The 129,261-nt window shown below is 35.3% G+C and overlaps 5 protein-coding genes, 1 long non-coding RNA gene and 4 pseudogenes across 7 annotated transcripts; 5 read left to right on the top strand and 5 right to left on the bottom strand.

Moving 5' to 3' along the window:
* The first annotated feature begins 31,014 nt into the window (after positions 1–31,014).
* Positions 31,015–33,137, top strand: LOC142605555 (L-type lectin-domain containing receptor kinase SIT2-like; annotated as a pseudogene).
* A 3,665-nt stretch (positions 33,138–36,802) lies between these two features.
* On the top strand, positions 36,803–40,159 carry LOC142606132 (L-type lectin-domain containing receptor kinase IV.1-like; annotated as a pseudogene).
* A 7,641-nt stretch (positions 40,160–47,800) lies between these two features.
* Positions 47,801–57,750, bottom strand: LOC142607425 (transcription initiation factor TFIID subunit 10-like). 2 transcript variants are annotated; one of them, XR_012839322.1, is made up of 7 exons: positions 57,281–57,557; positions 57,113–57,177; positions 56,638–56,700; positions 55,910–55,967; positions 55,778–55,828; positions 52,426–52,583; positions 47,801–47,993 (listed from the first exon to the last, which is right to left on the bottom strand). XR_012839322.1 is itself a non-coding variant. In XM_075778919.1 (6 exons), exons 1-6 carry the CDS (start codon positions 57,377–57,379, stop codon positions 52,503–52,505), a joined length of 417 nt encoding a protein of 138 aa, XP_075635034.1. In that variant the 5' UTR covers positions 57,380–57,750; the 3' UTR covers positions 52,354–52,502. The 2 variants fall into 2 exon arrangements, 1 of the variants encoding a protein (XP_075635034.1); XM_075778919.1 differs by lacking the exon at positions 47,801–47,993 and having other exon boundaries at positions 52,354–52,583; positions 57,281–57,750.
* Positions 49,477–51,505, top strand: LOC142607424 (L-type lectin-domain containing receptor kinase SIT2-like; annotated as a pseudogene).
* Positions 57,751–79,827: 22,077 nt separating the features above from the next.
* On the bottom strand, positions 79,828–82,656 carry LOC142607005 (putative L-type lectin-domain containing receptor kinase I.6). The gene has a single exon (XM_075778410.1). The coding sequence runs from the start codon at positions 82,423–82,425 to the stop codon at positions 80,377–80,379; it is 2,049 nt and encodes a 682-aa protein (XP_075634525.1). The 5' UTR covers positions 82,426–82,656; the 3' UTR covers positions 79,828–80,376.
* A 5,934-nt stretch (positions 82,657–88,590) lies between these two features.
* Positions 88,591–91,277, bottom strand: LOC142607327 (L-type lectin-domain containing receptor kinase SIT2-like). Its single transcript, XM_075778774.1, has one exon. It carries the CDS (start codon positions 90,937–90,939, stop codon positions 88,879–88,881), a length of 2,061 nt encoding a protein of 686 aa, XP_075634889.1. The 5' UTR covers positions 90,940–91,277; the 3' UTR covers positions 88,591–88,878.
* Positions 91,278–98,245: 6,968 nt separating this feature from the next.
* On the top strand, positions 98,246–99,067 carry LOC142606131 (uncharacterized). Its single transcript, XM_075777530.1, has 2 exons — positions 98,246–98,466; positions 98,584–99,067. The coding sequence occupies exons 1-2, from the start codon at positions 98,246–98,248 to the stop codon at positions 99,065–99,067; spliced, it is 705 nt and encodes a 234-aa protein (XP_075633645.1).
* Positions 99,068–102,726: 3,659 nt separating this feature from the next.
* Positions 102,727–105,637, top strand: LOC142607186 (uncharacterized). The gene is made up of 3 exons (XR_012839257.1): positions 102,727–103,024; positions 103,342–103,596; positions 104,268–105,637. It is a non-coding gene; the product is annotated as an uncharacterized LOC142607186 (long non-coding RNA).
* Positions 105,638–106,013: 376 nt separating this feature from the next.
* LOC142607193 (L-type lectin-domain containing receptor kinase SIT2-like) lies at positions 106,014–108,153 on the bottom strand (annotated as a pseudogene).
* Positions 108,154–121,760: 13,607 nt separating this feature from the next.
* On the bottom strand, positions 121,761–124,002 carry LOC142608092 (L-type lectin-domain containing receptor kinase SIT2-like). Its single transcript, XM_075779797.1, has one exon. It carries the CDS (start codon positions 124,000–124,002, stop codon positions 121,960–121,962), a length of 2,043 nt encoding a protein of 680 aa, XP_075635912.1. The 3' UTR covers positions 121,761–121,959.
* Between the last annotated feature and the right edge of the window lie 5,259 nt (positions 124,003–129,261).

The raw sequence follows: 129,261 nt of genomic DNA, 5'->3' as shown, positions 1-129,261 counted from the left end.
TCTGTCCTTCCGTCGCTGCCACCACTAGTGTTTGCAACGCCACCCGGCTTGTTGTCTGCTGCTAGTAGTCACCTGTATCAGCGTTGAAACTGAAACCTGTGTCAGTGTTTTGAGTCGGAGAGGATCTGGGTCGACTCCCTATTGCTCTTAGAAAGTCCCCATACTGTTATTCCACCTCACCGCCATTTTTCAACAATGCAAAGTGGGCAGCAAAATGCTTCAAATCATGTCCCAATATGCCACAGCAGTGGCAAAATAGTGGTAGACTCTCGTATTTGAATTTCACCCATGTACGCATTCCATTTGAACTAGCAATAAAACCACCCCGTTGGAGTGACTTAGTTATTGGCAGTGCAACTTGGACTCTCATAAAGATGTTAGGTTGATATTAAATTATTAAGTTTTTGTGTTTATCAAACTTTATCTAAAGAAGCACTACAAAAAACGCGCGCTACAGCCGCGTTTCTAGGAAATGCGGCTTTAGACCTAACCTATAGCTGCGTTTTTTAAACGCGGCCATAGGCCAGGTCTAAAGCCGCGTTTGTAAATGACTAAAGCTGCGTTTTATGTCAGGCCTATAGCCACGTTTTCAAAAAACGCGGCTATAGGTCCAACCAAATAATATTTTTTAACAGGCTAGCACGTACAGTCGAACAAAATATTTTTTTATAAAGGCAGGGCTATAGCCGCGTTTTAAAAAACGCGGCCATAGGTTAAGTCTAAGCCGCGTTTTTTAAAACGCGACCCTAGTTTATATCTAAAGCCGCGTTTTTAGGTGCCTTGAGCTGCGTTTTTGAGTCTGGCCTGTAGCCGCGTTTTTGAAAACACGGCTATAGGTCCAGCCAAAAAATATATTTAAAAAAAAAAGATGGCCTGTGCATATTTTTAAAAAAAAAAAATTCCCCTATAGAGGGCCTATAGCCGCGTTTTTGAAAACGCGGCTATAGGTCTAGCAAAATAATATATATATTTTAAAAATATGGCCTATGCATCTGAATAATTTATTCTTTATATAAGGGAGGGCCTATAGCCGTGTTTTCAGAAACGCGGCTATAGGTAACACCAATAAAAAAAAGAAAAGAACCCCACTTTCCCACCTACCCCCACTCTTATCTTTTCTTTCTTTGGTCCTTCTTCAGTACGCTCTCTTTCATGGGTTTCTTTGCTCAAGAGTTCATGGGTTTCTCTCTTAATTTCTTCTCTGCAAATCATGCCAAGGTCTTCTTTCTTTCTTTCTTTTTTTTCCTTTTTCTTTCTTCCTTCTTCACTCCAGCACAACACTTTTTTTTTTCTTTGTTTCTTTGCAGCTACTTCTTCTTTTTTTCTTTATCTCAGGCACTGATTTTTCTATAGATCTAGTTTTTTTTTTTTTTTGTTATTTTATGTTTAGTTAGTAAGAAAATGGAGAAAATGCTGAAAAATTTGAATTTGTGCTATTGTGTCCCTAATATTGTGCTTATGTTTAAATGGGTTTGTGTTCTTGAGCTTGTTCTTTTGTGGTTCTGAGTTTGTACTTGTGTTCCTTGAATGGATTTAGTGTTAGATTTGGGTTGGCTTTGTTGAAGGAGAGGAGATTCATGGGTTTGTGTTCTTATATATTGGAGCAAGTTGTGGTTGTATTGTTAGTATGTTGTGTTTGATTTTGAATTTTTTGGGTGTGTTTGTATTGTGAGTATGTTGTGTTTGATTTTGAAATTTTTGGGTTTGTATTTGATTTTGAATTTTTTGGGTTTGCGTTTAATTTTGAATTTTTTTTTTGTTTGAATTTTGAATTTCTTGGGGAAAAAAAACACCTAGAAAATTAAAAAAAAAAAAAAAAAAAAAACCTATAGCCGCGTTTTTCAAAAACGCGGCTATAGGTCTCAGACTATAGCCGTGGTTGAACAACGCAACTTTAGATCCAATCTTTAGCTGCGGTTGTAAAACGCGGCTACAGACCCACAGGGGCTGTTGCTGCGCCGCTTAGGCCGGGTTTGTAAACGCGGCTCTAGAAAACGCGGCTATAGGCTATAGCTGCGTTTTCAAGGTCTATAGCCGCGTTTCAAAAATGCGGCTTTAGACCCCGTTTTTTGTAGTGAAGGAATTTCAAATAAAATTTTTTTATCCACTTGGAAATTATAGGAGAATTAAGCTCAACTTTTATTATATAATATATGATATGATATATAGATGAATTTAATTAGTAGGTAATTATGTGCTGAATTAAAACGATAGCATTTTTATGAAGTTTTAGACGCAATACTTACACTATATGTACTATTATTCCAATCACATTAAAAAAGGACGAGACAGACACATCTCATATCTGCGGGGTGCTAAAGTATTTCTAACTGTTAATTGTACCGAAATGTAAATTAACTTGGAAGATACATATCAGTAAAACTCTAATCCATTTATAAATTTTGTATACATTTTTTTTTTTGTCATTTCATACTCTATTTAAGTCATTTAAACAAAACATTGAAATCCAAATCCTTCTCATTTTAAAATTTTAATACCTCTATCTAAACAAGTCAATAAAAAAGTGCAATAATTCTTAATAGGAATACTAATCCCATATTAATAAGAAAAGAGTGTGTTTTGAAAGCCTTGGTCCTATTCCATTCTAATCCCATACTAATCCCATTCTTAATAGGAATACAAAAGCAGCTTATAGCGAAAGTCGGGATGGCTTCAACAACGGCTTTAAGCAAAACCTCTTTTCTAGCTTGGGATAGTAGTTTTTCCTTCCAACCATGTAGTTTTCCCCAAACACGATCTTTGATATAATTGAAACTTGCTTTTTTATGCCTACCCACAACCGCCGACAACCCGAAATATTTCTCGTACTCCTTAATTTCTGGAACACCCAAGAAACTTTGCACTTGCATCTTTGCCGAATCTATCACGTTTCCACCAAAAAAGATAGTGGTTTTATTTGCATTTAATTTCTGCCTTGAAGCTCTCTCATACTTCCCAAGAATCTCAAGAATTTTTTATATATCTTCCACCCTAGCACGGAAAAAGAGGAGACTATCGTCGGCAAACAAAAGGTGGGATATTTTTGGCCCATTTTTGCAGAGAGAGAAACCCTCAAGAGACTTTTTTGGCATTGCCTGCTCAAGGAGGTCATTTAAACCTTTTGAGCATAAAAGGAAAAGGTAGGGGGAGTAAGTCACTGATTGAACACACTCCATTATCCAGCCGACCCACCTACTATGAAAACCCATTCTCTCCATCACTGTTTTAAGAAACACCCATTCCAATCTATCGTATGCTTTACTTATGTCTAGTTTCAAAGCTAAATGCCCCACTTTACCCCCTTTCTTTCGCTTCATATGGTGAAGAGTTTCAAAGGCCACCAAAATATTGTCGAAAGTTGCCTTATCGGATTGAAAAGTACTCTAGGATTCTAAGATGATATGGGGTAAAACTTTTTTCAACCTGTTTGCCAACACTTTTGATACCAACTTATATAAGATATTACAGAGCACAATGGGACGAAATTCAGTAACATACTCAGGATTTTTAACTTTCAGAATAAGGGAAATAAAAGTATGATTCAAACCTGAAATGAGGCTGCCTGAAATAAGACAAAACAGCATTGCCTGGACCACATCATCGCCAATATCAAGAATGACCACGCGACCGTGGAGTTACTTAATGACTCACATAAAATTCAATCAATGGTGTACACTAGACTAAGTTTAATGTTAACCTCCCTTTAGAGCTATGTCATTATTACTTAGAGGCTAAAGGAAAAATTGCATATTATTAGTGTTTGATAAGAGTTAACATGATAGCACGAATAATGAGAATAGTTCTCAATCAATCATAGTGTTTATAATTTACTTGCTTCCAAGGAATTTTAAACATGGGATTGAGTTGTCGTTGCATATATTATTTTATGGTTTTATTAAGGTTCCATATTATATGCTTATATGCTAAATTGATAATGTCCAGTTTACTTATTGTATTCATGTTTATTGTTTTTAGATTTGAACATGGCATCATTTAGCCCACTTGTTTCTATTCTTAATCAAAACAAACTGACTAGATTCAACTATGTTGACTGGAAAAGAAATTTGGACATTATTTTAACTACTGAAGAGCACAAATATGTGCTTACTCAACCATGTCCTAGCTTTCCTTCATTAGATGCTCCTTTTAAGGAAAAACAACAATATGATCGTTGGCAAAAATCTAATGACATGGCCAAGTGCTATATCCTAGCATCCATCTCAAATGTTCTACAGTATCAAATGCAGAATGTAGTACTAGCTTCGAACATTATGCATAGTCTGAATGAGATGTTTGGTGAGCAAGGCCGTTCAGTAAGGCAAGAAACCATGAGGCAAATTTATAATACCAAAATGGCTGAAGGTACTTTAGTGAGAGAACATTGTCTTACAATGATCTCTAATCTAAATACATTAGAGGTTTTAGGTGCTGACATTGATGGAGAATCCCAAGTGGATATAATACTCTAGTCACTATCGGAATCATTCAAGAAATTCAGACTGAATTATAATATGAACAATAAGGTTTATTCTTTGTCTGAATTAATGAATGAATTGGTGGCAGCGGAAGACATCTTTGGTACTTCTAGTGTTGAAGCCATGTTGGTGAAGTTTCTACTTCTCAACCTAAGTCGAAAGGCAAGGGTAAGAAAAAGAAGAACAAGGACTTCACTAAGCAGGATGGTAAGAAAATTGCCTGAGGACTCTTTTGGAACTCCTCAACAAAATGGTATAGCGGAGAGAAGGAATAAGACTCTTTTGGAAATGGTTAGGTCCATGATGAGTTATTCAACTTTACCAATTTCTTTTTGAGGGTATGCCTTAGATATAGCAATAAGTCTTTTGAATTTAGTTCCATCAAAATCTGTTCCCAAAATACCCATAGAATTGTGGAGTGGACGTAAGCCTAGTATGAGGTATCTCCACATTTGGGGTTGTCCAGCACATGTGCTAAAGGGGAAGTATGATAAGTTGAAACCAAAATCAGAAATATGTTTGCTTGTGGATTATCCAAAAGAAACTAGGGGCTATTTATTTTATAGTCGAAATGATAACAAAATTTTTGTTAGTACAAATGTCAAATTCTTGGAAAATGACTATATGAATAATTTTACTCTTGGAAGTAGAGTTGTTTTGGCAAAAATGAAAGAAATCTGTAGTTGAACAATCAATGGATGAAACTAGGGATGATGTGGTTGTATTATATACATTACAAGATACTATTCATGAGATGTCTACTACACAGGTGCCTCGTCGTAGTGGGAGAATTATTCGGCTTCCTGTGAGATTTATAGGTTTAGGAGAAACTTATGAAACTATCTCAGAAGATGATAAATCGAATCCCTACACCTATGAGAAGGCAATAAATGATATAGATGCACATCATTGAGTCCAAGCTATGAAATTTGAATTAGATTTGATGTATTTCAATCAAGTTTGGGATCTTGTAGAGGCGCCTAACGGCATTAAACATGTTGGTTGCAAATGGGTTTACAAGAGGAAGAGAGGGATAGATGGAAAGGTTGAAACCTTCAAAGCAAGAATAGTGGCAAAAGGGTATACATAAAAAGAAGGCATTGACTATGGTGAAACTTTTTCGCTATTAGCCATACTTAAATCTATCAGAATTCTCTTATCCATTTCTGCTCATTATGATTATGAGATTTGACAAATGGATGTCAAGACTGCATTTTTGAATGGCAATCTTGAAAAAGAAATCTACATGTTGCAACTGGAAGGTTTCATAGCAAAGAAACAAGAGCATATGGTATGCAAGTTGAAAAGGTCCATTTATGGACTTAAACAAGCATCTGGGTCATGGAACATCAGATTTGATCAAGCAATCAAATCATTTGATTTTGAACAAAATCTTGATGAATTATGTGTGTACAAAAGACATCAAAATAAAGTAGTAATGTTCCTAGTGCTTTATGTAGATGACATTCTACTCATTGGAAATGATGTAGGAGTAATGTCATCGGTTAAAGTATTGTTGTCAAGCCAATTTGATATAAAGGACTTAGGCGAAGCTAACTATATTTTAAGGATCAAGCTTTGACGAGATCGAAAGAATACGATGTTGGGTTTGTCACAAGCTGGATATATAGATAAGGTTCTAGAACGGTTTAGCATACAAAACTCCAAAAAAGGATTACTTCCTTTTAGACATGGAGTTCCTCTGTATGATGACCAAATGCCTAAGACTCAAGAGGAAGAAAATATGATGAGACAAGTTCCCTATGCTTCTGCTGTGGGAAGTCTCATGTATATCATGTTTTGTACTAGACCAGATATTTGTTATTTAGTTGGCATGGTCAGTCGATATCAATCAAATCCAAGACTTAAACATCGGCAAATTGTAAAGCATATTCTCAAGTATCTACGGAGAACGAGAGATTATATGCTTGCTTACCGGTGTGAGGATTTGATTCTCATTGGCTATACAGATTCAGATTTTCAGTCGGATCTAGATTTTATAAAATCCACACCGGGATGTGTTTTCACCTTGGGAGGTGGAGCCATAAGTTGGAGGAGTGTTAAGCAATTTTGTATTGCCGACTCCACCTTGGAAGCCGAATATGTTGCTGCTTGTGAGGTAGCAAAGGAGGTTGTTTGGCTCAAGAAATTCCTTTTTGATCTTGGTGTTGTGAGAATTGAGCAAGTTCCTATTACATTGTTCTGCGACAATAGTGAAGCGGTTGCACAATCCAAGGATCCAAGGAATAACAAGAAAGGAAAGCACATAGAGAGAAAGTATCACATCATTTGAGACATTGTTACTCGTGGAGATGTGATAGTTGCAAAGACTAATGGTGCAAAGAATCTAGTGGATCCCTTTACGAAAGCCTTGCCCCAAAGGACTTTCGAGTCACATTTGGAGGAGATGAGAGTTAGATTAGTGCATAATAGTCTTTAGGGCAAGTGGGAGATTGTTAAGATGTGTGCCCTTAAATTCTATTGTATGATGCTATGTATGCTATTATGTATGACATTATGTATGACTTAATATTATGTTTGATAAATTTGTTTTATTATTATCTAAAAATAATGGTAATAAGAATATTAGGACATTATCATATAGTTCATGAGATGCATTTTATGTGATTTATGTAATTTGGTCACAAAAGATATAAATCACAAGTTTCTTATAAACTCAAAATGTAGTTCGTAGTCGATAATGAAATTGAGCATTTCATCTGCGAAGACTATAACATATCAACTAAGATGATTTGTCTTGATCATGGAAATAAAGATTTCCAGTTGATATGTTGATATGTTTTAAGAGTTCAAACATATTGAACTGGACCGGTGTGAAATTTATTATTCTCCTAATGATTGTTAAATGAATAATAAACTCACGACTTATATTTGCACGAACTCTTAATCTTGAGAGAATAATGGACTTGATCATGAGGTTTAGGTTGCTTTGATATATCAGGAGTGAGATCTAAAGTAACGATCAAAACTTCAGTATGTTGGGCAACCACATTTAGTATTGATGGAACATATATTCTCAAAATAGAATTCATAGTCTCTTAACGAAGATACAAAATATTCCCTTGACATAAGTTCTATGGGTTTGTTATTCAAAGAGTTAGGCCTAACCACTTTAGTAAGGGGTTACTAAAGTATATGTTTATGGAATTAGATTTCATAAATATATGATGACTAACTTAAAGGATTAAACCAGGTACTCAAGGATAAGATATAGTAATTTACAAAGTGGCAGTCTACATTCATGACTTTGTGTTACTACGAATATTTTATGAAGGGGTTGCATGTACAATAAAGTCTTGGGATATAATTTATAAATAAGGCCTAGAGTGTAACTATATTTATATAGTGGTATTAAATATAGTCAATGGTAACTATGGACTTGTCAAGAGTTGATAGAAAAGCTCAAGGTCCATTGGAACTAGTGTCTTATTGGTCCCTTTTGGTCCCACTCCAAGCCACACACTTAAGCCTAATTGAAAAGGCCCAAAAGGCCAGCCCAATTAGATAATCAGTTAGATACAAAAGAAGAAACATACAGAATTTTCTGTCAAGCATAGTAAGAAGATCATTGTAAAGTGGGGCAAGAAAGTGTTAGACACTTTGACATTCTCCCTTTGGAACTGATTGAGAGACCACACATCTTGGGCGTTAGTAGAATTGGAGTGAAGATTTTAAGTGTTTCCAAGTGCTTCCAAGTGCTTCTGATCTTCGGTTTTGAAATTCACCGCTCTAACGTACACTCTCTTGTTCTCAAATTCTGAAACTTACATAGTGCATGTTAAAATTTATGAATGAAATAGATCCGTTATTTTTTCGCTGCGTATATGCATATTTCCATCAATACAAAACATGTATATTTCCATTAGATTCCACTTCTAAAACAAAACCATTCTTCCAAAAGATAGCTAAGCCACCCCCACGAGTGATCCTTGACACACCATGGTAATGACCGAATTGAAGAGAATCACGAATATTACTTAGCCTAGCTTTTTCCAACCATGTTTCGGCTAAAAACACGATCAAGGGATCTTGTGCTTGGACAATATCTCCAAGCTCCTGAACTGTCTACTGGTTCTCAAGCCCCCGACAGTTCCAACAAATAAGATTCATAATTCTTGGCAGGGTTAGGAACCAGCCTCCACCAATATGACTGCATTTTCTTTTTCAATCTGAGCAACTACTTTTATTTTATTTTTTTTGAAACACCTTGCTGTTTTTTCTTAGGCGGTGAGACCCTTTTTTTACCTATGGATACCTCTAAATTTTCCTCAAGTTCATGGAAACTACGATTTATACGGGTCCAGGAGGGTTTTGGTGGTGGAAAGGTGCACATGTGAGTGTCTAACGTATTTAAGAGATCAACCAATGGGAGACTAGCTGACTTGACACTAGGTGATGTAGACTTACACGTGACTAAAGGGTGGATTGGGCTTTTTACTTTACTACCCTCGTCCTTAGGCTTTTCTAAGATATCATACTCCTTTCTAGGTAACACCTCCAAATTTCCATCACCAGCTTCCATCACATCACCTTTTCCCAATTCTACATCAGATTCGTACAAAGTATGCAAAAAGATCCTTTTTGTATTGGACTGGCCCCCAAAACCCGGTGGGATATCTTCCAAATCCCTGACACTAGGATATGCAACAGAAATAGATATGTTTGGGAGTGCAGGAATCGAAATTACCTTTTCAGATGGTTTCATCAGAAGACCATTCTCCAGTGGAGAGACCTGGTGAGGTGTTGAAGAAGTTTCACTCCCCTCATCCTTCGAAGCCTTAGAGTCCTTCTTTTGTTGATAGAAACCCTGTATAGAAATGGTGGATTTTATGACTTGATTTGATAAAGGAGCTCATAACCATGCCCCATAATTTTGATCTTTCAAAGTGAGAGTGTCTTCACTGGTAATCCACTGTTCACAGTCCTTCTCCCCATAAGTCAAACAGTCGCACCAATAACAAATGCTTGGTAACCTTTCGTACTTAAAGGAAATCCAACCCATATTTCCACCTTCGAGAGTGATCTTTCGCCCGCGGCATAAAGGCTTTGAGATATCTAGGATTACCTGAACGCGCACATGGTCACCTCCTTCCATGACTGAGAAATCAGAAGGGCATATTTCCCCAATACTAGAGCATATTCCTTCAACGACTGATTTATTCATAAAACTAATCGGAATGTCATATACTTGCACCCAAAACGAAACTCTCTCATAGTCCAAGTTTTGAACGTGGATGCTATTTTCATATCTCTGAAAAACCACTAGGAATTTATCAAAACTCCACCGCTGAGAAGAAAAGATTCTGTCACAATCAAACCTGTTTTCAAAAATAAAGACGACAATATGGTTACCCTGGTCCTTAATCTTAAAACCATTCCTAGTACACCATAGTAGAGAAAAATTACGAGCTACGGCTTCAACATTGAGGACCCATTTTGTGTGAAATTTTGTTGCCAAAATGAAGTCCTTCGACCCCATATTAGATCGGAGATCAAACTTCTCCTCCTCCGGTCCCTGAAGAGACATCTAGTTCCACCCCGCGGTAATCTCTTCCATAGGACCAACAAAAAGAAGTGTTTCCCAAAACCCCCACAAGAAGCAAAACCCACTAGCTTGTAGCAACCAAATGGTGGCTAACAGGGACTGACTAGCCTTCAAAAGGAAGGGACCGGCTCTTTCTCTGCCTAGGAGAAGTTAGGAAACCCAAACTTTCACTAACAAATAAAGAAAACTACGAGAAGCTCTGATATTCACTTGCTGTCTCATATTCATGTTAGTACATATGTGGTTCACTTGTTAAGAACATATGTCATTCTTTTATGTAATTGGCTAATCCTTTGACAAAACACACTTTGCTTGTATTTGGATAGATCTAGGATGTTTTTAATATTTCAAGAAATAAGGTTTCAAGATCAAGTGTTAAAGTCATGCAAGTTTGTCCAAGAAACAAGCTGAAGAAGTGCCTGTCATTAAAGCTCGATAGCTGGCTCGACAGCTAGCATCTATCGAGCTTAAGAAGCTATTTTAACCCCGTGGCTTGACAGCATCTCGATACCTCTATCTGTTGAGGTTTAAAGAAAACAAAATTTTAGATTTGCTTTGATTCCAATCCATGGATATGTCTTTGGGCCTTCTTTTCTCATAACCCTAGACATATAAAAGGATTATTTTAAGGGCCGTCAAAGGAAGCACAAGTTGCACAAGCATTGAGCAAAGTCTGTTCAAGCAATTTGTGACCAAAGACAAAGTTTTTCTCTAGTTCATCTCTATTAAGAAGAAGCTGATGTGTTTGTGCACTGTAGGGTTTTGTAACCAAACATCTTCTTATTCTTCATTGTGAGGATGAACTGAAGAACTTTGCAGCCAACATCTTTCTCAAGTTAGTGATTGAAGTCACGTACTGGGATCCGCGTAATTGGTTAGTCACGTACTAGGAGCCGTGCATCAAAAGGAAAGATTGTCTCTATAGAACAAGTCCAATTGGGTATTGGGGGTAAGAGTTCAAAGTACTGATTTACTTGTAACCGCTTGTTGTGATAATAGTGAATTCTAGGGAGTAGTAACTTTAAAATCACCCGGTGGGATTTTTGCCTTGAAAGCTTTCCCCTTTCGTAAATAAATCACCATGTCACTTTATTTTCCGCTGCATTTTAGTTTATTGGTGATTTGTTTGTGCTACCACACGTTTGCATATTAATTTGGTTAATTAATTAAACTTAGCTAATTAATCAATTAATCCATCACAAGGCGTCAATACGGTTTTGGCCTATCAATTCAGATGCATTGTCCTTAGTGCTACTTAATTTTGAATCCACTGCCACACCATCAGTTCTAGCAGATAAGAATCCAGCTTTCATGATAGCATTATCTCCATTCAAATCATTATTCTCCTGAGAATCCGGACCCTTTTCCAATGAACTAGCATTCACTTCCTTCACGTTCATGCATGGTACAATAATTCTCTACATTATCAACTTGAAGAACATTCGACATCATCCCTGAACTCACGTGATTGCCTTCCACAGACATACTAGGATCACCTGACGCATTATGTCCTTCCGTCGCTACCACCACCGCGTTTGCAGCTCCACCTAGCCTTTTGTCTGCTACTGGTAGTCACCTGTATCAGTGTTGAAGCTGAAACCTGTGTCAATGTTTTAAGTCGGAGAGGATCTTGGTCGACTCCCTATTGCTCTTAGAAAGCCCCATACTGGTATTCCACCTCACCACCATTTTTCAACAATGCAAATTGGGTAGCACAATGCTTCAAATCATGTCCCAAAGGCCACAGTAGTGGCAAAATAGTGGTAGTCTGTCGTATTTGAATTTCACCCATTTGAACCAGCAATAAAACCACCCCATTGATATTAAATTATTAAGTTTTTGTGTTTATCAAACTTTATCCAAAGAAGGAATTTCAAATCACAATTTTTTATCCACTTGGAAATTATAGGAGAACTAAGCCCAACTTTTATTATAAAACTAGTTAAAGGCCCGTGCGTTGCATAGTTTATGATAAAATTTATAGAATATATATAAAAATAATTATTAGATTTTAATAATTATTATAGCAAAATAAATAACTCTTATGAATAAATAAATAATTCTTATTAGTTGTGTTATAATATTATTTTTAGTTACATGTATCAAACTATTTGCATATGAATTTTGCATTTAATGAATCTACATATGATTACAAACCTTTCTTAGGATATGCTTGAAGTCTTGTATGACAAACCTGAAAAAAAAAATCAAGAAGAAAATGAAATCGAATTAAATAAAAAAAATAGAACCATATAGATTGTAAAATTGCATATGAGTCTATGACGGCTTTAAAATAAAATTTTAAAAAATAGCTCATTTCAACTTTGATTTTTCTATTTTAGTCAAATAAGTTTGATAATTGAGGAAAAAAAAACCCTATTTTATAGTGAAGGCTCAAGAGTGAAAATAATCAATGCACAAAAAATGTGCATGTTTTTATCGCATACAAAATATACGAAGCGGAAAAATAAAGGATCTACTTCATTCATAAATGTTAACATGTACTATGTAAGTTTTAGAATTTGAATTCAAGAAAGTGTACCTTGGAGCGGTGAATTTCAAAACTGAAGATCAGAAACACTTGGGAATACTTTCAATCTTCACTCCAATTCCACTAACACCCAAGATATGTGGTCACTCAATCAGTTCCAAAGGGAGAATGTCAAAGTATCTAACACTTACATACACCACTTCACAATAGTGTTCATACATAAATTCTCTACATAAAATTTTGTATGTTTCTTCCTTTATATTAACTAATTATCTAATTGGGCTGGCTTTTTGGGCCTTTCCAATTGGGCTTAAGTGTGTGGCTTGGAGTGGGACCAAAAGGGACCAATAAGACACCAGCTCCAATAGGCCTTGGGCTTTTCTGTTAACTCTTGATAAGTCCAAAGTTACCATTAACTATATTTAATACCACTATATAAATATAGTTGCACTCTAAGCCTTATTTATAAATTATATCCCAAGACTTTATTGTATATGCAACTCTTTCATAAAATATTCGTAGTAACACAAAGTCATGGATGTAGACTACCACTTTGTAAATTACTACATCTTATCCTTGAGTACTCGGTTTAATCCTTTAAGTTATTCATCATATATTTATGAAATCCAATTTCATAAATATATACTCTAGCAACAATTTACTAGAGTAGTTAGGCCTAACATTCTGAATAACAAACCCATTAAAGTTATCTCAAGGGAATATTTTGTATCTTCGTTAAGAGACTATGGATTCCATCTTGAGAATATACGTTCCATCAACACTAAATGTGGTTGCCCAACATACTGAGATTTTGATCGTATCTTTAGACCTCACTATTGATATATTAAAGCAACCTACACCTCAGGATCAGGTCCATTATTCTCTCAGGATTAAGAGTTCATGTAAATATAAGTCGTGAGTTTATTATTCATTTGACAGTCGTTAGGAGAATAATAAATCTCACACCGGTCCAGTTCAATATGTTTTAACTCTTAAAACATATCAACATATCAGCTAGAAATCTCCATTTCCAGGATCAAGACAAATCATCTTAGTTGATATGTTATAGTCTTCGCAGATGAAATGCCCAATTTCATCACCGACTATGAACTACAATTATGTGTTTACAAAGAACTTGTGATTTATATATTCTGTGACTTTTTACATAAATCACATACTATGCATCTCATAAACTATATGATAATGTCCCAATATTCATGTTACCATTATTTTAGATAATAATAAAACAACTTTATTAATCATAACATTGAGTCATACATAATAACATACATAGCATGATACAACAGGATTTAAGGGCACTAATCCTAACATTAGGAGTTAAAGTTCCAGAATTTTACAATTAAAAAAAAATTATTAATGAAAATTTGTTGGGAATAAAAAATTATACTAATAATTAGCAAAAAAATATTAATTAATGTTGCAAACCAATACATAATACTATGCATACTTTACATAAATAAGTATTAAGTGATAATATTCAAAATATAAATATAAAAAAAAGGGAACAACATGAATAAATCCAATTTGAAAAAATAAATTTCATTTTGTTTTAAAAAATTATATAAAAAATCCTATTAACTTAATACTGGTGTATTTAAATGATCCAAAAAAATAATAAAGCATATACTTTTGTGCCTAATCACATCTAGCAAATAATAAAGCATTCAAAATATTGAAAGGCAATTTAAATTCATGTATGCTTGCATGAGATATGTACTTGTCCACCATTGCTGGAAAAAAACACAAAAACAAAGAAGAGAAATGCATACCTGTAATACTTTGGATGGTAGGTTTGATAAAAACTTCTACTATGGATTTCACAAACATCAAATTACCTAAGTAATAAGAAAAAAAAAAACAAAGGAGAGTTAGATTTCTAAACAACATAGAAGTTATTAAAGAATGAGAATTATTAATAATAATGGGGGAGAGAAAAGAAGAAGAAGTTGTTATGCCTAAGAATATATAAGAATACACGGAAAAACATAATATATATAGAAAATTTTCAGTCGTAAGAAAGTTAGATTTCTAATCACTCAAGGAATTATAAGAGAAGAAGAGTTAATTTAGGATATATGTTTTATCCACAAAATAAAAATGTCATATAGATTGAATGAAAAAAAAAAATGTTGACAACAATGACATGAACGTAAGTAATAATAAATTTTATAAAAAAGAAGAAGAAGTAAGTAAACGTGAATGATGCTAATAGGGAAATAGGATAGATTTTTTTTAAAGTTATAATCATTTTATAATTTTAAAGTTATCTAAAGAAGAAGAAGTAAAACTCAATGTAACTTATTTATTAAAGTTATCTAAAGATGATTTATTTACAATTTTTTTTTTAAATCTGAAATTTTTTAGATAAAAATGTGTCATTTATATCAATTAATATAGGCCTAGGCCTCATGTACGTGTCAATTAGTTAGAGCTCTACATGAACGTTAATCATAATTCTATATTAAATTTTAGTGTTTATCCAAAGAATAAAAAAGTGAAGGAAGGTATTGGATGAAGAGTTTGGATTGTAATCAAATTAACGTTTTTAATCAATATAGAAATTATAAGAGAAGAAGATAACAACAAAAAGAATTTATATATATTAGCTAGATTGATATTAGATTTTTTTTTTTTACATTAAAATAGATACCAAAAAAAAATTCCTACGCGAAGCAGTATTTTTTTTAGAGATAAAAATGAATTAGAGTTCTGATTAATCTAATATTATTCTGCAGTTTTTTTTAGACATGAATTAGAATCCTGGTAGTATACTATTCCTTTTTAGTTCTTTAAAAATCTAAAAATTTAATAAAATTTCTGTAAATTGGTGAAGTCACTTGGCGCAATTATGACTTCTAAACCCAACTTTTATTATATAGTATATGATATATGATATAATATATAGATAAATTTAATTAGTAAGTAATTATGTGCTGAATTAAAACAATAGCATTTTTTATGAAGTTTTAGAGGCAATACTTATACTATATGTACTATTATTCCAATCACACTAAAAAAGGACGAGACAGACACATCTCATTTCTGCGGGGTGCTAAAGTATTTCTAACCGTTAATTGTACTGAAATGTAAATTAACTTGGAATATACATATTAGTAAAACTCTAATCCATTGATAAATTTTGTAAACATGATTTTTTTTTTGTCATTTCATACTCTATTTAAGACATTTAAACAAAACATTGAAATCCAAATCCTTCTCATTTTAAATTTTTAATACATCTATCTAAACAAGTCAATAAAAAAGTGCAATAATTCTTAATAAGAATACTAATCCCATATTAATAAGAAAAGAGTGCGTGGCATTGCTATGCACTTAAAAGAAGGAAGCGATACTCTTTTGCTTCGATGATTCTATTTGATTTTTATCCAAATGAGTTTAGGGATATTTTTTCTTCTAAAAACATATTTTTTAAGGGCTGAAAAATGGGCATTACTCAACTTTTGTTATTATTTGGGCGTTTGTTATTTTTTTATTTAAGGGAGCCATGATTATGTTTGGGGAGGCGGGAATTCTAAAATCTCATAAACATTTAACATTTTTACAATTTGGTCGTAAATTCTAGCTGTTACTATTAACAATTTAATCCTAAATAATATAAACAGTTTGGTCCTAAATTTTAGACTACTCTATTTAATGCATAGTGTTTACTAATTTTCATTGGTATCTTCTCTCTCTACACCATATTAGCATTAAAGAAAACCAACCACCTTTACTAACCTATACTAACTTAGTTTGGGCCACAATATGGTTGCAAAGGAACAACAGATGTTATGGAGGAGTTGTTTAGACAGAGGAACAAATTATACAAAGAATTAATTGAGATATTAGAGCTAAAATGGGGCATATTGTTATGACTGGAAATACCATGCTTCACAAGGTTCTAAGCTCTAGATGGGGCTGCTTGCACCTTGTTCCCTGAGGGCCTGAGCATACTTCTTTGATTTGCTATTGGCTCCTATGACCAATTATAAAATAAAATACTCTCATATTTTCATTTTTAGCCATACTTTTAAGCTATCTTGCTACTAATGATATATTATCTTTGTTTAATAGGTGAGAAAAAAAAAAAAAAAAAAAACAAACAAACGCATGCATCAAAATGTCAGTAAAAACCATTGTTATTAATACCGTTTCGGACCCCGTTTCGGTTTGTCTAGTGGAATGGAATATTTCGGTACCGGCCGATTTCGGCATACCGTTTTAAGGTGTTTCGGGTTCCTAAAAATTAAATTATATATATTCTTGTAAAACATAAAATTGTCAATTCTAATAAATAAATAACTAAATTTCAAATAATACAAATCATTTAGTCTTAACTCTTAAGTCTTAAACATCAATATAACATCTATTTAACATCACACAATAAAAAGATTTAGAAGACAATAACTAAATATCAAATAATACAAAACATTTAGTCTTAACTCTTATGTCTTAAACTTCAATACAACATCAAATAATAAGAAGATTTATAACAAGTCATTACTCATTACATAAGCCCATAATAATTAATAACTAATAAGCCAACAAAATTTATAACATAATATTAGCCATCAAATAATAAATTTTTTTTTTTTTTTCCATAGGCCAAATCAAGTACCGGCCGGAATTCACATCTCGGCCGGAATTGACCGAAATTGGCCGGAATGGACCGAAATTTGGCCCGAGGTGGAACGTTAAGTATCTCGGTACCGGTTTGCATACCGGAACGGAACGGAATCAATAACAATGGTAAAAACACATGCTAATCGAGTATGTAGACTTACTGTCTTTTTGTTATATAAAATTACGGAATTCTCAAAAAAAACAAAAATCTGTGATTGGTTGCTCAAAATCTCATTAGAAAACACATGCATCAAAATACATAGCTCATATTAAACCTTTCTCTTGAGAAAGAAACTGTAGGGAAAACTCTATCTATTACAGAGACAGCCAAAAAAAATAAAAAGAAAATCTCCGGATCCGCACTGATCGGTAAAACCTTTCTCATGAGAAAGAAACCACAGGGAAAGCTCTATCTATCAAATGAATTATTCAAGTTGCTCACAGTCTACAGTGACGCCAGAAAAAGAAAACGAAAAAATCAAAAAGAAAATGAAAAAAAGAAAAAAAAACCAGAGATTTAAGATATAAGATAAAAAAATTTCTTCGGATCTGCACAGATCTATTAAACCTTTCTCATAAGAAAGAAACCACAGAAAAAGCCCTATCTATTAAACAGACTATTCACTCTACAATGACCCCAGAAAAAGAAAAAGAAAAAATCAGTAGTAATTAATTTGAATGAACCTCAAAGAGAGCGTAAGTAGTGATTGAGACTCTAAGGGTACGTTTGATATGCTATAATAATTTCTGTAATGGAATAGTTATCTATGTGTAATATCAATTTGGTTATTTGGTTGCATCTTTATTACATGAATTAGTTATTACATTAAAATAACTATTCTTTAAATTGAAGAATTACTATTCCTCCTTAAAATTGATGTAATAGCTATTCCTTAGTGCATATAATAGGTATTAAAATTAATATATTTCCAAAAACATAAAGTTTCCTTATACATCATCTTTTACAAGCTTTCCATATGTAACAACCAAATTCATTAATAGTAATAGTTATTTCATTACAATGTCTTATTTCCTCAATAATAAAGATTATTATTCCTAATGTAATCTACATTCAGTATACCAAACGTACCCTAAGAGATAATGGAGAGAGCGAGAAGAATGTAATCAGTAGTGTAAAAAATGAATGTAGAAATGTAGATCAGATATTTATGTTATTTTGGGTAAAAAAATAATTTCATGTTATTGTGGGTAAAAAAAATACACAGCTCATAAAGGCATTCCATTGAAAACTTAATTGCATTTCAGTTAAGATCAACCTTTAGCTCTAAAAAATAAAATCTATAGCAATTTTTTAACGAAACTAAACCAATTCAAGCACCAAACCTCAATAACATTGTCACTCCCAGCCTTACTAGTAGATATAGACCAATATAGACACATCCAAAGAAAACAAAAAACTCATGAAAATTTTACCATAATCTTTCAAACCCATATCCAGGAATGAACGAAAATCAAAAATTAAAACTAAAATAGGCCAAAGACGTTACCTTTTTGTAATACCAAAAACAACAAAGACATTGTCTTTCAAACCTATATCCAAGAATGATTTAGGGTTTTGTTGTTTTGTTCCTTACCTTCCTCCATATCAAAGAGATGCCGATCTATTTTAGAAGTCATGGGATGCCAAAAGAGATTCACCCATAACAAAACTAGCTAGATTTATCAAGATATAAGTAAAGGAAGAGAACAAGAGAGAGACACACAAAAAGAGAAAAGTAGAGAGAAGACGAGAGAAGAGAGACTAAGGGTCCGTTTGGATACAGACTGAAAATACTGTAGTAAAATAATTGTTAAATGTATAAATAGTACTGTGGGACCCATTTTTAATGAAAATGTTACTGAAAAGTGAAATTTTTGAGTCCCGTGAATGGTGCACGGGACCCACTAGAAACACCACAGCCACACAGAAACGCGCTTGAAAAAAAAAAAAAACAAACGCATTGGCTTGAAATGTGTGGAGTGTGGACGTTCAAAGTGGCAGTGGGTCCCGTGCACTGTGCATGGGACCCACTGACAGATATGATGGAGCACTGCTCAAAAAAAAAAAAAAGGCTTGAAACGTGTTGAAAGCAAAACGTGGACGTAATAAGCCGAATCCAAAAAACCACTAAGGCTTGGTTTGGATTCGGATGATTGCGTTTTGCGTTTACATATTAGCTTTTTTTTTTTCTAAGTCTTGAATGTTGACTTTCTGCGTGAACAGTGCACTGTTCACGGGACCCACAAACATCACCAGCAACTTTTTCATTAAAAATGGGTAACCCGATACTATTCACACATTTTTAAAAAAAAAATTGCTACAGTGTTTTTCAATTTTCAGCTATATCCAAACGGACCTTAAGTTGTCATTTTTTTTCCCTTTACTTTTATATGTGACCTGCTTCACTAGTTACTGGTATTAGATCAATGCTTGCAATCTGAACATTACTTACAAAAACATAATAAAATAAAGCATGGTTTGAATATAGAGCTGAAATTGAAGATGGTATTGCCAAAACTACTCATTATTAGTATACTGTAGTATGTGCTAAATGCCAAATTCTAGCCGTTACTACTTACTATTAACAACTAAGTCCGAAATACAATTAACAATTTTTGAGCAAATACTACTAATAATTTAGTCCTAAATTTTGGACGACTTTATTTAATTCATAGCTAATACTAATTTTGATTGTTATCTTCTTTGTGTATAACTCTATCTAGTCACTTCTCGATTCCTCTCTTTTCTCTCTCTCTCTTGTTCCTCTCTTCTTTCTTATTCCAATCAATGGAAGTCCAATCTATTTTACTAATTTTCATTGTCATGCTAAACTTTAAGCTATATATATATATATAGAAATATATATATATATATATAGATATATATATAGATATATATATATAACTTTAAAAAAATAAAAAATAAATAAAAAAAACCCATAAATTAGAAATTGTTATTTTTATAGAATTCTTCAACAAATTGTTCAAGTAATATTTTCTGAGTTCTCTTGTAATTGTGCCACACTGTGCAATTGGTTAGAGGTTCCTTCAATATCTGTTTGAAATTGAATGCTCCCAAAATACCCCTTTTAAGTGCTTGTTTCATCATGAAAATGAAATTTCTATTAAAATATAATGTTACATTATGATCTTTCTCTCTTACAGTTTATCTGGCACTAATTTTTTTAGGGTCATGCTAACGAGTACACTTAGGGCAATGATTAACAATTCATTTTAGGAAAGTTTTGACACCACTTTTACGGAAAATGAAAAAAGCCGTCAAAACATTAATTTTTTTTCCTCATAAAAACTTTCTCTAAATGAATTGTTAATCATTGCCTTAAGGAAATCCATTAACATCTCTTATTTTTTTATACTTGAAAAACTTATTATTTTATTCTCTCTATATCCTAGATTGGTTTTTATTAGTACAACAACAACTAAGCCTTAATTTCAAAACTTTAGAGGCAACTGTGAATCTTCAAGAAACAAGACTAAGCCTTGATTGTTTCCATTGCTCTTGTTTTCTATCCTCAATGGATTGCTCAATTTGGTCTAGTTTTTAGCATGGCTTCCATTAAAAAGTGTACGTTTTTAGATCTCTTAAACACAACCAAATTAACCTAGTTATTTAGCCAAGTGATTAACTTAGGTAAATTATGCAAATCTAGGTTAACACATATAAATCATATCATTGTAAAGTGCGAAAAATAAAGACACAACAATATGATAACCTAGAAAAACCAAACCGGTAAAAAACCTGGAGAAGATTTAACCTAGCTATCCTTAAGGTAAAACGACCACTATGAATGAATTGAAATTTACACAATAGAGACTTAGACCACTAACATTCTATTACTACCTCGAGTAGGAAACTTACTACCATGACCACGTGACAGCTCCGAGTCCACGGACTACTTTTTTCTTGGATTTCTAGCAAGCACAAGCACTCCCGCTTGTATATCTTTAAGCTCTTGAATCTGCAACTAAATTGATCACCAAGCTCTTGACATCAATCTAGATCTTGATAACCTTAAGTGTATGTGAAGGCAAACACCTCTAGATCTTATAAAAGATTCACACACACAGTATAAAGAGCAACCTTAAAACGTGGCTAGGGTTTTCCCTTTTATACTTAAGACAAAACATAAAACCCTACACGTCAAACGGGCTTGGGCTGAGTTGGAAAATTCTACAGAGAAACAATATGCACGAGCTTCAATCAATCGAGTCTAATTTTCAATTGATCGAGCCAGACAGATTTAAACAGTAAATCCTGTAGTACACTCGATTCCAACTTTACACTTAAACATATTTTGAGCAAGTCTAAAAAAAGACTAAACGTTTAGATCATGGTTTGCCAACATTACAAATTGAAGTTCTAATACATTTAAACCTAAAGACTTAGAACCCAAAAAACTCCCCATTTGGCAATCTGTGACAAAACATAGACTTAAACAAAGTGTTCAAAGTTAACAAAAAAAAAAAAAAAAACAGCCCATTACAAAATCATTGCCCAACACAAAAAATTCAACCCAACTACTATCCATCAGTTGCAAGTGTAAACAGCAACTCGACTCAATCAACCTGTATATTCCTGTAACACTTAACAAACACATAAACGCATGTGTGGAAAGAAAAACAGTAAAACAAAAACTATGCAAACTAACTCTCCCCCTAAGTTAGATACATCAAAAAAATTTATTTTCTCCCCCTTTAAAAAACAATTTCTACTCCCCCTAAACAAAACATACTTGTATTTTCCACACATATTCCCACATTTCAACTAAAACTCCCCCTTTTTGTCACATATTGACAAAGACAACTCAAATAAAGACTAAACAAAACACATATGCAACAAAAGTCAAGAGAAAATAGAGAATCAAGGAAACAAATGAATCCAACTCTATAGAGAATAAAGGCAACTCCCCCTATGAAGAGCAACAACTAAGGTAAAAAAAACTTTTCTCCCCCTATAAAAATAGGAAAAACAAAACAAGTTTGGGGAAAAACAGTTTTGGGGAAAATTTAGGAGGTGGGGATAAATAAAAACACACAAACCAAAAAAAAATTAAGGATTCACTTAAAGAAAAATATTCTCTCTTTCAATAAAAGTGAACTTGACACTATGTGACCCATAAACAGTTGCACGAGTAGAGAAAATATTTGCACAATGATTATCCATCATATCTCTTAAGAAAAATATTTTCTATAGTTCACACATAAAAAATAGCATATACTAAAATGTACAAAGGACTCAAAAATTAATCAATCAATTTTTAAATCAAGTTGAGTACCCTATTTAGTAAAGTGTATGCTTGGTATGTGTGAAAACAATAAGAGATATGACCGCAAAACTGTAAGATGGATACAAAAAATAATGCAATGCATGTGAATCCTAAACACAAATGATGCATGAAAAAAAAATAGTTTGGTCAAAAATTAAAAAACTGAAATTTTTTCAATTTCAATCGATCGAGCATGGATCGAATACCAATCGAGTCAGGCAGAAAACAATGATTAAAAATCAAGGGATTTTTGATTGGTCGAAAAACACATTCGATCGATCGAAATTATGGAAAACAGAATTTTTTAAAAAAATAACAAAAGATTTTGCAGAAATCACTCAAACAAAGTTATTTCATGGATGAAATGCATGAGAATGAGTTTAAAAGTTTTTCAAAAACATGAGTTTTCAACCCAGAACTTCAAAACAAAATTTTTAATCATCAAAAACATAATTTTTGCCAACGCTTAAACATATTTTGCATCAAACACCAAAGAAAACATAATCTTGGATGGCCAAACCAAATTCACAAGCAATTTCATGTACTAAGTTTAGCAAATAATAACTTGTGTAGTGTGTGCAACTAGCAAAAGCTTGAGATACATGTGAGGTGATAAGTAGATAATAATCAATCACAATTTCTACAAAATCCATCACATAGATTTAAAGGAGACTATCTCTTATAGAGCTACATCATATAACTCCCACATGTCCTAAAAAACAAGCTTGCAATCATGTAAGTTTCTTATTTTGCCTTATAATGTACACACCAATTTCATTAGATTTAGAAATTATTAGAATAGTCAAGATAATGTACACACCAATTTTAACATTCAAACCGAGGCTACACCTTATGTTCTTTTTGTGCATGTGCTACACTTTCTCAAACACAAAATCTTACGATATACACTAAGGTGTTCATGATTGGCTAGTAAATAGTGGTGAGATTTATTTATGCCTTTCTCATTAAGATCAAGTCCGACAATCAAAGACACGTGACTTCAAAATCAAGACAAAGTGATCAATAACTATAAACATCTTCCCACACAACATGCACTACAAACCTCAAACTAGTAAGGTGCAATAAAATAAGCTCATCCAAGCTAAACAAAGTACATAAACAAGTTATGTAAAGATAATATGGCCAGCCTTGATTTCAAATCCATGATATGTAATACAAAACCCTCAAAAAAATTTGGTTTAAAAAAAATTTATAACCAAAAACAAAAAGCACACATTATGCTAAATGAACAATGCAAAGCTATGCATGATAGTGCTTAACTAAGCTATAGAGGGTACATAAACAAGAAATATCAATATCTTTATTAACCCATGAGTACATGTACAAACTAGTACATACTCACACAAAATCAGAAATAGCTTAGCACTTATATAACACATACTATTCAAGTTTCTCCACAATGTCAAGTATGTTCTAAATCAAGAGAGAGAGAGAAATATATCATAATTTATGTAATCCTTAAGAAAAATAAAACAAGACTCAAAATAAAATATTTTTTTCTTTTTGAAATTTTTCCGTGTTTTTGGATTTTTTTTTTTAAAACAAAACAACCTAAGAAAATAAAACAACCAAAAACTAAAAGAAAACATGTCCACAATTAATTGAAAAAAAAAATTAAATCAAGGACAAGCAAACAACACTCATTTTAGAGAATCTTTTCTCACCCATATAGCACGAGTCTTTGGCTTTGTCGGTGAAAATCCATAAGAAGCAGAGTGCATTTGAGGGATTAAACCAATCTTCTGAGAAAGACTAAAATCCTACAATTTCCTTTCACAAGCCAACAAGCTTAAATTTTTCAAAAGCATATGAAACTATTTATTTGGACTTATAGCAAGAGAAATATCATCACATATCCTAGATTGAAACACAAAATTTTTAAATTTCAATTTATGACAATTAGGACAAATGTGACCGGAGACACCACAAAAGTGACAAACATAAACAAATTTAGGAACATCAGCATTCCTAATAGCAAATCTAGTCTCAGATTTTGGTTTCTGTCTTAACAAAAAACAATTTGGTCTAATATGACCAACAACACCACAAAAGTGACAGATAGGCACAAAAACAAATTTATTATGCTCTCTAAACATAGGTTTAGAAGCTTCAGTGTCTACATCAGAACTTTTACCTTTGTCTTACCTAGCAAAATAAGCCTTTTTTTTTTTTTTTTTATTCCTCTTGAAATGAGGGATATAAACTTTTTCAACTTTAGGCTTAAGAGAAATAGAAACACTTCTGTTATTAACAGCAAGCTTGGTACTAGTCAAATTTTTAATTTTAGCCTTAGATTCAACTAACTCTTGTTCCAAGCTTTTCATCTTCTCATCTTGAGAAGAAATTTGATTTCTCAAAAATTCAATATTTTTATTAGATTTATCTAATCTAACAACCTATTCCTCTTTTTCAAGATTAGCCAATTTTAACTCTTCCTTGAATTTCTTAACAATTTTCAAAGATTTAGATAATTCCTTACGAAGAGTTTCACAGGCATCAATAAGATCAACAGAAACAAAGTTTCCTTTTTATTTAAATCATCACAAACATGAGTAGAAAAACACTTCAAATTATCCATTATAACAGGGATCAAGGATCAACCCTTAGATCAAAAGATCTAAACACTAGAGCTAACCCACTCTGATACCACTTATACGTTTTTAGACCCTTTAACACAACTAGATTAACCTAGTTATTTAGCCAAGTGATTAACTTAGGTAAATTATGTAGATTTAGGTTAACACATATAAATCATATTATTGTAAAGTGCGAAAAATAAAGAACACAATAATATGATAACCCAAGAAAACCAAACCGATAAAAAACCTAGGGAGGATTTAATCTAGCTATTCTCAAAGTAAAACGAATCCACTATGAAAGAATTGAAGTTTACATAATAGCGACTTAGACCACTAACATCCTATTGCTACCTCAAGTAGAAAACTTACTACCACAACCACGTAATAGCTCCGAGTCCACAGACTACTTCTTTCTTAGATTTTGTTAGGAATGCTATAAGCATAGGGATAATACTTGTTGTAATGAGATTTAGTTAGTTAGTTAGTTAGTTAGTTACAATTCCAAGCATGTTAATCACATTTAGCACATATTGAAATTATTAATTCACATGAGGAATAATAGAACCAATGTTAATCACATTTAGCACATGTTAATGCACATGGGGAATAATAGTTACAATAGGATAAGGTCATGTGGGCCAATGAGATTAGAGCTAGTCTCCTATAAATACATGATTGTAATCCAATATGAGATATGAATTAAAGAATAAACCAACTTCTTAGTGTATTAGTGCATCTCTCTCTCTCTCTCGTAATCTCTTTCTTTTTCTATGGAGGGTGACTACCTCGAATTAAGTCAATTTCCCTACAATTCATATCAATCCCCCTACAATTCATACTCATCCCCATTAGGAACCTCTAGGTTCCTAACATTTGGTATCAGAGCCGTCAATCTTGAGACGGATGAATATGACCGGCAAGAAATCTTGAAAGATTTACGACAAATGGTGAATGAAGTTTCAGAGAAGGTAAAGGCCTTGACAGAATCTAATGAGGCTATTTCAAAGAAATTCAAGACGTTAGCTGAATCTAACAAGGCCTTGGCTGAATCTAACAAGGCCATGAATGAAGAGCTCTCAAGGTTGCAAGAGGTTTTTGAGAATTTGACGGAAGAGGAACTACAATCTCTTGATTTGACCGACCAAGAATCCACAATACATGACCCGTTACTGTTGGTGTGGAGCAATAACACACTGTTAGTGTGAATATAAGTGATCCAATGGGGTTTGATGTTGGCCAAACTCATGCTTCAACAAATGGGGCTGCTCATATAATCATGAATGAAGGCATGGACTTAACAGTCATGCATCTTGGTGGCAATTCCATTGAATTTGGACTTTGCTATGGGGGCCACATATTGCTCATTAGTGGCTATCACAAAGCCAAGGAATTAGATGCTTCTTTTCTTGGTGGTAGTTGTGGGATAAATGATGGATTCCATAGTCGAGATGATCACAATTTTTATAAGAAATTGAATTCTATATTGCTGAAGGTTAAGTTCAATACAACTGCTTTGCGTTATGCTCCTATGTCATGGGTTGTGATTAATTGCTTTGGGGCTATTCGTGTAATCAACGGTCAAGATGCTTTGGCGTATTGGGTTAGTGACTGGTTTCCCCTAATGAAGGTGTCATTTTACAACAACACCTTGTGGGCAAGGTGTTTTCAAGGGGAGGGAAATGTTAGGAATGCTATAAGCATAGGGATAATACTTGTTGTAATGAGATTTAGTTAGTTAGTTAGTTAGTTAGTTACAATTTCAAGCATGTTAATCACATTTAGCACATGTTAGAATTATTAATTCACATGAGGAATAATAGAACCAATGTTAATCACATTTAGCACATGTTAATGCACATGGGGAATAATAGTTACAATAGGATAAGGTCATGTGGGCCAATGAGATTAGAGCTAGTCTCCTATAAATACATGATTGTAATCCAATATGAGATATGAATTGAAGAATAAACCAACTTCTTAGTGCATTAGTGCATATCTCTCTCTCGTAATCTCTTTCTTTCTCTATGGAGGGTGACTACCTCGAATTAAATCAATTTCCCTACAATTCCTATCAATCCCCCTACAATTCATACCCATCCCCATTAGGAACCTCTAGGTTCCTAACAGATTTCCAGCAAGCATAAGCACTCCCGCTTGTATATCTTTAAACTCTTAAATCTGCAACTGAATTGATCGCCAAGCTCTTGACATCAATCAAGATCTTGATAACCCTAAGTGTATGTGAAGGCAAACACCTCTAGATCTCACAAAAGATTCACACACACAGCATAAAAAGCAGCCTTAAAATGTGACTAAGGTTTTCCCTTTTATACTTAGGACAAAACATAAAACCCTACACGTCAAACGGAATTGGGCTGAATTAGAAAATTTTGCAGAAAAATAATTTGCACGAGCTTCGATTGATCAAGTCTAATTTTTTATCGATCGAGCCAAATAGATTTACACAGTAAATCCTACAGTACACTCGAATCCAACTTTACACTTAAACATACTTTGAGCAAGTCTAAAACAAAACTAAATATTTTGATCATGGTTTGCCAATATTACAATTTGAAGTTTTAATACATTTAAACCTAAAGACTTAGAACCCAACAAATTTTTTTTCAGAATAACGCTTCAATCTCTCTATAATCTCTTCTTCCTTTTCTAACACTGCTTAATTTTAATCTTTAATGTTGACACAATTAATAAAGTATTGTTTTCATTGTACTTGTCTTAGAAAGTTTATAAATATCCAACTATAGCTACATAATTCGTCATAGGCTTTAAACCTAGCCTCTCGGACTATCTTTTTTCCTTCCGTGTTTATCTCTATAATTTTATAAGCGGCATTGTCTCTACACCTAGGTAGGCTTCTATAGCGTTCTCTCTTCTTAAGTCTAATGGCTGCTTGGACCTTCTCATTCTGCCACCAAGTCTCCTTGGTAGCTCTCTCTATATCTCTCCATGTAATCTACAACTCAACTTGGTATCAGAGGGTATTGATCCAATCGCAGAATGTAGTAGAATAATTAGGTGGTTGTTGTCAGATGATTGGGCTGTGACGTCAGCATCCGTGCAATGACGTCATTGCTGATGTCAGTACAGACATAGTCACTAGATTCTGTTAACTACATGATTTGAGTGGCTGGCCGCCACGGTAATTTTGATAACTTTTTCATTATATTTCGAAGCCATTTGATGTGATTTTTTTTTTTTTTTAATTTTCCTCATTTAGAATAAAAAAAAATTGCCACTATTTTTTGATTTGCGATTGTTAGTGGAAAACTCCCAAACTAATCCTTGCTCACTTTTAACTTCTATTAGTAATTCTTATATTAGGTGTGCGTTTAGGTAGAAATTAAAAATTAAAATTATTTCACTATTTAATTTATTTTTGCTACTATTTATAGGCTTTAATGCTCTTTTTGACATTATTTATAGACCCTATTGTACTATTTTAACTAACTTTTACTTTTATCTATAGTACTTTCTGCAATAATTTTTCAATTTTAACAAAATAAGCGGTATCTCCCTTTATATAAGCCGCAAACATACGAATTTCTAGATGGGTAACTCTTTCTCTTGATGTAGTGTCAATCTTTGGTAGGAGAATTATCAGCTTCCCACTTACAGATACGAATTGAAAGCAGTAGTTCACTTGGATGCTCGTGCTGTAAGACTAGACGCAAGAAAAGTTGTGATGGTTGAATTTTGGACACAATGAAGACACAAATAGTTGAATTTTTTGCATCAAATCCTTTTTACACCCGAGATCTTCACTTTCATATGTAGGAACATACAGTAGAAAGGCAAGACCACTGCCAGGCTGCCAGCAAAATCTAAATTAAACATGGCCTCTAAATTTTTAAGCAAATTGCCAGTCTTGAAAAGTTGTTGCTACTGAGGATTCACTTTAAATGCAATTTAATGTTGTGAGGTATATGTTTTGACCGCTTTGAACAGGTCAAACTGATATAAGAAGTTGATCTGAACCGTTGAAGGATAAAAATTTGCTCACAGGAAGCTATAGTGTTGAATAAGCAATCTTGAAGTATATGTTTTGACTGCTTATAACAGGTGAAATTAATGGAAAAATAGACAAATTATGCAGCAAAATACCTACATTTTAAAATTATTTAGGAAAATGACCATTTTTTGAAACTCGATTTTAACAAAATCGAATTATGTGTAAAACTCGATATCTTTAAAATCAAGTTATATGTATATTTTTAAATGAAACTCGACGTTTGTAATGTTGAGTTTCACTTAAATTTTTTTTTTTTTTAAATTAAGTGAAAAAATATGCATAAAACTCAATATTGCTAATGTCAAGTTCCACCTATAACTTGATTTTGTTGAAATTGAGTTTTAAAAAAATAGAGACATTTTACTAAATAGTTTCAAAATATAAGCATTTTACTGCATAATTTGTAAATTAGGGACAAATACTCATTTCCCCTACGAAATTGATATAAGAAGTTGATCTGAACCATTGAAGGAAAAAAGAATTCCTCACACAAGGCTATAGAGTTGAAAAGGCAACCTTCCCAAAATCTTGTATACACAAGTGTCTTTGACATTGGAAGTCTTGCTATCTAGGGATAGCTTTACGCTCAGGTTGTTCACACGAGTTATACCTGATTTAAAAAATTATATATATAATTATTTTTAAACCAAACTCTTTTGTTTTGTCTAATCTAAAATTTTTGAATTGTTTGAATTGAGAATCACAAGAATTTGAGTTAAAAAAACATATATAATTTTGATCTCCCAAACATAATCCTTACTTCATTAAAGAAAAAATAAAATAAAATCTCAAATAGTAACAATAAAAATTAGTCCAAATAACAACAAAAATAGCCTAAACAACAACATTAAACCAAACAACAACAAATGAACAAAAATTTAACAAAGAGGTGATTAAAAAAATCCTTAATTAATTAACTTGTTCAACTTATTCTATAAAAATCATCTCTAATTTCTTTTTTTCCTAAAAAATGGTATCAAGAGAGATACCATTTCTCTCTTGGCTTACAATCGCAGCATATATCCTTTGTTGATCTCTTTCTCTCTCTCGCGTCTTCATTTTTATTTTCTCTAACATCATTTCAGACTCTCTCACACATTATTACTCTTATCTTAGCATTTTTAGTTCTCATTTTACCTCTCATCAATTTCTTTTTGCTTTTTTATTTTGTTAGTAAAAGAAAATTATAAAATTTTATCTATTTTTTTGTAATATTAATATATTCAAGTTTTTTTATTATTAGAATTTGTATAATTCAAGCATTTACATGGGTATTCTAATAATAATTTTAAAGCAGCCACATCTAGATACTCATATTGTTCATTTTAAGGGATGCTAAGAGCATTCACAATGGAAAATGTCATTCTATCCTATTTTACCATCCCAAAAAGCTACTTTATCAATTACACCATGTTATTTTACAATACACTCAACATCCTAACTTTTATTTTCCTATTCTACTCATTAAAATAATATATATTACCCACTAAAATATTATATAATATATTCAATACGACTCTCTCTCTTTCTTCTCCCATCTCTCTTTCATTTTATCAATTAAAATATATTATAATTTTTACTAAAGTGCTACAGTGTCATCCTAAATGTAGGATGGCACTATAGCAGAATTGCAAAAAAAAATTTACAATTGTAAAATTTTACAAGTTGGACTACTAGGTTCTTTTTGTGCTTTTATACTAACTTTTTCCTACATATACCATTTACAATTGGCAATAGGAATGCTCTAAGTTCCTATACACTTTTCTTAAATGGCGTGCTCGGGAAATATTGAGACAATATTCAGACTTTTATCAAGTAAAAACATTCCTGACTTTTATCAAGTCAAAACAACAATATTTTAAACGTTTTGGGTCTTTGAGACATTATAAATTTAAACAACCAAAAGCCATCTGTTCAGAGAGATAAATATTTTTCCTCCTTTTCTCAATGGCAGCTGGGCTGACATCACTTCATTTTCTGATAACTCTCTACTTCATCCTTAAGGTTCCATTGATGTTTGCTCAAGATGACCAGTTCATCTACAATGGCTTCAATCAAGCAAATCTGCATTGAAATGGAGCCGCTCAAATCAACCCCAATGGTGTATTGCAACTCACCAACAATTCAGGAATAAATCAACTTGGTTATGCTTTCTACCAACTTCCTCTAAAATTGAACACTTCTTCGGGTTTAACTCAGTCTCTTTCATTTTCCACAAACTTTGTATTTGCAATAGTTCCTGAAACACCATCGAAAGGTGGCCATGGAATTGCCTTCACCATCAGTCCCTCTTGGAAATTCACCAATGCTATAGCCAGCAATTATCTAGGACTCCTGAATGCCTCAAATAATGGCCTTTCAACAAACCACTTATTAGCCATTGAGCTTGATACTATAGAGGGTCAGGATTCTCAAGATATAGACAACAACCATGTGGGAATCGATGTGAACGGCCTGAAATCAATTAAATCAGCTACTGCAACCTACTTATCTGATCAAGAAGGGAAGAATATAAGTGTGGAGCTAGTAAGTGGCAACCCAATGCATCTTTGGATAGGCTACTATGAAACAGAAAATTTATTGAATGTAACACTAGCCCCAGCCGGCATCACAAAACCAAACCAGCCTCTCTTGTCAACACGCATAGATCTGTCCCAATATCTTTTGGAATCTATGTATGTTGGTTTCTCTGCAACCACTGGTGCAGTTACAAGTGACCAGTATATTCTTGGATGGAGCTTTAATAAAAATGGACAAGCACAAAGCCTTGACGTTTCGAAGCTTAACCTCCCCGACGGAGGAAAAGTAAAGATAGGCAAGGATAGATTATCGTGATTTTGATCATAGCGGTAGTGGTCGTGCTGATATTGGTCACTGTAGCTATTTTCGTTCTGTGGAGAAAGAAATATGCAGAAATACTAGAAGATTGGGAAAGCAAGTATGGTCCTCACAAGTTCAGCTACAAGAATATCTACAAAGCAACCAAAGGTTTCTCAGACAAGGAGCTTCTTGGAGAAGGAGGCTTTGGAAAGGTTTATAAAGGAACTCTTCGTTCTTCCAATACACAAATTGCAGTCAAGAAAGTCTCCCATGATTCCCAGTAAGGGATGAAGGAATTTGTGGCTGAGATCATTAGCATGGGCAGGCTAAGGCATAGGAACTTGGTGCAACTCCTGGGATATTGCCGACGAAAGGGTGAACTCCTCTTGGTCTATGATTATATGCCCAATAGAAGCCTTGAAAAGTTCTTATATGGAAATGAAAGGACAAACCTTAACTGCACTTCAACGATTTCGAATCATCAAAGGAGTAGTGTCTGGCCTTCTCTACCTCCATGAAGAGTGGGAACAGGTTGTTCTACATAGAGATGTAAAATCCAGCAATGTTCTATTGGAAGCTAAATCAAATGGGAAGCTTGGAGATTTTGGCCTTGCCAGATTATGCGACCATGGTGCCATTCCTCAAACCACCCTTGTGGTTGGAACAGTGGGTTATTTGGCTCCAGAGCTTACTAAAACAGGAAGGGCAACCACTTACACTGATGTGTTTGCTTTTAGGGCTTTCATGCTAGAGGTAGCTTGTGGAAGAAAGCCTATAGAGATTCGAGCACTGCCAGAAGAGGTCATTTTGGTTGATTGGGTGGTCTTTGGGTGCTGGAGAAAAGGAGCCATCCTTGATGCTAGTGATCCAAAACTTGAAGGTAATTATGTAGTAAAGGAAATGGAATTGGTTTTGAAACTTGGCTTGCTTTGCTCACACTCAACGCCAGCAGTGAGGCCTAGCATGAGGCAAGTGCTGCAGCTTTTGGACGGCGATGCTGATCTGCAGGAATTACCACATGAGAGTACTAGTTTTGGTAACTTTACAGATGTTGAAGCATTTGAGATCTTATTGTCAATTAATTCATCATTCGACAAGGGTTTGGCGGCCTCCTCTAGCACTGATTCTGTGCTATATAGAGGTAGATGAATCAGACGCATATTGATTTGCTAGCACTGATTAGGGATCACCTTCAGGGTAGAGAGAATAGAAAAAATGAAATAGTGAAGAATGTGATGTATACAGTTTTGTTTACTTATTGTAGAATCTCATATCTGTTAGCAATTTACATAGGATCTAAGTAGTACTTTACTACAATAAGATCAATACAGTTGTTGTAAGCTTTATAACTATAAATCAATAGTGTATTGCAGAAACTAGATTGGGTGGCTCATCAAATTTTAGAAAACTGCAAACCCACAGCCAACAATGACTATGCATGAATATTATTATTTGCCTTCACAAAATAGCTAGTTGTATGGTTTATAATGAATTGCACTGCCATAAGGTCATAAAAAGGAGTTGGGAGTAACATTTACTGGATAGACATATCAAAGAGTTACTTAATTCTTAATGCTAACCATTCCACACTTCATAAATAAACCCTATGAACTAATTCATTACTAATTTAATAATGAGGATCATTGCAAAGGGCCGACTCCACCATAGAGGCCATTTAGACAATTGTCTTAAGCCACATGCGTGTAAAAAGGTCCCAGTCATAATAGTATATTTTTATAACAAAATAAAATATAGGAGTATCTCTTATCTGCTAACTCTTTTTTTCCCCGAATAGGTTGTCAACGTCTAATTAAAAATGGATAAAAAGCATTTTAGTTTTTGCTCCCTCTAAAAGTACCTCTTGAAATCGGCCACCATTAAACTCTATTTTTCCCTTTTACCCCTAAGCATATTTTTATGTGTAACATTTAACGTGTTTATTTTAATCTATGTATATTATGCTTTACATACAATTGATGTAAATATTTTTACACGTTGACTTGATTTTAAGCGAATTCATTTTTGCCAAGAGCCTTGTAGCTCAATGACATTATTTTTTCTCATTTATTTGCAGACCCACGCAAGCCCACACATCGTATAAGAATATATAATTATTTTTTTAATATGTTATAATTTATAACTTATTCTCCAAAATTGATTGAAAATATAATATGATTATTTTTTTTTTTAGAAGAATATTATGGTTAACTATTTTTAAAATAAACATACTCACTTAGCAAATAAGTATTTTAACAATTAACAACTTCACTTAGCCAAAGTCATAAGAGGGAGAGAGGGAATCTGTGACGAAGAATTAAGAAAGATAATAGCAAAACACTAAAATACATCAATGCAAAGTAGAGTTGTCAAAATTACCACCAAAAAAAAAAAAACCCTCATCAACCCAAAGCAAAGGTGCAAGAAATAATAGATATATATATATATATATATATATATATATATATATATATATATATATATAAGTCCATTAAAAGAAAGAAAAAAAATGCAAGAGATAGAGAGATATTAATCACATTTTTTGGCAAAACATGAACTAAATAAAAGAAAAAATTACAAAGAGAGTAGTAGCAAATTTATAGAAAAAAAATGGGGAGAAGAAAATTTTTTTTTTAAAAAAAAAAAAAAAGGAGAGGAATGGTTGGAAGAAAAGTAACGGTAAAGTGGGGGAATAATAATGGGAAGAAGTAGAGCCAAAAATTGAGGTGAAGGGTTGGAGGAAAAGTAAACGATTAGATAAAAAATAATGGGGAAAAGAAGAGTAAAAAAATAGAAGGGAAATGGTTAAAAAGAATTAAATAAATGGATTGATAAAGTTGTTTATGGTTGGATTTGTAAAGGCAATAATTGAATAGTTTTTAACATTAAATGATTGGATTTGTAAAGATAATATTTTAATATTTCTTTATATATAATATTGTTTAAAATATATAAAAATGATAGGAAAAAAAAAAAGATGATAATGTGGTGGATGAGTTGGCACAACAAGAGCTTTGCAAAATTATTAAAGATAAATACATTGTGATTAATTATTTTTAAAAGAAATATACTCACATAGCAAATGAGGGAGAGAGAGAGAGAGAGTCTATTATGGAGAATTAAGAATTATAATAGCAAAATATTAAACCACATCAATCCAAAGTGGAGTTGTGAAAAATACAAAAACTATTAACTCAAAAAGCAAAAGCTGTAAGGAAGAATTTCAAAAAAAAAAAAAATCATTGAAAGAAAGAAGATGATCATTAAGAAAAATGCAAGAGAGAGAGAGAGAGAAATTACCTTTTATGGCAAAAGATAGACTTAAATAAGAGAAATATGCAAAGGAAATAATAAAAAAATTATAGAAAAAAAAATGGAGACAAGAAAAGTGAAGAGAGAGAGAGAGAGAGAGAGAGAGAGAGGAAGAGAAATTGTAAAGTGGGGGATAGTATTGAGAAGAAGAAGAAAAGACAAAATAAAATAAAATAAAATAAAAAGAAGGTGGAGAAGAGTTGGAGAAAGAGTAAAGGTTAGATAGGAAATAATGGAGAAAATAAGAGTAAAAAAATTAAAAGGGTAATGAATACATAAAATTAAATGAATGGATTGTTAATATATTATTATTGCTTGCGGTTGTGTTTGTAAAGGTAGAAACAGAATAGTTCCTAAAACCAAATGATTGGATTTGTAAAGTTAATGTTTGTGCTAGTATTAGATAGATTTAAATGTTTGTTTGAATTTAATACCATTGATGTTGTAATCTTACTATGATTTAATTTTCTTTCATGTTTGATGTAATTTGAGAACTTTATTTAGATGATCATAATTTGGGGACTTTATTTAAAGGACCCAAATTTCACTAATGTAAACAATTGACAATGTATTTACCATTATAAATTTAGGTTGAGAGTCTTCTACTTTTGTTCCAATGTTTGTCAATTCCAAGCCAAGCCTGATGCTTATTCTGAGGTTCCTATTGTACTTGACAGTAGACACTAGGTATCATGGCCTATGTTCTTTCTTCCGCTATTTTCAACGTTTGACCCTAGAAAGAAACTGATACCTAGAATTTCACGATATTGGTCTCTTGTTTTCCCATAAAATTTCCCTCTTAGAGTGTATCATTATGCATTAAAATTCACAGGTACTGATGTAAATTATGTAATGAGAAGATGCATCAAAATTTCCCTCTTAAGAGATTCGATGCTTGAGTTCAATCAGACAATTAGTACTTTTTTTTTTTGGTTGTTGGTTATGTTTAATATATATAGGTTTGCAGGGTTAAGGCCAGTGTGCGGCGTGTAATGTTTTGAGTAATATGTTATTCATAAAAAAACAAAAACAAAAAAAAATTCTCTATCGTGCTTTAAATGATGAGAATGACATCTCGTCAAATTATCATTTTCCTTAGTTTGCAGTTTAGAAAGATTATTATGACTGTCCGGCGAAGTCCTCGATAGTTCATCCCTCTAACATCTAGTTGGATTTCGGACCCTTCTCCTTTATTTTTATTATTATTATTATTATTATTATTATTATTTTGCTAAAAAGTTGGACTTGGACAGTTGGACCCTTGTTCTCTCATTACAACAATTTTGACATGAACTATTTGAGGGCAAAGAACGAAAACCACTATTTTCTAGGAGTTTGACATTTTAAACTAGGAAAATTCTAACAAATGTCCTTGGTTGACAATCTATTTAAAAAAAAAATTTATAAGAAAAGAAAACAAAGTAATTAATGTTTTGACCACTTTTTTCATTTTTCATAAAAAGTGGTGTCAAAACTTTTTTAAAATAGATTGTTAACTAATTCCCTAAGGGCACTCGTTAGCATAACCTTTAAACAAAACCCGTGTTAACATGGATGTACATTTTTCCCAATTTCCTCAATGGCGACCAGGCTTGCATCACTTCCTTTTCTAATAACTCTCTACTTCATCCTTAAGATTTCATTGATGTTTGCTTAAGATGACCAGTTCATCTACAATGGATTCAATCAAGCCAATCTACATCTAAATGGAATAGCTGGAATCCACCTCCAATTGTCTATTGCAACTAGACGTGGCAAAATGAGCGGGTCGGGTCAATCGGGTCACGGGTCAAAACGGATCGTTTTTAAACGGGTTGCGGGTTAGGTCGGGTTGACCTATATTTTTCAAACGAGCTCTTTTTTTCAATTATAAAAACGAATCAATATAACTTTTTTAGAGAGAATGAATAAAATCAATGACAACCTGTTTAGAAAGAATGAATAAAATCAATTAAACAAATCAAAAACAATCCTAACAGTTTTGAGCATGACAAAAATTCTTTATAGTCATAAATTCATGATAGAAAAAGTCTTTAATGTTAATAACTCACTGTCAAAATGCATGTACTTACAAGTTTACATCTTCAAAAAGAGATAAATCTTAAAGGGAATTAAAAAGTATATATTTTAAGTTTACATCACTAATAATATCATTCCCACAAAAGAAGAAAAAAAAAAAACTACATTTCATGGGGCATGTCAAGTTATTAGCCTCCTTAAGTGCACATGTTCCTGTTGCATTTAAAATAATAGTAAAGTTAGATTATTAGAAAGATAAACTAAATAAAAAAGTTTTAAGAATAAATATAACATATTAAATAAAGAAGAACAGGTAAATATTTTATAAGAATTATACCTCAATCTCAATCTACTCAATGTTGGTAGCAAATTCAGCACTACAAATATTCATACTTGCAAATTGTAGCCCAAGTTGGCCAATTTCGTCAGCATTTTTATCTACAATATAATATTTTAATATAACTTAAGGTAGCACTAAAGCAAATCAATAAAGAATAAAAATTGTATAATAGAGGCCGAGAAAAGAGTAGAGGCACAAGAGTCTTCTTTGAAAGACTAAAATTGTGAAAGGTTGAAAGCTCTTACCTCTTAGTGGTTTATTCCTTTCAACCTTTGTGGACTACAGCTACTACAAGTTCTTCTCCTTCTTCTTCTTCTTCTTCTTTTTTCCTTTTTTTTTTTTTTTTAAATCAACTACAAGCTCTTAAGTCTAGCCATTTACTGCATTAGTAAATAGTGAGTAGATTAGTGTACTAGACTACTAGACAACTAGACTACATTTGATTGAAATTATGAATCAAGTGAATGAGCTCAAAGCTGTGAAGTGTCCTATCAAATTGAATAAGATATTTTTTTTTTTAAATGGGTTGTCTTGTCTTGTCTCATGTCTGTGAAGTGTGAACATCTATTTATAATATATTGATTCCAGTGCTTTGTGCTTTATGCACCTAACATTAGGACGTAGTTTAAATATTTTTTTAATGGGTCGGGTCATGGGTTATCAAGGTCAGATCACGAGTCAACTCATTTTTACTTCGGGTCAAAAAATTTGGGTTCAAGTTAGGTATTTTTTGAGTTAGGTCAAAAAATTTGACCTGTTTTGTCATGCAACAACTTGGTCATGCTTTCTACTAATTTCCATTAAAATTCAACACTTTCTCTTCCTCTAGGTCTCTTTCATTTTCCACAAACTTTGTATTTGCAATAGTTCCTCAATTGCCGATGTTGGGTGGCCATGGCCTTGCCTTAACCTTTTCTCCCTTGTGGGAACTTGCCCAAGCTATTGGCATCCAGTTTCTAGGGCTTTTCAATGCCTCCAATAATGGCCTCCCAACAAACTACATATTGGCTATTGAGCTCGATACTGTTAAAAGTACTGATGTAAACAATATAGATAGTAACCATGTTGGTATTGATGTGAATGGCGTGAACTCAACTGAATCAGCTACCGCAACCTACTTTTTTGATCAAGATGGGAAGAACATGGGCTTGGAGCTTTTAAGTGGAAACCCAATGCATCTTTAGATAGACTACAACGGAACAGAAAAGTTACTAAATGTCACAATAGCCCCGACCAACATCTCAAAACCAAACCAGCCTCTTTTGTCAACATACATCGATCTGTCTCAATATCTTTTGGAATCTATGTATGTTGGTTTCTCTGCATCTATTGGTGCAGTTGGTAGTGACCACTATATTCTTAGATGGAGTTTTAATAAAAATGGACAAGCACAAAGCCTTGACGTTTCAAAGCTTCCCTTACTTCCTCGACAAAGGAAAACAAAAAAGCTACCAAGACAAATGATCATGGTTTTTCTAATAGTAACTCTCATGCTAATAACAATCACTGGAGCAGCATACATTAAAAGAAGGAAGAAGTATGAAGAAATACTTGAAGATTGGGAAAGTGAGTATGGTCCTCTCAGGCTCATCTATAAGAATCTCTACAAAGCAACCAAAGGTTTCTCAGACAAAAAGCTTCTTAGAGTAGGAGGTTTTGGAAAGGTTTATAAGGAACACTTCCTTCTTCCAAAATACACATTGCAGTCAAGAAAGTCTCCCACGATTCCAAACAAGGGATGAAGGAATTTGTGGCTAGGATCATTAGCTTGGGCAGACTGAGGCACAGGAACTTGGTGCAACTTCTGGGATATTGCCAGTAAGAGGGTGAACTCCTCTTGGTCTATGATTATATGCCCAACGGAAGCCTCAACAAGTTCTTACATGGCAATGAAAAACCAAAACTTAACTAGCTTCAATGATTTCAAATCCTCAAAGGGGTAGCATCTAGTCTTCTATACCTCCATGAAGAATAGGAACAAGTTGTTCTACATAGAGATGTAAAACCAAGCAATGTTCTCTTAGATGCTTAATTAAATGCAAGGCTAAGAGATTTTGGCCTTGCCAAATTAAGCGAGCATGGTGCCAATCCCCAAACAACCCATGTGGCTGGGACTGTGGGCTATTTGGCTCCAGAACTTACTAGAACAAGAAGGGCAACCACTTACACTGATGTGTTTGCTTTTGGGGTTTCATGCTTGAGGTGGCTTGTGGAAGAAGGCCTGTAGAGCTACAAGGACTTACTGAAGTGGTAATTTTGGTTGACTGGGTGTTTGAGTGCTGGAGAAAAGGATCTATCCTTGATGCAAGTGATCCTCAATTGGAAGGTAATTTTGTGGTGGAGGAAATAGGCTTGCTTTGGTCATACTCATCACCAGTAGCTAGGCCTAGAATGAGGTAAGTGATGCAGTTTTTGGATGACAATGTTGATCTGCCAGAATTACCACATGACAATGTTTGTTTTGGAAACTTTACACGTGTTGAAGCATCAGGTATCTTATTGTCATTTCCTTTACTAAATAGCAAGGGTTTGACGCCCTCCTCAAGAACAGATTCAATCCTCAAGTATGGTCATTGAAATATTTGCATATCATGGTATGAGCAAAACTAAATCATGGAACTATTTTTGGGACCAAATCAACCAGTGGCTCACAGAAAGCTTAGACGTCGCCTTCAGGGGTGGAGAGGAGAAGAAAAGAACTTGTGAATAATATGATGTATACAATTTCTTTCCCTTAATATAAAATCTACTATTAGTAGGAATCTACTTGAGCTCTAAGTAGCAGATCTCAATCCTGTCACACCAACGGTGAGGTGTTGTGGAGGTGATTCATTTGTGTTTAATTACTGAGAAAATGAAAGAAAGGGAAGGAAGACTTTTTATTTTTTTATCTAGACCTCCATTTTTATAGTAAGCGATACCACCTAGGAATTTTGTTAGACATGTAGGACAGAAAGTAACGAAAGTGAACAAAATGATAGAAGTGTAACGATTTCAATAGTTTAGAGATAATAATTTAAAAATAAAATAAATAAATAAACTTTTGATAGTTAAGGAACAAAAACTTAACTTTATCACTTTATGTAAACTTTAAGGACGGAAACAATATTTTTGCCAAAAAAACCCCATCCAACATTGCAACTGAGTTCTAACTGCAATAAATAAATTTGGTGAACCATCCTTGGCCTTGGCATAGGTACATAGGTGGACCAATGTTGCATAAGCATTAGAATCATATCTAACCAACCAAAAAATATTGAAAGTTTAATCATCAACCTTCTTGGCTTCCCTAGACAGTGTCATACTGAAATTCCCCTCATTTTGTGGATTAACTTACAAATAAAATCAATGCATGTGTATCCAACAAATTAAAAACAACCCAAAAAATCAAAGGAGGTGCCAGAATTAAATCATGTTCTATCAAAGAAAACCACTCTAAAAATAGAATATTACATCAAATATCATGAGAGAGAGATCCTAGGCCTAGCCACCATTTCAAAAGGGACAAGGAAACAAACATTGATTGCAGACAAAATTAAAATGTTCTACTCCGACAAAATCAATGAACTTTGATGTACTTTCAATAGGATCGACTTGAGTGTAATGAGCTCAACATCATATTTAAGTTTAATAAATTGTCCACACTAGTCCCAACAATTTCCATCCCACGACTTTCAACATTCCCCTCAATCATCAACTCAAAATTTCTGCTTTAGCCTCTTCAACAATTTCTTGCATACATTATCTTGGCCTTCAATCTTAACTTGTTCATCACGTTCAACATCTTTGAAATTTTCTTTCAAAATTAGTTGGACATTATTGAACTCTTACTTGGCTCGTCACCCAATAATTGAAAGCCACAATTCTTGTCTAGGAAGCACGGACACAACAATATTGCCAACATACTAGTCTGACAAGTGTATAGACAAAAAGTGTCAAGTATGTACCAGCAATCCAAAATCCTTTTTCTTTTTTTTTTAACTCGGATATCCCGCGAACACGGTCGAGACAAGAAAATGCCAAAAACAGGGAAAAAAAAATCACACTTGGCAACTCCATCGATCTCGTGTAGCGAACCTCAAAAATAACCCTGAACTCCACCCTAGTCATTCCAAATCAATTTCTCTTCTTTGTTTTTCTCGCTCTGGACCCAGTACATCTCCGTTGCTTAAGCCACTAATCGGCAACCCGAGATCGCCTTGCAATCACCATCGACCAGTAAGTCTCTCTCTTGGTCTCAATTTCTCGCTTTCTCTCTCACACTAGCTGAGCTGCTTTTTTTAATTTCTCACTTTTTCTTGCCACTCTCGACCCTATTTAACCTTTTTTTTTTTTATGTGTATTGTAACTATTGTTTACTTTGTTGCGTGGGTCAATGTATTGTAAGTTTGTAACTATAGTTTACTTTTTTGGGTGGATCAATGTCGGTCTCTCCAAATGGGCCAGTGACTGTGATCTACACAAACTGTGGATCTCTCTAGATTGTTGTCTTTGGTTAATATATGACTATATGTGTTGGGTGGATCAGGGTTTGTTTTGGTTATTATTTGTTTTGTCTTATGGTTGGTATATGTCTATATTAATATAATATTATTTGATATAAGTGGGTCTTAGTTTGTGACTCTTTTTTTTGTTTTTGTTTTTGGTTTGTAAATGAATTTTATTATTTGATAATGAAATAAATATAGGTGGAGTTTGGATAGCGTGTCCACGTCCACGTCCACGTCTGGGCTTCTTTCTTCTTGTTTTTTTTTTTTTTTTTCAGCGCGATTTTAGGCCAATGAACAGTAATTCTTGGCATGAACAGTACTTTTTACACATTTAAAAATTATTTTGCTACAATGTTTTCAGTTTTCAGCAATAAGTTCTATCCAAACACACTCATAATGTACAAATTGTTATTGAATTATTTGTAGATTAAATGAGTACCAAAAATTGACCAAAAAATTTGTCACTAGCCATCAGATAATGGTCTGAATGTTCCTCCATTGTTGAAATATGTTTATTTTGGATAAAATGAATACTGGTGGTGGAAAAAAAAATTGTTTTAGATGTAATTACTATTTGGAGAATTTCCAGGGTCTTATTCTAGGGTGAAAGCACATTTATTGAGATTTCCCAGCAAAGGGGTAAAAGCATTCTCTATGGTTTCAAATGAGTATATTGCAGAGATGCATCAATTAGAAGATACGGCTATTCAGAGAAGAAAGTTTAGGCTAGTACATTTACTCCCTCGATCTGGTGTTGGTTCTACTTCTACTACTCTTGGTCCTATAAGTATTGACAATACAACTACAAGTCAACCAGCATTCTTCCATACAAGAAAAAAATGGCTGGAAATTCTCATTTAGAAGAGGCTTTTAACAATAAATGTCAAGATCATCTCGACAGTCTCATTGCTAGAACACTTTATTCAACTAGCTTACCCTTCCATTTTGCTAGAAACCTGTATTATATTGAGATGATGAAATATGCAGCAAATAATAATATATTGGGTTATGTTCCTTCGGGTTACAATAGCTTCAGAACAACCTTTTGCAAAAGAAAAGGGGAAATGTTAAGATGTTGTTTTGGACAATAAAAGATACTTGGAAACAAAGGGGTTTGAGCATAGTAAGTGATAGGTGGACAAATGTACAAAAAATGTCACTTATCAATTTTACGGCTACATCAAAAAGGAGGTCAATTTTCTTAACAACCATTGATGGTACAAAATAGTACAAAGACAAGCACTATATTTCTTAGTTATTTCTAGAATGCATAGCTAAGGTTGGACTTCAAAATGTTGTCCAAATCATTACAAATAATGCAGCAGTTATAAAGTCAGCTAAGTCTATTTTTAAAGTTAAATATCCTCATATATTTTGAACTCCCTATGTTGTGCATATGCATAATCTGGAAAATACTCTTCTCAAAATGAGATTGTTTGGAAGAATAAAATTGGATTACAAAAGTTGCAGAAGATGCATCTTTCATATGTGTTTTCATAATGAATCACTCCATGAGATTGGCGATGTTGAACGAATTATGTATTTGAAATTATTTGATGTTGCTAAAACATGATTTGCTTCAACATTAGTTATGCTTAAGAGATTGAAAATCATAAGAAGTCTTCAAAACATGGTCATTTGTGAGCAATGGGCCGCTTATAGGGAAGATGATTTTGGAAAAGCAGCAATTGTGAGAAAATTGGTTTTAAATGATTTGTGGTGGGATAAGGTTGACTACATTCTTCGATTCATAGGACCTAAATGGTTTGTGATGAGAGAATTGGTTTTGCAAAAGGGTTGTTCTTAAGCTACTGTAACTCAGAGAAAAATAACTGAATATATTATTATCCTTTCAATAAAAACAGGTTACTAGCAAATTGGAAGGGTAAACCAACTAAATAGAATGTCTTAGCAATAAGACTATCTAGATGCACTCGACAATTATTGTTAAAATTATTTTCTAAAGGAGAATTTCTAGCCATTTTCCTTCTATAGAAGAATTCTGGTTGACTTGTAGTTGTACTGTCAATAAGAATAGGACCAGAAGTAGTAGAAGTAGAACCAACGATGGAGGGGATAAAGGTACTAGCCTAGGCTTCCTCTGAATAGCCATATCTTCTAATCGTTTCATCTCTACAATATACTCATTTGAAACCTTAGAGCATGCTTTTATCCCCTATCTAGGAAATCTCAACAAATGTCCTTTCACCCTAGAATAAGACCCCTAAAAATTCTCCAAACCGTAATTAAATCTAAGACTTTTGATTCCACCATCAATATTCACTTTATCCAAAATAGTAACATATTTCCACAGTTGAGGAACATTCAGACCATTATTTGACTAGATAGTAACATATTTATTGGTCAAACTTTCGATACTCACTTTACCTGCAAATAATTCAATAACATATTTGTACATTATACTTATATCATTTTAAAATAATAATATTCATATACAAAGGGGAAAAAAATAACAAACTAAGACCCACTAACCCATTGAATATCAAATAATATTATATTAATATAGTCATATACTAACCAAAAGAAAAAACAAATAATAACCAAAACAAACACAGATCCACCCAATACATTTAGTCATATATTAACCAAAAGACAACAATATACAAAGTCACTAACCCACTTGAAGAGACCCACACTGGCCCACCCAACAAAGTAAACAATAGTTACAAACTCTTTTTTGATAGATATAAACCATAGTTACAATACATATAGAAAAACAAAACTTAGAGCATCCACATTAGTTGGTGGATAGTGATGTATAATACAAAAATTCCTCCATTTTACACATTTTGAGCAAAAAATCATCTACATCAATAAGTGCAAAGCTGTGCAAAATTGTGAAAATTCATCCATGAGTTACAGTAACCGTGTAAATATACACGACTACTGTAGCTCCTTCATTTATTTTTTTATCAATTTTCAGTTCGCTCGTTTTTTTCTCCCTCTTTTCCGAGCTCAACAGACTCGGCAACGTCTCTCCTCATCTTCTTCTTTTTCCTCAGATGCACACAAACACACACACACACAAACACATACACACAGACAAATCAGAGAATCAACGCAGAGATACACATTTGCTCAGGGGGAAAAAAAAAACAAAGATACACAAACATAGATCGGAACGATCGGTGCTTGTGGAACGATCGTGAGTCTTGCCTGATCGAAGCTAGGAAGATCTCGGATCTGATCGACGCTTGTAGATCGGAGTTAGAGAGATCGGTGCTCGTCGGTTGGGGGTGGGAGGCGAATCGGCGCTTGTGGATCGGAGCTAAGGAGGAGCGAAGGAAAGAGGGAGGCCGAATCAGTGGAGGGCTGAGGCGGCGAGTTGGATCGGCAGTGAGGCAGGCTAGGTGAGGCGGCTGTGATGGAGAGAGTGAGTGAAGGAGAGGAACGGGTGAGACTAAGAGCTGAAAATGTAAAATGGTAAAGGTACCGGTGAGAGTGAGAGTGAGAGTGAGTATGAGTATTAATAAATAATAATAATAAATAATATTATTTTATTAGAATAGAGGTGTAAAATAGATAAACTGATGTAGGTATTTTAGAAATGTGATAGTGTAAAATAGAAAAAGTAGATTTTTAGTGTAAAATAGACGAAATTTTTAAACGGACTGTCTTGGTTGCTCTTAAATAGTTTAAAACAAAGAGTGTAGAGTTTATGACTTTAAGTGACTAAGCGTTAGAGAGAGAAAGAGAGAGAGAGTAAGACAACAACTCAGTGAGTGCGAAAGAGAAAGTGAGAAACTAAGACTAAGAGAGAGACTTACTAATCAGCGGTGGGTGCGAGGTGATCTCAAGCTGCCGATTTATGGCTTAAGCCGCAGTGATATACCAAATTGAGCGAGAAAAACAGAGAATAGAAATTGAGTTAGAACGACCATGGTGGAGTTTAGGGTTAATTTTGAGGAGGATTAATCACTAGATTCACTACACATGGAGTTGCCATGTGTGATTTTCTTTTTCTTTTTCTTGTTCTTTTTCTTTTTTTTTTTTTTTTTTCCCTGTTTTTGGCCTAGTTGTGTAATGGATGTGTCATGACCATGTCTGTGGTGTATCCAAATTTAAAATAATAAAAAAATATAAAATAAAAAAGATTTTGGATCTCTGGATACATGACACATTTGTGTTTGTGTCAACGCTATGTCCGTGTCAAACACTGGTACATTGGCAATATTGTTGTGTCAGTGCTTCCCCAACATAAAGCACTTCAGGGCTTACCTCATGAAGTGACCATAAGAGATTCTCCATCATTAATATTAGGCGCGCTCATCTTGTTCCCAGGTCAAACTTAGGTAAGTCAATTATGGTGCCAAGACCCAGTGGTGCTTCCCTTAGGGATGGAGAATTTGGGCTCCCAAATTATTTGTTGGTGGGTTCCCTTGCACTCCTACTAGATGTTGCCTTAAACACTGCCTTGACAACCCAACTCTCTCTCTTTCTTTGTCACTAGTCCAACCCCAACCCTCTTTGATTTCTCCTATCACTCTCCTTTCTGCACTCCTTCACTTTCACCCTCCTTTATGTTTGCCAACCACCTTCCCATTCATTCTATCTTCCTTTTTATAGCCTCCCCTTAATGGAGATCCAAATCATTACTTTTGCATCAATTCTCATGCAATTCCACTTCTGCCCAGAATCCCAAGGAAACTAATTCCTTTTGAGATTCTTTTGAAACTTGTACCTAACACTAAATAGTGATCGGTAGCGAATTTCACCAAGGCACTAACTGTGCTCAGGAGACCAACCTTAATCTTGACTGTTCCCTCGTCAACTATCATTGGCCTATTAGTCAGCATTGGGCCTAACTCGGCCCAAATATGGTAAGTTTTCCCCCAAGTGCCAATCTTATACCTTGTACTTTTGTCATAGTACTGTGCCTACCTAAGCGAGGCTAGGCTAGTCTTGGTTACCTAGGTCAGTCTTGGTTACATGGGCCGGCCTTGGTTACCGACCTCAGGTCCCTACACCAACAATATATATATATATATATATACAGAGAGAGAGAGAGAGAGAGAGAGAGAGAGAGAGACCTCATGTGGGAAAGCATGAGGTTCTACTAAGTGGTGCATTCCAAGCAAAGAGAATTGAAATGAAAAATTATCAAGTGTCACATTAGGGATAAGAACAAATTAAATATTAAATATTTGTTTTATTTGGTTTAATGTTTCAAGACTTTTTTAATTATAAAGTAAATATTCTTTATATCTTTTGGTTTAATGTTTCAAGATTATTCCTCCCTCACATATACATACAAAATTCTTTGCATTTTAATTCACTATTTTCACCCCTTGCACTTCTACTCCTTTATATATACCTACCCATAACCCTTCATATCATCTCATGTCAAATACAATACAACAGACCAAAAATAATTTCATTTACCTTCAATCTTTCGATGATACCTACCTAGTTTTTTCATTCTTGTCTCATCTAATCCTAACCCATATGAGTTAGCTACAACCAAGGAAGGGAGGTATGCATTTTATATTGAGTGATTAATTGTGGGTGTTTGGGATGTGTATTTTGTTTTAGAATTAAAGAGAAAGAGAAAGAATCATTTTATATCAACTTTTATTTTACAATATTCCTCCAAAGTTGTTTTTTTATTTCTCATTACTTAAACTGAATAATTATAATGGATATGTACGTGCAATTTATAATTGTTTCTTTTTACGATAAACTCATTACTAACAAAATTCTATAACAATTATGTTATAATATATGTACAAAATTATCAAAAATTATTTTCCATAAAATATTACAATATCATCCATGCATCACACGTGCAATTTACTAATTATGATATAAAGGCAAATGAACACACAGAGTGCATGTCGAGCACCTTTTGCTGCCTATCCTTTTTGCCCTTGACTACTGCAGCCTTTCTTGCCTGGAATAGCCTATATTAGATGTAATGCAAGGTTAAACATCTAATAACAATCTAGAAGCAACTGCCAAGGAGTGTAATTTCAAGTAATTAATTAGATCTTCCATGAAAAAATGTTAGGATCAAATTGACATCAGATTTGGATCCAAAGACCAAACTAACAAAGAACAAACACACATTCAAACCCAAATATATAGCATCTATGTCGTAAAGTTTCTATACCTTCACACACCCATACGAGGTCTAAGTTTGCACTATAAATCCCAGCAAGGTGGGTCACTAGTTAGTTTTTGTTATCTTATTACCGACAACACATACTCTACAGTCTAGACTTTCAAAGATTTAATTTTCATTTTTCAATATAATAATATTCACCACCATTCTAGTTCAAGATTGTGGTGCTACTGCCTATTTGTCAAATATTATGTAAATGTAAATATCCAATGCAGATTTTGATGTATAAAAAGCCAAGCACATAGTAGCTAACTGATGAAAGCATCTAAGTAGTAAGGCCCCCCCCTTTACACCTCCAAAATCACTAGTATTTCTTTGGATGGAAGCATATAAAATAAAATATGTCAAGTACATCGACTTCACCAACTTCTACTCCCACCCCTATGCCTCTCCCCCAAAACCTTCAATCCTTGTTGCCTTCTAGTTTATATTCCCAAATCATAAGGATCACATTCTAAGTGTTTGCATATGAATTTTGGTGTATCTACATGTGTGTGATGAAATGGTATAGGAAGAGTTGAGTAGCATACTGAAGAGCACCACCTGCAACCTCAGATACAAACTGATGTGTTGTTGTTTAGTTTTATGCTAGGCTGGTCTATGATCACAATGTGCAAAAATATTTTTAAAGACAGTTTATTTTTAAAGATAAAGTTAGGGGGTTCATCAACCCCCTGAAGATCACATAACACCGCCCCCACTTGTGTGCTGTATTTAGAAATTGCATATGTAGCTTCTTAGTCTTTTTCTTTTTTCTTTTTTTTTTTTTGGTAAACTGCAATATTATATAGCAGACAGAGACAAGGCGTCTTCCTTACAAACATAGGCCAGAGAGGCTGGGAGGTTGCCAGAAACAAAACAAAAAGAAACTAAGGAAGCTTCTTAGTATTAGCCACCTGTAATGTTTTGAGTAAAAATCTTATTCAAAACAAAACAAAACAAAAAAAAAAAACAATTTCTCGATTGTGTTTTAAATGGTGAGAATGACATATCATCAAAAATCATCTTTCTGGTTTTAGTTTGTAATTAGAGAAAGATTATTATGACCCGCTGGAGTCCATCCCTCTCACATCAAGTTGAATTTGGACCTTTTCTTCTTTCTTTTTTTTCTTTTTTTTTTTCGGCTAAAATGTTGGACTTGGACCTTGTTCTTACAATACAATAATTTTGACATGAAATATTTGGGGACAAAAGGAAAACCACCATTTTCTAGGAGTTTGACTTTGACATTTCAAACAGAGCCTGTATTTATAGGAATATACATTTTCCCAGTTTTTTCAATGGCGACTGGGCTTACATCACTTCCTTTTCTAGTTACTCTCTACTACATCCATAAGATTCCATTGATGCTTGCTCAAAATGACCAGTTCATCTACAATGGCTTCCATCAAGCAAATCTGCATCTAGATGGAACCGCTCAAATCCACCCCAATGGTCTATTGCAACTCACCAACAATTCAGAAATACAACTTGGTTATGCTTTCTACCAACTTCCTCTAAAATTCAACACTTCTTCGGGTTTAACTCAGTCTCTTTCATTTTCCACAAACTTTGTATTTGCAATAGTTCCTGCAACACCATCTAAAGATGGCCACGGAATTGCCTTCGCCATCAGTCCCTCATGGAAATTCACCAATGTTGTAGCCAGCAATTATCTAGGACTCTTGAATGCCTCAAATAATGGCCTTTCAACAAACCACTTATTAGCCATTGAGCTTGAAACTATAGAGGGTCAAGAATTTCAAGATATAGACAACAACCATGTGGGAATCAATGTGAACAGCCTGAAATCCATTGAATCAGCTACTGCAACCTACTTTTCTGATCAAGAAAGAAAGAATATAAGCTTGGAGCTAGTAAGTGGCAACCCAATGCATCTTTGGATAGACTACAATGAAACAGAAAAACTGCTGAAGGTAACACTAGCCCCGACCAGCATCCCAAAACCAAATCGGCCTCTCTTGTCAACACACATCGATATGTCCCAAATTCTCTTGGAATCCATGTTTGTTGGTTTCTCTGCAGCCACAGTTACAAGTGACCACTACATTCTTGGATGGAGCTTTAATAAAAGTGGACAAGCACAAAGCCTCGATGTTTCGAAGCTTCCTCAACCTCCCCAACAGAGGAAAAGTAAAGATAAACAGGGACAAATTATCATGATTTTGATCATAGCAGTAGTGGTTGTACTGATATTGGTTACTGGAGCTATTTTCATTTTGAGGAGGAAGAAAGATGCAGAAATACTAGAAGATTGGGAACATTAGTATGGTCCTCACAGGTTCAGCTACAAGAATCTCTACAAATCAACCAAATGTTTCTCAAACAAAGAGCTTCTTGGAGAAGGCGGATTTGGAAAGGTTTATAAAGGAACACTTTGTTCTTCCAATATACAGATTGCAGTCAACAAAGTCTCCCATGATTCCAAACAAGGGATGAAGGAATTTGTGGCTGAGATCATTAGCATGGGTAGGCTGAGGCATAGGAACTTGGTGCAGCTCCTAGGATATTGCCGGCGAAAGGGTGAACTCCTCTTGGTCTATGATTATATGCCCAATGGAAGCCTTAACAAGTTCTTATATGGCAATGAAAAACCAAAACTTAACTGGCTTCAATGATTTCAAATCCTCAAAGGAGTAGTATCTGGCCTTCTCTACCTCCATGAAGAGTAGGAACAAGTTGTTCTACATAGAGATGTAAAAGCAAGCAATGGTCTATTAGATGCCAAATTAAATGGAAGGCTAGGAGATTTTGGCCTTGCTAGATTATGCGACCATGGTACCAATCCCCAAACCACCAATGTAGCTGGAACTGGGGGTTATTTGGCTCCTAAGCTTACTAGAACAGGAAGGGCAATCACTTGCACTGATGTGTTTGCTTTTGGGGCTTTCGTGCTGGAGGTGGCTTGTGGAAGAAAGCCTACAGAGCCACAAGGACAACCTGAAGAGGTAATTTTGGTTGTGGGTCTTCGAGTGTTGGAGAAAAGGAGCCATCCTTGATGCTAGTGATCCTAGATTGGAAAGTAATTATGTGGTGGAGGAAATGAAGTCGGTTTTGAAACTAGGCTTGCTTTGCTCACACTCAACGCCAGCAGCCAGGCCTAGCATGAAGCAAGTGATGCAGTCTTTAAATGGCAACGCTGATCTGCCAGAATTACCACATGAAAGTGCTTGTTTTGGTAACTTTACACGTGTTGAAGAATCTGAGATCTTGTTGTCAATTCCTCAATCATTTGGCAAGCATTTGTCGCCCTCCTCTAGCACAGATTCAATCCTCAAGTGTGGTCGTTGAATTACTTGCATATCATGCTATGGGTAGACAAGATCATGGACCTATGCTCAGGACCAAATCAACCAGTGGCACACAGAGACATTGTCTTCGGGGGTGGAGAGAGGATAAAAAGGAACTCATGAATAATATGATGTATACAGTCTTTCCCTTAATGTAGAATCTGATATTATCAGTATGTAACAATATAAAATATACTATTAGTAGGAATCTACTTGAGCTCTGAGTAGTACTACAATTAGATTAATTCAGTAGTTGCAAGCTTTATAGATCAAAATTAATGAAGTGAGTTGCAGAAACGAGATTGGGTCGCTCATCAAATTTTAGAACGTAGCAAACCTGCGGCCAGCAATCAATTTGTATGAAAATTAATGATTGCCTTCAAAAATTAGCTAGTTGTACAGTTTATACTGAATTGCAGTGGCAAAACGGGATATAAAGAAGTTGGAGTGGCATCAGAAAAAAGTTCTCTGCTTAAAATAATAAAAGAAAAAAGAAAAAGAGAGTACTAAATACACAGATCAACAAGTTTACCTAATTGGAAGCCAATCTCTACACTTGCATACTTCAACCCGGTGAACTTATTCATTACCGTGGCACACCATGAGGATCACTGCTCTTACATATTAAAGCATCTAAGAGATTTGCAAGTTCATCCCTATTAAAGATGTATGGATATAGGTATGGTCTCTCTTGTGTGTGTTTGCATGCACACAACACACGCACATGCATGTGTTAAGTTGATTACTCAAAACAGATAAGCCTATTAGAAGCGAATATGTATATCAGAGATGCAGCATGTCAAAATTTCTACCTTACTGCAAGAAATCAGGGGTGCAGACAAATGAAGCTAAGATTAAAAACAAAGTATTAATTATGATAACTATTAAATATTCATGTAAGATAGAGTGAACATCACCCACCTACATAGCAATATTTGTGCAATCCTTAAATAATGTAAAAGAACTTGAAACCCTCTTGTATAGATTCAATCCAAAGTTCATTCATCTCTTGAAGCAGGATCCACCCCAGTTGAAGGGCTATCAGCAAAATAGTCTTGGTGCTTCACATTCACGCCATACTGCTCATCAATAAAAAACAATGGATTACTAACCAAAAAAGGAAAAGTGACCAAGGATCAGGTTCTTGATTATAATGATGACGGAAATACTAATAATAATAACAAAATCAGAGAAATAAATTATAGAACATCTAAATTAGAGACAATATATCAAGAACAATTCCAAACACCAACAAAGAGACATAACTGTCATTCAATTAATTCTACTGCAACTTTCAAACAAATGGATTCAAAGCTGGAACAATAATATTCCATATGCCCTTTGGATATATAATGCTGGTTTGTTTCTCTGTAAGTAATGTCAGGTTAATCTATGTTTCCATGGGTGTTTACCCACAACCCCAATTAGAGACCCAGTAAAATGCCTCACTTTTTTTAATGAATTAAGTGCATAAATTTGTCATATAAAATGTGTCAATTGTTAGTAGCATAGGTTTAATGAAAAATAAAACATTTACCATATGGCTGAAATTTTTTTTTTTTTGGATACGTACCGTATGACTGAAACATATAAGGGGGTGGTCAGATTCACCAAGTGTGGCTGCCCATGGCGGAACAAGGCAGTCGTGTCTTTGTGTATACCCAAGCAACCATGAAATCCATCATACCTCTATTCTTTCATTGGTAAATATCCTCCCCAATCTCTCTCTTCTCCACAAATGTTCATTCCGATACAATTGTTGACAACAATTATAATAAAAGAGTATAGAAAACAAATAAAAAAGAGAGGTGGGTGTGGGGGAGATTGTGATCCCACCACCAACGGGATGCAAGCAGATCTCAATCCCATCACACCAACAGTGAGGTGTTGTGGTGTTGGTTGCAACACTGAGGAAGTGCACAGCAATGAGGCAGAGTAAGGATGGTTAGGTGAGATTGTGATTAATTTGTATTTGGTTGCCAAGACAATGTGAGCAAGGAAAGAATGATTTTTTTTTTTTTTTATCTAGTGATGCCACCTAGGCATTTTGTTTGACACATAGGATAGAAAGTTAACAAAAGTGAACAAGACATAAAGTGTAACCTTTTCAATAGTTTAGGGATGAAAAAAGAACTTTTGATAGTTTAGGGATAGAAAATGAACTTCATGTAAACTTTAAGGACGGAAACAACATTTTTGCCAAAAAAAAACCCTATCCAACATTACAACTGAGTTCTAACTGCAATAAAAAAAAAATTTGTGAACCATCCTTGGCCTTGGCTTAGTTGGTACAAAGGTAGACCAATGCTGCATAAGCATTAGGTTCAAATCTAACAAACCAAAAAATATTGAAAGTTTAATCATCACCCTTCTAGGATTCCCAAGACCAAGTATCATCCTGAAATTCCACCTCATTTTGTGGATTAACTTACAAATCAAATCGATACAGATGTATACAACAAAGAAAGAACAACCATCAGACATAGGATGTGCCAGAATTAAATCATGATCTATCAAAGAAACCCCTCTAAAATTATAATTAGTATATTACATGAAATATTATGAGAGAACATCCTAGCCACCATTTCAAAAGGGGCGACGAAACAAACCTTGATTTCTAAAGATTGTGTGACTCCTCTCATACATGATTTTGATGTATATAAATAAATAAAACACACAATGTATAGAGGGTCATATGAAAGGGTTAGGCTTCTCGCCAAACCAACCCAATTTCTGTAATGAAAGGTCCATATCTCAACTCAAACAATAGGAGATTCTAGAGAATATCGCCACACAGAATTGTGTCTAACCAGACAAAGGAATTAAATAGATACTTCATATTTTTCAATAACTTGATCCAACTTTGAAACTTTTATCCTTACGATGGCATAACTTAAAATTTCTTCTCAACCAATAAAGGATTGAAGACAAGATTAAAATTTTATACTCCTAGAAAACAAATGATCTTTGATGTATTGTCAATAGGATCCAAAGACTTGAGAGTTATAAGCTCAACATCATATTTGACTTTAATAAATCTTCCAAACTACTCTCAGCAATTTCCATCCATGAGTTTCTCCATTCTCCTCAATCAACTCGAATTTTCCTCTTTAGCCTCTTCAAAAATTTCTTTCAAAACATTATTTTGGCCTTCAATCTTAACTTGTTCATCACATTTAACATCTTTGATATTTCTTTCAAAATTGGTTGGACATTATAGAACTCTAAACCTGGCTCTTCACTTAATAAGTGAAAGCCTTAATTCTTGTTATTATTCATACTGTATGAACTAATTGCCATATATTTTGACTTGTATGAAGCAATATTTCATCAAAATCACATGTAAAGAAGAAGTTTACCATCACCTTCCTCATTCTTGGCAATGAATAAATTTTAGGCTTACCTCTTAAAATTTTGAAATATTCTATATCATTCCACCAATATTCCACATCACTCTCAAGCTTGCTTCATACAGGTTGCACCTTGAAATCCTTAAGGATTTTTGCATTATCAAAACAATCCTCTCAAGATCAATGATCAAATATATGAATTATTGGTATGATCTACCATTAAAGCATGAGATATCATTAAAATTAAGAACATGTTGATCAAGAGTTTGGCCATGAGCGCAGAATCTGATACGAAATACCTACCATATTCATGATCTCTTTTGAATTTTAAACATAGATCGATAAGCATGTAGAAAATCTCCTAGAGTCCACAAGTCAATCACTCACCATTAGCATAAATTACCACCTTGAGAGCCTGCACCCCACAATCACTGTCAATAGGGTAGTTTCCTTCATTTCACTTTCCCCATATCAGAATGTCAACAAGTTCTTATACCAATTAATGCAAAATGAAAAATTTCCATTAGGGACTCCTTGAATCCACAAGGAAGAATTTTGGATTCCACCATATGATAAAAAATAAACTAACTAAAATTTGATTGATAATAGACATCTATTCTTGTTTTACAAATTGTAGGCCTATTTAAAGGCTCCATAAAAAAATAAAAATCCACATAAAAACATCACTAAACAAATCCTAAATGATATCATACTGTAAAATGACCCTAATTTGACCAAGAAAGCCTTAGAAACACTTAAAATGAAGCGGGGGAATTACAAAAATTACAAATAATAAAAATAGACTCCTACAATCTGTCATACATCACAAACACACACACACACACACACACATCTTAGGAAATAAATAATAATAATTACAGTAAAACTGGCATATAAATGTCATAAAACTCTTCAATGCTTACCTCACGAAGTGATCTTGAGAGGTCCTCCATTGTCAATATTAGGCGCTTATCCTGTTCCCAAGAAAAACTTAGGCAAGCCAGCAATAGTCATGATATAAAGGCAAATGAACACAAAGAGTGCATGCAGAGCACCTTTTGCTGCTTATCCCTTTTGTCCTTTACAACTGCTGCCTGTCTTGCCTTGCATTGCCTATATTAGATGTCATACAAGGTTAAACATCAAATAAAAAACTAGAAAAGCAACTGCCAAGGACTGGAATTTCAAGTTGTTAGTATTGAGGATGACCTATAGCTCTTCCATGAAAAAATTTTAGGATCAAATTGACATCTAAATTGGATCCAAACTAACACAGAAAACTGTTAGAAAACACACAGATTAAAAGCCAGATATACAGCATCTATGTCACAAAGCTTATATTCCTTCACACACCCATACGAGGTCTAAGTTGGGTCACCAGTTGGTTTTTATTATCTGATTACGGACAACATATACACAGACTTTCAAAAGTTTAATTTTAATTTTTTAATAAAATAATATTCACCACCCATTTTAGTTCAAGGATGTGTTATTTGTCAATTAGTATGTAGATATTCAATGCAGACATTGAAATAGCTGATTGAAGTATAAGAAGCCAAGCATGTAAGCATCTAAGTAGTAAGCCCAACTCCACTTTGCATCTTTGAAATTACTGGTGTTTTAATACTTGTTGCATTACAGTTTGTATTCCCAAATCATAGAAAAGGATCATATTTTTTTGTTTTTGAGTTTGAAAACATATATTGGTGTACCGTGTATCTACATGTATGTGCATGACTGTATCTATATGATGAAATGGTATAAGAAGAGTCGAGTAGCGTACTGAAGAGCATCACTTGCAACCTCAGATACAAACTTTTGCGTAGCAACAGCTACCAGCCTAATTCTGCAAAAATAAAAGCCAAATAAAATTTAATCAGACAAGATAGATATAGCATTAAAAGAAAAACCCAAAAACATATATAAATATAACATCAAAATCCATTCTTTTTTAATGTCTTCATCCAGATTTGAACTTCTCTTTATTTGTATGTTACTCATATTTATAAGAAATTGAACCCACCTCCTCAACCTGAGCTTTAACCAAAACCAAAGTTATAAGAACTTTGAAAGCACACCCCTTAGTTGATTCCCATCAAGATTTGGAACCAAGTACTAAATTTAAAAAAGGAAAAACCAACAAACACTGACAATATTTATTCAAATCCTCAGAAACAGACAAAGAACCTTAACAACATAAATCTTATAATCTATTTCATTTCAGTTTTTATTTGAAAAAATAAATAAATAACACGTACAATCGAACATCGGGACATTGAAATCCACTCTTGGCTAAGTAATGCTCCACCAACTCGTCTGGTATCTGAGAAAGTAAAATTCAATACAAACCCATTAGAATTTTAATATTAAAAAAAAAAACAAACAATAAATTCAAAATTTTTAGAGAGAGAGACAAAAAGAGTTACAGTGGGAGTGTAGTCCATTAAGGAAGCGAGAAAATCAGAGAGCGCAGCGTCATCTTCGTGTCCACCATCGCTCGCTTGCTGTTGCTGATTTTGGTTCATTCTCTCTCTCTCTCTCTCTCTAGCACCAAATCCCCGCCTGCAGCAAACAGAGATTGCTGAACAAATCGTGGGAAATTAAAATGGGGGAAGAAGATTAGATGGGTTCAGGCCCATTCTTTGCTAAACCCAGTAACTCATTATCAGAGCCCATCAAATTCTTGCAGCCTAAACCCACTTCTATACCCAAATTAAGGTAAACGATCTGAACAATTTAAAATAAATTGAAATTTTCAGTAATAAAGTTTTGGGTAAGGATTATGTCAGGTAGTGTTTAGTTGTACTGAACCCAACTGGATGATGCCATGTGTCTACTATTAGACATGTGTTATGATTTGGATGGTGCAATGTAATTGGGCACTAGACTTAATTCAAGTCTTAAAACTTCTAATCAATGTAGTGTGTTAAGCTAGTGGGAGTTGTAACTTTGATAATAGAGTTTCATCTAGAGTTTATGAAAAATATTAAAGTTATTACTAAAGACTTATAGTCTGTCCCATTAATAACATAAGAATTAAATTTTTAATTACTTTTTGTTTGAGTGATGCTACCACTACAACAAACTTTTAAGTATTCAAATGATTTTTTGGAATGTTATAAATTTAGTGAAAATACCATTTTGGCCTTTACATTTTGGGGTTATAGCCAATTTGGTCATTATATTTTTGTAGCAATCAATTTGGTTCCTGTTATTTTCAACTTGTAATAAATTTGGTTTTTACTGTTAACTCACTAACGGAAACTATTTAAGTGACAAATGGTGTGAACAAGTGGCAAACTTGCCGCTGATGTGGCATTAAAATAGTAATAAAAAATGCCATATCAGCATTTGAATAAACAAAAATTAATTTATCAATCTTAATGAAATAAAAAAAGAAAAAAATTAAAAACCAAAAACATGAACCCAGATGATTTTGAACGTGAACCTAGATCTAGAAACACAAATCTCCATAAACTAAACCCAGATCTTAACCACAACAAAAAACCAAACTGACAATATCTCAATTCATTCTCTCACAACTTTCGTTCCATTCCACGAAGCCCAAAACCATAGCCATAAAGCCAAAAACCCAAACTCACAAGTCACAATATCTCCGCTCACTTTCTCAACGCTACTGCAAAACTGTTCAACTTCAGTTCATTAACGAAAATTTCATAAATAAAAGAACGCAAAAAAATAAAAATCCCTTCAATATTTTCTATCACTTTCCTTTTCATGTTCCTAACTTTGTCCTTGGAATCATTTATACATTGAGAAAAAAAAATCCTTTTGGAAAATTTTTGTTGGATTTTGTTTTTCCGTCAGTTTCATGAGAAAATCTCAAATGTTCTATGTATTTGAACTGTTTTCGCTGAATTTCAAAGGGGTTTTGTGGATGATTGAGATTTGAATAGGTTCTATATCTAGGTTCACGTTCAAAATCATTTGGGTTCATGTTTTTAGTTTTTGGTTTTTAATTTTATTTCTTTTTTTATTTCATTAAAATTGATAAATTAATTTTTGTTTATTTAAATGTTGATGGAGCATTTTTTATTATTATTTTAATGCCACATCAGCGTCAAGTATACCAACTGTCCACTCCATTTGTCATATAGGTATTTTTCGTTGGTGAGTTAACGGCATAGACCAAATTGATTACAAGTTGAAAATAACACAGACCAAATTGATTGTTACAAAAATGCAAGGATTAAATTGACTGTAACTTCAAAATGTAGGGACCAAAATAATGTTTTCACCTATAAATTTAGATTAATCTTTTAAGTATATATTATTAACTACTAGTCCCTAGCCTACATGGCATTAACGTAGTAACACCCAAAATTGTTTTTGTAGATATACTTGACATTGCACTTCTTTAACGATAGTCTATATTCTTTTCCTTGCTTATGTTTTCGTTTGATTTTAAATCTTCACCGCATTCTAGTATTCCACTAACCTTTAACACTTCGATTGGAGGAGGAAATAGAATAAAAATAATAATTTTAAAATATTCCTTCCATTCTCTCGTTTGAAAGTTTAAATAGAGAGGATGGAAAGATTATTTCTTTATTTAGAAGTTTAAGTGGGATTGTGAAAGGAAATGGAATGGATAGAAGAAAATACTCATTTATTTCCTTTTTTTTTTTTATGGGAATACTCATTTATTTCTATTCCCTCAAAAACTCAAATTTTCATCCCCAAACATTTTTGGAAAGAAACTTAAAAGGCGAAAGTTTGTCTAGCTCTATATATATATATATATATATAATAAAAGTTGGGCTTAAACGCCATGGTTGCGCCAAGTAGCTTCACTAAATTGCAGAATTTTTTTTTTAATTTAAAAAATATATAAAAAATTTCTTCTCCTATAATCTCTAAGTTGATAAAAATCTTAATTTGATTATAATCCATATTCTTTATATAATCCATCTAATCCTTATTTAATCTTAATTTGATTACAATCCAAATTCTTCATCTAATCCTTATTTCTTTACGTGTAGTGTATTATAAAAAAAGCAACAATTTTTTTTTAATTACTACACGGCATGTTCTAATGCATCTTTAATTATAGAATTTTTTTTAGATTTTTAGATTTAAAAATATATATATATATATATATATAATTTTCATCTCCTATAATTTCTATGTTGATAAAAATTTTAATTTGATTACAATCAAAATTCTTCATCAAATCCATCTAATTCTTATTTAATTTTAATTTGATTACAATCCAAATTCTTCATCTAATCCATTTTACAGACAAGTTTAAGTTTATGTAAGACTCTAATTCTATTTGTTTTTATTGACTTATTTGGATAAAGTAACAATAAGTATTGTATCAATTTTTTTATAAAGTAACAATTTTACTTTTAGCCTAATTTAAACGTTAATTTTTGGTTTTTTTTGTGGATAATGTAAGTGCACAATTGTACCTAGACCCAAAAACAAGTGTTGGGCTCGGGTCCAATGAGCTTTATACAATAAAACTTGTAAAGAATGGATTTGAAATCTAGGTTCAGGATGTTGGAAGTTTGATTAACAGACTAGAGTGCTATAATCTAAACAAATGGTAGACTAATATGACAAAGAGACCTCCTCGGACGTAAGCCGAGGACGATATGTGTATATATATTCTCTTTCTATGCCAAAGTTTACAATTCTTAGTTCCTGTTTTCTCTCAGCAGAAAAGTGCAGCCCCCCCCCCCATCTTTCCTCTCTCGTTTCCTTATATATTTCTTCTTCACTGGTTCATCCACGTGTCATACAAATTTTCCCCTTGGATACTTGTCCCATCCACCACCTTCTTGAAGTCTTCAAATAATAGCAGGGAGGGTGAATCCTACTGTTCAGAGGTCATTTCCCCATTAATGCGGCCATGGAGTTAGATGCAAGGCCTTTAATGTGGTGGTAGCAGCTTTTTCCTTAGATATTTCTCACATGTCTCTTCTTCTGAAGGGTGCTAGGATCACCCTCTTACCCACCAGTTCTTCCAGAGTTCTGTCTCTAACCCATTGAGCAAGTCCCAGGGTCATTGTTGGACCTGTCTGAGGAGACACTCCTCCTCGGACAACTCCTCGGACTGCTACAATGCAGATTGACTTGTGGGCCTAGAAGCCCTGATCAAAACAAACTGGTACCAGCCAATCAGGCCTAAAGCCCAAATGTCTATTCAAGAGTTTTTACCCCCCACAATAGCCCCTCAAAACTTTATTTTGCCCCTCCCATCCGAGTAGAGAAATAGAGTTTTGATCCGACCAGCATACCCCCCACACGCTTTGTAAACCACCACGCATGTATGGGTTATTTCGTTCCCTGAAAACTCTTCTGATGCTTCAAAACCCGAAACGCGCGCATTTATGACCGCAAGTTATATCTTGTTCCCCACGTTCAACGGTGAGATGAACATCCAACGGTCCAGGTTGGCTCTGAAAATTTGAGCGGGAGAACTTTAATTTCGAGGCCGCCTCCCGCACGTCAAAACGCCTGGGAACCTGTACCTTCATTCATTCTTTCAGAGATCTATCGCATCTAAGTGTCAATCATCACCTTTTCTCTCCAGAAGCTCATGAAGAATCGTATAACCAACTCCCGTAAGTTTTCGCTTTTCTTTGTTCATTCCTTCTCGGCTTCTATCCTCGGCCACCATTTAAATTCATTTTCTTCCTTTAACTTTCATTTTCGTTCTCACCAAATGGGTAGATTTAAGTGTTTGGTGGATTCTGACGCTGGTATGGAGGGTTTAGGGCCAAGTACCATATTCCCAATGACATAGGCTTGAGATACTGTCCAGTAGGAGCCATAGGTAGTGCTAGGAGAGACGGAGAAGTCATCATTCCCATGATTGCCTTCATAGAAGGTGGGATGACTCTCCCCATGAGAAATGTGACCATTGAATACCTTCGCAACCATAGGTTATGCCCAGACCAGTGCGCACCAAACGTGTTTAGGGTCTTAGGTAGTGTCGACGCTCTGAACGAGCAAATGGGCCTAAACCTCACATGGCACGACGTTGCCTTCATGTACGAGTGCCACAAACTCAAAAATGTAGGATATTACATTAAATCCCGGTCTAGCATAGTTAGACTAATGTCTTGTCTTCCTAAATCCAACAAAGGCATGAAGGACGACTACCTCATCGCCTCAGGAAACTGGTATGACAGTCCTCACTGCCCAGTCGAATGGGGAGAGCCAGGTGTGACTCCTTAGGAGTTAAATTTCTTAACACGTGATTCTATCCCGTTGCCTTTACCGTTTTCAATTCATATTGCACACTATTACTTCTTGTCTTAATGTTTATCACTAATCTGACCATGTTTGTTTTCTCAGATGCCTTTTTTCTTACAGATAAACAACACGTACGTCCACGCCTCAGCCTTTGCAACGTTGCTGACTTGAACCGTGTCCTCCGCTCTGAAGTATTTGTCAGCGAGGACCTACAAGTGAAGGCTGCCCACCTGATAATGGGATACGACCCCATATCAGTGGACTTCCAAGAAATTGAGAACGCAATCATCGCGGGGGATAGGCGACGCAGAAGGATAGACGTGGCAAGACCAGGCTTCCTTTCCAATTGCAAAATTCCCGACAATCCCACCACCATTCTATACACACGACCTATCGCAGCGATTCCCCTCTCAACGCACTCCCAGACAACTGCCGTTCGAGAAGAGCAAGCATCCTCGCAACACTCATTGGACGAAGAGATAGACAATTTTCAACTCGAGGATGTCGAAAGGCCTCGAGGAGATCCATTTGTTATTCTCTCAGACGACGAGCACGCGCCTGTCGAGACTTCGGGGATACAAGGTCTGGTGATTGCCCAGCCTGACTCCAGTTCCGAAGAAGAAGAAGAAACGATGGACACTCTAAAGCAATTGATGCATAAAAGGGGCGCGAGAGTCTCCCAAAAGGGAGCAGGTGGGTCGCAGGTCTCTCCGTCCTTGCCCCCACCCCCTCCTCCCTCCGATCCTAAGCCTCCCGTTGCGGAGCCTAAGAAGAAAAGGAAGAGTGAGGCCGAGGAGGCAGATAGGGAAAGGCAGAAGAAGCTAAAACAATAATAACCCCAGCAACAAAAACCTAGCAAGGGCAAGGGACGTGCCTTTTCAGTAGAAAGCGGGGAGAACAGGAACCTTGCCGAGGTGCGCTGTGCACCGGCTAACTGGTCTCCCGAGCTTATGCTGGACGGGGCACCAATCTCTTGCCAGTCTAACATTAGGGCGTTCCAACAAGGCCATGCTCTCCACCTGGCCAATGCCTTGGAACGTCCCCTTCTTCTGCCCAAAGACATGGAAGCACTAGACAAGATGAACCAGCCTCATCTGTTCCTTTCGCTAAAAAGGGACTTGGCCCTGGTAAGTATTTGAGTTTTATCCTCGCCTTATTTTTCATTACACTTTATTGTAAGAAACATTCTTATGTACTGGAGACTTGTGTTACTAATAGTGCATTCATTTTGATATTTCACCACAGGCCATCCAGGAAGTCTTTGCTGCCGAGAAGTGAGTGGAGGATTCTCAAAAGAAGGCTGGACTTGAACTGGAGCTTAGGCAAGAGACCGAGAAGTCCTTAGGCCAGACCCTTGCGCAGAATGAGAAGCTAACCACGCAGCTGGCGGAGCTAAAAAGGGAAATAGATGGTGCCGAGGCCAGCCTGAGGACAATGAGGACCCAGGTGGAGGGGTAACGCAAGCTTCTTCGTCAAAGGGATGAAGAGTTATCCAAAGCTCAACAAGAACACTCCGACTTGAAGAAGGAGCTTGCCAGGATGAAGGACGAGGCTCGTACCTTCAATGACTCTATGGAGGCCGCGAAGAAGGCCACTTACAAGGAAGGGGTAGTGGTGACAAAAAACCAGCTAACTGAGGAGTTCGTCGGGCTGTACCGAGAGTACTGCCAGCAAGTTTGGGAGGAAGCCTTAAATGTGGCAGGGATTCCCTCAACTTCCGAGTTGAGGAAGCCCGAAAACGTTTGGCTTCCCCTAGACATCCAGGAGATAAAAGACCTTCCTCCTGTCGCCCCTACCCCTGAGACAGCACCTTCCATGCTCCCTCCTAAGATCCCAGAGCCCATTCCTACTCCTACAGAACCTACAAGTTCCAATAAAGAGAAGGAACAGGGTGAAGGTGCTAAGGAGGCTACGAGCCAAAGCGCCGAGCCTAATGTCCCTCCACCTGTGGCAATAGACAAGGGAAAACAAGCACAATCCTCATTCGAAGTAGAGCTAAAACGCACAGAGGCTGCCAGTACAGAGGCTGCCAGCACTTCGGAGCAGAACCTCCCTTCAAAAGCTTAGGGTCTAGGCTAGCTAGGACTTTTCCCTTTTCTTGCTATGTAACAAATTTTTAAATTTTTTGCTTGGAATGTACATTAACAGCAATTAATGACAAACTATTTGGTTTGATTTTCATTTGCCTTCCAATTTTTTTAGTATAATAATGCTCATCAGCACAAAAATGAATGGATGGAACAATTAACACCACTTGCAATATTTCAATTTGTCATGACTTTAAATAGAAGCACACATACTTAGCTTATACCTTGCAAATTATGACCCACGAACAAAGCATATGTGAAACAGCAATATACAATAAAAAACTTAACTTAGAATTTAACTTGGGACATAAAGCAATCTAAGTGTTTCATCAACTCCTCAGCACTAATGTGATATGGTTTTTTGCTGATGTTCTCAAAGTAAAGGGTTTAGAGACCTGACATAACCAAACTTCCTTTCTAGAACAAGTAGAATGCCAATTTTTACAAGACATGTGGTCCGAGGACCATACATGTCCAAGTTTTTATCTAATACTTAGAAATTGCAACTTGAGATGTTAATTTCCCCAAAGTAGAAGGTCTGTGGACCCAACATAACTAAGGTTCTATTTAACACATGATAAGATATCAATTTCCACAAGGTATGTGGTCCGAGGACCATCCATGACCAAGTTTCTGTTTGATACTTAGAAATTGTAACTTGAAATGTTAATTTTCCCAAAGTAGAAAGTCTGTAGACCCGACATAACTAAGGTTTTGTGTAACATATGATAAGATATCAATTTTCATAAGATATGTGGTCCGAGAACTATCCATGACCAAGTTTCTATTTGATACTTAGAAATTGTAACTTGAAATGTTAATTTCTCCAAAGTAGAAGGTCTGTGGACCCGACATAACTAAGGTTCTGTTTAACACATGATAAGATATCAATTTCCACAAGGTATGTGGTCCAAGGACCATCCATGACCAAGTTTCTGTTTGATACTTAGAAATTGTAACTTGAAATGTTAATTTCCCCAAAGTAGAAGGTCTGTGGACTCGACATAATTAAGGTTCTGTTTAACACATCATAAGATATCAATTTCCATAAGGCATGTGGTCCGAGGACCATCCATGACCAAGTTTCTGTTTGATACTTAGAAATTGTAAGAGACAAACCCAAGTACATATTAATAATTTGAACCACGAACAATAAAAGTACTTTTTATTAATAATAATACCTTCGTAGGTTGTTTACATTCCAGGGGCGTTGTACAATTTTTTTCATCTAGATCAGCTAGTCAATATGATCATATGCTTGCTACAGAGATGATCCGATAGGGCCCTTCCCAATTTGGTCCTAGCTTTCCCTATGCTGGGTTTTTGGCAGTACCCACAACTTTTCTTAACACCAGATCCCCAGGCGCTAGTGGCCTTAGCTTCACATGGGCGTCATACCCTCGTTTAAGCTTCTACTGATAATAAGCCATTTGGACCATAGCGGCCTTTCGTCGTTCCTCAACCAAATCCAGGCCTTTCTCCAAGAGACCATTGTTATTTTCTAGGCTAAAAGAACTCGTCCTTAGCGTGGGGAAACCAGATTCTAAAGGTATCACCGCCTCGGCCCCATAAGTCATAGAGAATGGTGTTTCTCCAGTGGATCTGTGCGGCGTAGTCCGATACGTCCATAAAACATGTGGTAGCTCCTCTACCCATCTACCCTTTGTGTCATCCAGTCTCTTCTTGAGTCCACTGACTATGACTTTGTTAACGGTCTCGGCCTGCCCATTTCCCTAAGGATAAGCTAGGGTGGAGTATCTGTTTGCGATGCCCATGTCACTACAATACTTCCTGAAAACTCTATTATCAAATTGAACGCCATTATCTGAAATAAGTGTGTGGGGTACCCCAAATCTAGTGATAATATTCTTCCAGATAAACTTCTTGGAGTCGATATCCCTAATATTTGCTAAGGGCTCAGCTTCGACCCACTTGGTGAAGTAGTCGGTTCCCACGAGTAGCCACCTTTTGTTTCCCACAGCCCTCGGAAAATGCCCTACTATATCCAATCCCCATTGAGCGAAAGGCCAAGAACTGGACAAAGGATTAAGGACTCCCCCAGGCTGATGAATGTTGGGAGCGAGCCTTTGGCATTAGTCACACTTTCTCACGTAGTCTTGAGCTTCCCTTTGCATATTAGGCCACCAATATCCCTGAGTCAGAGCCCTATGGGCTAAGGACCTTCCCCCAATATGGCTTCCGCAAATTCCCTCATGCAATTTTTCCAAAAGTGCCTCCGTTGACTCAGGGTGTACACATAACAAGCATGGTCCGGAGAAGGAACGTTTCTACAATTTCTGATCCTCGGACAACTAGAAACGAGGCGCCTTTCGACGAATCTTATCTGCTTCAGACTTGTCCTCTAGAAGAATGTCGTTTTTTAGAAAAGATACCACAGGGTCGATCCAACTAGGTCTGGGCCTTATCAGATGGATACGAACGGCACTTGCAGTGGTCAGAGTTGGTTCTAGCAAGTCTTCAATGAGGATAATCCTAGGCAAACATTGAGCCGAGGGTGTTGCCAAAGTGGCCAAAGAGTCTGCATGTGTGTTTCCACTTCTAGAAACGTGAGAAAAAATAAAAGAATCAAACTCGGATTGTAAATAACTGACCTGGGTCAGGTACTCTTGCATTCTTGGATTCCTAGCTTCCATCGTCCCCGTCACTTGGCCTATAACTAACTAAGAATCCGAAAACATATGAACTTCCTTTCCCCCCATTCTACGTACCATATTTATACCAACCAAGACCGCTTCGTACTCGGCCTCATTATTAGTGGCCGAGAACACCAACCTCAATGATTTTTCAAAGACAATTCCCTCAAGGGACACCAAATCAAGTCCAACCCCAGACCCCCTTTGGTTGGCTGCCCCATCAACATACACGTTCCAAATTAGTGGTCATTTGCTTGTGATCATGCCAATTGATTTTTCATCCATGTGTGATTCCTTCGCAGTTTTTTCTAATGATGGTTCGACGAACTCTGCCACCAGATCCGCGAGAACTTGGCTTTTCACTAAGGTGCGTGCCATGTATTTGATATCAAAAGCTCCCAAAATAGTTCCCCACTTCGCTACCTTCCCCGAATAGTCAGCACTTCGCAATATTGACTTAAGAGGCAGTTAGGTCAAAACCACCACAGTATGGGACTGGAAATAGTGAAGAAGCTTCCGCGCGGCATGGACTACAGCCAGAATTGCCTTCTCTAAAGGCAAATAACGCACTTCAGCTTCATTTAAGGATTTGCTGACATAATAGACCGGTCTCTGTACCCCGTCGTCGTCCCTTATAAGGACCAGGCTGACTGCATGGACGGCCACAGCTAGGTATGCAAACAGGATTTCATCAACCTCCGGCCGAGACATAATGGGTGGCCGGGAAAGATATTCCTTACGTTGCATGAAAGCTAAAGCACATTCATCGGTCCACTGGAATCCTTTCCATTTATTCAACAGTTGGAAAAAAGGTCTGCACCTGTCAGTTGAGCGAGAGATAAACCTACTAAGAGCGGCGGTCATCCCGGTCAACTTCTGAACTTCGAGGTGGCTGTAAGCCTTGGATGACTTTAACCTACGCTGGGTTCACCTCTATCCCTCTATGAGTCACCATGTAGCCCAGAAACTTTCTGGAACCCACCCCAAAAGAACACTTTGAAGCGTTAAGGCGCAGCTTGTACTTCCTAAGTATTTGAAAGGTGTCGTCGAGATCTTTTACATGCATAGGCACTGCCTTACTCTTTACTACCATATCATCCACATATACCTCAATGGTATTTCCAAGTTGCAATTCAAACATTCTGGTCATCATCCTTTGGTAAGTAGCCCCGGCATTTTTCAACCCGAACGGCATTACTTTATAGTGATAGTTCCCTGTTAGAGTAATGAAAGCAGTCTTCTCCTGATCACTCGCCGCCAATGGAATTTAGTGATAACATTGGAAGGCATCTGAAAAGCTCATCCGAGGATGCACGACCGTAGCATCCACAAGCTGATCGATGCGTGGCATCGGGAACGAGTCCTCTGGGCAGGCTTTGTTTAGGTCTGTAAAGTCCATACATACTCTTTACTTACCATTCTTCTTTTTCCTCATGATTGTGTGCGCCAACCATTTTGGGTAAAAAAATTCTTTAATAGCACCAGCCCTTTTGAGCTTAAGCACCTCTTCTTTGACAGCCTCAGAATGCTCTTTGAAGGATCGTTGAGGTGGTTTCCTCCTAGGAACAACAACAAGGTTGACGTTCAAATGATGACAAATGAAGATTGGGTCAACCCCCAGGGCCTCATAAGGATCTCAAGCGAAGACATCTATATTGTCTTTCAAAAACTTGACTAGTTCCATTTTCTCCTGGTGTGGTAACCGTATCCCCACTTGAAAGAACCTCTCGGGATCATCGGCTATTAGAAACCTCTCCAAATCTTCACACATAGCTTCCTCTGCTGTCACCGCATTGGGCACATCCAGAGTTGTTAATTGCTATAAGTCCTTTATAACCGAGGCAGAGGCCGAGGACTCTGATTTGGCTTGATGCAGTACTGCCGCCGATATGCATTGCCTTGCCACTGCTTAGCTGCCAAGAATTTCTTCGATGAGTCCCCCCGAAGGGAATTTTACTTTAACATGCAAAGTTGAGGAGACAGCACCCAAAACGTGCAACCAAGGCCTGGCAAGGATGGCCGTGTATGGGGAATATGCGTCAACCACAATAAAATCCACCTCGATTGTTTCTAAGCCAGACTGTACAGGCAATCGAATCTGTCCCTTTGGTATGACAGACTTCCCTTCGAAGCTTATCAGTGGGGAGTTATAAGGAGTGAGATCCTCCAGTTTTAACCTTAGCGCCTTAAATAAGTCAAGATACATAATATCCGTGCCGCTGCCTTGATCGATCATCACCCTTTTGACGTCGTAATTCCCTATCCTTAAAGTGACCATCAGGGCATCATCATGGGGTTGGATGGTCCCAACCTTATCCTCCTCCGAGAATCCCAAGACAGGCACATTCCCTCTAATTCTCTTCGGCTTCGAGGCTGACTCCTCAGCCTGGAAGTGTGATACCGCCATAACCCTGGTAGGACAGGAACCGGTCTTGCCAGGTGCAGCGAAGATGACATTAATCGTTCCCAAAGGCGGCCGAGATGAGTTGTTCTTTTGATTATTTGAACCTGACTGACTGCCTTGCCCGTTAGGTTGGTACAGGTGCTGCTTCAACTTCCCCTCGCTAACAAGCTGTTCCAGATGGTTCCAGAGGGTCTGACAATTCTCGGTAGTATGACCCACATCCTGATGGTACTGGCAAAAAAGATTCTAATTTCGCTTCGTAAGGTCCCCCGCCATCTTACTGGGTCATTTGAAGTAAGGCTCCTTACGGACTTTCTCCAGTAGTTGGTGCACTAGTTCTCGGAATACAGTATTAACTGCTTGAGGAGTAGCTGAGCCAGACTGCCTAGAGTAATCTCTCCTCGACTTATTGTTGTGGTACCTGTCCAACTTGAAATCCCTTCTCTCCTGCGGGATAACCTTCGCCTTACCCTTACCCTGCTATTGATCTTCCTTAACCCTTTTGTACTCATCAATACGGTCCATGAGGAGACGTACACTCCGTACGAGCTTTTTGGTCAAGGATTTCCTCAAATCATGATCAGTGGGAAGGCCCACTTTAAAAGTATTAATCGCCACCTCGTCAAAATCTCCATCTATCTCGTTGAACATCCCCCAATACCTGTTGAAGTATGCTTTCAACGTCTCACCCTTCCTCATGGTCATAGATAATAGCGAGTCCAACGATCGAGGAACTCTGCTGCATGTAATGAACCGAGACGAGAATGCCCTAGTAAGTTCCTTGAACGAACCGACAGACCCCAACTTTAGTCCATTGAACTATCTCATAGCAACAGGTCCCAAGCTAGAAGGAAAGACTTTGCACATCAAGGTTTCATTGTGAGAATGCACCGCCATCCTCTAATTAAAGTGGCTCACATGTTCCACCAGGTCTGTCCGGCCATTATAAATGGTGAAGGTGGGCTGGGTGAACCGCCTGAGGAGCTTTCCATTCTCAATCCTGCATGAGAAGGGCGATTTGGAGAGTTGGTGTAATGCTCGGCTCATAGCGTCGTTCCCTAAGCCCCTAGAGGGAAGCTTCCTATGCTTACGACCCGGTAGGTCATCCTCTTTGCAAGAGAAGGTTTCGCTGGGGGGAGTCCTGGACCTTGAACTGTAACTGCTTCCCCGAGATTCTCCTGAAGAAGGATTGGATAGGGGTGAAGCCCGCCTTCGTCTGACACGGCGCAACTTCTTCTTGAGGTGGTCAATCTCCCTCTGCATGGCCTTGGCATCATCCTCATGGGTGGCACTGCCTCCGCCGTGCGTATGACTCGCACCAGGATATACGGTATGAACACTTCCCTCTCGATCCCTCCGGCGCTCAAGACACTCAAAAAGATCTTCGAGCTGTGATTCCTGAGATTCTGCATGATGTGAACCCAAGTCTGCCATGATGTTCCAATTCCTTCAACGCTAGATTTTCCATAGACGGCGCCAATTATAAGTGCACAATTGTACCCAGACCCAAAAACAAGTGTTGGGCTCGAGTCCAATGAGCTTTATACAATAAAACTTGTAGAGAATGGATTTGAAATCTAGGTTCAGGATGTTGGAATTTTGATTAACAGACTAGAGTGCTATAATCTAAACAAATGGTAGACTAATATGACAAAGAGACCTCCTCGGACGTAAGCCGAGGACGATATGTGTATATATATTCTCTTTCTATGCCAAAGTTTACAATTCTTAATTCATGTTTTCTCTCAGTAGAAAAGTGCAGCCCCCCCTATCTTTCCTCTCTCGTTTCCTTATATATTTCTTCTTCACTGGTTCATCCACGTGTCATACAAATCTTCCCCTTGAATACTTGTCCCATCCACCACCTTCTTGAAGTCTTCAAATAATAGCTGGGAGGGTGAATCCTACTGTTCAGAGGTCATTTCCCCATTAATGCGGCCAGGGAGGTAGATGCAGGGCCTTTAATGTGGTGATAGCAGCTTTTTCCTTAGATATTTTTCACATGTCTCTGCTTCTAAAGGGTGTTGTGATCACCCTCTTACCCACCAGTTCTTCCAGAGTTTTGCCTCTAACCCATTGAGCAAGTCCCAGGGTCATTGCTGGACCTGTCCGAGGAAACACTCCTCCTCGGACAACTCCTCGGACTACTACAATGCGGATTGACTTGTGGGCCTAGAGGTCCTGATCAAAACAAACTGGTACCAGCCAATCAGGCCCAAAGCCCAAATGTCTATTTAAGAGTTTTTACCCCCCACAGATAAAGTATCAAATGATAGATAATATGTATTAAAATTAACGTAAACTTAATTAAAAAAAATCTAATTTAGGTCAAAGCAAAAAAAAATTAGGATAAAGTAACCCAAAAAAAATTTTGTAAAAATTCAAATCCATGTAAGTTTGTGTTTTGTGTGTGTGTGTGTGTATTAAGTAATGACAAATTTTGTAAAAAAATAAATGACAAATTCAAATCCACGTAAGTTTGAAGAGAAGCATACAAATTTTGTTTCATGATATTGACAAAAAATAATATACAAAAAAAATAATAATAATAAATCTTCTTATGCATTCTAAAAACAAACATATTTATTGCACTCTTGTGAGTTTTTCTATTACTGAACTTGAAGATGCAATGCATTTCCAAATGTTAAGAGTAAAGTCACAAACCAGAGTAATGTTCAAAATTCCAAAGCTTCAACGGCTAGTTTTTCCAACAACTAGCACAGCCTTCTTATTTCTGAAGCAGAATGGTGCCATTCTATTTAAAACAGTGATGTAATTTTATTTAGTGAAACACTGTCGTCTTTGCTCTTCTTTGATTAATTGCTTCTTAGCTTCATTAGAACAAGTCATTAGGTAGTTATGAGAGTTAATCCTTTCTTGATTTTCCTCCACACTTAACGGATCAATCCCGAGATTTACGAGATCTCAGTTGAGCAGTTATTGATCTCCTTGTAATGTATATATTGTACATCAAGTGTAATGAATAGTAGTGTGAACATTCTTCCATAATTCTCTATTCTTTTCTCATTTCTCTCTCTGAACTATCTCTCTAATTTTCTTGCTTCTCACTGAGTGTTTTCTATGTGAACACCATTGTTATAGTCTTTTCAAGCTTAGTTTGATTCTTTTCATGGTATCAGAGCAGCAATCGATTCTAGCATCAATGGCGAAAACTACTCCAGCTTCAACTTCAACGACTGTGCCTTCAACCTCCACAACCATGCCTTCAACTTCCACATCCACCTCCATCAATCTCACTAATCAACCTCTGCTATTACTGACGAATATGTCAAATATGATTACAGTTAAACTCAATTTTTCCAATTACATTGTTTGGAAGCATCAGATCTCCATGGTGTTAGAAACATACTCCATGTTTCAGCTTCTTGATGAAGTTCCATTTGTTCCTGAGAAATTTCACAAGGATTTATCTGGTACCATCACTTCAGTGCTTAATCCAGATTATCTCATCTGGAAATCAAAGGAAAAGGCACTTCTCACTTTCATTAGCTCAACCCTCACTCCTTCAGTTTTAGCTATAACTGTTGGATGTTCTTCAGCTTAAGAAGTCTGGAAGGTTCTTCAATACAGATTTTCTTCAATCTCAAGGTCACATGTGTTGGATCTAAAGGGTGAGTTGCATAATGTGAAGAAAGGATCTAATTCTGTGGACACATATCTACAGAAAATTAAAGTGATAAAAGACAAGCTTATGGTAGTTGGTGTATTCTTGGATGATGAAGAGCTACTTCATGTAGCAATCAAAGGCCTTCCAAAAGAATTCAATGCTTTCAGGTCTGCAATCAAAACCAGAAGCACCAAATTAAGTTTTGATGAGCTAGCTACTTTATATAATGCAGAAGAAGAATCATTGAATGAAGAAATGGAGATCAAAGACTCCACCTTTGCAATGGCAGTTTACACTGCACCAAGATTTAACAACATTGGTGGATATAATAATCACAACCAGTCTAATAATAGAGGAAGAGGAAGAAATAAAAATGGAGGAGGTAGAGGCAGAGGTCCATCACCTAATCAGTTCAACCAGTTTTCACAATCTCAAGGCTCTAATGCAAGACTAGAAAGGCCAATTTGTTAGATTTGTGGTAAGGCAGGTCATTTTGCCTTAGACTGCTATCACAGGATGGATTATGCCTATCAAGGCAAACATCCACCCACAAATTTAGCTGCTATGGCCACTTCTGCCAACTCCATGATAGCTCAAGAGCAACCTTGGCTGGCAAACAGTGCAGCTACAGACCATGTCACTTCAAGCCTCAACCATTTGAACTTTCCCAAAACCTTACACCGGTCAGGAGCATCTCATAGTTGGTAATGATCAAAATTTGCCTATTACTCGTATACATAACTCACTAATCCCTTCTTCTAATTCTCCTATTCAACTTAGAAATGTGCTTCGAGTTCCCTCTATTGCTTCTAATCTTGCTTTAGTTCACAAATTTTGTCATGATAATAATTGTCGGTGTTACTTTGATGAAAACATCTTGCTCATTCAGGCCTTGGCCACGAGGAAAACACTATACAAGGGCAAGAGTGAAAGTGGTGTGTATCCCATCTATCCTCACAAGGCCACTGAGTTTTTGTTTTCTAATAAACTGTGCAATTCACTCCAGCTTTCTTCTTCTAGTGGGCATTTGTGGCACAACAAACTTGGCCATCCTAACTCTCAAGTCCTTAAGCTTTTGTAGCAAAATAATGGATTGTCTTTCAATAATAGTGCTAATTTTGTCAATTCTTATATTCACTGTCTTCATAGCAAAATGCACAGACTTCCATTTCCTAGTTCAAAATTTGTAGCTAATTCCCTTTTTGAACTTGTACATACTGATCTATGGGGTCCTGCACCTCTTAATTCAATAAATGGCTACAAATATTATGTCATTTTTATTAATCATTTCACTCGTTTTACATGGTTGTACTTACTTTATGATAAGTCTGAAGTTTACTCAAAATTTGGCATGTTTCATGCTATGGTTAAAACACAATTTTCCTCAACCATTAAAACACTTAGATCAGATTGTGGAGGTGGGTATACTTCTAAGACCTTTGAGTCTTTTCTATCTTCAAATGGGATTCTTCATCAAATTTCTTGTCCCTATACACCTTAACAAAATGGCTTAGTAGAGAGGAAGCATAGACACCTAATTGAAACTACCATCACTCGTCTTTCCCAGGCTTCCCTACCTTCCTCATATTGGTCTTTTGTTGTTCAATCAGCTGTGACTTTAATCAATTTACTTCCAACAGCTACTCTAGGGTTCTTTTCTCCTTGGTACAAGCTCTATAACCAACATCCTGACATATCTTCTCTTAAAAATTTTGGCTATGCTTGTTATCCCTTTCAAAATGCTACTTATGTCTTGACTTGCTCACTCACAAACTGTATACTTGCAGGCATGTTTTGTTCAATGAAGCTAAGTTTCTCTTTTCTTTTACTCCCTCTTCTGTTTCAGCCCTTAATACACCTAATCCAGATACTTAGCTATCCAATCTACTATATTTACACTCTCCCAATCAGCCCTCTATCCTAGGTCCTTATTCTAACCATCTGTCTCACACTACACAACCTAGTCCTACTACTCAGTCTAACACTTCTTGTCATCTTCCCCAATCTGACTCTTCCACAATATCAAATCCATCTGCCTCTATTCCTCTTACTACACCTGTTTCTCCACCTACCTCCATTTCTCACACTACACCTCCAAATCATACAACATCATCTCTTTCGATTCCTACACCTTTTGCTCAATCACCATCTATTCAACCTATTTCTATTCCAACTACCTCTTTCCATCCTTATTCAACTACATCGGTTCTTGCTCCTGTGAATACCCATCCTATGACCACTCGATCAAAGAATGGTATCTCCAAGCCTAAACTATGTTACAAGGTTGTGGTTGATTATACTTATACTGAACCCCCATCATATAAGATTGCTTGTAAGTTTCCTCAATGGGTTCAGGCCATGGATGAGGAATTTTTTGCTTTGCAAAGGCAGAAGACTTGGTCTCTTGTTCCTACTATTTCTGGCATTAATTTAGTGGGTTGTAAATGGGTTTATAAGTTGAAATTCCATAGTGATGGCACTATGGTTTTCTAAAGGAGGAAGTGTATATGGAGCAACCACCAGTCTATGTGGATCACAAATTCCCTAATCATGTGTGCAGATTACAAAAATCTTTGTATGGCTTGAAACAAGCCCCAAGAGCCTGGTTTGACAGATTTACTTCCCAGCTTTTGCATCTTGGTTTTGAAGCTTCCATGGCAAATTCCTCCTTGTTTGTATTTCACTCTCATTAGACTATCATTTATCTGCTAGTGTATGTTGATGATATTATCATTACTGGCAATTCCAATTCACAAGTATCTCATCTTGTCACTGCTATTAGTAAGGCTTTTGAGCTTAAGGATTTGGGTGCTCTCTCTTATTTCTTAAGCATTAAAATTGTGTCTTCCAGATTTGGTCTCACCTTGTGCCAATCCAAATATGCCTCTGATGTGCTTCATAGATTCAAGATGAAGAATTCTAAGCCTACAAAGACTGCATGTTGTCCCAATATTCGTCTTACTCCTTTTGATGGATCCGTTTTACCTGATCCTTCTGAGTATAGAAGTATGGTGGGTGCTCTTCAGTACTTAACATTCACACGCCCTGATTTGGCTTTTAGTGCGCATCAGTTGTTCCAGTTTATGCACCATCCCACTACTTCTCATTTGGAAGTAGCCAAGCGTGTTCTTCGTTATGTGAGAGGAACTTTGCATTTTAGTATTCATCTTACTCCTGGTCCACTTACCTTCTCTGCCTTTTTTGACACGGATTAGACTGGTGACCCAATAGACAGAAAATCTACTACTTGGATATTAGTTTTTCTTGTTTCAAACTCAATTTCATGGTCTTCCAAGAAGCAGTCCACTGTCTCACGTTCTTCCACCAAGGCAGAGAATCGTGCCTTGGCTTCCACAGTGGCAGAGTTGGCTTGGCTTTGTGCTCTCTTTAAGGAACTTGAATTGTTTCTTCCTCACATTCCAATTCTTTGGTGTGATGACAACAACTCTGCAATTGCTTTGGCCTCCAATCCTGTCTTTCATTCCAAAACCAAGCACATTGAAGTCGATTATCATTATGTGAGGGGTTGTGTTCTTCATAGTACTTTGGGGATCAAATTCATCTCTGGCCGTGACAATTTCACTGATATTTTCACTAAGCCATTGCCTGGCCCTCATTTTCTGTTTCTTCGTGGCAAACTTTTGGCTGACACAGCCTCATGTTTGAGGGGGGATGCTAAGAATAAAGTCACAAACCAGAGTAATGTTCAAAATTCCAGTGCTTCAATGGCTAGTTTTTCCAACAGCTAGCACAACCTTCTTATATCTGAAGCAAAATGGTGTTGTTCTAGTTAAAACAATGATGTAATTGTATTTAGTGAAATGTTGTCGTCTTTGCTCTTCTTTGATTAATTGCTTCTTAGCTTCATTAGAACAGGTCATTAGGTAGTTATGACAATTTAATCCTTTCCTGATTTTCCTCCACACTTTACGGATCAATCTTGAGATTTACGGGATCTCAGTTGAGCAGTTATTGATCTCCTTGTAATACATATATTGTACATCAAGTGTAATGAATAGAAGTGTGAACATTCTTCCAAAATTCTATATTCTTTTCTCATCTCTCTCTCTCTCAACTTTCTCTCTAATTTTCTTGCTTCTCACTGAGTGTTTTCTGTGTGAACACTGTTGTTATAGTCACTAGCCGCGAACTCGCGCGTTGCGCATGATAATTATTTTTATGGTAGTTTTATTAATTATTTTTACAATTTAAACTAATTTAATAATGAGTAATATTTCGTAATCTATAAGAACAATCATAAATTTAATATAGGAACAATTATAAATCATAAATATTAATTTTGTCGTACCAAAATGTAAATAATACAATTTTTCTCAGAAATTCAAAAGGCAAGTCAATGAAAATATTCATTTTTAACAAAAGTTATTTATAACATTTTGTAAATCATTAAAAAGAATATAAAATTTGAAAATTATTCTTTTAGTTTTTTACAAACTTTCTCAAACCTTATTTTTTCTGCCTATAATCCAAAAAACAGGAAAAACGTAAATAAAAAATAGGAAAAATGTAACTAAAAAATTAATAAAACTGAACAATGATTAATTGGACCAATTAGGAAATCTAAAAAATTAATTGCTGTTGATAATCTATTAAGGTTATTTTCTTTGCAAAATATGTAGTTTTGTCCGCCAAAAACATATTATTTAATAAACAATTATTAGCAAAATCTAATAATTAAATTTCTATATATGCATTGTTATAAAATAAAAATAAAATTGCAAAAACTAAAATTTAGAAGTACTCTATAATGCCATTTATCACCAAAATGTCACTTTTATTTGAGGTGATGGTTGGAAATATGCAACCTAATCTTATCTCAAACTTGTGTTGTTCATATCTCCAAATGAAAATCAACTTCATTCGAAGCCAATTTTTCTCTGCCAAAGCAAAAAATTCTCTTCTTTGAAAGCTAAGCTTTGAAGACTGCGGAAGTTTGGGTCCCATGCAAACCCATTTTAAACGGAGGTCTATTTTTCAGTCATCAAAAGGTCTAGTCCATATCCTTGTCAGTCACCCCACTCCAAGAAATTTAATTTCAAGGAATCAAAATGATTAAAATTAATTATAAGGAAAAATTGATGCATAAATTTCAAATATTTCTGCCCATATTTAATGAGCAATACTGCATTTACGTGCATATTGCAAACCAATATATACAATGACAACAAACGTCCTCAGGTAAACAAAGACTATATGAAGCGAAAGAAATTACATAAAATCAGAAAAACACCCTACTAGGCTCCACAAATATTTATAGCAATGTCACTAGATACAATTATTACTTTTGCACAATTTGGATCCCCTTCATCTTTCTACTTTCTTTTTCTTTTTTTTGAGTCATCATCATTGCTTTCACAGCTCATATTTCTTGCCAACCACTCAGAACAAAATTTAAATGTGAAACACACATATATAAGACACAAAGATAGAGCTGCTGTGCATTACAATATTTGCACTTGATCTTATTAGGGAACGGCTCCTTTTTGTGTGTGTGTGTCCTAAGACAGTAGCAACAGTCATTGAAGTAATGTAACTTTGAAAGAGCTCGGCTGTGAAAATGTCTTTTTATATCATTTTATTTTATTCCTTGAATAGGTAAATAAAAATTTAATTTAAAATGAGCAAAAACCTCAAGTACACGGAGTATACAAGAGATTTTCCTGAAACCTTAACAGGAAAAAAAGAAAAAGAAAAAAAAGGATGAAGGATGCTGGCAATAGCCTTCATCTTCCAATCATACAAAACTTAACCCAAATAAAAGACAACACAATATGACCAGAACTCTTGTACTATCTCCACACACACACACACACAAAACTACTCTTGTGCTATAAAGCAATGGATTCCAAGATTTTTGTATTTTTTTTATGGATTTATTATATAATTTTTGGTCTAGTGGTTCACCTTTTTCATAATTAATTTTTGTTTAATTTGATTTTTTTTAAATGTTGATGCGTCTTTTTTTGTCATCTTTAGCGCTGACGTGGGCACTTAAACTTAGACACAGCAACATTAGGCATGCCAACAATGCATACCGTTAGCCACATATGCGCACCGTTAGTGATTTAATGGTAAAGACCAAATTAAGTGTAAATTGAAAATAACAATGACTAAATTGATTGTTATCAAAATGTAGTGACCAAATTGACTGTGACCACAAATTTGAAGGACCAAAATGATCTTTTCACTTATTTTATACATGGATATCTTTTTTACATTAAGCATGAAGAAGTGCAATAGACCACCTAGTTCTAGTTGCCGTGTTAACGGTGGTGTCTCACATATAGAACAAGTCAATTTTTCTGTAAGTCTTCCGAAAATTGGGAAGATGTAACATATTATCTAACTTGAAATGCATATATATATATATATATATATATATATATATATGCATTTCATAATACCTTAGTTTCACACAATATGAATTTATTATACTAGAACTTAAAAGTAAAATATTTATTTATTTTTATTATCTATTCTATTATTTAATTCTAAGTAAATTCATAAAAAAAAAATCTATTTACGTATGAATTTTGATTAAGCCGTGCATTGCATGGGCATAATGCTAGTATAAAATAAAAGTTGGGCTTAAAAACCATGGTTGCGCCAAGTAGCTTCACTAACGCTCTGTTTGTTTCGATGTAAAATATTTTCAAAAAAATATTTTCCAATTTTACAGTGTTTTTTTTACAGTAAAATATTTAGTCAAAAGTAAAATATTTTCAGTCAACTAAATCATCCTAGACAAATTTATGTAAAATATTTTACATTTAAAATTTTGGGAAAACATTTTACATTTGCTCAGTACTTCACACCAAACATTTTACATCCTAGACAAACATTTTACATTTGCCAAACACTGTAAAATGAAAATATTTTCTTGTAAATATTTTACATGTAAAATATTTTACCTTTACAAATATTTTACATCGAAACAAACAGAGCGTACATAGAACTAGGAGGGTTTTGTAAGCATTTTGTATTGTAATCGGTTTGCTGGGCTACTTCCTCCGAGAGTTTTCGCCTGTTGTGGGTTTTTCTTTGCGTAAAAATATCGTTCTTTTGGGTGTGTGAGTTGTGTGATTGGCTAATTAATTAATTTAACCTAATTTGATCAATGGGTCAAAATTGGGAGACAGCTAAACTTTTATATTCATAAACCAGACAACTAGCTATTTAATTTTCAAACAGAGTGATTGCTGGCTGTGGGGTTTCAGTGTTCTAAAATCAGCCACCGTTTATGCAAATCACTACATAAATATTCATCTACAAAGCTTGCAACTGAATTAATCATTATTTTAGTACTATTTAAAGCTTCAGTATATTGCTAGCTATTACATTCTGTAGTAAGTGAAAGAAACTGAATACATCATATTCTTCTCAAATTCCTTTTTCTTCTATCCACCTTTAAGGCAATATCTAAGCTTTCTGTGCGCCAACGGTTGATTTAAGCAATGACCCTTAAACTAGTGTACCCCTAGCATGATATTCAGCTAATTCATCAACGGCCATTGAGGATAGAATTACTACTAGAAAAGGGCGTCAAACCCATGCCAAATGATGAAGGAATTGACAATAAGATCTCAGATGCTTCAACGCTAGTAAAGTTACCAACACAAGCACTCTCATGTGGTAATTCCTGCAGATCAGCATTGCCGTCCAAAAACTGCATCACTTGCCTCATGCTAGGCCGAATTGCTGGCGTTGAGTGTGAGCAAAGCAAGCCTAATTTCAAAACCAATTCCATTTCCTCCACTACATAATTACCTTCCAATCTTGCATCACTAGCGTCAAGAATGGCTCCTTTTCTCCAGCACCCGAAGACCCAATCAACTAAAATTACCTCTTCAGGTAGTCCTTGTGGCTCTATAGGCTTTCTTCCACAAGCTACCTCCAGCATGAATGCCCCAAAAGCAAACACATCAGTGTAAGTGGTTACCCTTCCTGTTCTAGTAAGCTCGGGAGCCAAATAACCCACAGTTCCAGCTACATTGGTGCTTTCGGGATTGGCACCGTGGTCACATAATCTTGCAAGGCCAAAATCTCCTAGCCTTCCATTTAATTCAGCATCTAATAGAACATTGCTTGCTTTTACATCTCTATGTAGAACAACTTGTTCCCACTCTTCATGAAGGTAGAGAAGGCCAGATGCTACTCCTTTGAGGATTCGAAATCGTTGAAGCCAACTAAGGTTTGATTTTTCATTTCCATATAAGAATTTTTCAAGGCTTCCGTTGGGCATATAATCATAGACCAAGAGGAGTTCACCCTTTCGCCGGCAATATCCTAGGAGCTGCACCAAGTTCCTGTGCCTCAGCCTGCCCATGCTAATGATTTCAGCCACAAATTCCTTCATCCCTTGTTTTGAATCATGGGAGACTTTCTTGACTGCAATTTGTCTATTGGAAGAAGAAAGTGTTCCTTTATAAACCTTTCCAAAACCTCCTGCTCCAAGAAGCTCTTTGTCTGAGAAACCCTTGGTTGCTTTGTAGAGATTCTTGTAGATGAACCTGTGAGGACCATACTCGCTTTCCCAATCTTCACGTATTTCTTCATATTTCTTCCTCCTCCAAATAAAAGTTGCTCCAGTGACCAATACCAGCACAACCACAACTGCTATGAGAGAAATTATGATCATTCTTACTGGATTCTCTTTACTTTTCCTTTGTCGGGGAGGTTGAGGAAGCTTCAAAACATCAAGGCTTTGTGCTTGTCCACTTTTATTAAAGCTCCATCCAAGAATATAGTGGTCACTTGCAACTACACCAGTGGCTGCAGAGAAACCAACATACATAGATTCCAAAAGATATTGGGACAGATCAATGTGTTTTGACAAGAGAGGACGGTTTGGTTTTGGGATGCTGGTCGGGGCTAGTGTTACATTCAGTAACTTTTCTGTTTCGTTGTAGTCTATCCAAAGATGCATTGGGTTGCCACTCATTAGCTCTATGCTTCTGTTCTTCCCTTCTTGACCAGAAAAGTAGGTTGCAGGAGCTGATTCATTTGATACCAGACCATTCACATCAATTCCCACATGGTTACTATCTATATCTTGTACATCAGGACTTTTAACAGTATCAAGTTCAATGGCTAATATGTTGTTTGTTGGACTGCCATTATTTGAGAAATTGAAGATTCCTAGATACTGGCTGGCTACACCATAAGTGAATTCCCGTGAGGGACTGATGATGAAGGCAATGCCATGCCCACCCAACATTGGCATTTGAGGAACTATTGCAAATATGAAGTTTGTGGAAAATGAAAGAGACCGAGGTAAAACAGAAGAAGAAGAAGAAGAAGAAGAAGAAGAAGAAGAAGAATTGTTGAATTCTAAAGGAAGTGGGTAGAAAGCATAACCAACTTCTTGTTTTGAAGTGTTGGTGAGTTGCAATAGACCATTGGGGTGGATTTCTGCAATTCCATCTAGATGTAGATTTGCTTGATTGAAGCCATTATAGATGAACTGGTCCTTTTGAGCACACATGAATGGCAGTTTAAAGATGAAGTAGAGAGTTATCATAAAGGGAAGTGATGTAACCACAGTCGCCATTAAGAAAAAGTGGGAAAAAGGTTCATCTCTGAGAATACAGAGCTTTTGCTGTTTAAAATGTCACATACTCCTAGAAAATGGCTTTTTTCTTCTTCTTTTTTTCATTCTTTGGCCCAATTATTTATTGTTCAAATTGTTTAGAATGGTGTGGGAAAAGGGGTCCACCCTGATGTGAGGGAGGGCTGAGGCAGTCATAATAATCTTTCTCAGCCACCAACTATGATTAGGAAAATGATTTTGTAATTTTGCAATTTTGATGGCTCAGGACTCAGAAATCATTCTCATCATTTTAAGCACAAAAGAGGCATGAGCTTTCCTCATTTAAAAAAAAAAAAAAAAATCAAAAACAAGATTACACAGTGCTAGCAAGCTACAAAAACAGTTATTAACTAAATATCACAAGCCGCAAACCTCATATTAGACAAAACCAAAAATGTAGAAAGTACAATTTGTCATAAACAAAATGAACGAACATAAAAATAAAAATAAAATACTAGAAGGAATATTCTAATTACATCAATAGCCTTTACTTTCTTACAAGAAACCAAATTTTCTGTTACATCAGATAGGATATGCTTGTGTATAGTTTCATTTCCCTTGAATTTAGTCTTACGCTACCTATATTTCTCTTAATCCACACGTGGTCAAGTAAGAACACGAAAAATGGTTGTTTGAATCCCTTCTTGACTTCATAAACACAAACTACACTCTCTATCTTTCCTTAGCACACCAATTTAGAATATTGTATATTAGGACCTTAGCATTGCTTGAAATGAACAAAAGAAAATTCTAGAAATTAAAATTTATAAAGCCAAAGATACTTGTGTATACAGGATTTTGGGGAGATGTACTTGGGAAGGTTTCTTTTTCATGTTATAGGATCCTAAGGGGCCGCTCTACATGTAAGGGTGTTCATATGATTGACTATATTTGCAAAAAAAAAATTATATATAATTAGTTTAGGGTAAATTGCAAATTATACCCCTAAAGTTTGATGTTACTTGGATTTTATACTCCAAAGTTTCAGAACTTTGATTTAACACCCTGAACTTTGGTTCCGTTAGCAATTCACTTCTCACGGTTAGTTTCTACTATTAAGTGACACATGTGCATGCCGACGTGTTTTATTTTTGCCAAATTAGCCCCAAAACTACACCATTTCAATGAAATATAAAAGCTTACCTGGCACCATCCAAAGGGTATAGTTTTTCCCAAGCTAAAATACAAAACTCCAATCCTAAACTACACCATTTCTTCCAAGTTAGAAAGTACAATTTGTCATAAACAAAATGAGCGAACGTAAAAATAAAAATAAAATACTAGAAGGAATAATCTAATCACATCAGTAGCCTTTACTTTCTTACAAGAAACCAAATTTTCTGTTACATCAGATAGGATATGCTTGTGTATAGTTTCATTTCCCTTGAATTTAGTCTTACGCTATCTATATTTCTCCTAATCCACACGTGGTTAAGTAAGAACACGAAAAATGGTTGTTTGAATCCCTTCTTGACTTCATAAACACAAACTACACTCTCTATCTTTCCTCAGCACACCAATTTAGAATATTGTATACTAGGACCTTAGCATTGCTTGATATGAACAAAAGAAAATTCTAGAAATTAAAATTTTCAACGCAAAAGATACTTGTGTATACAGGATTTTGGGGAGATGTACTTGGGAAGGTCTCTTTTTCATGTTATAGGATCCTAAGTGGCCGCTCTACGTGTAAGGGTGTTCATATGATCAACTATATTTGCAAAATAAAAATTATATATAATTAGTTCAGGGTAAATTGCAAATTATACCTCTAAAATTTGACGTTGCTTGGATTTTACACTCCAAAGTTTCAGAACTTTGATTTTACACCTTGAACTTTAGTTCCGTTAACAATTCACTTCTCGCGGTTAGTTTCTACTGTTAAGGGACACATGTACATGCTGACATGTTTTATTTTTGCCAAATCAGCTCCAAAACTACACCATTTCAATGAAAAATAAAAGCTTACCTAGCACCATCCAAATGGTACAGTTTTTCCCAAGCTAAAATACAAAACTCAATTCCTAAACTACACTATTTCAGTCAAATTCTAAAATCTCAAATCACCCGTATCATCACATTAGCTACTCCCAAATTGTAGAGTAGGCGTCAATGCATCATCGTGAGAACCCATCCACCACCACAAGATAAATACTTAACAAGAAGCTAACAAAATAAAGAGTATCTCTAGAGTAGATTCATCGGACTACAAAAATGGGGTCTATGGCGCTAGATACCCTTCATTTTTTTTTTCTTTCCGGTTTGATACACACAGCATGAAGCTTTGAAAGTAAAAGTCAAATAGGATTATATATAGGCGAAAATTCTGTTTAACGATTAGCAAAGAAGTGATTTCATTATCACTTTTTTTTGGGGGGGGAGGGGAGGGGGTAAAGATTGATTTTTCAAAAGTGGGAGAACTACCTCAGAATCTTCACGGTATGTCATCTTAGACAATGATGTTTTCAACTACTTTTTGATTTATATGGAATTATGGATGGTATTAAGCTTGTCAGTGTAACAAATGTATATTTGATAATGGCCTCTCAACATCATTCAATCTAAATCAATGCCTTGAAAATTCAAAGAGCGACTCAAGAATCAAGATCCCTAAATATCCCTAAATTGGCTGAATTGGGTTTAGTGTTTGAAACCAGAGCATCCTCTTGTGTTATCCAAAGGATTTTCATTGCCACTATTGCATATAGCGTGAACTCATCTTTGGTGATTCTTTCTATGAGTAACTCACGTTGATGCCTGTTGTACGATTTGGGAGTAGCTGATGTGATGATAAGAGTGATTTGGGATTTTAGAATATAACTAAAACGGTGTAGTTTAGGATAGGAGTTTTGTAATTTAGCTTGAGCAAAATTGTACCGTTTAGATGGTGCCAATTAAGTTTTTATCTTTTTATTGAAACGATGTAGCTTTAGGGTTGATTTGACAAAAATTAAACACGCCATTATGTCACTTTATAGCAAAAACTAACTGTGGAGGGTGAACTGCTTACGGAACCAAACTTCAGGATGTAAAATCAAAATTCTTAAACTTTGGGGTGTAAAGTCCAAGCAACCCAAACTTCAGGGGTATAATTTGCAATTTACCCATTATTTTAAAGCTAACGTGTTTTGTCTACCTAAAAAAATATTAACCACTTTGACTTGAGAATCCCATAAATTTTGGTTTAACAAAAATAATCTTGACCCCAGACGTAATCCTTAATCCTTAATCCCTTGAACAAAAAATTTAAAAGGATAACAATAAAAATTAGAGAAATTTTATTTACACAACAAAATCTTACAACATTTTCACAACACCCTTGTATTTAATTATGGTGGTTCCAATCTAATATTTTATTAATTTTATTTTGACTTATGATGGGCTAACATCTTAGTTATTGTGAAAATATTGTGACAATTTGTTGTGCTTCTCAATGGTGTTGTTCTCATCAGCAACTCAACTCGCAGTCACTGCAAGTATCATCTGTTGCTCTCTGCCTCTCTCTCTCCCCTCATTTTTCTCTTCTCTATCATTGTTTCAAACTCTCTCTCACTTTATCTTTTATCAGTCCATTTTTTCTTTTTCATTTTGTTAGTAGAGGATTGTAAAACTTCATTTATTTGTCCTCTGTGTGTGTGTGTGTGTGTGTGTGTTTGGTGATATTGATATATTAAAGTTATATTTTTATAATGAATACGCTAGATTTCCGGAGCCACAACAACCTGTGAGTAACTATTTTTTTTTTCCTTCAATAGTTCTGAATTTCTGATCAACTTCCAATACCAATTTGATCTATTAGAACCACCCTAAATATATACTTCACAATAAATTTATTTAGGTAGTGGCACTTGAAAATAAATTAAATTGCTTTTAAAGTGAATCTTTTGTAAGGATAACTTTTCAAGACTGGCAATTTGGTCAAAAATTTACTGATCATTTTTTATTTAGATTTTCCAGGCTGTAGTCTTGTCCTTCTACTGAATGTTCCTCCAAATGATAAGTAAAAGAAATTGAAGGTTTTGGATATTAAGGTTTTGATGCAAAAAAAAATCAACCAATTGTGCTTTGATTGTGTCCAAAATTTGAAGGTAACACTAAAATAAGCAACAGAAAGACTATTAAAAATTATATTTATACAAAATATAGATTAAATGCCATTTTGAAATGCACTTATAAGCTAACTTATTGCTTATTTTTTATTGTTCCTACTATTTGCGAGTCCCACGTAAGTTACCTACTTACTTTATTTAACTTGTACCTTTTATCTATCATACTTTTAGCAAAAAACTAGACAAGTTGTTCCTAAATGGACACTAAATTTCTTGGTAGTGAATCATTTGTAGCAAATACTAGTCTAGTCAACTTTCTACAAAGTGTTCCTCCATATGTTTAGTAACAGAAAATTGAAGGTTTTGGATATTATAGATTTGGTAGGTCTAGTAAGTTAAGTGTTGGAAAATCATGACAAATTGTAAGTCTTATTAAGTTAGAATGTGTATTTTCAAGTTCAAGACAAATACTAAAGTTCTGCTCAAGGAAAAAGGAGTTTCTAGATTCTCAACACATACTTGAAAATTGTTAACATATAGCTAACACATCCTTCATCGATCAAGAATCACATAATCTATTTCTAAAATGGCCCATTAGGTCATCTCTTTGAGCCCTAATTTGTGTTGTGCCTTCCAGACTACATAGGGACACATTGGCGTCACCTAGAGAGAGAAGAGAGAGAGAAAGAGAGAGAGAGAGTGCACTTTTTTTGCACAGAAGAGATCTTAACCCTAATTCTCTCTATTTCCCTATTATACTAGAGTTCAAGAAGTAGATCTGAAGGCTCTATCCTTGCAAATTGGTGATCAAGTTTGAAGTCACAGTGTTATCCCAATGCTACAATTTGAAGGGTAAAGCTTCAAGAGATTCTTGGAATCAGTCAAAGGTTCTAGTCAAACATGGGTGCTTCAACCGTGAAGACATCCATTTGGTTAAAGCGTTCAAATGTTCTACAATAATAAAAGGTCTTACATGTAAGTTCTACGGGTCGTAAAGTCTAGGAAAATGTTTTTCCTTTAATTGCGAAACTTCTCTTATCATAGTGGATTATCTTATTGAGGAAGGTTTCCCTCGTAGTGGTTTTTCCATTGGAGTGTTCTCCATTGGTTTTCCACTTTGTCATCATATCACCACTTCATTGTGATTGCTTTTGAGCACATCTACTTGATATGCCTCATATGCTTTAATTGTTTACTCATAATTGATAAATTGGCGAAACCAAATTAATTGGAATAATTTGTTTCATTTACTATGTAATCAACAACCAAGTTCTAGCCAAAGGTTTTGTAGCTGAATTGGCACCTCCCAATGCACAAAATGCTTGGGGTCTAAGGGGGAAAGGGTTCGAGCGAGTTACTAACATGTTGTAATTATTTCCCAAAAAAAAAAAAAAAAAACCAAGTTCTAAATAACCCAACAAGATTCAATGCAAAAAAAAATAAAAAAAATCAACCTTTTGCTTTCTTTGTCCAAAATTTCAAGGTAACACTAAAAGCAACAGAAGACTATTAATTTTCTTTGATCTTTCTCATTCTTCATATAATAAAGAAAAAATGCAAAACTTTACACTTCTTACAATAGATTAATATTGGATTAAATCTCTGCAAAATCTACAATTTGATTTTGTGAAGGGATATTTGGGTTATATATTTCTTAATATTGTGACCAAACTGTTTTCTCACTATTCCATGATTCTTTTTGCTTTTGGAATTTTACAATTCAGAATTATGTTGTCAAGAGTTTATAATTTATAGGTTTATTAGAGTGTTTTTGTTTCTCTTATTTTTAATTTGATTTCTCTAAAAGATTATGGGGGAAAAATCTGCACTTTAAGTCCCTTAGGTCTGCTTTATTTACTGTTAATTAATTTAAAAAGCTATCAAATAAGGTACTTGTAATGATCTTAATATGCAAGGACTTATTTGTAATTAATGGAGCCCAAGGGCTTAAAGTTTTCACCTTAACATTAGACTTCACATTATGAAAATCCTGCTTATGATTTCACCTTAACCATTAATTTAATAATAGACAATTAATTATGGATGATGCCTTCTTAAAGGAGAGCAATCACAGGCTGTGGACTTCCAGTATTCTAAAATTTAATGAAACGCCTAATCCGATTTCTGCAATACACTAATCTTATCGTAGTACTAAGTAGAGGATAAGTAGACTAATAACTAACTGCAGTTTCTATATTAAGCAGAAGAGTCTATATACAACACATGCTTCAAAAGTTTCTATTTTCACTTCTCTACAACCCACCCCAAGCAATCAGTAAGTTTTCAATTTGCCACTGTTCGAATTGGTCCCAACTATCCCAAGCATTGATCCAAAGTCTATTCTAAAAATTGCATGATAACTAATTCAGCGACCGCTTAGGAGGATTGAATCAGTACTAGACAAGGAAGCAGCAGAACCCTTGGCGGATGATGAAGGAATCGACAATAAGAAATCAAACGCTTCATTGCCTTTAAATGTACCAAAACATCCACCTTCATTTGGTAATTCTGGCAGATTAGCATTGCCATCCAAAAACTGCGTCACTTGCCTCATACTAGGCCTAGCTGCTGGCATTGACTGTGAGCAAAGCAGGCCTAGTTTCAAAACCAACTTCATTTCCTCCACCACATAATTACCTTCCAATCGAGGATCACTTGCATCAAGGATAGATCCTTTTCTCCAGCACTCAAACACCCAGTCAACCAATATTACTTCTTCTGTAAGTCCTTGTTGCTCTACAGGCCTCCTTCCACAAGCCACCTCAAGCATGAAAGCCCCAAAAGCAAACACATCAGTGCAAGTGGTTGCCCTTCTTGTTCTAGTAAGCTCTGGAGCCAAATAACCGACAGTCCCAACCACATGGGTTGTTTGAGGATTGGTACCGTGGTCATATAATCTGGAAAGTCCAAAATCTCCTAGTCTTCCATTTAATTCAGCATCTAATAGAACATTGCTTGCTTTTATATCCCTGTGTAGAACAACCTGTTCCCAATCTTCATGTAGGTAAAGAAGGCCAGCTGCTACTCCTCTGAGGATTCGAAATCGTTGGAGCCAGTTAAGGTTTGGTTTTTCATTCCTATATAAGAACTTGTCAAGGCTTCCGTTTGGCATATAATCATAGACCAAAAGGAGTTCACCTCGTCGCCGGCAGTATCCTAGGAGCTGCACCAAGTTCCTGTGCCTCAGCCTTCCAATGCTAATGATCTCAGCCACAAATTCCTTTATTCCTTGTTTGGAATCATGGGAGACTTTCTTGACTGCAATTTGTATATTGGAAGAGGGAAGAATTCCTCTATAAACCTTTCCAAAACCTCCTGCTCCAAGAAGCTCTTTGTCTGAGAAACCTTTGGTGGATTTGTAGAGATTCTTATAGATGAACCTGTGAGGACCATACTCCTGTTCCCAATCTTCACGTATTTCTTCATACTTCTTCCTTCTTATAATGTAAGCAGCTCCAGTAATTGTTAGTAGCACAAGTATTACTGCTATGACCAAAACCATGATCATTAGTCCCAGTATCTCTTTTGTTTTCCGTTGTTGAGGAAGTGGAGGAAGCTTCGAAACATCAAGGCTTTGTGCTTGTCCACTTTTATTAAAGCTCCATCCAAGAACATAGTGGTCGCTTGGAACAAGTGTACCAGAGGCTGAAGAGAAACCAACATACATAGATTCCAAGAGATACTGAGACAGATCAATAGGTTTTGACATGAGAGGCCGGTTTGGTTTTGGGATTCCGTTCGGGGCTAGTGTTACAGTCAGTAACTTTTCTGCCTCATTATAGTCTATCCAAAGATGCATTGGATTCCCACTTGTGAGCGCCAAGCTTATATTCTTCCCTTCTTTATTGGAAAAATACATTGCAGAAGCTGAATCAGTTGAGTTCAGGCTATTTAAATCAATTCCCACATGATTTTTATCAATATCTCCAAATTCTGGATTCAGAGCAGTGTCAAGCTCGATGGCCAAAATGTGGTTTGAAGTAAGGCCTTCATTTGAAGAATTGAACAGTCCTAGATACTGATTTCCTACAGCGTTGGTGAAGTTACTTGATGGACTGATGGTGAAGGCCATGCCGTGAGCTCCAACATTTGGCACTTGTGGAACAATGGCAAATACAAAGTTTGTAGAAAATGAGAGAGATGGACTTAAACCTGAGGAAGTTGTGTTGAATTTTAAAGGAAATTGGAAGAAAGCATGACCAACTTGTGGGTATGAAATGTTTACGGTATTGGTTAGCAGCAGTAGGCCACTGCTGGTAATTTTAGCAGATCCATCAAGATGCAGCTTGGCTTGAAGGAAGCCATTGTAGATGAATTGGTTTTCATTTTGAGCAAAGGCCAGAGGAATATTGGAAACATACAGAATTGTCAGAAAATGAAGTGATCTAAGGATTGTAGCCATTGGGAAAAGTTGGAAAACGCTCATTTTTGTGAAGAGAAGGCTTTTGGTTATTTTAAAGTCTCAGACTCAGAGAAATGAGTCTTCTTCTTTGCCCAAGTTAAACATCAGTATGTGTGTTGCCATAGTCGTGGGCTCACCTAACAATTCAGTCAGAAAGTAGATAAGAGTGTCAAATTCTCTATTTCTTCTGATAGCTTAAATTCTTTATATTCCGTCAATTGGTCAATGAGATGTAATCATGTTTGTAATGTTTGGTAGAACTCTCATCTATCAATCAGCAACAAACTTTGACACCGCTGCTAGGAGCAGTCATGGTAGCTGCCAGAATTGACTCTAAGCAACGTCTAGGCTTCTAGATACTTGGTCATTTACATGGTGTCTGAAAATGGCAGGACTTATTTATCCGTATTGCTGCCAATCTCAATAAAGAGAAGTATTTCTGAATTTTATCATAATTAGTGCTCTATATTTCATCTCAGTTGCGGTTGTCTACACTACCGATTTCTGGTAGAAATTTTGGTACTGTAGCTCTTTTCTGCAAATTTCTCCTTTCTAATAGGTTAACCAGTTTGTGCTAAGACTTATGAACTTAACACGGGTGCGTATGCATTGCACTTGTGAATATACATACACAAACTCAGAGAGAGAGAGACCATTCTTTTAAGTCTCTTGGACTTGAATATGTTAAAGAGCAATGATCCTACAAGGTGTGCCAGTGCCATTGCAAGTTTAGAGAATGGGTTCCTATTAAATGAAACTTTTTTCATTGGAGAGAAAAAAAATAATTAAAATACTACTTCATCAATCCCCTTTCTATGCCATGGTGACTTTCACAAAGTAATTGAGTTTGAAAAAGATGAATTTGAGGTGGTGACTAAACAATTTACATTATCTATATTTAATTTATTCAAATTAAAAATAGAATGAAAATATAAAGGGAAAAAAAGTGAATGATATGGTGGATGAGATGACACAATAGGAGGCCTGAAAAAATTAATTGTAAGGCTTTCATTATTAGATATATCATAGATATAATTTGTCCAAACTCATAAACTTAAATTTTTGAGTTGAGTGGTATCCATATATATTATATTAAGACCTCAAATAGAATCTCCTAAGGTATTATCTCGCAATTTTTTTTTTTTTTTTAGAAATAACATTTCATTCAAAACCAGAAAGATAGAAGGTACAGTTTGTCATAAACAAAATGAACACAAACATTAAAAAAAAAAGTAATAGAATGAATATTCATTTTTTAAACAAAGTTTGGTTACAAACTTAATTGTAGCCAATAACTACAACTCATACTAAAAAAATTACTATAGTTACATATTTTGAAAATTCAATCATTAGATTGTATATTCTTTATGTCCTTAGTATTTATGCCAAATTTCATATCTATCGAATGTTATTTACTATTCAATCTATAAACTTATATTAGATGCAAAATTTTAGACTATAAAAATTTGAAATTTAAACATATGATTAATGAAATATATAATTATTGACCTTTAATTTTTTTGGAAATTTTGTAAGCATAGAGAGTATAAGAAGAAAATATAATTGAATGGTGAATTTTTTTTTTTTTAAAGAGTTTCGACCTATAACGTTCGCTTCTGATGATAGTTCTTTAACATCAGATCAAGACACCAATCAGTTTTTGGTGTAGGCGGAGATTGAACCCCAGATCTTTTATACAACTATCAGAGACTTTACCAGTTGAGCTAACTGGAACCTACAATTGAAGAGTGAATTTATTGTCAAAATTCACATCCAATGTTTTTGTCCGTAAAGTTTTTGTCTTATGCTACCTATATACATTTCTCTTAATCCACACATGATCAGTATGAACAGCCGGGCAGGAAAAATGGTTGTTTTAATCCCTTCTTGAATTCATACACACAAAGGACGAAATGATATTTCTACTATTCCTTAGCACGCCATTTTAGAAAAGTGTATAGGACCTTAGCATCGCTTGAAATGAACAAAAGAAAATTCTAGAAATTAAAATTTTCCATGTGAAAGATACTTGTGCGTACAAGATCTTGGGAAGGTTGCTTTTTCATGCTATAGGCATCCGTGAGCAGCTATTTGTTAAGTCAATGGTTCAGATCAAACTCTTATTCCAGTTTGATCTATTATAAGCAGTCAAAACATATACTTCACAAGAAATTTATTTGGACAGTGGCACTTGAAAATAGATTACATTGCTTTTAAAGTGAATCTTTTGTAGAAATAAGTCAATAACGTTTCAAGACCGGCAATTCAGTTGAAAATTTACAGGTCATTTTAGTTTAGATTTTACAGGAAGTGGTCTTGTACTTCTACAGTTCTACTGAATGTTTCCCCATACGATGAGTAAAAGAAAATGAAAATTTTGGATATTAAAGATTTGATGCTCCTTCAAAAAAAATAAATTAAAAATTTTAAATTTTTTATAACAATCAACCATTTGTGCCTTCATTGTGTTCAAAATCTCAAGGTGACACTGAAATAAGATATAGAAGACTACTAAAATTATACATACTATTTGCGGACTTGTGTGATTAGCAGGAAAATGAAAATATTTTGTAATGGAGTATTTTATATGAATAATAGGTTATCTATAACAAGTATGCAATTTGAAAGTGTTTCTAGTTTGCATTATTTTTTAGTATAATATAACGTATTTATAATTAATGGAATAAAAAGTTTAAATTTCAAAATCATTCTGTCAGTAACAATATTTTACATTTTTGGGTAAGTTTTTTAGTTATTTTGTCAACATTTTATTTAATTTTATCATAATTGGTTGATTAATTAGAACATTTTAGGTCAATAGAGAACACATTTATTCCATTGGTTCATAAGGGTAAAGGTATATTCACTGTCCCAATAACCAGTTTTGTTTTCTTTGCATTATTGTTTGTTCGGCAAACATAATTTTTTTATGTTCCAAAAATTGTATGTTTTGAGATTTGACTGCATTTTTAAAGTACTCGAATTTCATTTAGTTTATTAAGAATTGATAAAAGTAGTTGATTTTCATCCATGTTCCATTCACATAATAGAACAGCTATCATTCGATATTTGGTGTTGATATCATCCGCAATTGGGTCCCAAAACCAAAAGTAGTTGTTTTCCAATTGTAAGTTCCAACTTCCAATAACTAATTGTGATTGATTGTTCCCGTGACAAAACATTCATGAATGATTTCAAATTTCATCTTTTTGAACGAACATTGGATGCTATAATAATTTAGTCAAATTTAGAGTCCATTTAGTAATATTTTTCTAGTAACATTATTTAAGTGTTGCAAAAATATTTGTGGGTGAAAAAGTATTATGAAAATACTTTGACCACGAGGAAAGATACACCTTCAACAGAGAAAAGACTACACAATATGTGTTATGGTACGTACTATGGTGTTTAAACAATGAAAACTGTTATTCAAACAACATTACCAAACATGTCCTTAATATTCAAAATTTACCCTTATATATATATAGTTTTCCTGCTCTACAAGTCGTGTCCATAAAAATATAAGAACAGTGCATAAATTGATTTTACAGCTATCAAACGATTCAAAAGCAAAACCTCATTGAACATCTTGCTCCCTACAGTGGTTCAACAAAATCTTGTTTTTACTATTATATTTTTTTATTGTTTTATAAACGCTTTACTTTAAATTGTTTGAAAACGTTATAAATGTCAAAGAAGTTTCTCATTCACAATGTTTTGTAAGAAATTTTTTACCAACATATTTAGATTCATAGGGAAATGTATTGAGGAATGTATCACATATTGTCATCCTCTTTGCTCATATATATTCAATGGCTACATATATATATATATATATATATATATATATATCACATGTTTTGTTGTTGTTTACTAGTTTGTTTGGATTGAGAGGAAGTACAGTAAAGTGGAGTAAACTAGATTTAGTCTAAAATTAGCCTATTTTTAGCAAATTTTACTCTACTTCTCTCTACTTTCCCTCCTTCCCCCCTCCATCCAAACGGGTCATATTAGATTTCACATAATGGATTTCATGCTTATGTTTTCACCTTAACTAGATTTCACATCTATATTATATATAAAAGAGAGTCTATGAACGCATCTTTGTCACAACCCTAACATGTGAAGATTATCAACAAAAAAAAAACCCTAACATGTGAAACTATAAATGGTGGAAAAAAGTGACAAGTCTATATGAAAATAATGATTCACCAATTACAAAAGCACATGTCTATATATATCACATGTTGTTGTTGTTTACATTAGATTTCACATTATGAATTATCATGCTTATGTTTTCGCCTTAACACTAGATTTCACTTCTATACTATTTATAAAAGAGAGTCTGCGAAGTGTGAACACATCTTTTACCATAACCCTAACATTTGGAATTGTAAATGGTGAGAAAAAGTGACAGGTCTATATGAAAATAATGATTCACCAATTACAAAAGCGATTGTCTTTAAGTTAAGTTGTGGCAAATAATTACAGCAAATTCGATTGTCCTAGATGGATTTTTTTTTTTTTTTTTTATGCTTATTTGTGTCAGATTTCCCATCCGTTTTTCTCTCTCCCTCTCTTAACTCTTCATCTCCTCCTTCAAACTCAATTGGCTAATGTTTCACCGTTTAATTCAACTCAATGTTGATTCAACTATTTTATTGTTAAAATTGTTGTGTGATGATTGAATGATGAGCAGAAGCATAAAAAATAGTACACACAAAAAGGTCTACATGGTTCAACCTGACAGTCTACGTCTACAATGTGAAAGTCCTTAGCAGCTATATATTCTAGTAAGGTCTTGTTTTAGAATAAACTCAATGCAAAATTTATATACAAAAGCAAACTGGACTAACCATAAATTAACCTAACATTAAGTTACTTATTTTACAATTTCATGAGCATACAATCGCAGCATAATATATATATAAAAGTATTCATAACACTTTATGACTTTCTATCTCTCTCTCCCTTTTTTAGGTTCTTCCTCTGTCATGTCAAAACAAAACTTTCAATTGCCGTTGCTTGATAAGTAAAAAACATATTTACACTATCATATAAAGTACGTTTAATAATCTCTTTAATGTTTTCGCTCTAGGCTCCCTACGGAACCATAGAGGTGAAAAATAGGTTTGCCTTTTGGCAAATAACTTTCTTTGTTTTGGCGGTGGAAACAGTCACAGTGCATCTCACCCGGTGCAGCCGACATGGACAAGATTGCAACTAAATGCCCAGGTTTACGTCTGACGAAAAAGGTAGGAAGCGAGGTGGACCTGGTAGCTCCTGTGACGGAAATTGCAAAGGTCTTGGTCCGAAAATTCTGTACGAAGAGACGTGTAAGCCTTAACTCGGTGGTGAGAGTGTTGAAATCGTTGTGGCGGACTGCAAAGAACTTCGAGGTCTGTGATATGGGTGAAAACAAGATCCTATTCCAATTCGAGGACGAGCCAGATTTGGACGAAGTTCTTTTGCTCAGCCCCTGGTCATTCGACAAGTACCTGGTGATCCTCCATAAACTCGGTGTAGGCAAAGCAGTCAACAAAGTTCAGTTCCACGAAGCGTCGTTCTGGATTCAGATTCATGGGCTACCCACTATGAGCCAAACCAAGGAAGCGAGTGTACGTATGGGGAGTATGCTAGGTACAGTGGAGAAGGTGGTCGTGGACGAGCATGGTTTTAGCTTGGAAGGGTATTTACGCATCCGGGTGAAGATGGACATAACTCAACCATTGAGTCGGGGTAGGATGGTTCGCATTGGTGGCGCTCCGTCAAGGTGGGTAGAATTTAAATACGAACGCCTACCTATTTTCTGCTACTGTTGTGGGAAGGTTGATCACGATAAGCGGGATTGTGTCCAATGGATACGGAGCAAAGAAACTCTCAAGGCGGAGGACAAGCAGTTCGGTGCTTGGCTGCGAGTATCGCCGGATTGCCTTCAACGACCACAGCTGGTCATCGCAGCGAAGAAGGGTGGTGTGGGTCGTGAGGCTTCAAACGATGAAGATGAGCCCGACAACAAGGAAGTACAGACCGGCCATAGGATAGTGATGACAGTGTTGGACCTATGCCAGACGCATGTGGGGGCTGCCGTGGACCTCACTAGACCTGAAACAGTGGGTACAGCTATCCTACGCCCGTTTGGGAAAGAGCAGATCCCAAGCAATTTGGTGCGTACAAATTTCGAAGATCAGTTACGAGAGATTGATGCCGCTATCCACAGTGCTGCTACAAATCAGGAATCTTTATCTTTTTCAGATCCATCACCGGTTTTTGAGGAGAACAAAGAGAGATTTTCGGTGGTTTCCAAAAAAAAAATAAAAAAGAAAGTGAGCTGGAGATGATAAGTGAGATACGGGCTGGGCCTAAGTGTACAGTGGACAAAATTACTATGGATGTGGACAAGGACTTACCCACTCCAACAAATATCTCCATGGGCCAAACTTTACATCAAGCCCAAGCATTATTTTCCATTGGACCCCATAATCCAAGTCCACTACGTGAGACAAAAATGAGCAAATCAAAAAGCCCGGTTTAGAAAAAGAATAAAAAGAAGAGTAACGTGATAGGAAAGGAGTCTGCATGGAAGGAGGATTGTGATATAAACATAAGGAACAAGGAGATAGAAAAGGTGGTGAAACACATAGATATTGAACTAGGGCTGAAGCAAAAAATACAACTTCCTCAAGAGGAAACACCGATGAGGGAGGAGATGGGGAAAAGACAGAAATTGGAGGGAGAGGTTATGGCACTTAGCAAAATAATGGCTACACATCTTGGATCGACGGTGGCTGCAGGACAGCCCCGCCGGGAGCAATGAGGGCCATCTGCTGGAATTGTCGGGGGCTTGGAAACCCCTGCACAGTTAAAGCTCTCCAGAAGGTGGTTTTGGAGGAAGATCCCATCTTGGTTTTCATCATTGAAACCAAGCTCGTAGTATCTGAAATGGACTATGTAAAGAGAAAACTTGAACGGTAATAGGGTCTGGTAGTTCCCAGTATAAGACGGGGGTGGTTTAGTGCTATTATGGAAGAGCTCTACGAAAGTGGATGTTCAAATGTTCTCTCCTCGTCATATTGATGCTATAGTTACTGAAGAACATAGTAACAGGACGTGGAGATTCACAGGTTTTTACGGCCATCTGGAAACCAATAAAAGAAATGACTCATAGAGGCTATTGGAAGAGCTGGGTACGAGAAGTGATCTTCCATGGCTCTGTATGGGGGATTTTAATGAAATATTACACATAGGAGAGAAGGTAGGTGGTAACCTAAGGCCTGAAGGGCAGATGAAGAGCTTTAGGGAGGTGATAAATCATTGCAACCTCAGAGACATGGGTTATATTGGGGCAGATTTTACATGGAGTAGGAGGCTGGGTGAACAAGGCTGGGTTAGAGAACATCTAGACAGGGCCTTAGTATCTTCATCCTGGGTGAAAATGTTCCCGGAAGTGAGGCTACACCATGTGGCAGCGTCAACGTCAGAACATTGCATGTTGGTAGTGAGAGAGAAACGAACATGGCGGAAAGAGCATAGAAAGTCTAAAATGTTCAGGTTTGAGTCAATGTGGCTTAAGGATGAACAATGTGAGGCAGTAGTGTCGAAAGCTTAGGAGAGGGGAATAAGCATGGGTTCTCAAAATTTGTTTACACAATGCATGGATGAATGCAGAAGGTCACTTTCCTCTTGGAATAAAAATCTGTTTGGACACGTAGGTCGGAAGATTTCAACACTCCAAAAAAGACTTCAATGGTTGGAAGGGAGACGGGATGGTGGTGTGGATATGGAGGAGGTGGAAGAAACAAGGATGGAGCTGAACCGAATGATGGCAGTGGAAAAAGACATGTGGAATCAGCGATCAAGGAATTGCTGGTTGAAGTCGGGTGATCGTAACACTTCCTTTTTTCATTCCAAAGCCTCTAGCAGACACCAGCGAAATACTATTTCCTGTATCAAGGACTCGTTAGATAATTGGCAAGAGGATGAAGGGGAGATTGGCAGAACCTTTGTAGAATATATCGAGAACTTGTTTACATCCTCTCAACCTGTGGTTAATACAGAATTGCTTGAGGCCCTTCATGATGCATCCCATGAAAGCGCTTGGACCCGACGGTATGCCTCCCTTATTCTATCAGCACTTTTGGCCTACGGTTAAATCTATTGTTATACAGACTGTGTTGGATTTTCTTAACCATGGTGCAGCTCCCCCTAAATTTCATGAAACACATATTGTCCTTGTACCAAAAACCAAAAATCCCGATAGAGTGACTGACTATAGACCAATCAATCTATGCAATGTGGCTTATAAGTTAGTTTCCAAAGCGATGGCAAACAGACTGAAGCTGGTGTTGCAGGATATAATTTGTGAAAACCAAAGTGCTTTTGTCTTCGAACGGCTTATCATGGATAATGTGCTTGTGGCTCATGAGATAATGAATCACATCAGTAGGAAAAGGAAGGGCAAGTGCAAGGAGATGGCATTGAAGCTGGATATGAGCAAAGCTTACGACCGTGTAGAATGGAGTTGCCTGCAACAACTTATGGCCAAATTGGGATTTCATGAGGACTGGATCTGTCTGGTCATGAGATGTGTCTCACTAGTCACTTATGCAGTACGTGTCAATGGACATGCATATGGTCAGATTGTCCCTACGTGGGGCCTGCGTCAAGGGGACCCTTTGTCGCCATATTTATTCTTGATATGTACTGAAGGCTTGTTAGCGTTGCTACACAAGGCTGTACGAGACAAGGAGTTGAGGGGTATAGCAGCATCTGCAAGAGGGCCTAGAATCTCACATCTATTTTTTGCTGATGATAGTTTGATTTTTGGGAGGGCAACAGTGAAAGAGTGCCTTGAAATTCAGCGGGTCCTACAAGTCTATGAAGAGTCATTCGGCCAGCAACTGAATAGGAACAAGACCTCACTATATTTTAGCCATAACACAGCCAATGGTGTCAAGGAAATAATAAAAGCTACATTTGGCACAGAGGTCATCAAGCAACATGAATCTTACCTTGGGCTGCCATCCTTGGTAGGTAGGTCGAAAAGAAACACTTTTGTTCAGCTGAAACTTCGGGTGTCAAACAAGCTAGCAGGTTGGAAGGAAAAATTGCTCTCAAGTGCAGGGAAGGAAGTACTGATAAAGGCGGTCGCTAAAGCAATCCCGTCTTATACGATGAGCTGTTTCAAGCTTCCTAATTCTTTATGCGATGAGCTAATGGGGATGGTCAGGCAATTTTGGTGGGGGCAGGTAAAAGATGAGAAGAAGCTAGTGTGGTTGAGCTAGGAGAAGATGTGTCTGCCGAAGGAAAAAGGTGGTATGGGCTTTAGGGACTTGAAGCTGTTTAACCTGGCCCTCTTGGCGAAGCAGGGATGGAGATTACAAACAAACTCGTCCTCACTCTTCTACTGAGTCTATAAGGCCAAATATTTCCCATGATGTGATTTTATTGAGGCTAGCCTGGGAAGTCAGCCATCCTTTGCATGGAAAAGTATCTGGGCAGCCCAAGATGTGGTTAAAAGAGGTTTAAGATGGCAGGTGGGGGATGGACAAAAGATTCTTGTTTGGAAAGATAAATGGCTTCAAAAACTGAGTACCTATAGAGTGGTAACACCAGAAAACACAAGTCAGCAAGTGGTAAGGATTTGTGACCTGATTGATGGGAACAGAAAGGAGTGGAAGAAAGATTTGATCAGTCAATGTTTCCTTCCACAGGATGTGGAAGCCATGCTAAGTATTCCTCTAAGTGATCAAGGAGGGATAGATTGTATGATTTGGTCGGAAACTAAAAATGGGACATTCACAGTGAGGAGTGCTTACAAACTAGCCCAAATTATGTAGTCTGATGGTAATATAACTGAAAGCTCTGACCCTACTGCCTTAAAACAGACATGGAGATGCCTTTGGGACATGAATGTGCCAAACAAGATCAAACATTTCGCTTGGAAAGCATGCAAGAATATTCTAGCCACCAAAGAGAACTTGCAGAAGAGAAGTATCACTAAGGATAGCATCTGTGACTCTTGTGGTAAAGCATCTGAATCCACGTGCCACCTATTTTGGCTATGTGATAAAGCCAAAGAAACTTGGTCATCGAGCAAGCTGGTCATTCCATTTGAGGTCAGCCCACGATGGAAGTTCATGGATGTAATGTGGCATTTACAAAGATGGACATAATTATACCCGGGGTTAGTGGAACGTGCCATTGCAATATGTTGGGGAATATGGAAGGATAGAAACACCGCCAGACACGGGGGAAAGCGCAAAGAAGGAAAAGCCATCGTTAGGAGCTCGTTGAGGGTATTGGAGGAGTTTCAGGCGGCAAATGTGCAACCGGTGACCCATACAAGACAGCCTCCAAATGTGACAAAATGGAGACCCCCACAGTCGGGTCATTACAAAGTAAATGTGGATGGAGCCATATTTTCCAACAAGAAGCAAGTGGGTATTGGAGTGATAATTCGTGACTCGGCGAGCCTGGTAATTGCTGCGCTCAGCAGAAAGCTCGGTCTTTTTTTGGGAGTGTTGGAGACAGAAGCCAAGGGGATGGAGATTAGGGTACAATTCGCACTAGATTTTGGGGTAAGGGATGTAACGTTGGAGGGTGACTCACTATGCATCTGCAACGCGCTTCAAGGACTGGGCGAGGCGTCATCTTCAGTGCACAACATTATTGCTGGAATGCTCCACCTTGCAAAAAGTTTTAGGAACGTTGTTTTTTCACATACCAAAAGGCAGGCAAATGTGCCAGCCCATTCGCTGCCACAACATGCAACCAATATAGAAAATTACGTTGCGTGGCTTGAGGAGTGCCCCACTCACGTGGAGGTGGCATGTAATAATGATGTTTCCCTTTATTTCAATGAATGAATAAAAGTCAAGTCTTCCCATTAAAAAAAAAAAACTTTCAATTGCCAACTCCCTAGGAATTAAATCCCGCTAATTTAATTCAACCATTTTATGACTTTCTATCTCTCTCTCCCTTTTTAGGTTCTTCCTCTATCACGTCAAAACAAAACTTTCAAATGCCAACTCCCTAGGAATTAAATCCCGCTAATTTAATTCAACCATTCCCACGTAAACGTTTAGCGCTTTGTCCATTTTCAACTTCCCAATTTAATTGTTTCTCAAAAAAAAAAAAAAAAAAAAAAACCTTCCCAATTTAATTAGTTCCATTCCTCCCTTTATTCTCTTCTTATCTCAATAGCGCAATGTGCAACCGACCACTTTTTCAGTTGGAGTTTTCACAACAGCTTTCGACCTTCAATTTTGAAGCTAATAAGTCTGAGACGACGAACTCGTGAATGAAAATGATCGTGATAAGAAGCCGCAAGTTTTTATTGTTTTCTTAATTTTAGTCATTGCATAGCTAGCAATCAGTTAGAAATAGTGGTTTTTTATTTTATTTTTGATAATATTTTTTGTTAATTTAATTGTGCTTTTGTTCGTTTTCAATTCATAAATTCGAAGTTTCTTAATAATTCGTGAAAATGTTGATCCTTTATTATTATTTTTTAAGAACGTTTTTTAAAGACCCAAGGCCCATTAGTTATTTAGAAAAGAAGAAGGTTGGGCTGGGTTATGCTATTTGGCTCATTAGTATTGTTTTTATAGGATTAGTTTAATTTTTTTATGGAAATATCCGGCCCATTAGTTTTTTTTTGGACCCAAGGACCCTTTATTCTAAAATCAAAAAAGCCCAGCCTAGCCTACACTTTTAAACATCCATTTCCAACCCAAACAGCCAACCCAGACAAGCTATTTGTTGAAAGGTTTCTTAGAGGATAAATGGGTTGTTTTGAGGTCTGGTTTTGTCTAGTTGTTATGGGTTATTGACTTCTTTGTATTGGGTTTTTGTTTCTGACTTTGTATGGATTTTGGGTTCATGATCTGCACCTTCCGTTTGTAAAAGGGGTTACTTAGAAAGCTAGATGGGGTTTTTAAGAGTATTGGCTTTTTTTTGTTTATTTTTGAATCTCTGAGAATAAAGATGTTGAAAACTTGAGAACGTTTCAATTGGCTTTTTATGTGGGGTTTGTAGGGTTTCTAATGCTGTTTCCTTTGTTATTGTTTTATGAAACGAGTTGCAATCTGAATTTATGGCCTTAACGGTAAGAACCTTAATAGTTCATGGAAATGTTGATCCTATTAATAATCTTTCTTTTGAATGCACTATGAGGAGAGTATTCAGATCATTATTGGTACATTTATTACTGTTCACTGTTTATTATCTTGAAGATTGCAAGTATTTGAATTTCAATTAACTTAGCTATCTTAGTGTATAGGGTTTGTTCTTGTTGAATTTTAAGGGGGAAGGAAAAAACAAAAACCAAAAATTTTGAAATCAAAATTGACGGTGATTAGATTGATAATTATGGTTTAATTAAATTTCAGTATTCAGACTAGATTTGATTTTTTTTTTCTTCAGATTCTTTTGAATGGTTGTTATTTGCGGACTAATGTACAACTGTACAAGTAGAGCCGATTGTTGAGCAAATCGATATGCTTGATGGTTTCACAAGAAAACTTGATTTGGATGCAACTAATGGCCTGTTTGGATGGAGGGGGAAGGAGGGGAGTAGAATAGAGTAGAGTTGGCTAAAAATAAGTTAATTTTATGCTAAATTTACTCTACTTCCCCTCCCTCTCTTTCAATCCAAACGGACCATAAGAGTTCCGTCAGGTATTGCTAGTTACTTGTTATCTTTCTTAGTGTTATGACATTCAAACTATCATGAGATTCATTAAATTTTTAGTAGAGTGATGCATGTATTGTTTGTTAAAAATGTTCTCAAGGGGATGAAAGCATGTTGCTCTGCCCAGCTGACATGAAATAAACGTTGCTCCTGCTTTCACATATCTACAAGTCCATATTAAGTTATATTACTTTCTTCTTGATATTTAGTAGGTCGATAATTGATGAAGGCCTGTACAGATATTTAAGATTACAAACATTGAAGGATGATCAATTGTATGATTTATTCTTCCACCTTAAATTTTTAATTTATTTTTTATTTATTTGGACTTGATATATAATTTGACACAGTACCCTTTTTAGCTTACTAATTCTTAATTTAGTTTTCGCACAAAAACAATTTCTATATGTATTAGTATAATCATGCTTGCTTCTTTTTTATAGAGCTTGCCTGTAATTGTACATGGCTTTCTTATCTATTCAAGAAGCTCACAATTTGGGATTTGTTTTAGACAAGTAAAACTGTGAATATTAATTTGCTTCCACTTTACATGCAGAACTTTCTGTTTTGATTAAAATGTCATCTTCTTTTTTTTTAATTTGTAACGTGTATGCATTAACATGTCATATTGAATATTTTCACTTTATTTTTGTTCAAGGAAAATCAACAAATCTGGAGGCTCTATGACGCATATTTCTCTCCACCATTGCTAAATTTTGTGTGTCAAGTAATGTGGTGTTGCTTTGTATTGAGAAGGAAGACGGGAGCTTTTCTGCTCTGACTTTTATTCCAGTCAAAGCTCTCTCTCTCTCTCTCTCTCTCTCTCTTTTATTTTTTGTTTATATTGTATTTTTCTCTTGATGATCAGGGTCTTCAACAAAAACTTGGCAAAAAAAAAAGGCCAATTAGAAACATATCCAGAAGTTTGGAGATGGTAAGCAATATGTAAAAGGTTTTGGAGAACTAGAGAAGCTCTGCTACAAAGTAGTTTTATAGACACTCCATGGTGGTGCTGGTAAGTGAATAAAAAAGTTTAAAATATGCCTACAAGAAAAATAAAATAAAATCCATGCAATTGTGTTGGGCAAGAAGCAAAGGTAACCACTGAATTTTAAAGGTGGTTGGAGATGAGAACTTAAATGGAAGTGTTACCTAGATTGCATGGCTTAACAATTCCTATTGAGTATATTGTTTGTAAATGTATGTAATCATGCTTTATTGTTATAAATATAATCAACTATGCAATGGTCTAATGTTTTTGGTGTATGAGACAAGTTATATATATGATATATCAATGACATGTTCTCCATGACTATATTTTGGTTATTTATTCTTTTGCTTATGTTGGTGTTTAATTCTACTTTTGTTTTTTTTGGTTTCTCTCATGCTTCTTTTATTTGATCATTGTTGTTTGGTTGCTTGGAAAAAGATCAAAAAATAAATTCTTGTGTGTGTGGCTAACCATTACATGTGACAGAACATATTAAAGAGTGGAGTATTGCCCAAATTACAAGGAGTGGAGTATCATCCCTCATTCAGGGGAAAATGGCTATTTAGCCTTAATGTTTGAACTATGTAGCCAAATAGCCTTTTTTCAAACTATGTAGCGAAATAACTATGTTTTAGAACTCAATGTTGCTAATGTTGAGTTCTGCCTAGAACTTAACATTAGCAATGTCGAGTTCTATGCATATTTTAAGTGGAACTCTACACAAAATTTCAAAAAAAATCTAAGTAGCAAAATACGCATATAACTTGACATTGCTAATGTCTAGGCAAAACTCGACATCAACAATATTGAGTACCAAAATAAGGGTATTTTGCTACAAAGTTTGAAAGGGTACTGTTTGGCTACATTCCAAAATTAAGGCTAAATAGCCATTTTTCCCCTCATTTCCCTACTTCCTATCAAATGTATGCTCATATATGGATTGGAGAATAATTACTAGTAGTGTATTTGTGATGATGCAATACATTTTATTAATAAATGTTATTTAGGAACAGAAAATTTCCCTTACCTTTTGATTCCCTGAGAGAGTGATTATTTTGACTTAGACAATTGAGAAATTTTTTCATCAAGTGTATATATATCATACATTCATGCAAAACTTTTCCACACATTTGTGTTGGTTAGTGACTAGTTAATTTAAAAATAGATGATTTTTATATTCATGGATGATGCCTTCTTAAAGGATAGCAATCATTGGCTATGGGCTTTTAGTAAGCTGAAATTTAATGAGACACATGATATTGTTTCTGCAATTCCCTACTTAAATATTGATCTATAGAATTTGTTACATTGGAATCTATCTTATTTTAGCACTGGTTAGAGGATAAGTAGACTACTAACTAAATGCAGTTTCTATATTAAGCCAAACAAACTGTATACATCACATTCTTCAAAATTTACTCTTTTCTCTTCTCTCCACCCCCAAGCAATCAGTAGGCTTTCTATTTGCCACCAGTAGATTTGGTCCCAACCATTAATCCATGGTCTATATGACCTATAGCATGAAACAAACTTATTCAGCGACCATTTTTGAGGTTTGAATCAGTGCTAGACAAGGAAGCAGCAGAACCCTTGCCAGATGATAAAGGAAGTGACAATAAGAAATCATGCTCTTCATTACCATTAGATGTACCAAAAAAAGTACTTCCATCTAGTAATTCTGGTAGATTGGCATTGCCATCCAAAAACTACATCACTTGCCTCATGCTAGGCCTAGCTGCTGGCATTAAGTGTGAGCAAAGCAGGCCTAATTTCAAAACCAATTCCATTTCCTCCACCACATAATTACCTTCCAATCTAGGATCACTAGCATCAAGGATAGCTCCTCTTCTCCAGCATTCAAACACCCAGTCAACCAAAATTATGTCTTCGGTCAGTCCTTGTAGCCCTACAGGCCGCCTTCCACATGCCACCTCAAGCATGAAAGCCCCAAAAGAAAACACATCAGTGTAAGTGGTTGCCCTTCTTGTGCTAATAATCTCTGGAGCCAAATAACCTACTGTTCCAACCACATGGGTGGTTTGGGGATTCATACAGTGGTCATATAATCTGGCAAGGCCAAAATCACCTAGCCTTCCATTCAATTCAGCATCTAATAGAACATTGCTTTCTTTTACATCTCTGTGTAGAACAACCTGTTCCCATTCTTCATGGAGGTAAAGAAGGCTAGATGCTACACCTTTGATGATTTGAAATCGTTGAAACCAATTAAGGTTTGGTTTTTCATTGCTATATAAGAACTTGTCAAGGCTTCCATTGGACATATAATCATATAGACCAAGAGGAGTTCTCCTCTTCACCGGCAATATCCCAGGAGCTGGACCAAGTTCCTGTGCCTCAGTCTTCCCATGCTAATAATCTCAGCTACAAATTCCTTCATCCCTTGTTTGGAATTATGGGAGACTCTCTTGACTGCAATTTGTACATTGGAAGAAGGAGGTATTCCTCTATAAACCTTTCCAAAACCTTTGTAGAGATTCTTATAGATGAACCGGTGAGGACCATTCTCCCTTTCCCAATCTTCTTGTACTTCTTCATATTCCGTCCTTCCTATAATGTAAGCAGCTTCAGTGATTGTTATCAGCAAAAGCGTCACTGCTATGAGAAAAACCATGATCATTAGTCTGGGTATCTCTTTTGGTTTCCTTTCTCAAGGAAGTGAAGGAAACTTCGAAACATCAAGGCTTTGTGCTTGTCCACTTTTATTAAAGGTCCATCCTAGAACATAGTGGTTACTTGGAATAAGTGTACCAGTTGCTGTAGAGAAACCAACATACATAGATTCCAAGACATATTGAGACAGATCAATGGACTTTGACATGAGAGGCTGGTTTGGTTTTGGGATTCCGTTCGGGGCTAGTGTTACACTCAGTAACTTTTTTGCCTCATCATAGTCTATCCAAAGATGCGTTGAATTCCCACTTGTGAGCTCCAAGCTTATATTCTTCCCTTCTTTATTGGAAAAATACATTGCAGAAGCTGAATCAGTTGAGTTTAGGCTATTCACATCGATTGCCACATGATTTCTATCAATATCTCCAAATTCTGGATTCAGGTGTCAAGCTCGATGGCCAAAATGTGGTTTGAAGTAAGGCCTTGATTTGAAGAATTGAACAGTCCTAGATACTGATTTCCTACAACATTGGTGAAGTTACTTGATGGTCTGATGGTGAAGGCCATGCCGTGACCTCCAACATTTGGCACTTGTGGAACAATGGCAAATACAAAGTTTGTAGAAAATTAAAGAGATGGAATTAAACCGGAGGAGGTTGTGTTCAATTTTAAAGGAAATTGGTATAAAGCATGACAAACTTGCGGGTATAAATTGTTTACAGTATTGGTTAGCTGCAGTAGGCCATTGCTGGTAATTTTAGCAGATCCATCAAGATGCAGCTTGGCTTGAAGGAAGCCATTGTAGATGAATTGGTTTTCATTTTGAGCAAAGGCCAGGGGAATATTGGAAACATAGAAAATCATCAGGAAATGAAGTGATACAAAGGATTGTAGCCATTGGGAAAAGTTGAAAATGGCCCATTTTTCTGAACAGAGGCGTCTTGGCTTGATTAAGAGTCACTCGAATCAGAGATATATGTCTTCTTCTTTGCCCCCAAGTTTAACACCGGTATCTGTGTTATTATTGTTATGGGATAACAGAACAATTGACTCACAAAGAAGATAGTGTGTCTAGTCAAGTAGGGATTGGAAAAGAAGCTCTAGTGTAAACTTAAGAAAACTGCAATCCTGGTCATCCATGTTTTTTTTAAGTACGGTGAAAAAATGTTTCTTGGTGCATACACAAGGGAATCTTTTAAGTCCGCTTCCTTCTCTATTTCTATCAGCTAGTATGAATTCTATATATTGCATCAATTGGACAATTAATGTTTGGTAGAAATCTCATCTATCAATCAGCAACAAACTTTGACCCAGCAGCTAGGAGCAATCATGTTAGCTGCCACTATTGACATTAAGCAATGAATAAATCTAGTGCCACACATTGTAGCACAACAAATGCCACGACTCACCTATATGGCGAGTTGTGGTTGGTGAAAGGGTGTCCCCACATGGACCCACTATCACCCCTCCACCAACCATAACTCGCCACATGGGCGAGCTGTGGTATTTGTTGTGCCACAATGTGTGGCACTAGACTTATTCCTAAGCAACATCTAGCCTACCTTATACTACACACGAAACCTGTCTAATTCATTTAACCAAATGTCATTTTAGTAATATACCCTTCAAAACCCTAAGCATATAAAGTTATTTTCTTTCCTAGTTGCATTCTCCCACGTCCCATAGCTACCTCACACTCTCAACCCCTAATCTCACCTCACCTAACTTTTTTTTTAGTCTGGATCAACTGGATTAATACCAAAAAAAAAACAAAAAAACAAAAACAAAATTCTCTTTCATAAAATTTGATAAATAAGTTGATACAACTGACCCTTTTAATAAACGGATCATTTTAAGGTGGAGGAATTGTAATCTGTTTAGTAAACGTGTCATGTTCGTCCTATATAATTGAATACTCATAAGTCGACATAACACAAATCTAACATACAGGGACAGACACAGAATTTCAAGTTAGGGAGGGCCAAAGATAAGCGAAAAAAAAAATTCAAAAAAATTCAAATACACATCCATATGGTATTAAGAAACTTTTAATCAAGACAAATACATAAAAATCATTATTTCTTAATATATTAAGATGCAATCATCCACCAACAAAAGCAAAAGACACAAAATGATATTATTTCTTAATACATAGACCACTATTTTTTTTACATTTTATTTTTTAAGATTTACATGGATTGGGTTGATGATTCATGATTTTGAAGGGAGCCTAAGCTACAAAGTAAGGGGGCCCAAGTCTAAATTTTTTATTTTTTATTTATTGAGAATTAAACTACTAAAAAAAAACTTTTGGACCCGGGAGGGCCTGAACCCCCCCTACTTGGGTTTGTCTCTACCAATATGAGAGCACGAATTGCCACACCTATATACTTTGCTATTTACATCCTTTTTGAAAATGGCCGTACTTATTTATATCCTGTATTGCTGTCATTCTCAAAACAGTGAAGTATTTCTCATTTTTATCATAATCGGTGCTCTATTTTTCATCTTAGTTGTTGTTGTTTGCACTCCTGATCTCTTGCAGTAATTTTAGTACTGTATCTGGATTTGGATAACATGAATTTGGATTTGGATTTGAGGGGGTCCAAATCTAAATCCTTTGTTTGGATAACTTAAAAGAATTGGATTTGGATTTGGCCCAAATCCATCTTGCATTTCAGGGGTCCAAATCCATGGATTTGAAATACCCTAAAAAACCCAGGAATTTAGAAATCTTTCACTCTCACACACACTGTTTCTCTCTGGGCTCTCCGTGTCTCTCTTCCTAGCCGTAACTCACAAACTCTTCTTCCCCCTCTCTCTCTCGGCAAGGCAACTTCAGGTTTGTTCTCTCAACTCTTATCTTCCTCTTTAACCACAATATCCACAAGATTACTAAGCATAATATATATTCAGAGTAGAAACTTCAGCCTGGTCTTAAATATTGAGACTAATCAGATTTGACTTGGCTGGCCAAAAGTCCAGTCTTGATCTCAATTGCTCTCTTTCAAATTTGATTTTCCTAAATAGGCTTATGGTATCGGTCAACATTGAATTCCTTTTCTAAGTTGCCTTCTGGGTTAGGAACATAATTTTGCTACCTTATCATTTTATGCTGGTAATTAGAATTCAAAGGTAACCTTAAACATAAAGGTTGCACATGTACAATCTACTTGAAAGTATAAAATCTCTTTGAACCATTGGAATAGAATTTTGCTACCTTCTCATTTGAGTTTTTTGTACTTGTTAAAATCTTTTAACAAATGCATTTCTAATAGTTCAAGAATGAGCTGGGTCCAATTTATTTAATAGCTTTGAGGTGTATTTCTTTTGACTGTTTTGGTCATATTGATTGATGGTAATAAATTAAAGATTAATACTGACAATTGTAATTGGGGTTACCAGCCAACTTGTGTGTGTGACCAATGAACTCTAGCTAAAATCACACTTCCTTGTTTTAGTCTTGTGGTGGAGTAGGGGATGATAGAGATGGATTATAAGAGTACCATTTAGAGCAGAAAAGGTTATTAAAGAAGTCGATGAGGCTGAGTGCAGCTAACAATCAATAAAAAAGATCAAGCCTATCCTTGTTGAAGTCATTTTCACTAAGCCATCCACCACTTGAAGAACTTGAGGTAATTTTGTTCACTACAGAAACAAGGAGTGAGCTTAAATAGAAGTGGGAATGTGGAGGTTCCCCCAACATATGCGCTTTAAAGTCCACCCCTTGTCATCTTTCAATGAGTCTTTCCTATACAATCAAGGTGGGGCTTATTCTGAAATGAATGAACAAGATCCAGACACTGTGAGACTACAAGGTAATAATGATGGTTCTTCCCCATCTAATTCCAATGCTGGGAATTCTGTGCATGAGAGTTGCTTTCCCTTCTTGATGGCTAATGGGGAAAAATTGTGGGAAAATTATGCTTTGAAACTCAACAAAGGCAATCACAACCAGTAAGTAAGTAAAAAAAAAAAAAAAGAAGAAAGCACGTAGAGTTTGTTAAGTTGTTCTAATTATCTGGATTGGGAAGAAACTTTGAAGGGCGGGAAAAAGGTGTTGAATTGTTAAGAGGTAAGAGGTTTGAAAATGCCTCTGGTACAATGGACTTACTTTGTGTAAGAGCTAGCTGACTGAAGATTTATGTATATTAGGACTTGGAAGCTGCACATTTAAGAATAAAATAATGGGTTTGTGTTTTATCGGTGTAATGGGGAAAGGAGGAAGCAATTAATATTTTGCTCAAATTATCGGGTTATGGTCTCAATGTTCTGTAAGTTTTCCATTTTGTGATAAATTTCCCTTCTGTGCATGCAATTGGTACTGTCATATTGTAGTTCATTTATTAATTCCTTCTTACATCTTTCCCTTCCATACTTTATTTTCTATTCTTCAATAATCTTTGGACCCCTAGAGAAGCATTGGGTGTGTATGTGTGAGAGAGAATAAATTACTTATCAGATTATACATTACTTGTAGATTTCAAAATTCATATTTGATGCACCATCCGTGCATGAACAAAATGTAAGTACTGTTTCTTCTGACATTTGGTAATAAACTCATTGTTCAATTGTGTCCTTGTGGACAATTATTTCTTCCATCACTACTAATGACAATATTGAAATACATTTACCCGGATCAAGGGCAATGTACTTTGTACCTAGTCATTTTGTTCCGAGTCAACAAGGAAGAAATATACAGTGATATATTCCAACTTTCAAGAAAGTAAATTGACAAGTCGCCACTTGATATTGACTTTGTTTGTCCTAATAATCTTTGAAAGTAAATTTGTAGCAGCTACGAAAATATTAAATATAGCAGAATTTCGGAGTTTAGGAACAAGATTCCAGAAAAAACGAGGGTGTTCCCTTCCTTTACTTTGCATGGATTGAAGCTGACCAAGCTGTCACTGGGCTGCTGACCTTTAGTTGTGTTAATTATTTATTATTCATATTTGTAGTTGCAATTGCATTGATTTGTTTGGTGTGATTTCATGGATTTTCTTTGATAACCTTTTTTTTAGTTATAGATTCTTATTGTTTGTATTTTGAAAAATGAACAAAGACAAAAATGACCAATGATGGAAGAGATATATCCACTCAACAAAAACGTAAAAGAGAGGAGATTGAAGTATATGAGGAGGAGGCGATGAGATTTTTGCTTTTGCTAGTGGAGTTTTTTGTTATGCTTGTTGGAATATGCTGGCGTAGGAAGTACTTTGTGAGAGAACCATTAAGAAGTGAAATTGAAGAATAATTTTTTAGTTTGAGATTTTGAATTTTATGAAAAAATCCATCATTTGGGTTTTTTCTCTAGTTGATATAAAAATTTTAGTTGTCAATAATTGGCAAAATATTTTTTTCGTTGTTTATAACTAAAGATATTTGGTTATTATCTTCTCAATTGAATTATTAATATTACCTCATGTATTTATTAAAAATATTACTAAAATTAAAATGTAGAAGGATTAAAAATATATTTTATTAATCTTAAATCCAAACCCAAATCCAAATTTAGATATCCAAACAATGGAATTTGAAATGATGAATTTTAAATCCTTCTTTGTTTAAAAAGACACAAACAAGGAATTTTAAAATCAAAGGATTTCAAATCAAGGCATTTTAAATCAATGGATTTCAAATCCAAATCCAAATCCAAATGTTGCCATCTAAACACAACTGCAGTAGAGTAGAAATTTTAGTACTGTATCTGCAAATTTCTCATTTCCAATAGGTTTATCAGTTTTGTTATGACTTATGAACTTAACACATGCGTGCATATGCATTACACGTGTGAAAATAAACATAAACTGAGAGAGAGAAAGAGGGAGACCATTCTACTAAGTCTCAAGGATGCTTGAATACCTAAGAGCAATGATCCTTCAAGGTGTGCCATTGTAATAAATACGTTCAGCGAATATACAAGATTAGAGGTTGGGTTCCTAATAAATAACGCTTTTTTCTTAAAAATAAATAAATAAATAAAAAGAAAGAAAATGTTTTAAGATACCATTCATCAACTCCTCTCTATGCCCTTATAGTGTATCACGCAAATCAAATTTAGTATCATACAAATCACATTTAGAATTTAGTATCTTCTCCACAAAAAAAAAAACATTTAGACTTTAGTACATGTTAGTATCCTTTATTGACTTTATCTTTTACATCTCAAAAAAAATATATCCTTTATTAACTAAAATTAAGAAACATTGTTTCTAAAAAAAAAAATAATAAACATTAATTGTTGTTGATTTTAGTCCAATTAAAGAATTCTCCTAAGTATATTTTAGTTCCTATTTATATCCTATTTATGGTCCACAATAAAATAAAATTAAGTAGAGAAAAAATGTAGTCACTACAGGCTTTCTATTGCAGATGTAAGCCATTTGGCCATACCACGTAAGGCATGTTTTGCTCTCCTTCTAAATCTAACACTTTTTATTATTTTTAATTTATTTTACATGGTACCAAATTTACTTTTTTGTGTTCTTCACTAGATTTCAAGCATTTCACCGCCGACCATCACTCGATTTAGGTGTTAATCACATATGATCATCATTGTCTAGACATTCTTTTTCTTAGAATAGAGAATTTTTCTACACTATTTTTTTCACATAAATTTCAACTTTTTGCTCTATTTTCCTACTTGAGGCTCCAAAGTCTCACAACTTGGCCCATCACTCATTCTTTTTGCCTCTCAAACTATGTGAAATTCATCAACTCAGTCACATGCTTTGTCACAATGTCATCTTCTGCCAATATTCCTTAAGCCACCAATGTAGTCATCCTCCGGCCATAGCAACCACTCTTTGGTCGCTAGTGCAGTCGCTCTTAGGTTCTTGCAGTTCTCTTCTAGCATTCATCCATCGTCGTTTGTTGCCATCGCCAACATTTTGCATAATTTATTATACATTGTGCCCGGCCCATTCTACATTCAATATGGTCAATCATGGCCATTTTTAGGGCATCTTCACAAGCATACATTTCAAACTCAAGTCATCATTATGCTTCTACCTTGAGTTTGAGGGGGATGTAGTGTATCATGCATATCACATTTAGCATATGTTAATATCCTTGATTGAATAAAAATCAAGAAACATTAATTGTCCTTGATTTTAATCCAATCAAGAGATTCTCCCAAGGCCTTTATATATATATATATATATATATATATATACAAGATAGAATTTCTACTCTAACCTAATCTAAGTGTATATGTGTGTGAAGCTCCCTCTTGGAGACTTGAACTCCGGCCCTTGCCCCCCACACCCCTCAAGCACTAATACTTGTAGAGTGACCATTGCACCAAGAGTGTGCGGTGGTTCCTAATGCCACTTTAGCTCCTATATATACCTTTCTTAGGGTTCACTATAAAACACAATTTAGAATAGTAATGATAGCCACCAAGGATTTTTTTTAATGTGAATATATGTCATCAAGCCAAATCACAGAAACCCTTGATTCCACTCTCTCCTTCTCTCGATAAAACACTTTTTTTTTTCCTTTTTATTTTAACAGGGCTTACACGACTGCAACTCATTATAACCATACATACATTTTTTTGTGGAAGCAAATAATAATATTCATGAAGGTGGTCGATATCATACCGGTACATATACCGATATCGAAATGTCAACGTTTCGTACTGGTTTAAATACTGGCCAATTTCGAGCATTATTGGTCGGTATAGAAAAAAAAAATTTGTTTTTTTTTATTTTGTAATTTTTGAATTTTTGAAGGGCAAAATGATAACTTATCAGTATTATTTATTTTCTTAGTATGCAATGAACAATTAAGTTTTCTATTTTTTATATTGTGTTTTTTTTTCTTTTAATTGATGCTAAAGTCTAAAACCATGAATAATTTGTTCTGAATGGAGATAATATTTTATGGTAAATTTTTATATTTATTATAATATATATTTATAAATATAAAAAATAACGGTAAACCCAAAATAGTATATTGATATTGACCGGTACCGAAATATATCGTTTCACTAGTCAAACCAGTATAGCCTCCAATACGAGATTGACTCCCTTAATTTTCATACATAGTTATTATTGGCGGTAGATTGTCAGTATTCTAAAAGTTTTGGATGAGCCACCCAATTTAACAAAAAAAATAAATGAAGAAGATTGAACTAGTTTCTGCAATTTGATGAGCCATCCAATCTAGTTTCTGCAATACACAACATAACTATTGATCTATAAACTATAAAGCTTGTAACAACAAAATTAATCTTATTGTTGTACTAAGCTTCAGTAGACTACTACCTACCTAACATCAGGTTCAATATTAAGAGAAAGAAACAGTATAAACTATATTCTTCGCAGGTTCCCTTTTTTTTTTCTTTTTTTTTCCCCCTCTTCTTTACACAACCCAAGCAGCAATCTCTAAGCTTTTTGTCTGTCACTAATTTATTTTATCAATACGTGTAATGACACAACAAATTTTACAATATTTTTCTGCACATGTTAAGATGATTGATTATGATTGATCTATAATAAAAGTGATGTCAATGATAGTTCCAATGAAAGTGATGTTGCACCAGTCACAATCTACATACTCAACAAGTTGTAAAAAAAATGTGAAATTTGTTGTGTGTATAGTGTTGATGTAATTTGAGCCCAAGCATTGATCAATGATCTAATCTACCCATAGTATGAAATGCAAGTAATTCAACTGCCCCTTTTGAGGATTGAATCAATGCTAGGAAGGAAGGCGTAGAACCCTTGCCAAATGCTGAAAGAATTGGCAATAAGATCTCAAATGCTCCAACACTTGTAAAGTTAGCGAAAATGGACAAATGCCTCCTTTCCCAAACTAATTAGGAAAATGCCCCTCTTTTGAAACTTGATTTTGAGAAAATCGAGTTTAAAAAAAAAATTCTGGAGCCCTATAGCAACGTTTTAAGGAGCCTATAGTGACATTTTAAGGACCTATAGCGGTGTTTTGTAACTATTTCATGAAGGTCGAGTTACATGCAAGTTTTTCTTTTCTTTTTTTACCTATAACTCAACTTCATGGAGTTCGAGTTACAAAATGCCGCTATAGGTCATTAAAAAGTCACTATAGGCTCCTTAAAATGTCACTATAGGACTTAACTCGATTTTGAGAAAATCGAGTTTCAAAAGAGGGGCATTTCCCTAATTAGTTTGGGAAAGGGAGCAATATATTGATGTTTTTTCGCAAAAAGGGCAAAAGCCCATTTTGGCCTTGTAAAGTTACCAAAACAAGCATTGCCATTGTGGTAATTCCGCTATATCAGCATTGCTATCCATAAAACTGCATCGTTTGTCTCATGCTAGGCCTAGCTGCGGGCATTTTTCAACTCCAATTCGCTTTCCTCCACCACATAGTTGCCTTCCAATCTAGGATCACTAGCATCAAGTATAGCTCCTTTTCTATGCACCTCTCTCTCCCATTCAATACATATTTTATCAACAAAAAAAAAAAAAGTTAACTACTATTTCTCTTTTTTATGTTCTCCTTTCTTATGGTTTTTTTTGTTTATTCTTTCTCACAACTCTACTTTGGGTTGATTAGTTTTAATGTTTTTGATAGTTCTTCTTTAGGTTGATGCATTTTGCTGTTATGTTTCTTAATTCCTCGTCACAAATCCTCTCTCTCCCTCTTATAACTTTAGTTTGATTTTAGTTTGGGTTAATATTTACTTATTTTGGATTTGGGGATTTGAGATCAAAATAGTAAATTTGAAGCTTAGAAAATTCAGTTGTGCTAAAGAAAATCTAGGAAAACATAACCGAGTATGACTCAAGTTAGAAATATATGACATATGTAAATAAATATATATATATATATATATATATATATATGTATGTATGTATGTATGTATGTATGTATATGTGTGTGTGTGTGTATAAAAAAACCAAAAACACCCAAAATATGCAAATAAAGAGTAACTAAGATAAAAATAGTTAAATAAAAAATCTGGGATTCAATCTCCACCTACACTAAAAACTGATTGGTATCTTGATCTGATGATAAAAAACACAATTATCATAAGCAGATACCATAAGTTAAAACTCTATAATTTATTTTTAATTTTAAAATTAAAAAAAAGAAGATAAAAGTAGTTAATAGAAAGAAACATTTATAAAGAAATACCTAAAGAAAATGTTGCCTTTGGAGAGAGAAGGAGAGAGAATGATTAACAGGGGGAACTCATCATAAGAGAAAAATGTTAGGTGCTGTAATACCTCTTTGACTAAATGAGTTTACTTTTTTCAAAATGGCAAGTCTTAATATATTATGGTCAACAAATTTTCATAGAACAAATTATATCTTATATCTCATTACCGAAAAAAAAACAAAAAAAAAACACATATTCCCACGCAAGATGGGTCTGTGACTAAATAATTTAAAACTAAACATTTGATTGACTTATGGATGATGCCTTCTTAAATACTGCATAAATATGGTTCTGTAAATATACACCACGTAAATATTGATTTAAGGGTGGCAAAATTGGACATGACCTGTGAGCTCGACACGACACGATATGAAATTAGCAAGTTATGAGTTGAAACTTAATAGGTTCATGTTGTAATACCTCGCATTTTATTTATTTATTTGAAGTTATTACTTTTTCTTTTAAACATAATTGATGGGCCATAAGTTTTCTTTTGTTGGTAACCGCAGCCCACTACCTCTCTAAGCTCACATATCTGATACGTTAAATACATGGTAGAGAAAGAGATAAATCAAGGTTTCATCACTAAGAAGGCTAGGAAGTGTGTTTTTTTCCTTGGAGTTTAGAACAAATACAATCGAAGAGGCAACCAATTATTTCAAGTATGATTTTTGTTAGAATTTTATCTTGAAAACATTAGTGATATGTAGATTTTTTTCAAAGAGATATTTTTTCCTAGAATACGGTTTACACTTTTGCGTTAGTCCTTGAACAACAAAAGCCAAAGTTATGAAATCCAAGAGTATGGCTTCGGCCAATTTCGAAAGATTTTAAGAGTTATTGGGCTACAATGATAACCACACGTATATCCTGATTTATACCAAAAAGTGGGCAAAATTTGCTCAATAGTATATTTTTTGGAAAAAATTGGGTGGCTAGCACACGTTTGAAGTTATTTAGTAAGCTGGACTGTTTTTTGAAAATCGAGTTTGTGAAACTCGAGTTCCAACCCAAAATCGGCTTTCTAAAACTCGATTTACGCCAACCTTGATTTAAAAAAAAAAAAAAAAAAAGTTGGAACTCGAGTATAACAAACTCGAGTTCCATGCTTTAAAAAGAAAAACCCCAAACGGAACTCGCGTGTAGGAAACACGAGTTCTGTTATTTTTTTTTTTTAATGGAACTCGAGTTTATTAAACTCGAGTTCCACCTTTTAAAAAAAAAAAATCAAGGTTTGGCATAAATCGAGTTTGAGAAAGTCGATTTTGGGTTGGAACTCGAGTTTCATAAACTCGATTTTCAAAAAACAGTCTAACTTACTAAATAACTTCAAACACGTGCTGTGGATCTAATATTTTTCTGAAAAAAATACTGTTGAGCAAATTTTCCCCAAAAAGTGCTTTTGTTTTTGCTGGACAGTTTATACCAGACCCCACACAGTTTTCACACTAGCTTGCTCACATTTTGTCGAAGTCCAATTTTTCTGATTGATGGATTGATGGCCCTTATAGTCTCTGCCCAGCTGTTGACTAGTCCAAACACAACGAACCATTCAGGTTCAACACTTCTACAATTGTTTTAAAGGATAATGACAGACTTGGTTTTATCCAAATTCTATTTTCATCCCAAAATGCTTAGGTATTAAATCCATAAGGGTCAATGATATTAAGTCCATGAACAAAGTTATATTAGATTTGGCCCACAGTTTTCATAGGGGTTATATATTAAATCTTAGGTTTGCCCATAGTGTGTATTCTAGAACAAAGTTATGGTTATAGAGCCTAATTCATGTTTACGGTTTTACTTTTTATTTAGGACATATATTAAATTCTAAAGTATTGGATGTTGGATCTGAGTTTTGATAAAATTCAAGGAAACATATTTTTGGGTAGAGATGCTTTGCATTAGTGTTATCATTTAGTTCGGCAAAGTATAATTTTAGTGAGTTAGTTTGTATAATTCAATAAGATATATATTTTGTGGAGGATATTAAGTAATTTCCATGTTTGATTATAGGTCCTACTTAAGAGCATTTTGAGACTATTTTGGAGGGTGTTTCGGCTGGACTTTCAGAGTGATTCAAGTGCTGTAAGTAATTTATGCATAATATGCATAAGTTTTGTTCTTTAGGTTTTTAGAAGTTAAAGGTTTTCAAACGTTATATTTTTAAGCCTGCGTTTTAAAAGTTTATCAAAAAGCATTTTCGCACTATTGAAAGAGAAATTTCGACCTTTAAATGATGTTTTAAAGAGAAACTTTGAATTTTAAATAACGTTTTGAACATTTGAATTTCATTTAAAAGATTATTTCTAAGCTAAACTATTTTCAGAAAAGAATGAGTTTCAATGTATGCTTTCTAAAAAGGTTCTTGTTCTTTAAATTTATTTAAACCAAGTGATTTCAAAGTCATATTTCTATTCTCTAAATAATATTTAAAATGTTTCTTTTAGTAAATTGAATTTTCAGATTTACTCAAGAATCGTAAAATATTTATATAAACTCCTCAATTCCTATTCGTTTCTCTAAAAGAGTCAAGCATCTTTTGATTTATGTTTCAATTTGATATTATGATATTCGATATGCCTTTACTGTTGGAATAATTGTTAATATTAAGAAAAGTGTTCTACGTTGTATAAACTTTGCTTTTTGTAATATGTGAATCAAAATAAGTGTTTATAGAATTGATCAGATATATGTGTAAGCCCGCTCACAGGATTGTATGTGAGAGTAAGTGTTGATCCTTCACCAGCAAGGGTTAGATGTTGGTATCCGCTCACAGGATTGTATGTGAGAATATGTGATATGTGTATATGTGACACTATGCTTTGATCAATTATCTGTATGTGTTTTCGAATGAATTTAAGGTGTGATTACATATGTATTAAGTGATTCTTTATATGTTTTAGAATAATTATATTTGATATCATTTAATGAGTTTGTGAAAAAACAAAATACTCATGCTTTGCTTGACTCTATCCTGTTGTGTATTGTGTATAACTGCTTACTAGATGTGTGGCTTATCCATCAATTACCATTTTCAGATTAAAGTTTAGTTGGGAAACATAACCTCTAGATTACTTCGTAAGGTGCAAGGTAAAGCGCAGGAGTTTTTAGGAGACGTCAATAATGCTTGAAGCCTTAAAGGATTTTATTAGTCATTTTTATTCCGCTTTAGATTTTATAGTATTTGGAGATTATTTTTAAATTGTGGATTTTAGATATTGTAAGAGGTTTATTAAGAGCATTGTTTATTTGTAGTTTTATTCAAATTTTAAATTAATTTTTTTTATTGAGTTATGCAAGATTAGTAAGTTAGTCATGCATCTGAATTCATAGTCTATGGATTTGGATCGTGGCATGTGTCGTATTCGAGTTGACATGATTGACCCATTTAATAAACGAGTTGGGTTAGTGTTCAACATATAGAACCTGTTTAACCCGTCTGACCTATTTAATTAAATGACATTTTACCATATACCCTTTATTGATGCCCATTTTTGCAAATCTATAGCCAAAAGCCCATGAGGAAGAAAGTCCAATAAGAAGCATGACTCAAAAGCCTATACAGAGAAATTAAAAGCCCAATGAAAAGCAAGGCTCAAAAACCCACCAAGAAGATCAAAGAGCAAGAAAGGTCCAAAACAAGTTCCTTCTTTGGCGGAAACTAGAGAAAAGTTCCTTCTTCAGCAAAAACAGAGGATAAGTTCACTTTGCAGCGTCTTTCCTTAGACTTTGGACTCAATGTTTGCACACAAACTAACAGTGGCAGAATGGTACTTTGGAGCCCAATCCGTGGAGTGCCAGGCCTAACTTCCTTCTTAAAAAAAGCCTAGACTAAGCGTTGTCCAATAACATCAAAACGCATGTCTAAAGTACAGAAACGTAAAAAGAACCCTCGACACCCTTCAAACATTAGGTATATAAACTTATTAGTTGTTGTGGTTTATTTTCTTTGATATATTGTGATTGATCATTTGTAATATTGGGATACGTTTTAGTTTTGAATGATTATTTGTGACATAATTACTCATTAGTTATGAATTTTATATTAAAAATATTTATTTGTTTGTTTTTTCATAACTTTTTTTTTTCATTTTGATAAAATTTGATAAATAGATCGACACAACTGACCTGTTTAGTAAGTGGGTCGTATTAGGGTTGAGAAATCTTAACCCATTTAATAAACATGTCGGGTTAGTATTAACATATATAATCAAATACTCATAAGTTGACACGACACGAATCTGACATGTGAACATGAATTGCCACCCCTATATTAATCTATAAAGCTTGCAACAACAAAATTGATCTTATTGTGGCACTACTTAGAGCTTAAATTATAGACTACTACAATTTATCAAAAAGAAAGAAAGAAAGAAAGAAAGAAAGAAAGTAGACTACCATAACAGTTTCTACACTAAGCGAAAGCAACTATATACATCACATTCTTCAAAAGTTTCTATTTTCTATTCTCACCACACCCAAGCAATCGGTGTTTTGTATTTGCCACTTGCTGATTTGGTCCCAAGCATTGATCCATGATCTATTCAACCCATAGCACAATATACTACTAATTCAACGACCACTTCTGAGGATTGAATCAATGCTAGAACAGGAAGGAGCAGAAGCTATGCTAAAAGATGAGGGAAATGACAACAAGAAATCAGACACTTCATTACTTGTAGATGTACCAAAACAAGCTTTGTCATTTGGTAGTTCTGGCAGCTTAGCATTGCCATCCAAAAACTGCACCACTTGCCTCATGCTAGGCCTAGCTTCTGGCACTAAGTGTGAGCAAAACAGGCCTAGTTTCAAAACCAATTCCATTTCCTCCACCACATAATTACCTTCCAATCTAGGATCACTAGCATCAAGGATGGCTCCTTTTCCCCAGCACAGAAAGACGTAATCAACCAAAACAACCTCTTCAGGCAGTCCTTGTAGCTCTATAGGCCTCCTTCCACAAGCCACCTCAAGCATGAAAGCCCCAAAAGAAAACACATCAGTGCAAGTGGTTGCCCTTCCTGTTCTAGTAAGCTCTGGAGCCAAATAACCCACTGTCCCAACCACATGGGTGGTTTGAGGATTGGTACCGTGGTCGTATAATCTGGCAAGGCCAAAATCTCCTAGCCTTCCATTTAATTCAGCATCTAATAGAACATTACTTGCTTTTACATCTCTGTGTAGAACAACCTGTTCCCACTCTTCATGGAGGTAGAGAAGGCCAGAAGCTACTCCTTTTAGGATTCGAAACCGTTGAATCCAGTCAAGGTTTGGCTTTTCATTGCTATATAAGAACTTGTCAAGACTTCCGTTGGGCATATAATCATAGACCAAGAGGAGTTCTCCTCTTCGCCGGCAATATCCCAGGAGATGGACCAAGTTTCTGTGCCTCAGCCTTCCCATGCTAATAATCTCAGCCACAAATTCTTTCATCCCTTGTTTGGAATCATGGGAGACTTTCTTGACTGCAATTTGTGTATTGGAAGAAGGAAGTATTCCTCTATAAACCTTTCCAAAACCTCCTGTTCCAAGAAGCTCTTTGTCTGAGAAACCTTTGGTTGCCTTGTAGAGATTCTTATAGGTGAATCTGTGAGGACCGTACTCCTTTTCCCAGTCTTCACGTACTTCTTCAAATTTCTTCCTCCTTGAATTGTAAGCAGTTCCAGTGATTGTTATCAGCACAAGTGCTACTGCTATGAGCAAAACAATGATCATTAGTCCTGATATCTTTTTTGCTTTCCTTTGTCGGGGAAGTGAAGGAAGCTTCGAAACATCAAGGCTTTGTGCTTGTCCTCTTTTATTAAAGCTCCATCCTAGAACGTAGTGGTTACTTGGAACAAGAGTACCAGTTGCTGCAGAGAAACCAACATACATAGATTCCAAGAGATATTGAGACAGATCAATGGGCTTTGACATGAGAGGCTGGTTTGGTTTTGGGATTCCGGCTGGGGCTAGTGTTACATTCAGTAACTTTTCTGCTTCATCATAGTCTATCCAAAGATGCATTGGATTTCCACTCGTGAGCTCCAGGCTTATATTCTTCCCTTCTTTATTTGAAAAATACATTGCAGGAGCTGATTCAGTTGAGTTCAGGCTATTCACATCGATCCCCACATGGTTTTTATCATTATCTCCAAATTCTGGATTCAGAACAGTATCAAGCTCTATGGCCAAAATGTGGTTTGTGGGAAGGCCTTCGTTTGAAGAATTGAAGAGTCCCAGATACTGATTTCCTCCAGCATGGGTGAAGTTCCTCGATGGACTGATGATTAAAGCCATACCAAAACCACCAGCATTTGGCACTAGAGGAACAATGGCAAATACAAAGTTTGTAGAGAATGAAAGAGATGGAATTAAACCAGAGGAGGTTGTGTTGAATTTCAAAGGAAATTGGTATAAAGCATGACAAACTTGCGGGTATGAAATGTTTACGGTATTGGTTAGCAGTAGTAGGCCATTGCTGGTAATTTTAGTAGATCCATCAAGATGCAGCTTGGCTTGAAGGAAGCCATTGTAGATGAATTGGTTTTCATTTTGAGCAAAGGCCATGCAAATATTGGAAACATACAGAATTACAAGAATTGTAGCCATTGGTAAAAGTGGGAAAAGCCTCATTTTTGTGTAGAGAGAGCTTTTTGCTTGTTTAAGACTCTAGGATTTTTATAGAAATGAATCTTCTGCTTTGCCCAGGTTTAACATCAGAGACTGTGTTACCATAGTCATAGGCTAACCAAACAATTGACTCGCAAAGAAAATAAGAGTGTCTAGTCAATTTGATGCCACAAAATGCAATCCTGATAGCCAATATCGTTTGTAAAGCAAGTTGAAAAAATGACTTGCCCCATACATCGGGGAACCTTGTACTCCACTCCCCTCTTTACTTCAATCTACTTGTTTAAAGTGATCTATATATTGTGACAGTGAGATTTGATAATATAATGTTTGGTAGAACTCTCATTTTATCTACAACAAACTCGGACCCAACTGCTAGGCCTTGGAGCATTAATGGTTAGCTGCTACAAAAGCTATTTGCAGCCAATCCCTCTTACACATGGCCGGCTCAATTTGCAATAAGCCATTAATTTTAAGTAAGGTTTCTTTATTATGTAATTTAGTCGTAGACTCACGCGATGCGTGGGAATATGTATTTTGTAATATGATACAAATCATAATTTATTCTCTAAAATTTATTGAAGATGGTTTTCTCCTAAAAAATTGAACTATTTCTAAAATTATTTTCCAACTCTGTATCTCTACAAATATATCATTATATTATTTTGGGTTTTATTTATTTTAATTTTTTATAGATATGATATTTGTAACCCAATAATGGAGGGACATGCCAACACAACATTAGATTTCTATTATTCTTCCCATGATGAGATTATTTTAATTCTTCTAAATTTTGAGGTGCAACCTTCATACCAGTTGCTAAATCCTTAATTCCTAATAGTGATGTCTAGTTAGTTGCCAACAAAAAAGAATAAGACTACAAAAACAACAACAACAAAAAAAAAAAAAAAGTAAAGTGAAGTTTTATAAGTTAGAATCATAATGTACAAAAACTTATTTACAATAAGGTAAATAAATAAAATAAATATTAAACAAACTTTACTTCAGTAAAATGATCAAATTTAATAGACCCTCACTGATATCAATTTCCATCAAAGACCAAATTGTCAAATAGTAATGTGCCATTGATTCCACCCATGTCTACTATAGACATTTATCAACGTGTCTATATACAAATCACTCAATTGTCATTGTTTTGAATTCCCACAGAAAATCAAAATAAAGCATATACAAATTGTAAGTAAGTGAGTCACTTGTTTTGCCATAACATGGTCAAAGTTGGTGGCAAACTTGCTAACTCAGACAATTGTTCTTACCTCAGAGAAGATGTCTATTAACATTCCAGGTTATGAATTTCAAATGGTTACAGGAAGTTATCAGATTGTATCAATTGCTATGCCCAAAAATAGCAATTGCTTCTACCTTCATTGGAACATATCAGCTATATCATATTGAGTTTAATAAGGAAAGAAATAGTAAAATCCAAAAGAAATAGTATTGTTAAGATTTGTCTAAAACTCATATACATAGTATTCTAGCTATATCATATTGTGTTTAATAAGGAAAGAAATAGTAAAATCCAAAAGAAATAGTATTGTTAAGATTTGTCTAAAACTCATGTACATAGTATTCTAGATATTCAAGAAGAGAAAATTCTAAAAAGTTAATCAAGTTGTTAAAAAAATAGCCTAACTCAAAATCTAAAACTAAAAACCCAATTATTGTTCATGTACATAGTATTATAGATAGGTATCCAAAAATCAAGAACCAATTAATTTTTCTATCCACACAACAGGTAGCATAAAGCTAGGTACTAATGGAATTTAAAAATAACTCAATTCTTTAAATTTCCTCACTCCTAAAATACCAAAAAATTTCTCATAAGCTAAATAATCCCCAAAGTTATTCGTCAACCAAACAGGCCAACTAAGGTCCCAAACACAAAAATTCTAGCCACAACACAACAATCTACTTAAGCTGATGTACTTTGAAGAATTAGAGTTTCCTTTAAAAGATTAAGATAAAAAAAATTAAACAGTTACATCCCAAGCTCCATACACACAAAAATTAAAATTAAAATTCAAACTCTACTCTCTTTTCTCTTCCATTTTCCCACAATTTTTGGGACACCAAATAGTCAAATTAAACAATAAACAACAAATTATTAGTATAAAGAAATGAAAATCTAATATAGCTGATGTGTATTGAATTATAAAAAGCAAATTATCAAGCTCCATCCAAGAAAAGTAACAAATTTATTCCTCTTTCCTTCAAAAGGTTCTAAGAAAAGAATGGTTACCAATTGATTAGTATGACCTTCAATAGATTAAAAAGCCTCTAATGATTGCGAGTCTTGATCTTTGACATATGTCGAGGAATTGACAAACGAAACAGAGATAAAAATGAAATTTAGTTTAGCATATAAGATGACGGGAAAAAGAGACCAATAGCAATTTCTATTTGATAAAAATGATAAACACCCGTACTATAAAACAAAGACCAAAATAAAAACATCACATTGAAGTTAATTATCATACATTGTAGCAAACATATTGAGAGTAACATTCCTACAGTCTAGAGAAGGGCAACCATAAAACAATTTATAACAAATATGATCAAATGTCCAACTCAAATAAATTTTAAAAAAAGAAAATATATATATTTTAATAGTTTTAAGACCACGAAAACTCAACCTCGTTCATAATGAAATCTCAAAATTGAACTACATTTTTTTTTTCTTCCTAATAATGAGATGGGAATAAAAAAAAAGAATAATACTAATAGCAGAACTCATTTTTAGTTTATACCCTTTAGACCTGGGCTACCAATGTTCACCTCTCATCTGCTTCAGTTTCGTTTGCAAGCTCTAGATTCATTATCTGTCTCCTGCATTCATTTGATTGGGTTTTGGTAGACTAACTTGAGCCATGACCAAACAAAGGGAAAAACACTCAAGAAACTATCACATTGAAGGCCATACTGATCAATTTGTAAACAGAGAACAATTGAAAATTTATAATAATAAAAAAAACAAATGAGAGGTGAAAAGGTGAGGAGGTTGCAATCTATCGGTGACTATAAAAATTCCATATAATAGTGGCACCTCAAGAGTCTGGGTTAATGGAGAGACACGCGATAGATTTAGAGATAAAGTATCGGCGACTATAAGAATTCCATATAATAGCGACATCTCAAGAGTCTGGGTTAAAGGAGAGACACACGATAGATATGGAGATAAAGTAACACCTAAATTTAAAAAGAGACTCAATAAATGGCAATCGGTAAAACAAGAAATAAAAAAGAAAGAAAGAAAATAAATGATGACATGGCGCTGATATGGCTTAACTGGAACGTAGCTGTATGGGCGCAATTTGTACTTAAGCCTAACAAAAGGGAGGGTATAGGCCCAAAGAGCCCAATACAATAAATTTATAGAGGGTGGGTTAGAAATCTTGTTTCTTATGAGCTTCTATGACAACAACGGGGGCCCAAAATCACAAAATGATAAGGAGGGATTGGTTTTGTATGATGAAAGTTGTCCTTGGACTTAAGCCGAGGAGAAGATTCTTATACTTCTTATATCTTAAATATTGATTACAGATATTCAGTCAACAGTGTTTTCTCTCTTTCTTTTTTCGATCCCCTTTTCCCCGGGACCTTCGTCCCTCTTATACTTCCTCCTCTTCCCCCCCCCCCCCATTTCTGCTCTCCACGTGTAGGTCTAGACTGCTAATGTTGATACTTGTCCCCATCATCCCCTTCTAGAAGTCTTTGGGTAATAGCTGTAAGGCTGAAAATCACTATTTAGATATCACCTCCTTATTAATGTGGCCAAAGATTTAGGTACAGAGCATTCAATGCGGTGGTAGCAGTTTTCTCCTAGATATTTCACAACTATCCCTGCTCTCTGTGCCCCCGTGAAACATATCTTCATCCACAAGATCTACTAAAAAATCTTTCTAGACAACATGACGTATCATCCTATCCTTATTTCACTTAGCCGAGGACATACCCCTCCTCAGATTACTTACCTTAGCTTCTTCCGCTACAAGTTGCTCGTAGGTCTCTAGGTTTGACATCTTTATCACTATCAATCCTTCCTTGGACAAGTAAACAACCCCGGACAAAGCCCATGGCCCAAAAATGCACCTTAGGCCTTTTTATCCCCACAATAGCCCCTCAAAATTTAGTTTTTCTCTCCCATCCGAGGAGAAAGTCGGGGTTTTGATCCAGTGCAACAGCTTCTACATGCTTCCTCAACCTCTACACGTGAAAATGTCGTTTCCTACTCCTGTAACTATTTCTGATGCTTTAAGGCCTGAGATGCCTCATTAAATGCTCTAGGTGGCGCCCTATCCTCCACATTCAACGGTGGGATACAGATCCTACAATTAGAATTTCTCCTTGAATTTTGAGCGGAATAACTCCCACTTAATCACACCTCTCATATAAAACGCTTGGGAGATCGTAATTTTTCATTTACTTCACAAACTACTTAACCCTTAAGAATTTATTGAATTCTCCTACTTCCAAGAATCCTCCACTTTCCTAACTTTCAAGAAGTTCCTGAAGTGTCACCTGTTCTTTCTCTCGTAAGTTTTCATGCTCCTAGGTTATTTTCTCCTCGACCATCTTCTCGGCCTCCTGATCTTTACCATCTTTTTCAAAATCTTCGTTTTTAATTTGTTCAAATGGGTAGATTCAAAAACTTAGTTGACACTCCCGTTGGTATGGAGGGCTTTAGAGCCAAATACCACATCCCCCAGGGAGTTGGTCTGAGGTATTGTGCCCTAGATCAGATACTTACTGATAGAGAAGAAGGGGAGGTCGTTATTCCTATGATCGCTTTCATAGAAGAAGGAATGACGCTTCCCATAGGCAACATAACTCGAGACTACCTGTATAACCATAGATTGTGCCCTCACCAATGTGCGCCTAATGTATTTAGAATTTTAGGTAGTGTTGACGCTCTCAATGAGCATATGAGTTTGAGACTCACATGGCACGACGTTGTCTATATGTATGAGTGTCACTCCCTTACTGACTCGAGGTATTACAAGTCTAAGTCCAGTATTGTTAGGCTCATATCATATCTTCCCAAGTTGAACAAAGGCATGAAAGACGACTAACTAATCGCCTCCGGGGAGTGGCACGACGGTCTTTATTGCCAAATTCGGGAGGGAACACAAGGTGTGATACCATAGGATTAGGTCCCTTGGCATGGGATTTAGTTCTCTTAACTTTGTCATTTATTTTTTTGTCTTACATTTATTTCCTTTTGATGATGAATTTTATTGGTCT

The sequence above is a fragment of the Castanea sativa genome, chromosome 8 (genome assembly GCF_040712315.1).
Source record: "Castanea sativa cultivar Marrone di Chiusa Pesio chromosome 8, ASM4071231v1".
NCBI lineage: Eukaryota > Viridiplantae > Streptophyta > Magnoliopsida > Fagales > Fagaceae > Castanea > Castanea sativa.
Note: the sequence above shows the minus strand (reverse complement) of the source record. Positions and strands in the feature narration are given on the sequence as shown.

Bases quoted from the DNA above. Each gene is read 5' to 3' on its own strand.
- LOC142607425 (XM_075778919.1), bottom strand. From the start codon at position 57,379: ATGAACCAAAATCAGCAACAGCAAGCGAGCGATGGTGGACACGAAGAT. The intron at 55,829-55,909 runs GTGCTCTGCATG...TCTTGGGAACAG, and splicing joins AAAGGGATAAGCAGCAAAAG to GATAAGCGCCTAATATTGAC. The intron at 52,584-55,777 runs GTAAGCATTGAA...ATTGATGAGCAG, and splicing joins TCTCAAGATCACTTCGTGAG to TATGGCGTGAATGTGAAGCA.
- LOC142607005 (XM_075778410.1), bottom strand. From the start codon at position 82,425: ATGGCGACTGTGGTTACATCACTTCCCTTTATGATAACTCTCTACTTC.
- LOC142607327 (XM_075778774.1), bottom strand. From the start codon at position 90,939: ATGAGCGTTTTCCAACTTTTCCCAATGGCTACAATCCTTAGATCACTT.
- LOC142606131 (XM_075777530.1), top strand. From the start codon at position 98,246: ATGGGTTATATTGGGGCAGATTTTACATGGAGTAGGAGGCTGGGTGAA. The intron at 98,467-98,583 runs GTTTGAGTCAAT...GGATGAATGCAG, and splicing joins AGAAAGTCTAAAATGTTCAG to AAGGTCACTTTCCTCTTGGA.
- LOC142608092 (XM_075779797.1), bottom strand. From the start codon at position 124,002: ATGAGGCTTTTCCCACTTTTACCAATGGCTACAATTCTTGTAATTCTG.